Consider the following 116,564-nt stretch of genomic DNA (forward strand, 5'->3'; position numbering starts at 1 on the left):
TTTTATATAACTTTATCATAATGTCTTAGTTAGGGTTTCTTTTGCTGCGACAAAACACTATGACCAAAAAGCAAGTTGGGGAGAGAAGGATTTATTCAGCTTGCACTTTCATATTGCTGTTCCTTATCAAAGGAAGTCAGGATAGGAACTCAAGCAGGGCAGGAACCTGGGGGTAGGAGCCGATGCCGCTTACCAGCTTGTTCTGCCTCCTCTCTTAGAGAACCCAGGACAACCCAATCCAGGTATGGCTCCGCCCACAATGGGTTGGCCCTCCCCCAGTGATCACTAATTGAGAAAATGCCTTTACAGCTGGATCTCATGGAGGCATCTCCTTAACTGAGGAGCCTTCCTCTCTGATAACTCTAGCTTGTGCTCAGCTGACACAAAACCAGCCAGTACCAGCAACAGCAAAAAGGAAATCGATATAATGTTGCTTGAGATTTGAGACTTAAAGGGTAAATAAGAATTGCCAAGGCTAATGAAAAGGGAGGAGAACAAAAGCTCTAGTACTTGCTGGTTTAGTGTGGCACACTCCTCTACTCCCAGCATCCAGGGGGCAGAGCAGGCAGATCTTTGTGAGATCAAGGTCAGCCTGGTCTACATAGCAAAGCTCCAGGACAACCAGAGCTACACAGTGAGACCTTGTCTCAACAACAACAACAGCAACAAAACCCTCCAAAACTGACTAATGGAATTCAAGAGAGAGGTATTAAGGGAATAAAGTGACAGATATATAGCCAAGGCTAACTTTGAACTCCCGCCTCCACCTGCACTGTTGGGATTACAGGTATATGCTAATTTATTTATTTTTGCATTGGTGTTTTGCCTGTATGTATGTCTGTGAGAGGGTGTCAGACCCCCTGGAACTGGAGTTACAGTTGTAAGCTGCTATATAGGTGCCAGGAATTGAACTCAGGACCTCTGGAAGAGCAGCCAGTGCTCTTAACCACTGAACCATCTCCGCAGTCCCCAGAATTAAAACTTAAAGGGATATCTACATGATGGTAGGGAGAGCAAAGAATATTAAAAAGCAACTAGGGACATCTAAGAAATTAAAGCCAGGCTGGGCCTAGCATTTAGGATGCAGAGGCAGGAGGACCACTGCAAGTTTGAGGCCAGCCTTCTCTACTAACAATGTAGAGGCTAGCCAGGGCAACAAAGTGAAATTCTAGCTCAAAAAGCAACAAACAACAAAGGGAAGCCTGCTCTGAGCCTGGTTGTATAGGCCTCTGTTCAGTCTCAAATATCAGAGGGCTGATATCTAAAAGGACCACAAGCTCAAAGCCCACCTGGGCTAGACAGTAGATTCAAGGCATATATGTGAACCTGTACATACATGTCCACCAGCACACATGCACACACATACACAGTTATTAATCATTAGAGAATTTACTTAACTTAAAAAAAAAACCCAGGTGCATGCCTTTAATCCCAGCACTCAGGAGGCAGAGGCAGGAGGATTGCTGTGAGTTTGAGGCCATCCTGGTATAAAAAGCGAGTCTAGGACAGCCAAGGCTACACAGAGAAACCCTGTCTCAAAAAGAGAAAAAAACAAAAAGACAAAAAAAAATATGTATATATTTAAAAGCCTGATTTTCTGCTCCTAAAAAGCAACAACAAATTAAACCTGGTATTAATGTGATTCTGTGAGGAGCCACTGTGTGAAGCTCTGAAAGTGAAGCTTGGATTTCATTGGAGCCGTCAGGATGGTAGAGGTGCCAGAGCTGTGAGGCATCTGCAAGGGAGGGCTGGAAACAGGGGGGAACCAGCTCAAAAGGGAGCATGTGATGGAGTCAGCAATGCTGGAAGAGCAGAGCCGTCTAAGCCCTTTGACATCAGACATCAGACAAGGACTTGGAGTTTGCTCTGATGGGGCTCAGCTCCCCAATCCCCACCCCAAGGTCTACTTAATTGTTTTTTCTTTTGCTTTTCTTCCTTTCGTCCTTTTTTCCCCTTTCTTTTCTCTTTTTTTCTTCTCCCCTCCATATAGGGCCTCACTATATAGCCCTAGCTGTTCTGGAACTCACAAATATATACCAGGCTGCTCTAGATCAGGCTGGCTTCAAAGTTGCAGAGAGCCACCTGCCTTTTTGGTGCTGGGATTAAAGAGGTGAGCCACTGAGCCCCAACTTGTATTTCTTACTCCTAAAGGCTTATTTTTGACTGGATTTAGAAGTTCTCAACAAGGACAATCTACATCTCTTGGCAATCTGTTCCTGGTGTTTTTCTTTGGCTTCATCTTCTAAGCCAAAATATGCAGCCTCCTGTTTTTCTTAGTGCATTGTTTCTTCAGAGCAATACGGCCAGGTTTGTGTTGCAGGGCACTTAGAGTTACAAGACACTGAATCTTGGGTGCTTTGGTCCTAGGCCTCTTTGTTTATGGGCTTTATGACAGCATATTGCTGGACACATTATCTTCTTTAGAGAGATTAAAATGCTTTCAGGTTCTGCTACGTTTTTTGGGCCCCAACCAAGGGACAGTAGTATGGCAGTTCAGGAATCAATCAAACACACACACACACACACACACACACACACACACACACACACACACACACAACCAAGTTGGGAACACTTACATTGGTATCCGCAATTAATCCTGAATGTTATAGGGAGCCAACCCCAGAGATGATCACTAAGACACAGTTGATAGCCAATTCAGTCTTTGTTCTGCCGGGCATGGTGGCGCACGCCTTTAATCCCAGCACTTGAGAGGCAGAGGCAGATAGATCACTGTGAGTTCAAGGCCAGCCTGGTCTACAAAGTGAGTACAGCCCAGCCAAGGCTACACAGAGAAACCTTGTCTCAAAAAACCAAAACAAACCAAAACAAAATCAAAGTCTTTGTTCCAGTGGCTGGAGAGATGGCTCAGAGGTTAAGAGCACTGGCTGCTCTTCCAAAGGTCCAAAGTTCAATTCCCAGCAACCACATGGTGGCTCACAACCATCTATACTGAGATCTGGTGCCCTCTTACGGCGTGCAGGTGAAAAACAGTATACATAATAAATGTTAAAAAAGAAAAGGGTTGGGCTTGGTGGTGCAGGCAGCACTTGGGAGGCAAGCAGATCTCTGTTTGAGGGATGTGAAGAGGACAAGGTTTTTGTTGTTGTTGTTGTTTGTTTTTCGAGACAGGGTTTCTCTGTGTAGCCTTGGCTGTCCTGGACTCCCTTGAACTCACAACGATCTGCCTGCCTCTGCCTCCCAAATGCTGGGATTAAGGTGTGCGCCTCCATGCCTGGTTGAAGACAAGGTTTTTTATAGTTCAGAGGGAGGAGGTTTCCAAATGGGGAATTTGTCAGGCAAAATAGGCAGGAGCAGAACATCAGCAAGTCAGTCATAACTATCTCCTGAAACAAAGACATGGCTGCAAGGTGGGCATGACAGAACAGTCATAACAACGCGTAGTCATATCCAGGTGGTGGTGGGGCAAGCCTTTAATCCTAGCACTTGGGAAGCAGAGGCCAGGCTGGTCTACAAAGTGAGTCTAGGACAGCTAGGGCTATACAGAGAAACCCTGTCTCAAAAAACAAAAAAACAAAAACAAAAACAACCAAAAAAGGTAGTCATGACAACCTTTTTAAACAAAGGTAAGGTTGCAAGATTGTTACAAACCAGTATCTCTTTGAGCCTCTCTCTCTCAAGCAAGACTAGGAGACCTCCTCGCCTTGCAAGTGGCTCCCTCCTCAGGTCCACACCAGCCAGGCTTAGGACTTCCACCTGAACGAACCTCTCAAGCCCCTAGACAGCTTTGTAACCCCCCTGGAGCCCCTCTCAAGTCCCGGACCAAGTAAAAATAAAGCTTTTTGAAACAGAAAAAGAAAAAAAAAAGATTGTTATAAACACCTTTTTTTTTTTTTAATATGGGGTTTCTCTGTGTAGCCCTGGATGTCCTGGGCTTTGTAGCCCAGGCTTGCTTTGTAGACCAGGCTGGCCTTGAACTCACAGAGATCTGCCTGCCCCTGCCTCCCAAGTGCTGGGATTACAGGCGTATGGCCACCACCATGGGGCTTTATACGCATTTTGCATTGGGAGAGGAAAATAGGCTTGCTTGAACGCCAGTGACCGCTGTGTGCTCATATATTTGAATACTTGGTCTCCAGTATTCAAATTGGAATTGGGACTGATTAGGGGCTGTGGCCCTGTGTGAGGTGTGTGTATGTCACTGGGGGGTGGGCTTCACATTTCCCAAAGATTCAATACCATTCTCAGCTCTGTCTGCCGACTACCTCTTGCCTCCTGCCAGAGAGTCATGGACTCTGCAACCACTAGACGGAAACAAATGCTTTCTTTTGTAAGCTGCCTTGGTCATGGTGTCTTCTCTCCTCACCACAATTGAAAAGTAACCAAGCCATACATATGGAGCTGCAGAATAGTAACTTTGAAGCATTCTTCAACTTCTTCTGATACTTTAGGGGGGATGAAGGCTGGCTCAGCAGGAAAGACCACTTGCCTTGCAGGCATGAAGACCTGAGTTTGGATCCCAGCACCTACGTAAAAAGCCAAGTGTACAGTTGCACATGGCTGTGTGGAGAGCTGCGAGGTGCCACGCTTTAATATGGCGCAGGCTTCCGCCTTCCACCATCCCGACGGCGAGCGCTCTCTAAGATAAACAAGTCCTCATATGGCAAAAGGCTGTGCAAGGGTAACAGGTGATCTGATGACGCACAGTCCTGCTCTGACATGGACCTATGAGGAGGTGGCACCTGGCATGAGCTGATTGGCCCTTGAGTTGTACTTAAGCTTGGCCCTTCCCTTCTTCGGGGCCATTCCCACTGAGCTTAATCCTGAGTAAAGATCTCGAGAAGAAGTCTGGTTGTTGGTGTCTTATTTCCGCTGGACGGTGCGGCGCCGACATGGCTGTAACTGAAACTTGGACGGTGCGGTGCCGACATGGCTATAACTGAAACTTTGGTCCTGTAAGGTGAAGAGAGACAAAGGAAGGCATTCGATGGCCTGATGTTTTCTGCATGTGCACCACACATACACGGGAAAGCATAGTACACACAGGCAAATAATAAAAAATACTTAACAGGAAAACGGAAACATGGATGTCAGAGTTAAAACAAACAGTGCAATCGTTTCTATAAGGTAATTTCTTTAAAATATGTCTGTGTGTGCATGTGTGCACTTACATGCAGAAGAATCAGAAGAAAATGTCCTTATAGTGGGAGAAGGATCCAAGAAAAGGTTCTCTCTGGGCCCAACAATGTGAAGCTAACAGGTTCATTTTGACTGAAAAATATGACTACATGTGGTGGGTTTCAGCCACATAGCATTACAAGCAATAGCTCACTAAAAATCAGTAAGGCCAGGCCAGCACAATGGTTCAGTGCATTAAGGTGTTTCCCACCAAGCCCTGTGACCTGAGGTCAATCCCTGGGACCACATGGTGGACGGAGAGAACCAACTCCTACCAATTGTCCTCTGACCCTAACAGGTGCATTGTGGCATGTGTGGGCACATATGTATACACATACAAATAAATTAATGTACTTAAAAATTAAAATCAGATGGTGGCGCACGCCTTTAATCCCAGCACTTGGGAGGCGGAGGCAGGCAGATCACTGTGAGTTCGGGGCCAGCCTGGTCTACAAAGCGAGTCCAGGACAGCCAAGGCTACACAGAGAAACTCTGTCTCAAAAAACAAAAACAACAAAACAAAACAAACAAACAAACAAAAAAAAAACCCAAAAGGAACCTTGCCCACCCCCACCACCTGCTGCAAAAATACAAAAACAAGGGCTAGAGAGATGGCTCAGAGGTTAAGAGCACTGGCTGTTCTTCTAAAGGTCCTGAGTTCAATTCCCAGCAACCACATGGTGGCTCACAACCATCTGTGAGGAGATCTGATGCCCTCTTCTGGCATGCAGGTATATATGTAGGCAAAACACTATATACATAACAAATCTTTTTTTTTAAGCCTCAAGTTAATAAAATCTTTTTGTTTGTTTGTTTTGTTTTTGGGTTTTTTGTTTTGTTTTTCAACACAGGGTTTCCCTGTGTAGCCTTGCTGTCCTGGACTCCCTTTGTAGACCAGGCTGGCCTTGAACTCACAGGAATCCACCTGCCTCGCCTCCCAAGTGCTGGGATTAAAGGTGTATGCCACTACTGCTTGGCAAGTTAATAAAATCTTAGCAAAACAAAAAGGTACTTAAAAAATTAAAATCAGCCAGCAATCGGGGAAGCAGAGGTAGGTGGATCTCTGAGTTTGAGGCCAGCCTGGTCTACAAAGGGAGGCCAGGACAGTCAGGGCTGTTACACAGAAGAACCCCATCTCAAAAAACAAAACAAAACTTTAAATCAGTAAAGCAAACTGGATGTGGTGCACAACTCTGTAACTGCAGCACTTGGGGGACAGAGGGATTAAATGTAAGGCCAGTTGAGGCTGCTCAGCAAGTTTTAGGTCAGCCCTGGGCTATAGTGAGACCTTGTCTAAAACCACCCAGTTGAGCTGGTGCTAGCAAGACACATCCTGATCCTGCTGTTTGCAGGGCCCAGCGCTTTGTGATGACTCTGGAGGAGCTGGGGAATCAGAGCTTCTGGTGCAGGGTGACCCAGCCCACTCTGCTGAGTCCTGGAAGGCTGCACAGGAGCTGTGGCCATGGCTCTGCTGTCACCAGTGCTGCCCTCCCTGATGGAGGTTGCCTTGTGGCACTCAGCTGTGATGACCAGATTCAGGCAAATGACCCCAAGTACACGACAGGACTGAAGGAGATCCTGTGGGTATGGTTTAAAGACACCATTGTGAGCACCGTCAGACACCAAACTGTAACATGCACCCTTCAGCCCGGGCTGCTCTCCCTACCCGCGGAGGCCCTCTCTGGTAGACCAAGTACTGCCCATGGACCAAGGATAAAACAAGGTGCTCTTGGTGACAGCCTGGTGCATGGCTGTTCTAGAACATGCTTAATACGTGATCAAGAGCTCTGATGCAAACGCCACTGCAGATAACCTACCTGTTGGAGCAGGAGCCTGACATCCTGAATTCTGTCTGCTTTGTGCCCAAAGAACATATGTAGGAGGCCCTGAACATGTACTTGGTCAAGGTCAAGCCAAAGCAGGACATGTGCAGCCATGCTTTACGCAAAGCCAAAACTTAGTAAGAATCAACAAAGCAGCGAGGCTCACAGCAGGTAGTAGTGATTGTCATGATGGCTAAGCCTTGAGTTACTAGCAACAGAAGGCGGCAAGCATGGGGTATACCTTAGCAACCTAGGATCCTACTAGCACCAAGCTGTACACACTCTGCTCTGGACAATGGAGTAACCAGTTATTCGTGAGCATCAAACTTGGACAGTTTTGTTTCTTAGCCTAATTGTGCAGCCCTGGCACTATGTAGACCAGGCTGGCCTTGAACTCATGGAGATCTACCTGCTTCTGCCTCCCAAGTGCTGTGGTTAAAAGCATGCCCCACTATGGCCAGCTCCATGTCTAATCAAATGCATTTCCATTGTGTCTAGGTACAAGGGAAGGAGAGCAGCAGATCAAGCTTGCAGTTCTTTGGGGGGTGCATGAGCAGTAAGGCAAAACCAGGTCTCAAAGTTAACTTTTATTATTTATTTATTTATTCATTTTTTTGACGCAGAGTTTCTCCGTAGGCTGACTGTCCTGGAACTCACTCTGTAGAACAGGATGGCCTCGGATGAAGAGATCTGCTTGCCTCTGCATCCCAAGTGCTGGGATTAAAGGTGTGTGCCACCACTGCCTGGCTTCCAAGCTAACTTTTAAATAGGACAGTCCTCTATTTACCATCTTATGCCTATGTATAATTGGGTGTGCACACGATTACAATCAAATGTGCATGTGCAGTGGACACAGGCTCATGCACTCCAAGCCTGTCAGGCAAAATAGAACCATGCACCCCTAGTAACCAAATCCCTCTCATCTCCATGAACGGCAGTTCCAAATGCTGTCAGGGTCTGTCCACCTTCACTCATGTGGCCCACTGCTCCCCTCTGCCTTTTCTATTGCTTTGCTTTAAATAAAATTCCCTTGCTAGCCAGGTGTAGTGGCGCACGCCTTTAACCCCAGCATTCAGGGGAGGCAGAGGCAGGTGGATCTCTGTGAGTTCCAGGCCAACCTGCCCTACAAAGTGAATCCTGGACAGTCAAAGCTATACAGAGAATCCCTGTCTTGAAAAACAGACAGACGTCGGGTGTGGTGGCGCACTCCTTTAATCCCAGCACTTGGGAGGCAGAGGCAGGCGGATTGCTGTGAGTTCGAGGCCAAGGGAGTCCAGGACAGCCAAGGCTACACAGAGAAACCCTGTCTCGAAAAACCAAAAAAAAAACCAAAAAAAAAAAAAAAAGAAGGAAAAAAAAAAAAGAAAGAAAAACAGACAGACAAAAAAGAAAAAGCCAAAGCCAAAACCCAAAACAAAACAAAAAAGCAAAGAGAGCTGTTCAGCTAGTGTGGTGTTTACTTGGCATCCACAGTGCCTATGGTCAACCCGCAGCACTGCACAGACCAGGTCTGGGGTCTGCGCTCTACCCAGGTTACCTTCAGCTACATTTGACTTCCAGGTTATCTGGGCCCAGAGACTCTGTCTCTAAAAACCACACAACACACACACACACACACACACACACTGAAAAAAAATTGAAGACCAGGGTGGTGGCATATGTCTGTAATCCTCTTGGGGGTAAGGGCTAGGAGTGTTTGGTTATTCTTAGCAATACAGCAAATTTGAGGTTAGCTGGGCCAGAGGAGACTGTCTCAATAAAAAGACCACCAAATAATAATAAAATTAAATTAAAATTAAAAAAAGAGGGGTGGGGGGCGCTGGAGAGCTATCCCAAAGCCTGTACTATGACTCCTACATGGCAGCTCACAGTTGTTTGTATGTAACTCCAGTTCCAACGCTGTCTTTTGAGGACACACATGGTACACAGATGTACATGTAGACAAAACCATCTACACACATAAGATCCAAGAGCCTCTCTCAACATCAGCTCAGCTGGGAGTGGTGGCACACCAGGTGGATCTACAAGTTCAAGGTCAGCCTGATCTACAGATGGATTTGCTCAACCTGGGACTGTAGTTAGCTGAGTTGCAGACCACAAGCCGACTAACCCATAAGCGCCATCAGGCCAGTGTGCAGTAGGCAGCTTGCTGGCTTTTAGCGTCTCTCTGCAGGGCTATTTCCCAGCCCACCCCCTGCTCCCAGGAAACCCAACATAACAAATAGCAAGCTGATGTCTGGCTTTCAACAATCAAGGCAAAGCAAGAATTTCCCCTGCCTCCTGCATGCTGGATTTAAGGCTTGCCCCAACACACCCAGTTTTTTAAAAAGTATGATCCATGTGCCTGTGCATGTGACACATATGCAGGTCAGAGAACAACAGATGGGAATTTCTCCCCCCTCCTCCAGGTGTCTGAGGATTAAACTGAGCTCTTTTAAGTTTCATGGCTAGTGCCTTGCCCCACCGAACCACCTCCCCCACATCCACAATCTTTTTTTCTTGGAAACGGGGTCTTTTTGTAGCCCTGTGTGATGTAGACCAGGCTGGCCTCTGCCTCACAAGTGCTGGGATTAAAGTTCTGTGCCATTACACCCAGCTTATTAACTAGTCTTTTGTTGTCTTTTTGAGACAGGGTTTCTCTGTGCAGCCCTGGCTGTCCTGGAACTTGTTCTGTAGACCAGGCTGGCCCCGAACTCACAGATCCACCTGCCTCTGCTTCTTGAGTGTGTGCCACTACTGTAAGAACTACAGTTTGGGTTTTTTGTTTTGTTTTTTCATTTGCCAAGACAGGGTTTCTCTGTGTAGTCTTGGCTGTCCTGGACTTGCTTTGTAGACCAGGCTGGCCTCCAACTCATAGCGATCCACCTACCTCTGCCTCCTGAGTGCTAGGATTAAAGGTGAGCACCACATTCTGCTTTTTTTGTTTTTCGGGACAGTTTCCCTGTGTAGACCAGGTTAGCCTCAAACTCACAAAGAGCCACCTGCCTCTGTCTCTCGAATGCTGGGATTACAGGCTTGGTACACTACTCCCAGCAGAACAAGTCTTAAAAGAGGGGGAGAAAAGCAACAGGCTGAATTGGGGGAGACTCGAGAGCTCCCCACCACCGCAGGTTCAAGGCCTCCAGTGGGGGAAGGAAAGTTCTTTCGTGGCCTGGGTCCACTCGGCCAGCACCTCCCACAGGCACGCTCAAGCCCGGCGGAGAAGCTAGGCTCTGAGCTCAACTTGGCCTGGAAGCCAGTGGGAAGTCAGGTCAACAGGTCCAGGATTTCGGTGAAGATTGCTGCCTGAAGGCCTTCACTGCGCAGCCCTGAGCAACTCAAAGTCCTGACTTAGGCGGAAGAGCTCCAGGGTAAGGCGCTGTAGAGCGGATTCCCAGCTGGTTGGCTGGCGCAGCAGGCGGTTGGTGGGACAGGGCTCCCTTCTTGTGTATCTCTCCATGCCTCTGGATCGTAACTTACACTCCCTGCCGTCTCATCCCAGACTTCTGGCAGCGCAGGTAGGCTCGCCTCCCTGTACAGCGGGCTCTTCAGGTTCCTGGAGCTGCAGTCAGCACAAGTGCCATCTCCTTCCATAAGGCTCCAGCACATGTGACAGCGGCCGGGGAGGGGGAGGGGCTGCATCTTTTCTTTAAGCCCTGACTGGCCTGTGATTAGTTACTGAAATGTCTTCTTTCCCAGTCCCTCCAGTCTGCTAGGGCACAGTAAACCTATTCTGAATGGTTTTATGCTGTGTGGTGGCCAGTCCCTCACCAGTGCCACAAAACCTGGGAAACAGGTGGTTCCTTTACTTAGCTTCGATGGTGGCCCCTTCTACTGATGCCAGTAAGCACTAAGCCTTTCCCCACACCAATGCTTCCGGTGCTCACGGCTCTTCCAGGAACCTTAAGTATTTACAGGACTCCCATGGGGCTTACCAGCTATGCCCAAGAGGGATTCAGGGGCTGAGCTTGGAAGACTGACAGGCACAGGGCTTCAAGTTGGAAGACAATCACATCTGAAAAAGTTCCCATCACTGCTGAGGGACACACAGCCACGCACAGGATCACTGCTGAGGGGCACACAGCCACTCACAGGATCACTGCTGAGGGGCACACAGCCACGCACAGGATCACTGCTGAGGGGCACACAGCCACGCACAGGATCACTGCTGAGGGGCACACAGCCACGCACAGGATCACTGCTGAGGGGCACACAGTCACGCACAGGATCACTGCTGAGGGGCACACAGCCACGCACAGGATCACTGCTGAGGGGCACACAGCCACGCACAGGATCACTGCTGAGGGGCACACAGCCACGCACAGGATCACTGCTGAGGGGCACACAGCCACGCACAGGATCACTGCTGAGGGGCACACAGCCACGCACAGGATCACTGCTGAGGGGCACACAGCCACGCACAGGATCACTGCTGAGGGGCACACAGCCACGCACAGGATCACTGCTGAGGGGCACACAGCCACTCACAGGATCACTGCTGAGGGGCACACAGCCACGCACAGGATCACTGCTGAGGGGCACACAGCCACGCACAGGATCACTGCTGAGGGGCACACAGCCACGCACAGGATCACTGCTGAGGGGCACACAGTCACGCACAGGATCACTGCTGAGGGGCACACAGCCACGCACAGGATCACTGCTGAGGGGCACACAGCCACGCACAGGATCACTGCTGAGGGGCACACAGCCACGCACAGGATCACTGCTGAGGGGCACACAGCCACGCACAGGATCACTGCTGAGGGGCACATAGCCACGCACAGGATCACTGCTGAGGGGCACAGTCACGCACAGGATCACTGCTGAGGGACACACAGTTCATGTGCACTCTTAGGAGGAAGGAGGATCTAGCCGAAGGGAGTGGTCCTTGAGGCACACTACAGGAAATATTAGCTCTCCATCCTGAGTTGTGCGTTCCCTACCGCCATGTTCTGTCGCACTCTAAGCATGTGAGTAACATGGTCAAGTATCCACGAGCTGACGCCTACCAAACCCTGGGGCAAAGTAAACCTTTCCTTGCTTCAGGGTTCTGTAAGGAACCTTGTTGCAGTCCAAGGCCAGCTCACAAAGTCTCCTGTACCCCGTGGGCTTCTCTGCCCACACTACCTAGACCACAACCTCCAACATAGCCCAGAGATGCAAGGGGTGAGACTCACGACTGTCTTCACCGCCTGTAGGCTCAGCCAGGCTCCACTGACTCCGTTTTAATGTCTCCCACACACCAATTCGCTACAGCAGCTGAGTCCCTGAGGGCTAGGCTATGAAGGCTGACTCCTGTCAGGCATCTCTCTTCCCTCCTTTAACAGCGATGGGTCTCACAGGGGCAGCTCAGGCCGCTCTCTCAAATCCTCCTTCGGCTTGATTTGAAAAGAATGAAGTACCCCCTTTCTTTCAGTTAGACAACCCCCTACTTCCAAGGCTACATCTACACAGTCAGAGAAGAATCCAGAACATTAAGTCACCAGGGCAAACTGAGAACAATAGTTTCTCTTGAGCCCTGAAGGTCCAGATTAGAGCAAAGGGAGGTCGGGCCAGAGTCCCCAGAGAAAGCAGTTGGCTGTGTATGAGGCCAGATTCCAGAATCATTTCAAACTCCCAAGCGGCAGGGGCTGAGACAGCAGAGCCCAAGGTCCTCTTGGCTGAGGCTAATTCCAGGCTAGGGTACGAGCAGCAGCAATCCCAAAACACTGCTCTGCATCCTGCCAGCTCAGGCCCACCCAAGGGACAGACAGGCGACATCACCCAACAAGAGGAAGGCTGGCACTACTGTTTGGTCTATGTGACTGACATTCACATCATAGGAAACGCCAACCAGAGAGCCCAGAACCGCAGCAGAAAACCACAGCAAGCCCTGCCCATGAAGGAGCAGAGCTGAGGTGAGAGATACAGGAGGATATTTAATTTACATAGCAGCCACGTGGGGCCCTGTCAAGCTGGGCAGCGGGGTACTTATAACCCCAGATGGCACCCCTATCCTTTTCCCTCAGGACTGTATTTACAGGTCCTTTGATAGGTCTCCCCACATTGTGCAGAGGATGATCCAGTTGAAAGGAAAAGAGAAATTTAGGAAGTAAGGCCGTCCCCAGGCAGGGAAGTCCGCAGCCTGGCGTTGGTGCCTACATGGTAGCTCAGAGGTCTGCAGAAGCAGTCCATGTCCTGGCACAGTCCGCTCAGCCGGGGACGCTACAGGAAGCCCTCCCGGCGGAACTGTTCTTGGAGGAGGGCACGGTACTGGTCAAATCCTCCCTCAACCCGGGTGACGCTGCCCTTCTCACACACCCACAGCTCCTTGCACACCAGCCTGATGAAGCGCTCATCGTGGGATACCAGAATTACGCCACCCTGAAAGACAGAACAGAAGTGTTCAAGGGCAGAGACACAAGGGGTGTGGAGCCCAAGGAGGAGCAAGGGTAATGCTCACCCTGAAGCTGTTGAGAGCCTGGCCCAAGGCCTCAATCGTCTCCATGTCGAGGTGGTTTGTGGGCTCATCCAGAATATAAAAGTTGGGGCTGGAAGGCAAAGCAGGCGTTACCAGACGGGAAGAGAAAATGAATGCCTATGGCACAAAGAGGAGGCATCTTGTAAGAACCCAAGACAATGGGGCTCACCAAGGCATGGTCATCTGAGCAAAGGCTACCCGGCTCTTCTGGCCCCCAGATAAGCTTGCAACAGGCCGCATGGCTAGTTCTCCGGAGATGCCATACCGGCCCAGCTGGTGGCGATACTCCTCTTCAGGCCGCCCTGGAAAAGGCCCCTCGTCAGACGAGCTCTCGGCCTGATCCCTTTACTACCTCCTGGCTTCTCCTTCTCCGGGCCCACGGTCTTACACCTAGACTCAGGCAGGCTGCTCTATACTGACCCACGGCAGGGGTGGGCGCAGGCACCAGCTAACACGCTCTTGCTGCGGACTCTATCCCTAACGTACCAGGAAACTTGCGAGCCAGGAGTTCCACAGCACTGACGTTCAGGTCTAGCTGTTCCACGTGATGCTGGCTGAAATAGCCTATCTTCAGGTTCCTGGAGGCAAGGATGAAGGGAGGAGGCAGGCTGTGGAGCAGCAATGGCAGCTGAGTGTGTGTGAGTACGTGGGGGAGGGGGTCCCTTACCTGTGCGCATGCCTGATACCTCCAACAGGGGTCAGGTCCCCCATGAGCAGCTTCAGCATAGTGGATTTCCCAGCACCATTCTCCCCAACCTGTAAGGAGCAGGAAGGTGGTTAACGAGTGTGCGTGTGTGGGGCGCGAGGGGTCTGGGTAGTCCCGCCTTACAACCAAATCTGTAAGATCCAGAGGAACTTCAGGCCAGGTACTGAATCTGGCCCTCATATTTGGCCAGAAAGCATCTTTCCCTTGTCGAGCCATCCCCCAGCCTGGTGCAAGCTACCGAAGCCTGGCCTGGAAGCCGAGCTCCTGCTTTACTGTGTCCCGACTGTCATGGTTCAGAACCAAGAACAAATCACTGTCCTATAAACTCACAAACTGCCACATGCCAGGCTTCTCATCTCCGAGGTGGCCCAGGGAGGCTGCAGAGGACGAGACAGTATGAGGATAACTTCCTGTGTCCAGGCCCCGCCCAATTCTCTCTGTACTCTTCCCTCTACTGTGTCAGGGTTGGCCCAATCCGCCTTGCTAAGGAAGACAACGCCCAGGACACTGAGCGGGAGAGCAAGCATACCACGCATATTCGAGACTCAAGATCAGCAGAGACAGACAGGCGCCTGAAGATGACGTGCTCAGGGTCGTAGTAGAAATCCACCTCATCCAGCTGCAGAATCGGCGGTGAGAACTTCTCAAAGCCGTCGGGGAACCTGCAGGAGGTGCAAGGGTGCAGTGTGGAAGGAGCCAGAAACAGGAGGCCCCATCCGCTCCCTGGCTCAGCACTCACTTCAACACCACCTCGGACTCCTTGTCCACCGGCTTGAGTGCAGGTCTGAGGGGAGAGATATAGAAATGATTATTTTAACAAGATATGAAAGTAGAAAAAGCACCAGGGCTGGAGAGGGTTAAGAGGGGCGGGGAGACAGGAAGAGAACTGCTGCGGAGAGACAACAGCAACTAAGGATGTGTGGAGAAGCCACAAGGAAACCTGATCCTTTATAAACTGATTACAAATAGTCAGGCATGGTGGCGCACGCCTTTAATCCCAGCACTTGGGAGGCAGAGGCAGGCGGATCACTGTGAGTTCGAGGCCAGCCTGGTCTACAAAGGGAGTCCAGGCTAGCCAAGGCTAACACAGAGAGACCCTGTCTCAAAAAACAAACAAACAAACAAAAAAGCTGATTTTAAAAAATAATGATAATAATAATAAAGTTTGGCTGGAGAGATGGCTCAGTGGCTAAGAGCATTGGATGTTCTTCCAAATGACCCCAGTTCAATTCACAGCACCCACATGGTAGCTCACAACTGTCTGTTACTTCAGTTCCAGGAGACAGGACACCCTCACACAGACAGACATGCAGGCAAAACATCAATGTAAATAAAATAAAAATAAACAAGTTGTTTTTAAAAAATTAGTTTGAGCTAAGTGGTGGTAGTGTGACGCCTTTAATCCCAGCACCCAGGAAGCAGAGGCAAGTGGATCTCTGTGAATTTGAGGCAAGTCTGGTCTACAGAGTGAATTCCAGGATAACCAGGGCTACACATACACACACACACAAAAACCCTGCCTCAAAAAACAGAAAATAAGCAAACAACTACCCCCCAACTTTTTAGAGAAATACCCTGTATGTGGGCTACAGTTGCTCCAAGAAACCACAGGTTATTAAAGTCCCACTACCAGGGCTGGGCTACCTCCCTGCAAGCTGCTGGTCAGGAAGGCTTTTGAAGGCCCCAAACAATACAAGCAACAGCAGCTCACAGGAACAAGGTGGCCAGGCCCCTATCACTGCACACACACACACATGCTCTGGTTACAGCACCGAGAAAGTGAGACTTCTGAAATGAAGCTCCCGGCTGTGGCGAGCCCTCAGTGCTGGGAGGGGCTCAGCAGTTGCTGGGGAGAACCACCATCAACAGCCTTCCTCAGCTGTGGAACCGTGTGCTACACTGCTGACTAACCAGGAGGGTGTGCCTGCCCCCTGGCAAGTCTATTATAGGATAATCAACAGCTGTCTGATTGGAACGGAGGCCTGCAGGCCCCACAGGAGGAGCTGGCGTCTGTACTGTAAAGCAGGTCAAAGTCTGTGGCCGGGAGGTCACAGGCTCTAGTGTGCAAGGCACAGCAACTTGTTAAGTCAGCACAGTGAACCCATCAAACGGCCTCCTAAAATAACTGTTCACCCCACACTGGTCAGCTATGGCCCGAGAAGCGCTGAGTGCAGATGCTGAGAACTGCTCAGAGGGCTGAGGACAAGCGACTGTTGAGGGCTTAGCCATAAATAGGCTGAGGGAAAACGTATGCAAACTCATAACAAACCCCATTATATATAATTAACACACACTAATAATAGCAGGAAAATAATCAACTTTTATGTTGAATGTGGTAACATACCCACATACTACCCTCCTACCACTGAGGAGGCTGAGCCAGCATATGTAAACATTCCGCGTTATGCAGGGAGACTCTGACTCAACAAAATGACAAAAACTAACAAAACTTAAAATCCATTCGTCTTGCACAGATAAATGCTTGGAGAAGTCAGCCGGGGGGTGGGGGTGGGGGGGATGGCGCACGCTTTAATCCCAGCACTTGGGAGGCTGAGGCAGGCGGATCGCTGTGAGTTCGAGGCCAGCCTGGTCTACAAAGAGGGTCCGGGACAGTCAAAGCTACACAGAGAAATTCTGTCTCGAAAAACAAACAAACAAAAAAGGCACAAACTTGGACCTGGAGAGATAGCTCAGTGGTTAAGAGCACTGGCTGTTCTTCCAGAGGACCTGGGTTCAACTCTCAGCAATGATATGGCAGCTCAGAACTGTCTGTAACTCCAGTTCTCAGACTCTGGCACCCTCACATAGACACACATACAGGCAAAACACCAGGGCACATAAAATAAAAACAAAATAATTAAAATGTATATATATGAAGTCAGGTATAGTGGCACGAGCTTTTTTTTTTTTTTTCATTTTTCAAGACAGGATTTCTCTGTATAGCCTTGGCTGTCCTGGCCTCACTTTGTAGAATAGGCTTACCTCAAACTCACAGAGATCTGCCTGCCTCTGTCTCCTAAATGCTGGGATTAAAGGCGTGTGCCGCCGCCACCATCACCTGGCTTTTGATTCTAGCACTTGGGAGACAGAAGCAGGCAGATCTGAGTTTGAAACCAACATGCTCTATATAGGCACTTCCAGACTAGCTACGACTACACAGAAAGTGTATATAGTTTCAAACAAACAAACCAAATAATAAAAAATTTAAAGGGCTGGGCGATGGTGGTGCACACCTTTAACCCCAGCACTTGGGAGGCAAAGGCAGGCAGATTGCTGTGAGTTCAAGGCCAGCCTTGACTACAAAGTGGGTCCAGGACAGCCAGGCTACATAGAGAAACCCTGTCTTGAAAAGCAAAAATAAAAACAGAAAAAAAATTTAATACATATATACAATTTTAAAATATTTTTTCATTTGTCTTTTATGTGTACGGGTGTTTTGCATACATATATGTCTGTGTACCACACGTATATGGTGTCAATGAGGCCAGAATAGGATGTCAGTCAGTTCCTCTGGAACCGGAGTTATAGACAGTTGTGAGCTGCCACGTGGGTGCTGAGCACTAAAGCCGGGTCTCCTGCAAGAGCAATATTCCCTTACCACTGAGACATCTCGTCCGTTCTAAAGAAATTGTAAGGGCCAGGCACGGTGATACACACCTTTAATTGTAGCACTTAGAAGGCAGAGATCAGGGATCTCTGTGGGTTTGAGGCCAGTCTGATCTACATAGGAAATTCAGGCCAGCCAGGGCGGCGTGGTGAGGCCCTGTCTCAAAACAAAAAACAGAACAAGTTACAGTTCCTTTTGGTTTGAGTGTGTCTGCACGTGTGCACACATGTGGAGGTCAGAGGACCACGTGTCTGCATGTGTGCACGCATGTGGAGGTCAGAGGACCACGTGTCTGCACGTGTGCACGCATGTGGAGGTCAGAGGACCACGTGTCTGCATGTGTGCACGCATGTGGAGGTCAGAGGACCACGTGTCTGCATGTGTGCACGCATGTGGAGGTCAGAGGACCACGTGTCTGCACGTGTGCACGCATGTGGAGGTCAGAGGACCACGTGTCTGCATGTGTGCACGCATGTGGAGGTCAGAGGACCACATGCAGGAGCTGGTTCCCCTCTTCCACCAAGAATCTGGGGATGAAATTTGGACCATCAGGTTTGCTGACAAGTACCTTCTCCTGGCTGAATGGTTCCCCAATTTAAAAAAAAAAAAATCCTAGGTGCTGGAGAGATGGCTCAAAGGTTAAGAGCACTGGTTGATCTTCCAGAGGTCCTGAGTTCAATTCTCAGAAACCACATGGTGGCTCACAGCCATCTATAATGTGATCTGATACTCTGTTATGGCATGCAGGTGTTCATACAGACAGTGTACTGTATATATAATAATTTTTCTTTAAAAAGTCCCATCTTTCAACATATATTTTTTTAAATGTCAAGTTTGTGTTATTACTGTTTGTTGTACATGTGCGGCAAGGTCGCACGAGGTTGGCTTGAACTTCAAGTCCTTGGATCTCAACCTTCCCAAGTTGGAAGATTACAGGTCAGTACCCCTGGCCCCAGCTTCCAGTCTCTTCTGGGTAGCTTTTCCCTTTAATATACAGTGATAAATACTGGCATATCAGAGATGTAAGCCTTATGAATTTAATCTTTTCCAGAGTTTCGAGAAAGACTCCTTCAAGATTAAACCCTCAATAAGCAATTAGTCATGGAACTGCTTTTCATCCACCAGGACAGCGGAGACTGCTGGAGTTAAGAATCCTGCTGCCAAAGATACGGGGAAAGGACGGCTACCCTCGACGAGGCGCGTGAAATAATGGATCTGTTTTAAAGTCTAGCCAGCCAAAAGTGGTGGCAGTGACACCAGCACACAGGAAGCAGACACACCCAGAGTTCAGGTCTAGCCTGGGCCACCACAAGAGAGACAATCGCAAACTAAAAACAAAAAGACTGGTCTGGGCCTGCAAGCACACACAGGCCCTTTCTGCACCGCATCCAACTGTTCTATCCAGCCAGGTTCCCATGTTCTTCCCAGGGCCTCACCAAGGAAACCTCTTTTTGCAACAGAGACCATTACAGAAAACCACAACCAATCAAAGTGCAGAGTTGTGGAGCCCAGTCACGATGTCCACAAACCCCTCCAGCACCTACGGCTCAGGGAACCTTTAGGAAGAGGGTGTGGGAAGAGCCATCGGGTCAGGGACTGTGCTGTGTGACTGACTCCTGGCAGTGTGAGAAGCTACACCCTAGTCTCACCAACATGGCTGGCCAAACGCGAGATGAACAGGAGTGATGCCAACAGACACGCCGTGTGTGTGTGTGTGTGTGTGTGTGTGTGTGTGTGTGTGTGTGTGTGTGTGTGTTTGGGGGGGAGGGATGCGGGGATGACACAAGGCCTCAACCCTATACAAAGAACTACAGGCAACCGAAGAGGGCCGAGAGCAGGGAGTAGTCTTGCCCAGGGGAGCACACAACTAGTATCCAGTCCCAACAGCCAGCCCTGAAAACATTCATACGCGGAACATTATACAGATCAAACAAGTTATAATTAGGAACAGATCCACAAGCAGATGTAACAGCAATTAATGTAAAAGGGCATTAAAGTGGAAAAAGAACAAGGTGGTGTGTAAAGGAGGGCCTGAAGGGAGGAGAGGGAAAGGGAAATGATGGAACTACATCTCTAAAAAAAGGAAAGAAAAAAATTCATAAAAATGAAAAAACAAAAAAGAAGTGCGGTATGAGTTATTCTAATTTTCTAGTGAGATTTGTATTAAGTGTGTCCAGTATAAAATAAATGTATACACCAAAACCAGCCTGGCATGGTGTAATTTTCCCCCCTGAGACAGGGTTTCTCTGTGTAACAACTCTGGCTGTCTACCTGGAACTCACAGAGATCAACTTACCTCTGCCTCCCAAGTGCTGGGATTAAATGCGTGCCCCACCACCGCCCAGTTTGAGGCCAGCCTGGTCTAGAAATAGAGTTACAGGACAGCCAGGGCTACGCAGAGAAATGCTGTCTCAAAAAACAAAACAAAAACCCAACATCCCTGCCCCCCAAATAAAACCCAAAAAACAAAACCAAAAACAAAACGGGCCTGGAAGGGGTCTGAGGATACAGTTCGGTTGCTAGAATGCTCGCTAGTACACACAGGTCTCAGGTCCAAGCCCAGCACTGCCCAACCAGTATGGGAACACATGCCCAACATCTAATCTCAGTGCCTGGCGGGACCAGAAGCTCAAGGCCATCCCTGCCTAGGTAAGAATTGCTTTTGTTTGTGTTTGGACAAAGGATTTCTCCATGTAGATAGGGCTGTCCTAGACTTGCCTTACAGATCAGGCTGGCCTTGACTCACAGAGATCCTCCTGCCTGTCTTCCCAGTGCTGGGATTAAAGGCGGGTAAGAATATAAGAATTTAAGGCTGGGCAGGAGGCAGAAGCAGGTGGGTCAAGGCCAGCCTGGTCTACAAAGTGAGTTCTGGGACAGCCAGGGAAACATAGTAAAACATTGTTTCAAAAGCAAAACAAAACCAAAGTTTAAGACCAGCTTGAAATACAAACGCTGTCTCAAAAACAAAAAAATTAAACATTAGGGTCAACTGTGGTGGCACACGCTTTAATTCCACCACCTGGGAGGATCACACGAGGGATCTCCGTGAGTTCAGGGCCAGCCTGGTCCACAAAGCAGGTTCCAGGCCAGCCAGGGTCATAACAGTGAAACTGTTTTAACACCACCACCCAAATCCCTCAAAAGTTAAATTACCAGATAAAACAGCAACCCCACTCTTAGACTACCCGTGGAAAACAAAATGAAACATCTGCCCAGGAACTTTTATATAGGACGCTGAAAGGAAGGAAGGCTCAGTGGTTTAAGAGCAGCTCCTGCTCCTGAAGAGGATCCAGCACCCACACAGCTCTTTACAGCCACCAGTTAAAAGACAAAAACCAAGCCAGGCGGTGGTGGTGCACGCCTTTAATCCCAGCACTTGGGAGGCAGAGGCAGGCGGATCGCTGTGAGTTCGAGGCCAGCCTGGTCTACAAAGCGAGTCCAGGTCAGCCAGGACTATTACACAGAGAAACCCTGTCTCAAAAAACCACAAAAAAAAACCCAAAACAAAACACCAAACTTGCACATAAATATTATAGCAGGCCAGCTGTGGTGGCGCACATCTGTAATCTCAGTACTACTGAGGCTGAGGCAGGAGGATGTTGTGTGCTAGCAGTCAGTCCAGGTTACAGATGGAGACCTGGTCTCAATCCCCACATCCCCTAAAAAGTTCACAGTATCATCCATTAGTCCCCAAACCAAAATATAGCAGTGTCCTAATGTCTACACCTGACTCCATAAACAACATTAGGCTCATGGAACCGAGCACTATGCCACTGCAGAGGGAAGGGATGTGCTAACGCTACAGCAGGCGCGACCCTAGGATGCACACGCATGGAGAAGCTAGGCGCGGTGACTTAGTCTGCGTGAGGCCCTAGGTTTAAATCTTCAGTTCAGGGAGAAAAAAAGGCAAGACTGAGCAAATATATAGAGACAGACAATAAATCTGAACTTGTGGCTGCCTAGGCGAGATGAGGGTAAAATTCTCTGCTTCCATGTTGGAGTGAAAGCCGGCTGCTAGCGGAGGGGAGCCCTACAGTGGGAGCACAAAGGATGGCTCACAAGACGAGGGAAGGGATGAAGTGGGAGTCGGCTGGGCGCGGTACTCACAGCTTCTCCAGCATCTTGAGTTTACTCTGCACCTGGGAGGCTCTGTTCGCATTGTATCGGAACCGGTCAATGAACACCTGGGGGGGGAGAAACAGGCCCTGGTCACCCACTGGGGCCGTCCCTGATGCCTATGGGCTGGGCCCAGAGTCCTGTCTCCCCTACACACACACCCACACACCCCCACACACACACGCACCTGGATGTGCTGGCGATACTGCTGCTGCGCCTCGTACTCGCGCTGCTGGTTGAGCAGGCGCTCCTGCTTGCTCTTGATGAAGGTTTCAAAGTCCCCCCGGTAGCCGTCCAGCCGCTGGCTGTGCAGGTGGATGATGTCTGTGGCGATGGCGTTCAGGAAGTTGCGGTCGTGAGAGACAACCAGGATGGTGGAGGGCCACGTCTGAGGAATGACAGGATGGCAGGCTGTCTGGGAGGGTAAGTGGCCCCACAGTGTCTCGGAGGAGGCAGCCGTCCTCCAGACCCCACTGCAGAGACGTTCCCTAAACTCACCTGCAGGTAATTCTCCAGCCACACGATGGCCCTTACGTCCAGCATGTTTGTGGGTTCTGGGGAGGAGGCAGGGAGACGCATGTTGGGAAAGAAGAAGCCGAAGAACGAAGACTAAGGACGTTACCAGCCCTGTTAGCTTCACAGTCAGGCGCCCCGCTCACACTCACCATCTAACAGGAGAAGGTCTGGCCTGTGGGAAAGAGCACACCACATGAGGTTTCAGGGGTTTGTTATGGCCTCCCATCAGTGGGCTCCAGTCACACAGCCCCTCAGGCTCAGGGGACTCACCTGGCGAACAGAGCCCGGGCTAAGGCCAACCTCATCCGCCAGCCACCTGAGAACTCCCTGCCGACAACAGACTCGCATTAGGGGTGGTGAGCAAGGGGGGGCAGAGCCAGCAGGGTGCAGACCCAAGCACGGCGGTGACAGCGGCTCACCTGGTCGGCTGCTGCTGCATTTTAGGGGTGAAACCGAGCCCCGCGAGGATGACTGACGCTCTGGGAATGAAAAACGTGGAGAACCCGGTTGGAACAGTTCAAAGGAGAGAGCAACTAAACCGGAGAGGAAGTGGGAAATCTTACATACCTGGCAGGTGCCTTATCGGCCTCAGTTTCCTCCAGTTTAGCGTAGACTTCTGCCAACTGTGAAACTTCTGAATCCTCTGCCCTGGGGAGGGAAAAGCGCCCACCATTTTGTGTAAAGGCAGGCTTAAGTGGGAGGCCCGAACCCTCCAGCTGGAGAGCAAGGGGGGATGAAGGTTCCAGAGCTCCACAGGGCAAATCCCAAGCTCCGCTGCTCACTAGGAAGGCTACATGAGTTATGTAGACACTCTGTAAGGGACAGTGACTTACACTAATAAAACATCATGGCCAAAAGCAACTTGGGCAGCAAAGGGTTTATATTATAATACATCTCGCCGTTTATTTTCCCTTATAAACTTCAGGTCACACTCCATCACTGAGGAAAGTCAGGGGTGGGAAGTGAAGCGCAGCCATGGAGGAACAGCACTTACTTACTGGCCTGCTCAGCCTGCGTTCTTACTCAACTTGGGACCACTGGGACACGGATGGCACCATGCCCGTAAGCTGGGTCCTCCCACACCATCATCAATTACAAAAAAGCACGACGGGGATGGAGGGTTGGATAGGGAGGCGGCTATAATTGGGATGTAAAGTGAAATTTAAAAAAAAAATTTTTTTTAATTAAAAAAATATATGCACTTCAGGCTTGCCCACAGTCTATGAAGGTGTGTTTTCTCAATTAAGGTGCCTCTTTCCAAATCACTCTAGCTTGTGTCAAGTTAACAAAAGCCGACCAGGACAGAGAGCTTTGACTTGTGCCCTCTAATCTGAAGCCTTCACCTGCCAGCAGCAATCTTGACACTGAGCTCCCGTTCCTGCCGTAGCAGGTCCTCTCGGACGGTGTCACTTTCCAGCACACTCTGCAGGGCAGGGGTGTCATCTCCAGCAACTTCCTGCTCCACGTGGAGAAGGGAAATATGGGCTGGAACCCGCAGGCTCCGGGTGGCCAGCATCTTCAGCAACGTCGTCTTCCCCAGCCCATTGCGTCCCACCAGCCCATAGCGTCGGCCCCATGCCAAGTTCACATCTGCTCCAGCCAGCAGTACCCTGGGGGGGGGGGGGTTGTAGGAGAGGGATGAAGAACAGTCCAGAAACAGGTGCCAAGGAACTTTCACACTGTCCCAGTCCCACTTCCGAGCTCCAGATTCTCTCGTGGTTAGAAAGGCTGGGTTCACCAGCCACTCCCTCACCTGTCACCAAAGGACACATCGAAGTTTTCAATTCGCACATCGTAGGACTTGTTCTTGCCGGATGACTCCAGCCGGCTCTCCTTTCTGCTGCCCGCCTGGCTGGCCGATGCCTCCTCCAGGACTCTTTTAAAAGGAGAAAGGGACAGCTGTTGGGGCTCGCGACAGCCAGCTCCTCAGTAACGGAGCCTGAGCCGCTCCCTCCGCCCTCAGCTCACAGGGGGCTGCTGCTCTTCAGGGTCTCCTTTTCACAGCGCTTCTCCTGCTTTGCCTTCAGGCGAGCTTCAGCCTTCTGTAGTTTCTTGGCATTTACTGTCTGAGTGAGGTGCAAACACAGCTTAGTTCAAGCTAGGGCCCAGGTTCAAAGAGGACCCGCTAACTTATCCACGACGACACAGACAGAGTCAAAGGTTCAGGGAGAGACGCACCAGAAATCTCCCCCAAAGATGTGCCCGCTATTAACAGTCACCCCCCCACTCACACCCACCAGAGACACACGACCCCTTCCCCTTGCTCTCCTCACCGAGGACTGTTCCCTCTTTAGCAATCCTGGAAGTTTGGTGTCACAGTCTGTAAGTGATTAAAAAAAAAAAAAAAAAAAAGCAGTCACCTTCTCCATAAGGGAAATGAAGATTCTGACTAACAAGAACCTAGAAAGGTTTGCAAGACACGACTGCGACACTGGACTAGATTATTATAGCCCTGAAGTAAAGAACAAAGAGACCTCACATTTAAGAGGCTGATCTGACTTACTCTTTCAGACCAGGCTGTTGGCTGAGGTACAAAACAGGCAAAACCAAGTCTGTTTACTCCGAGGCCTATATGCCTCCCACAGTCAACGGCTTGGAGAACCCTCCAACCCTATTTTTCACCACAATCTTTTATGTTCACAGAAATACTACTAGCTCCTACAAGCCTTGTGGTAAAGGAGATGAAGAGAGTCCTGAGCTGCTCCGAGCAGGTGGCTGGGGGTGGGGGTGGGGGAAGAAGGCAGCTACTTCAATGTCCCCTCGCTCTCACCGTAGTTTTCCATTATCTTTGACAACTGGATGGGGGCGTCCAGTAGCACCTGGCTGTTTCCCTGGTTCTGTGGCTCAGCCCTACGGGGGTAGTGATAGAGCGGAGTCAGTTGGGAGAAGAGATTTGCAGTCTTCAGACCGTGCCCCCTCGTTCGTACTCCGTTCGCCTCCCTTTGCCCACCAACTCCATTCCCCTGGCACCTACAGGCGCAGAGTGTTGAACATGCGCTGACAGATAGCCCTGATGCCCTCGTCATCCTTGCTGTCCCCGGACACTTCTTGCAACAGTTCCCCCACAGCTTCTACCAGGTCATCCACAGACTCGAAGTCCGCGCTGCCGCTGTGCAAGACGCCTGGGCCGGGTACCGCACAACAAGAAAGACACCGGGTAGGGCGGATGTACGAGGAGTTTCGGTGTCTGTTCAGCCCACTCGGGGCTCCAGACCCCACCGGCCCTCCAGATAAGAGGTCACGCAGAGGAGAGACCAGGTAGCGGTCTGCGGCACTGTCCGCCCTCAGTCTCCCCTCACGGCCTCCACTTCGGCCTCCCCGGGCAGTTAATTCCGTTTCGCTCACCGGTCACGTAATCGAAGACCTGCCCGTCAATTTCTGGGAACTCGCTCCGCAGGATATCGGCGCAAGTCGCCATGTTCACCCGGGATCCCGTCTGCGCAGTCGTAGTGAGTCCTAGGCCGGGGACCGCCTCCCTTGCCTTTGCTCCCTCCCTCCCTCCCCACCCCAGGAACTCGAACACCCCAAAGAGCATGCGCAATAATGACGTATGAAACAGAGGCCAGCGTAGCGCCCAGGGGGCGAGGCTAGTAGGAGGACCACACGCCAGCGCCGCGGAGTCCCGCAGGGGCGACACTATCTGCGCCTGCGCAATCTCTCCTTCCTGACTGCATCTGCCACCTGCGCTGGTTTTCGCTGCTTTCTGGCAAGCAGAGCTGGCTTGGAGGGGTGTGGCGAATCCGCCCGAGGTTTAACGGGCGAGGAGCACCGGTGCTGCGAAGGGAGTCCGGCCTAGAGACGGGCTGTCGCTTTAGTGGGCTTCTTTGCTAGCTCCGACACCTCCCCGCAGACGCCTGCCGCTGCGCGCCCACCCACCCAGTGCTTTAGGCCGTGGCGTTCTGCTCAGCCCGGAGTGCCTAATCGGTTTCGTTTAGTCCAGCTAGTTAAATCAACTTGATGGTGACCAGCCTTCCACCTGCCCCTTTGCTCGGCTCAGCTCCTTCACACTGCTATTCTGTTCTTCCACCACACCAAGACACGACCTTACCCACCGCCAGAAAACCCGAACAAGAAGCCCTCAGAAATTCATTGTTTATCCTAGATCTGTAAAGCAGATTTTCTTGCACCCTGAATCTGTGTCTGTAAAAAGACACACCCACCCACCCCAACGATTTTCCTAAGTAGAAGATTTGGTCTTAAATAACGCTACCGCTTTATACTTAGGTCGAAGACTCCTAATGTGCTCAAATTACACCTGCATATCTTGTTTGAGACAGTCTCCCTAGATAGGCCAAGCTAACCTCGAACTCCTGATCCTCCTGCCACTCAAGTACCTGAACTAAAGGCATGTGCCACATTCACCCGTCTTGAGCATTACTGCAGTGGGTAGCCATGTTCACAGCTCTAGTTATCAGCCTGCCTGAGGTTGCAGTTTGGTTGGTAGAATGCTTGTCTTCCATGCCCGAAGCATTGCGTTTGATCCCCAGAACCTCATAAAACGTGTGGTGGCATGCTTGTAACCTCAATATTCAGGAAGTGTGATAGAGGGATCAAGAATTCAAGGTCAGCTGGGCAGTGGTGTTCCCACCTTTAATCCCTTCTCTCAGGAGGCACAGAAAGGCAGATGTCTGAGTTCAAGGCCAGTCTGATCTACAGAGATGCAGGACAGCGCTAGGGCTTCATAGAAAAACGTGTGCGTGGTAGGGGATTGGGGGGGGGGGGGTTCAAGGTTACCCTACAGCTCCAAAATGAATGGAGGCCAGTCTGGGGCCACATGAGACCGAGTTTCAATATTCCTCCCCATCTTAACAAAGCTACTGAGTACAACCACATGCCTGTAATCCAAGCATTTAGGAGACAGGGCAGGCAATTTGAGAGTTTGAGGCCATTTTGGGCTGTAGTAAGATCTGCATGAACAAAATCAGCAATTGAGCCTCTAAATCTAATAACTGTTTTACAGTAATACCGGTCAGGGAGGGGCTTGGGAAATGACTCAGTAAAGTGCTTGCTATGCAAGCCTAAGGGCCTCAGCTGATCCCAGGTACCCAAGTAAAAGTCGGATGCAGGGACGTGCCGCTGTAACACATCACTGTGGTCCATTTTCTGTATGAAGTGTACTTACTGCTTATGTGGAATCACACCTAAGCAGGAGGCACTAATGCCTGCTCCCCCTAGCTAGCTGTTAGAACCTGCTACCTGGGCACTTCTCAGTTTACGTTAGGGCTGAAAAGTTAGCGACACAACTGGGCCAGTGTATCAGGAAAGTGGGGAGACATCTCCAGCCACAGGAGGATGGGGGAACCTGGGGTTGAAACAGTGCCAGAGAGACAGACAATGGGAGACTGTGACTCTCTGGAATATCAGTCTAAGGGGGTTAACAGAGGGAAAGCCTTTTTTTAGATCAGGGACTCTACCAAATCAGAGGGCCAGCCAGCCACTTTTGCCTTTCCTCCAAGCTGATGACGAATTCTGCAAGGCTTAGCTTTAGCACTCTGAGCATCCAGTACCCTTATTATGACACGAGGAGCACTGTTGAAGCAAATAATGGAGTTCCAGGTTCAGTGAACTACTCTGACACTGACCTCTGGCCACTACACGTACACACACACACATACACACACACACACACACACACACAGAGTCAGTCTCTCTCTCTCTCTCTTTCTCTCTCTCTCTCTCTCTCTCTCTCTCTCTCTCTCTCTCTCTCTCTCTCTCTCTCTCTCTCTCTCAAGCCTAGAGAGATGGCTCAGCAGTTAAATGCATTTGCTGCTTTTGCAAAGGATTGGGGTTTGGTTCCTAGCACCCACACAACTGCTCACAACTCTCTGTAACTCCAGAGTCAGGGGATCCAATGCCCCCTTCTGGCATCAGAGAGAACTGCATGCACGTGGTGCCAGAAAACACTCAAAGACAGAAAATGAAACTAAATTTGTTTAAAATAACCAAACACAATTAGGGGCTGAAAAATGGCTCCATGGTTAAGAGTACATACTACTCTTACAAAGGACCCAGGCTTAATTCTTAGCACCAAGTCCAGCCACAGGGGATCTGACACTGAGGCTGGATCCTGATGCAACCGAAGACACTTTCGTAGAATACCTTGGGTAAAGTTAGCACACATCGGCCACGAGTTGTTGCTGTTGAAGCTAGGTGACAAGATGTGGGGATTTGTTATATTATTCTGCCTATGCTTGAAATTTACTGCTTGTTTGTTTGTTTTGGGTTTTTTGAGACAGGGTTTCCCTGTGTAGCCCTGGCTGTCCTAGACTCGCTTTTGTAGACCAGGCTGGCCTCAAACTCACAGCGATCCATCTGGCTTTGCCTCCCAAGTGCTGGGATTAACGGCGTGCACCACCATGGGCCGGCCTCTTGAAATTTACTCTTAATAGATTTGTTTTTTGTTTTTTTGTTTTTGTTTTAAGTTTTAAAAAGTTGAAACCTGGCAAGCTGTAACCGGTGAGGACAAACCTACTCTCTGTCTGTCCTAACACACAGGGTATTTGGGACGATCCCCTCAGGAACTCTAGAGGGATGAAGGCTTTCACCAGAGGAGTTTAACAAAATGCACGGGGAAAATAATTTTCTTTCCTTTGATGGTTCTTACAGCAAGACTGGAACAAACCTAGTGTAAACAGGAAATGGATGGAGCTAAGACGGCAGTTTTTCAGGGCAGCTTCAGGAAACAACTGCAAATATTCCCTGACTTGTGCTAGTTAGAAAAATGGCCATTCATGCCAGATGTGGTGGTGCACCCTTTATTACCAGCACTCGGGAGGCAGAGGCAGGCGGATCACTGTGAGTTTGAGGCCAGCCTGGTCTACAAAGTGAGTCCAGGCTACACAGAGAAACCCTATCTTGAAAAAACAAAACAAAAACCAAAAACATTGCACATCTGCAACAATGCACTTGGGAGGTGGAGGGAGGAGGACCCTGCAGCCAGCTGTCTGAGCTCACACAATGGAGACCCATCTCAAAGCAAACAAAGCCTGGAGTGGAGACTCGGTCTGTGACGCCAGCACTTGGGAAGCAGAGGCAAAGGGATCACCAGGAATTCAAGGCCACTATGGTCTACATAGTGGGCTCTATAGGGCTACATGCAGTAAGACAAACAAAAACAGCCTGCCATGGGGGTGTACACTTTAATCCCAGCACCCAGGAGACACAGGGCAGGTGGGTCTTGCCTGGTCTAACAGAGTTCTAGGACAGCCAGGGCTGCAGAGAGGAACAGTGCCAGACCCTCCTGACAGCCCGATTAACACTTAGACAGCAACTCCACTCTACAGTTTATTGGGTTTATAACTGGACGAAGTCACACGTGTACAAAACAAAGCTCATACTATCCCAAAGCAGAGTAAGGGACTAAGGGCTGGGGATCTGTTACTGGCCTTTGGGGGAGCTCTGAGGTGAGAGGTAGTCAACCTTCCCACTGCAGAGTGTTGGCCACAAGGGTAGGGAGAAGAGGGGGCCACCTGGCTTTGGTCACAAAACACAAGGCCTGGCACTAAGCCAGGACAGAGAGATGGAAGAGAAGCCTCAAAACCCACCCTGCCCAGGAAGCCAGGGACTGCCTCACAGGCCCCGCTGTCATGTGGCTGGTTCAGACCTATGCTCGGGGGCTGTTGTAAAGGAAAGGCAGCGAAGCAGGAGGGAGGGAAGACACTGATGAGTGGTGGGAGGTGGGAGGGCAGGTGGGGGGTTGGACTTGTAGGACAGGGTGGGCGGGCAGGTGGGCCAGCTGCCACTACACAGCTAGCAGCGGGTTTCATAAATGCCACTGCGGCCAATGTATCGCACCCATTTGATGACATCATGGTCGCTGTAGTTCAGCTTCGGCTCGAAGACCTTCAAGTAGCGCACCTTGAGGCCAGAAGGCGCGAATGGCACCTGGGCAGGGGACACCTCTGATTAGGAACATGGCCTTTCTATCACAGTGGCTACTCTGGCAAGGTTCATGGTTCATCCCCTCCATCTGCCACATGGAACAGCTAGGGCCCTGAGGAAACAATGCTGGGGCAGGGAGCTCACTAGAGAGTTATCACAGTTACTAGGAATCTCTCATGCTGAAGAAGGGTCCAGCCATGAAGACAACCATGCCCTCCACCAGGAGGAGGTAACCAGACACTGCCTTTGAAAAGTATGCATCCTTGTCAGTACTATGGAGGGAAAATGAAGTGCAGCAAAAGATGTGTCTAGTTCATACAAAGCCAAGCCAGCTCTTCCTGTCTCTTAGCGGCATTCTCTTAACTTCCGTTCGAACAATCGAAATGTTTCTCAACAGCTATGTTGTGACAAGCCAAGAGAAGTCAAAGCTTTTAATCAGTTTAAATGTCAATTTCTGCTAAGAAGCTTAAAGGGGAATGGGTCTACCAAGTCAAGGCATTTCCCAGTCTAGGCCCAGTGTCCTCATCTCTAAGAGGCAGAGACTGAACGGCCCCTGGCTTTCCCGTCACCCCAGCCATGGCGCTAGGCCCCTCCTCTGCCTTACCTCGAAATTCATGGAAATGGGGGGTCGGGCCCACTTCTTCTTATCGTTGGTGGGCAGGAGCTCAATCTCGGCGCTGATCTGCGACTCCTTCATGCCCGCCATGCGCTTGATCCTAGAACACAGGGGTCATGGGAAACAGAGCCTGTGCTAGTTTGGAGAATTTTCAAAGTAGGGCTTGCTTGCTTCCGACATGGAGAGAAGAGGGACTCGGAGCCTAGGAGCTCATGAGAGGCACCAGCACAGGGAGCGGTCAGGTCCCTGGTAACTACTGCAGCACTTGGGGCTGCAATTCTTCTTGGATGGGTGAGGTCTCCCTACCCAGACTGTGTGCTTCAGTCAATGGGGAATATTCTTGGAAAATAGACACACACACACACACACACACACACACACACACACACACACGCACAGGTCCATGGAGAAGCATGCACGCTTCTCTCACCCCGTAACCCACACAGGAAGACAGAAGAGGAAACTTAATGAGAAGGCACACCATGGCATCTGGAGCCAGCTGTGGCCTCCTCAAGACTCACTTCCATACAATGGCGTTCTCGCTGGCCTTGTACTTGGCCTTCCCCTTCATGCAGATCACCTGCACCCCGCTTGTGTTCAATGGGGTTGGGATCCTCACCTAGGGGTGACACACCTGTCAGTGAGCTCTCAGAAGGCCTAATAGCACCTGCCTTCATCCCCGAGACAAGTTTTCCCTTTCCGAGGCCCCAGTCCTCACTTCAATCTTCTGGGCCAGAAGTGAGGGCTTGAAGTTGGACTTGATGACCACCTTGACCTCCAGCTTGGTGCGTCCCACTTCCCGCACCAACGGGATCACCCGGAAAGGAAGAATGATGTCCTTGGTAGTACGGTATCTTTGGAGAAGAGAAGACGTTTGATGGCACAGGGCCACTCCCACTCTCTTCCTCCCACTTCCTCCTCACCCCCACCCTGCAACTCCCGACTCCTGGCACCTCATGAGTTCAAACTCTCCGTCGGGAGGGATGAAGCTGATGCTTCGCTCAGAGTCAAACTTGCTGAGCCGCACACACTGGTGGAAGGTGCAGTCGTCAATGGCAATGGACTGCTTCCCGCTGCAGACAGAAGCAGAGCTGAGAGCCACGCCACAGCAGGCCAGTCGCGCGGGTCATGGGAAGCTGCAGAGCACAGCCCTCCCCCCCTGGGAATCCCTGCTCAGCAGCTGGAGGTGAGGGAGAGCCCTGCTGCTCAGGACCAAACAAAGGAGCTTGCTCTCTGAGGACAGAGACAGTCTCTTCATCTGTCTTAGCACTGATGCCAAGACTAACCGGCCAAGGATGCTCTTGGAAAGATAGAATTAGCAATCCCAGCAGAAGTGAACTCTGGTTTGCTAGGCCTCACTCGGCTCTCAAAGGCTCGCCCATCTTTGCTTCCCCTGAGCTCCCAGACTCAGGTACCTCTTGCTTGTTTCGTCAGCTGTGCCTTTGCCCTGCTTCTCGATGACAATCTTGTCATTCATTCCGAACTTGCACTCAGGCATGCCACTCAGGTAACTCTTCATCACCACCCGGCCCGACACATGGGCGCTCAGCACCTGCCCTGGTGACAGAACAGACAACCAGGGAGCAGCTAAGCCCTGCCACAGGCCGGGATCCGCCCCGCCCCCTCGGGTCTCATCATGAGAAGGCTCTCACCCTGTGGGGACATGAGCAGGTTTACACTCTCCAGAACGTCTAGGAAGAGTTCATTTCGGCGATACTTGATGCCTTCCCGCCGCCAGCCAATCTGCCCGGTCACCTGGCTGGTGATCTGGGACTGCTCTTCTTTTGTCTGTATGGGGCAAAGGTGGCCAGTGCCCTCATTCCTCTCCCCACGCCAACCGTCTCGCCCCCTTCTGTCCTTTACTCTCTAACCCATCCTCCCTCACAACCTTTACGGGGCAGGGTCTGTACAACAGAAGGAGGCTCAGCGGCCAAAGCCAAAGCACAACATACCTGATGCTAGAAGGTGCAGAGCCAGCAAATTCCCAGCAGGAGGCAGCATGGTCAGCAAAAAAAAAAAAAAAAAAAAAAAAAAAAGCAGAAAGCTGTGAGGCTTGAGGCTGAGGAGAGCCCATGTGCTCTTCTGAGGAAGACAAGGCCTCCCCAACAGCCACACCCACTGCCCTCGGTCTCGAAGAAACCAACTGAGCTGTATTCCTGGCAACAGAGTGCTGAGTTGGCAGCTTCTGGGGTAGGAGAGCTACCCAAAGCAAAAGAGGTCTGCAGTCATGGCTGGAGGCTGAGGCCAGTGCTTCCTGCCAAGGGCAGTCTCATGAGTCAGCTGCGATAAAGCTGGGGATCAGCAGGAAGGAACGGAGTTTGGGGTCCACCCTACCTGTGTGCTGTACAATTCAAGTACCTGACTCTTGATGCCCTGTTGGGTGATGAAGGTTTTCAGCGCACCTGTCTCTGAGTTCTGTGGGTAGCCAAAGTCCAGAATCTCTGCAAAAAGAAGAGAATTGTAGGCAGGAAGTGGGATGCACAACTTTGATCCCAGCACTCGGGAGGCAGAGGCAGGCGGATCTCTGAGTTCGAGGCCAGCCTGGTCTACAAAGCCAGTTCCAGGACAGCTAGGACTACACAGAGAAACCCTGTCTCAGAAACAAAAAACAAAACAAAGAGAAGTGAACTATCAGCCTCCTTCCGGCCTGTCCTTCCTCTGGTCTGCATATCCCTGGCCAGCACAGGCCCTGGCTCTGTGCGGAATCATGTGCAGAAAGGTCTTCCAGCTCAAGAGCGTTCAGTTTAGGATTTGATCTTCATAAGAAAATGTAACTTTTTTTTTTCAAATATTAAAAAAAAAAAAATCACAGAAGAGTCACATGGTCAGTGGGTAAGAGGCTAAAAAAATTCATGAGCCCTCATTTTCTCCAGAAAACAGATGCTGTTAAAGAGGAAGCTTCTCAGACTCTGAGAGAGGAAAGAGGGCAGGCATAGGGGCAGGCAGAGGGGCAGAAGGCTTCCTCTTCTCTGGGCTCTGAGGCAGTGTTGAGATGAGAGCTGAAGGCAGTTTGTGAACTACGGCTCAACCTGCAAAGGCGTGAGACTAACACAGGCGGCTCAGCCACCAGCCCTCCCAGTCAGGTGCCTAGGCCCAGCAAAGAGCAAAACATCTTCACCCCACCTGCTGGCTTATTTTTGTATTCTACTTCAAAACAGCCTTTGGGTTTGGCTTTGGACTGCCTGTATCAAAGACGCCTAAGCGATCAGAGACTCAAGAAAGTTCAGAGTATCCCCGAAATTTCCGGAATCCAAAATCCCTCCCAGTTAGGCTAACCCCCACCACGGCTGCCAGCCCTCAGATGCTCACCGTCCAGCAACTCGTATATGAGCACAAAGTTGTTCTTGATGTTTTCCTCACTGATCTTGCCAAAGTAAGCAGCCATGACATCACACATCTTATAGAGGAACTCGAAGACCATGGCGGCATTCACATTCTGCTTGGTGACTGCTGCCAGCCAGATGTTGGACCTCTTAACATGGAAGAAGCTGGTGCGAGCGATGTTTGTGACAGGACTGCGCACCTGCTGCCGCGCATGAATAACATTGACCCGAAAGGCATCCACGGCGTTCCTCCTGAGGGAGAAGGATGCAAAGAGGCTGTTCGGCACCTAGGCAGACCTCACCCCATGGGAATCACCTACAGATGCTGGCAGCTCCACCCTCCAACCACTGAAATCTGACATATATTTAAAAATGAAGGCCTGAACCACTAGGGCTTCCTTCTTACAGCACCCAGTAGGGTCAGGGGGAGAGGGCCTACGTTGGGCTGCTATCTGATGGCCGTGAGAAATAGGGAGGTCAAAGGTTAATGATGAAGGGTAGGTGCAGTGTCAATAAACAGATCCCCAGATCTGACTCTAACTTCCTAGATATACCCCACATGTCATCTCTCTAGCTTTCCAGGAAGTTCCAGTTCCTGAAGAGAAAGACATCTCTATTGGGCCCACCAGTGGGGAAAGCCAACTCCTCCGGAAGTTGGACAAAGCTAGTATGACCTCAGAGAAGACTCAACTCCACAGGGTGAGATGGGGCTATGGACCATACTACACAATTCTATTCTAAGATCCAACCCCTTAAGTTAAGGGGATGGAAAATGGCGAAGGAAAACAATTTTTGAGGGCGGGACCCCCTACCCGCCTGTACCTGAGTGGCAGCTTGACAGGCTGCTTACCTATTGCTACATCAGCCAATGAGATGGGATGAGAGAAATGACGCCAGCAAGAGGAGGAGAGTGACAGCAAGGAGAGATAGGGTTAGACGACACACAACACACCAAGGGGTCGGGGGGGAGGCACAAACCATGAGGCGGGAGCAGACAAGACAGGCAACAGGTAGAGAGCACACAGCAACACATGCAGGGTGTCACATGGCCCAGCAGAGGAGGTGGGAGGGACAGGAAGAGGTGGAACCAGCTGGGTTCACTTAGGCTAGGCACTGCTACAAAGCCTAGCTCAGCTTTTTCACCGCAATGGATACAGCCACAAAGGCCAGACCAAGCCAGCCCATCAGCCAGGAAGACAAGACGATAGGTCTATTTACTCAAGCTCTGAGAAAGAAAACCAAGGTAGAAGAGCCAGGAGTCTGGCCTGGGGTAGAGCAGTGGAGGATTCCTAGTCAGCAAGGAGCCACAGTGTGAAGTAGGGCAAGAAGAGGCTGCAGTGAGCTCTTTGTGAGGCCTGAGGCCGTAAGACCCGGAGCTTTGTGGTTCTACCCAGACGAACCCACAAAGGCAACATGACCCACAGAGCGTATTAAGCCTGTTCACAACCAGGGAGGGCCCAGAAGAAGCGAGAACAGCGGACAGCGGAGGAGACAGCGCACTAAAGAGGGCTTTTTAAAGGAGATCTAGGGAAGGCTCTCGGCATGAAAAGGATTTGAAAGCAAGATTTAGATGGATTAGTTCAACCCTGGAGATAGCACATCCTCCTGAAAGGAAGACCCAACCTGACTAGGCAAAAGCGCTCATCTCCGGCCACCAGACCTATTCCCAAGAGGCACAGGAGTAGGAAGGGCAGGAATTCCTAAGCCTGGGTGGGGGGTGGGGGCAGGGGTCATTCCAAGGGCCTCAGCCTAACTGCTAGGCCTGTGCCCAGTGGGAACCAGGCTATATTGCATGCTCAGGCTGAGGCAAAAAAGGAGGTTGGGGCACAGCATGCTCAGCCAAGGAACTTACCCGATGTCATCTCTGTAGACCCGGGAGATGAGCACCTCCCCCTTGTGATTATAGATGAACAAGCCCCCGATCATGGTGGCAGCTCAGGCACTGTGACCCATCGCTCTGAGAACAGACCTAGGTGGGAAAGGTGGGGGGAGGGAAGGGGAGGGGGACAATCTTCAGAAGCCTTGCCCAAGTCCCCAGGGGGGGGGCTGTACACGCTTAGTTTTCTTCCTGACTCAGTCCTCTAGCAAGTGCCCCTGCGACTCGCCCAAGGAAGCCCCTCCCCCCTCAGCTAGGCTCCAGTTCCTGTTTATTCCACACTGGATAGGAGAAAGCAAGTTAAGTGGGGCCCAGGATTAAGGCCATGTCCACCCAATCTCTTCTGAGGGCTGGACAGGAGAGGAACCCCCCACCCCTTCCACACAGTGCTGAGCTCAGCAGAGGCTTCTTTCCAACCCCCTGCTGTGCAGACTCTCACTAAGGCTCCTTCCAGTGAGTCACTCAGAGAGAGTCATGCAGAGATGGCGGTAGGAATTAACTGTAGTTGGCTTGGGCCTGGGACCGCCACCAGGCACAACCTTTCGAGCGAGCACTACCCTTCCCAGAAGGCACCAGAACACGAACCGCGACAAGTCTACGCATTCCAGGAAAGGGTGTGCAGGCTGAGGTGGGGGGGGGGGGAGGGCCTTAGGAATGTGGCTGAAGCAGGCACATCTTTCTCAGGCAGTAAGCTAAACAGGCGAAGGAGCCCCAGGGGGCAACAAAACTCACTCCAACGAGTTGTTACAATTCTTTTTTAAAAAAAGATTTCATTTTTACCTTCACATATACACATAGGTGTGTATGCTGTATGGGGGGAAGCTAGAAGTTGTCAGATTACACACACTTACACAGCCGGAATTACAGGCAGTTGTGAGCCAAATGACATGGGTGCTGGGGTCTGAACTCAGCTATTCTGGAAGAGCAGTATGTACTCTTAAACGCTGAGCCCCCTTTACGATTATTTCTGGCCACTGTCCTTTCAAAATGTCAAAGTGCCATAACAATTAAGTAGCATTAATCCTGCCATCTAAATTGTGACTCCAGATCTGCCAAGCAAGTCACTTCTGGCCTGATGTCTATAACCAATGGGCAGGGATAACAGAATGCCTCAACTGCCCAAATTATTTGGGTCAAAACCAATTTAGACTATTTGAGAAAAGGGGTTAATCTGGTTCTAGATTTTTCTGGATTAGCCCAGGTATTAATTTCACAGATGTTAGTTTAAAGGACTTTCTGAAACTGGAAAATAAACGCAAGACCAGTGACAAGTCTCTTAAGGTAGTGGACATACTCTGCTCTCCCAGTCTCAAAAGAAGCAGACCGAGAGAAAATGCAAAATGGAGGTTGAGGCCCGAGCAAAGGACCAAGTCCACAGGTATCAAGTAGTAGGTAGTTCAGGGCACTAGAAACGCGGGTGGGGGATGGTATGTGTCCGTGTCCTGGACAGGAATGGAACATTTAGTTAAGGGAACGGTGAGCTGTAATTGCTAGCGGTATCCTAGGGTGACCCCACAGCAGCAAATACAGGCTGTGGGAGTCCCTAAAATTCTCCTATGGCAAAGGTCATAGGAGCTTTGGGAGGGGGTGGGGGTGGGGGTAAGGTGGAAATAGACTGACATTAGAAAAAGGGGCCTACTCTCCGGTTCGTGAGGCATGAGGGGCTGCTGGGTTTTTCTCAGCGGAGGAAGGAGGCATCCAAAACCGGGGAGATGGCACCACGGGATGCGGGGGCTGTGACAGGTCTCAGGGAGAAAAGCCGAGGAGGTAAACCAGGAGGAAGGGCTATTGCAAGGTTCGAGACTTGTCACTGTCCAAGGGAGTGGCACCAAGGGATGTCACTGTCCTGGGGGGGGGGGGGATGGGGGAAATGGGAAACCTCAGGGTTGAGCGGCTGTCAGGGTTCTAGGGATGAGGCGCCGCGCGGCGTCCCGGCTCTAGGATTCCGGCCCGTGTCTCTCTCCAGAGACGCCCGGCGGGTCACTGGAGGACGGAGGGCGTCGCTCCCCGCCCTTGCTGCAATCGCGCCTGAGGCACCCCAGCCGGGCCGTCTGCTCCCTCCCGGGTCTGAAAGCTGAGGCCACTCCCAGGTGTGGGCAGTTTTCCACCCAGCTCAGTGCAGGGCAGGGCAGGCGACCACGGCACCCTCGCTGCCCGGTAAAGACGAATAATTTCAGCTCCCCAGCTCACCTGGAGTCAGCAGCCCCCACAAGGCCGGCCGGCGGCTCTCGGATCCCAAGATGTCCGCCCGCCCCCTGCTCGCCTGTCCGCTGCCTCGGCTTTCACTGCAGTGCTCCCGCCCCGCCCCGATCTCAGCTGCGCCTGCGCGCTTGTCTCCAGCGGCGACTACAAGTCCCGTCAGTCCCCGCAGCTCTCAAGCAACTAACTCTGAGCGCCCTAGGTTCAGCAAAACTACAACTACCGACTGCCTTTGAGAGAGAGCTGACGCCGGCCTTAATACGTTGCGTGTTACTTGTAATACGTGTCGTGGTTCACTCTACCCATTCATACGCTTCACTGAGTATCACGGGAAGTGTAGTCTTGGCGATCCTCCCTGGTCCTAGTTAGATATTTTAAGAGACCAAAGCTGTTTGTCGAAACCAATCGCAAATTTTGAATTACTGAAGTCATGTATTGTCTTCAGATTCCGAAAGCTGTCTATACTCACTTTACAAATACAACTTGGCATAAACCTGCTAATGCTGAATTTACTGCTTTTTAACACCACGTTTGATTCTCCCAAGGTTCTATATATTCATATTCCAGACAGGACTGTGCCCTTTCCCGGGGATAATTAGCCAGAGGAAGGCTGGGGAGGGAGACACTAATTCTTGGCAAAACCAATTAGTGTTTTTCTCAGCTAAACCTGTGACTGTAGCACGCAGAGGAAGCAGGCCGTTAATTCCAGAGCTTGGGAGACAGAGGCAGGGCGCATTTCTATGAATTCGAAGCCAGCCTGGTCTAAGTAGGGAAGTTTCAAGACAGCCCGGGAACATAAGAGAACCTGTTTCTCCTCAAGCCCTGTTTAGTTGAGGAATTTAAAAAATCCCATTTCTCAGCTGGGCGGAGGTGGCTCAAGTCTTTAATCCCGACACTAAGGTGGCAAAGACAGGCAGATTTCGGAGTTCGAGTCCAGCCTGCCCTACAGAGTGAGCTCCAAGACAGCTAGGGCTATAGGGAGAAACCCTATCTGGAAAAATCAAAATGCGGGGGTGGGGGGGTGGGGGTGAGAGAATCCCATTTCTCATGATATCCTAGCTGAATGAGACAGAGCGAACCCTGGACACAAACAGCCTGCCTGATCCTTGCTAAATCAACGAAATTCAGTTCTGTAGGCAGACACCATGTTGCCTGAGAGGGTCAGAGACTGCTATGGCAGAAATGGGTTAGGGATGGGGTCGGGGGCAAATCTGGACACTAACGCTACACTGCCCAGCTACCTCCTTTTGGAAGCCAGGATATAGCAGAATGCAGGCCTGACATTTTCTCAAAAGATCGTCACTTTGTGACATTATTCAGTGATCAAAACCAGAAACTTCTGGCCCTTGACCCACCATCATTCAAGGCATCATGTCTCTTTGCAAAAGCTTTCTCTTCCCCACACACCCTAAAAGTTTGCCAGTTTAGAGTAAATTAGTAGTAGTAGTAATAACAATAGCTACCATTTATTGAGCACCTACTCTATTGTGTGCCAGGCACTGTGCTAGGCACTTTTCGTACAATATCTAATTTAAGTCCTCACAACAACCCTGTGAGGTAGGTATTATTATCATTTTACATATGGGAGGACTGAGGCTCCAGAGAGGTTAAATAACTCTATTACACAACCAAACATGAGAGAGCTGGAACTCAAGCCCAAAGCAGCCTGACTCCAAGTCCCGTGCTCTGTAAGTCAGAAGGGAAGAGGGCAGCGTGGAAGGGTGCAATGTGCCGACTGGTACCATGTAGGAAGAAGGCATGGAAAGCCACCCACGTTTCCGGCTGGTGGGCCTATGTAGATTGTAATGAAGGTCACCAGGACAGGAAGTCAGGAGGAATAATACTTGGCTAGGGACACATGGACATGCCTGTGGAGATGTCCAGTGGGAAGGAAAAACAGATCTGAGGAGAGGGGAGGAGCTGGGGCTGGACATGCAACTTAGAAGAAGTAGCCAGCATATCAACAGCAACTGAGAAGAGAGTGGATGGCACTTTTGTGGGAGTGGGGGAGAGAGAGAAGTGAAGCAAAGAGGGGACCGCGGAAACCCCGGCATCCCCTGCACCAGCACTGTGGGGGGTTCTCAAGAGCCTAGGACAAAGCAGAGTCACCTGAAGACAGGCAAGGCCAAGTCACGCTTCTAACATAGCCCTTTGGAAATATTTGTTAAATGAATGAATGCCAAAGTACCCCTACTTCAGTTTGCCCCCAAACCAAAGGACATCTGGGTTCAGGGAGGCATTTGCAGGGGATTGAACTCGGGGCTCCCCAGCTGACACCTTGCCTTGAAACTATGAGTGTGGGTAAGTCAGTAGAGTTTTAAAGAGAAAGTTGTGATTTAAGGTAGAAAACAATTTTAAATAACTGCAACTGTTTTGGAGGTCTCTCAACAGTCCTCTTGTGTAAGTCATGTGGTCTGCCCTGCCTGACTTATTCCCAAGCATCACGGTGACGACAGGACAGAGCAGTGGAGAAGGAGAAGTGGGGGCCAGGGCGGAAGTAGAGAATGACCTCAGTTACCCGGAGAGCCTTCTGCTGAGCCCCAGCTCTTGGGCTTTATCCAGGGACAAAGGTATTGGGAACACGCTAGCGTGAGGGCTAGCAGGATGGGTAGAGCGGCAGCCTGGGACCAGCCCCACTGCCTAGGAGATGATGTGGAGAAAGGGTCCAGCCCTCTGGGCAGGGACCAGCCCTGAGGCTTATATAAACTTGCATAGGCACACGTGTGTGTGTGTGTGTGTGTGTGTGTGTGTGTGTGTGTGTGTGATGCACACACATGCATATGTATTTATGTGTGTGTATGTGGGGTGTGGGGTGTGGGGTGTGGGAAGCAAACTTCTCTACTTTTCTCTGGAAAGAACAGAGTCTGTCATGCATGGGAGAGGCCGAGGTCCTTCCCAGAAGCCTAGTGACTTTGCAGTGTGGGTGTGGGGCCTGGACATCCAAGGGGCTGCTGAAGCAGAGTTCCTGGTCTCCTTGGAGGCTGGGCCTCCCTTTCCTGGGGGTTCACAGAAAGTCAAAGAGCCCGAAATTCTTGGCTGCTCCAGGCCCAGGAAAATTGGAAGGAAGAAAAAAAAAAAAAAAAAAAAAAAAAAAAGAAAAGAAGAAGAAAACTGTTTCAGGCCCAGAAGTCAGATGAGCCTGTTGGTTAGTAGCCAGGTTAGATCTGAGGGAACCAGCACACGGGTCAGGCACGGATAGGGGTCCAGGCCCAGCAGAGATGTCCCCTGGAAGCCACTGGCCCTGGCACCTGAGGCTGGGCTCTCTGGCCTTCTGATTGGGCCTGGGTCCAAGCAGGGACAGACAGCATGGATGCCCTACTAGAGGCGGCTGCAGCTGTGGGGGAAGGGCTGAAGCAGCAGGCAGGACAGTGAGGAAGGACAGTCCACTCTTGGTGTCAGGATAGTGGGGAACAACAGAGGGCTCTGCATACATGCTTGAGGAGGTGGGCAAAGGGTACTGAGGGGGAAAAGGTGGGCATAAGGTGTGGCATCGCTGGTCAGCTCCTAATGTGAGAGTGGAGCCTCAGGAAGACCAGCAGTACAGAGCCAGGGACATGAACTCTGCTGGGAAGCCCAGATCTGGGTGCAGTAGGGGCTGGTTAGTGGGCAGAGGCACCAGCTGGGCCAGAGGCAGGTTAGGGGCTGTAGGATGGATGAGTAAAGACCCCTCATCCTTGTTGCTACCAGCAAGCAGTAACAGTTAGTTCCATTTATTTCCCTTTCAGGTACCAAAGGTTAAAAAAAAAAAAAAGAAAAGAAAAGAAAAGAAAAAAGGCCAACTGATGGAGAAAGGGATGCAGCCGGCTGGGGGTGGGGGTGGGAGAGGGCCCTGATCACATCACATCCACAAAGAACTCACTGGGGTTTCCCATTGCCATGCGGAAGGACTGTCTGCTGGCCGTCAGTTCCGGGGGCACCGAGGCCAGATCCCGGCCTGGAGGGGCTCCTGGGGGCCCCATGGCTGCAGGCGGCGGGGTCATCATCAACATCGGGGGACCGTAGAGAGGGGGTACTCCGGGAGGGCCATAGCTCGGGTGCGTGTGGTGGCTGCGCAGGCTGCTGGTCAGTGAATGGTGGCTGCGGTGGCTGTGCTCACTGGCCGCTGGACCTGAGCGCTCGCTGGGCGCCCGCTCCCGTGGGCCCCGCAGACTGCTGCGTGTAGTGTGGTCTGACTCGCTGCCGCTACCACCTGACTTGGAGTCCCCAGCTTTCGGGTCCTTCTCCTTGCGCCGGTCGCTGCCACTTCGGTTAGAGCCACTGCTCCGACTGCCTGTAGGGAAAAAGCCGGCCCAGGATGGAGGTGCAGCGGTGGCCTGGGCTCCTTGCGGATCCTTGGCAGGGTCTCTGACTTACCTTCACTGTGCTGACTGCTGGCGCTGCCCCCACCGTAGCTGTAGCCCAGTTCAGGGAAGCCTGGGTGTGGATTGTAGGGATGTGGAGGAGGTGGGTACTGGTAAGGGAAAGCCATAGGCCAAGGGGCAGCCCCTGGGTGAGGCAAAGGAGCCAGTGTGTCCTGGTCAGAGGCGCCACTGGAGCCATCATGGTCGTGAAGCGACAGGTTGGCCATGTCTGTGGAAAAGAGGCCTCTGGTAAACTGCTCTGTTTTGTGCCCCACACCCACAACCAGGAGTTTCCAGCTAAAGGTGGACTGTAGGCAACAGCGCTAAAGTTTATGCCCTGTAGATGTCCTTGGCCAATGTCCACATCTGACTCCCAGTGCCTTCAAGGTCTCTCCTTAAAGACAGACCTTGTATTGGGAAGGCAGAAGCGAGACCCCTTCTCAAGTGCTGCGATAAAAGGCTTGTGTCCCCATGCCCGACCACCCCTCACCTCTTGCTTTGCCATTTCCTCTTTGGTTGAGAGGGTATTAAGTCGGGGAATGTGGAAGGCTGAAGTACCAGAAGTCTCCAGGCACCGTACTATGATTCATTAAGCAGACTACACAACAACCCCCACAAGAGGGAACCATCGCTTCTCTAGGCAAGGAAGCCAATGTCCAGAGACGTAAAGTGAGCAGCCGAGCTAAGCCGAGCTGGAGCCAGAGCAGAAGCTGAGAGCTGCTCGAACTCCTGCCTTTCAGATTAATTAGGAGGGGAAATGTTTAGGAAAACTGAGGTTAACATTACTCCCTCCCCTAAAACTACTATTACTACAACTACTACTAACAACAACAACAATAAAAAGATGATGATGATGATGATGACTTATCTAAAGCCCAGAATGAGGCTGGAGATAGCTCAGCAGTTAAAAGCCCTTGCTTCTCTGGCAGATCTGGGTTTGAGTCCCAGCCCCCATACAGTGCCTCACAACCATCTCTAACTCCAGGTCCAGGGATCCAGTGACAACTTCTGGCCTTTCCAGGCACTGCATGCACATGGTGCACAGACATATATACAGGCAAAAGACTCACATGCAAAAAATATAAATAAATAAACCTTGAAAATAAAAGTTCAGAGCGGGGCGTGGTGGTGCACGCCTTTAATCCTAGCACTCTGGAGGGTAGAGACAGGTGGATTGCTGTGAGTTCGAGGCCAGCCTGGTCTACAAAGTGATCCCAGGACAGCCAAGGCTACACAGAGAAACCTTGTCTCAAAAAACCAATAAATAAATAAATAAATAAGTTCAGAATTAGCTGGTTGTGGTGGCCCATGCCTTTAATCCCAACACTCAGGAGGCAGAGGTAGGCAGATCTCTGAGAATTCAAGACTAGCTTGGTCTATATGGTGAATTCCAGGAAGCCAGAGGCATATAGTGAGACCCTGTTTCAAAAGAGGAGAACAAAACAAAAAAAGGCCGGGCGTGGTGGCGCATGCCCTTAATCCCAGCACTCAGGAGGCAGAGGCAGGCGGATCGCTGTGAGTTTGAGGCCAGCCTGGTCTACAAAGTGAGTCCAGGACAGCCAAGGCTACACAGAGAAACCCTGTCTCAAAAAACAAAAACAAAACAAAAGCGGAGCAGGAGTAGGCCCAGAATGGAGTGGGCATGGAGGTGTGCACTTGTCATTCCAACAGGATTGGGGGGTTTGGGGGGTTGGGGGGTTGTCAATCAACCCAGACTACACAGCCTTAAGGGAGGGGTAATTCAGAGAGAAGGAGGAAGAGGCAAAATCCTAAGCGAACACAGTGTTTCTTTAGACCCTCCTTTATAGAAGGCTCTTGCTCTGACCACATATTCCTGTGCTGTTGTGGAAGAGTGCGGATGGGGTAGAAGGGCCAGAAAGAGCAACTCAGACGCATCCTCTGTGCCAGGGACCCTGCTTGCAGCCAGACCTGGCGCCAACTCACTATAACAGTAGAGTATTGCATGACTTCCATCTTTGAAGTTGTGCACTTGTTAGAGGTCTGCTGTCCTCACAAGAGCTTGGGTGTCCTTGACAGGAGACAGGGCTCCTGGGGCTGATGGTCTGCTTAGCACGGACACCCTCTGCTCATGTGCACCTGAATTCTAAGAGAGCGGCCATCTGCACCACTGGATCTTCCTCTAAGCCCCGAGGTGATCCAGCCAGCTCCCCAGGAAGAAGTAGGGGTGTGAGACTCTAAAATTGGTCCTGGAGCCTGCAGCCAAGCTGCTAGTGTGGCAGCGTGCAAGTGATAAAGGGAAGCAGTGCCCTGTGTTGGCTCCCACTCAAAAGGCTGCTGGTGGCTTTAGCCTGTCGGGTGCCATCCTGGGGACCAACAAGACACTCCAGAGTGAGCACGTATCTCCTCAGAGCCTGCCGCACTCCCAGCTCAGCAGACTGTGGCCTCTGGCAGCACACCCTGGCTGAGCCTTGGGTGGTCTGCATGGGGGACCTGTCGGGCCCAGGAAATAAACATCTTTTGAGCAGAAGTGTCATAGCTGTCTTGGAAGCTTTATATATCCTAAGAGGTCTGGGGTCCTGGGCTGATGTCTACTCACAATAATAACCAATTTCTATGAGTCTACTAAACTATTGATAGACGATATACCCAACTGCAGATAATGGAATGTGAAAATTAAAAACGCGTCTTATAATCAATTAAACATATGAAATAAGTGCTGGAGAGATGGCTCAGCAGTTAAGAACACCGACTGTTCTTCCAGAGGATCCATGCTCAACTCCCAGCACCCACATGGCAGCTCATAACTGTCTATAACTCCAAGATCTGATGCCCTCACACAAACATACATGCAGGCAAAAAACCGAGGCAAATAAAATAAAAATAAATTATACACACACACACACACACACACACACACACACACACACACACAATGTATGTATGTATATGAACCATAGGTATTGGAGAGATGACTCAGAGGTTAAGAGCATTGAATGATTTTGTTTTTGTATTTTGAGACAGGGTTACTCTATGTAGCCTTTGGCTGTCCTGGACTTGCTCTGTAGACCGGGCTGGCCTCAAACTCACAGCAGTCCTCCTGCCTCTGCCTCCTGAATGCTGGGATTACAAGCATTTGCCACCATGACCAACCTGACCGCTCTTCCAGAGGACCCAGGTTCAAATACCAGCACCCATGTGGCAACTCATAACCCTCTGTGTGACTCCAGTTCTCGGGGATGACATCCTCACAGACATACACTCAGGCCAAACACTAATGTACACAAAAAACTTTTAAAAACCAGTATGAAGCCAGGCATGGTGGCGCACGCCTTTAATCCCAGCACTTGGGAGGCAGAGGCAGGTGGATCGCTCTGAGTTCGAGGCCAGCCAGGTCTACAAATCGAGTTTAGGACAGCCGAGGCTATACAGAGAAACCTTGTCTCAAAAACCAAAACCAAAACCAAACAAAAAACCAATATGAACCGTAGGCAACATTTGTGGGGTCACATGCTGTTCTAAGTGGTTTAAATACATTATGCTATGCTCAAGACAGCGATACGGGATAGGTTCTAGACTTCCACCTTTGATCTAGAAGTTGAGGGCTGGGAATGGTGGCGCACGCCTTTAATCCCAGCACTCTGGAGGCACAGGCAGGTGGATCACTGTGAGTTCGAGGCCAGCCTGGTCTACAAAGTAAATCCAGGAGAGCTAGGGCTCCACAGAGAAACCTTGTCTTAAACAAACAAGCAAACAAACAAACAAACAAAAAAGAAAGAAAGAAAAAAAAAAGAAGTTGAAGAACTCCTAATGGGTAGAGCTGGAATTTGAACTCAGAACTGTCAGAATCCAAAATCCTGTCACAACTCTATGAGAGCTGCTGAGGGCCAGCAATCCCCATCCCGCCCTCTACCAAGGTATGGTGTTCTGTAGTACCGGCCACTCTGGTCCCAGAAGCATGCTGAGCTGGCCTCTGGATGTCAGGCAGCCGGCAGCACAGGTGGGGCTAGGGCTTAGCTGCTGGCACGAAGAGCAATGCCTGTGTGAGGCCCTCTGTGGGCTACAGAGAAGGAAGGCTCTCCACAGGATGTTCTGCTTAATTATGCTCAATGGCTTTGCACCGTCTCGGGATCAGGCCTAACCTCCTCTGCGCAGCTCACGAGGGCCTCTGCAACCTGACCACAGTCTCTCTAGCTCCATTCCATGGTACCGATCACCCCAGGGCTCTTAGAAAGACCAGGACTCCCTGGCCAAGCCATATCCTGACCCAGTAGTACCTGTTGGCTCACTGACTAAGGGCAGGCAGGTACTGTTTGGTCTTGCTGAGACGATGTTTTTAGAACATCATGTACCTTGAGCAGCTCAGAGCGGGGGGAAGTAGACTCAGAAAACCTGGAGCCAAAGCCTTTGTTTCTAACTGAGACCTAGGGTAGACTGTTTTACATCAATAAATCCGTTTCTTCATTTGATAGTGTGGACAGTGCCCAACCCCATCCCTGCCAAGGAAGAAGACGGAGTGGGGTGGCAGGTGGACACTGCAGAGACCACTGGCACCTAGTCAAGCACAGACAGACACTTAGAGAACACCAGGCCCCATGGGAAGATGGAAGACTAGTGAACAGACTATGCACTATAGGGCCTTTAAGCTCTGAGCCTGACCCCAGCTCTGTTGAGCCCACCTAAGGTTCTTGGAGTCAGCTGTCACCCATGGACCACCTCCATCCTCCCATCCAGGAGACAAGAAAGCAGGGAATTCTGGCTGTGGTGGTGGCATGCACTTAAAATCCCAACACCCAGGAGGCTGAGGCAGGAGGACTGCTGCAAGTTCAAAGTGAAGCTGGCTATACAGTGGGTATGAGGTCAGCATGATCTACATAGCAAGGACCCGTCTCAAAAAAAAAAAAAAGGGTGGTGGGGGAGGCACATACTGCCACAGAGGTCACCAAAGATGTAGTAGCATTGCTCAGAGAACGTGATCTTGTTGACGGTATGGCGGATGAAACCGGCTTTCAGCAGGTTGCTGGCGTACTTGCGGGCCTCTCGCCGGTCTGTGAATCCTTCCACATTGTGGTACAGCCAGTCCACCACATCCGAGCCTGGGGATAAGGCTGCCAGTTGATTTGGGTTCCTCTGGCCTCACAGAAACTATGAGGCTAGGGCAATTAAGAACTCAAGTGAGGGGCTAGAGAGATGGCTCAGAGGTTAAGAGCGCAGACTGCTCTTCCAGAGGACCAGGGTTCAATTTCCAGCACCTGCATGGCAGCTCACAATTGTCTGTAACTCCAGTTCCAGGGGATCTGACGCCCTCACACAGACACACATGCAGGGAAAACACCAACACATAAAGAACTCAAAGGAATAGCCCAAGTAAGATCCTGAGCCTCCCCCACCCTGCAGTAAGGGCCTCTCACCGATGAAAGCATTGGGAATGGTAATCTTGAGCCACATGCGGTCTCGGACCTCCAGCCCTGACTCAGGGGAGGCCATGGCTTTTACGATGGCTGCCATGTCGCTGTGGATGGAGAGGTGGAAGTCATCTAGGCCTGGGAGGAGGGGCAGAGGAGTGAGACAAGGAGGCACTGTGGAGTTGGAAAGACAAGAGCGGCACCCTAGTTCTCCCACGCACCAATGACGAGCCCAGTGCTGGCTCCTCAGACAGTTTCCCCTTCTGTAAAAATGGGGGGTTTGAATGTCTTCGCAAGGCTATGTGAAAGAGTGAGCCAGTGGCTTCCTGAAGGCAGGCAGCACAGTGAAGATGCACGCGTTATGGCAATAACAACAACTGCTTACTTCCCGCCCCACAGGGATAACGTTCTTACTAAAGCCCACAGGACCCTGATGACATATGTGCTAGTTGTCCAAGTGCGGGAAAGGAAACCAAAGCTCTGTGGGCACACACCGTCTGTCTGGTAAGAGGCAGACAGGGTCAGCGAGGCTCTGAGTGCCCGCTCGGGCAGGGCTGCAGTGTGAGGGCTGCAAAGGCCCTCCCTGATGTCCCGCAGGCCCCGTCTGCCGGCCCCAGACAGGCTGGATACTCACGTTCTGTGTCAGGGATGGAGCTGGTGATAGAGGAGCTGGTGGAGGTGATGGTGCTCAAGGAGGGGCTCATGCCGTAGGCGGGGAAGGTGCCCGTCATGGCTGCCGTGTGAGAGACCCAGGCTGCAGGGTCAATGGGCCGGATGGGCTCACCTGCAGGGAGGAGGAGTCACAGGCTGCCTGCCCTGCATGCTATGGCACTCAACAGGTAAGGAAGAGCGAGGAGGAGGAGGGGGGGGAGGGGGAAGGGGAGGAGGGGGAGGAGGAGAGCTGTGGCAATACCAACGTTAGGGATGACTCCCCCTTCCACTTACTCCGGGGCAATGTGAAGCAGCCACGTGGACTTGGGTCCCAGCACTTGGCTACAGTCAGAGTGATAGGCCTGAAAACAAGGTTGTCCTAGTAAAGGCAGGATGCATGAAGGCCAGACCAAGCCTTCCCCGTCTTCCCCAGCATCCCAGTCCATTCATACCCTGGTTTGTGTACAATCTCCCGAAGCACTCGGACTGCGTCATCGTTACTCATATTCTCAAAGTTGATCTCATTTACCTGAGAAAGAGGGCTAGGAGTGAGAGAACAGGCAGGGCTCAGGAGACGGCCGGGGGGAGCTGGGGTTGAAGGTTTTCCTCCAGTCTGCAGGGTGGGCAATAATGATACCTGTAAAAGCATGTCCCCTGGCTCGATGCGCCCGTCAGCCGCCACGGCGCCCCCCTTCATGATGGAGCCAATGTAGATGCCTCCATCACCTCGCTCATTGCTTTGGCCCACGATGGAGATGCCCAGGAAGTTATATTTTTCTGCAGGGGATAATTTAACACTGTGAGAAGGGCAGGGTGCCTTATTCCTGGGTTAGGAAGGGACAGTAACTGACATCAGTAACTATGTAAACATCACCTCACAGTGCATGCTTAGACGAGATTTCGAGATTTCGCTTTCCCCGCTGACTCTGAACTCATTTCTATAGACCAGGCAAGACCTAAGACGACCTTTCTAGGCCAGTAAGTGGCAGGAATTAAAATTGGATTTAGGTTCTCAAGTTAAGCTCTTTCTTTCTTTTTTTTCTGTTGTTGTTTCTTGAGACAGGGTTTCTTTGTGTAGCCTTGAGTGTTCTGGACTCGCTGTGTAGACCAAGCTGGCCTCGAACTCACAGTGATCCACTTGCCTCTGCCTCTCAAGTGCTGCCATTACATCCAGCAAGCTCTTTCTATTATATTTAGCTTCCTTTAATTTTTTTTGTATTACAGACAGGCAGTGGTGGTGCATGCCTATGATTTCAGCACTCAGGAGGCAGAGGCAGGCAGATCTGAGTTCGAGGCCAGCCTCGTCTACAAAGTGAGTTCAAGGGCAGCCAAGACTACACAGAGAAACCCTGTCTCAAAACAACAACAACAAAATTATTTTTTACATTACAGCCAGGCATGGTGGTGCACGCCTTTAATCCTAGCATTCCAGAAGTAGACAAGCAAATTTCTGTGAGTTCCAGGCCAGCCTGGTCTACATAGTAAGTTCTAGGATAGCCAGGACTGTTACAGAAAAAGCTTGTCTCAAAAAAAACCACAAAAAATTGTTATATTTTTATCTATGCGTTTTGTTGTGGAAGGCACATGCCTCTGTGTGTGTGTGTGTGTGTGTGTGTGTGTGTGTGTGTGTCAGAGGACAACTTGTGGGAGTCAGCTTTCTCCTTCTACCATGTAGGTTCTGCGGACTGACCTCCAGTCAAGAGGCTCAGTGGCAGGCCCACCTGCAGTTAGAATGGAGCTGTCTTGCCAGGCACCACCTGTTTTCTAAAGAGTCAGAGTCAGGGTGTGTGGATACAATGACAGGATGAGCAGGGACAGGGCTCTGAGAAATCAGTCCCCCAGGAAACTTCCTGGGGTGCCACGTTCTTCTCCCATGGCTCTCTGTTTATCTGTTATAGCTCTGACAATGGAATACTGGGATGATTATGTTGCGTACCAGTTAGTATTTATAAAAGAGAATGGGGAACATATCCTTTTCTTCCTATATTGGACAGGGAACATTGTAACACACCACTAAGACCCCACTCCACACTCCAGAAAACCTATGTTTCATTTCCTAGAACCCCTTGTGCTTGGCCAGCACTGGGTTTGAAAGTGTTCCCCAGACTCACCCATGTTCAGAGTAACCGTGATGATATTGAGAGACATAGTGGAGTCAGTGATGCTGCTGAAGGACGAGGACTGGAAGAGACAGAGGCTGTGAGCTGCGGCGGGGGTGGGTGGGGGGGACAGCGGGGGTGGGGGGACAGCGGAGGGGGGACAGCGGGGATGGAGGGGACAGCGGGGATGGGGGGGACAGCAGAGGTGGGGGGACAGCGGAGGGGGGACAGTGGGGGTGGGGGGACAGCGGAGGGGGGACAGTGGAGGTGGGGGGACAGCGGAGGGAGGGGGACAGCAGATGTGGGGGTGGGGGTAGGTGCAAGGGTGTTTTCCCACCCAGCTCTTCCTCAGCACACCACCCGTACCCAAACACGGGACCAACCAGAAGGGCTCTGAGGAAGAGAGAGCCTGGTCCTGCCTGGGACGGACTCACAGCTGGCCCCCCTGCACCTCTCAACTTCCAAGAGCCCATACCCGCTCAATCCGGGAGACCTTCTGCTTCCGTCGCCGCCGCTTGTGTCTTCTCATTAGGCGCGAGGCGCTGCTCTGTTCTGTGGAACTGCTGAACCTGTGGGGCCCAAAGTCGTTCCCCACCGGGCTGGCCCAGCCTTGCCCCAAAAGAGGCACAGCTGAGCCCTGGTCCCAACACAGAGCCCACATCCTTCCCGGGGTTCAGGCCCCCTAACGGGTCACCTGCCGCACCACCCCCACCCCCACCCCCCATCCCTGTACGTATGAAAGTCAAGCCCCACCTGCTGGTGGAGTCATCCTCATCTGAGTCAAAGAAGCTGGTAGTCTCCAGCTCACTGCTCATAAGCGTGGAGGAACTGTCATAGCCACCCGGCTCCCGCCGCCGCTCCCCCTTCGCAGTTCCATTGAGCCGGGCTGCTGCAAGGGACGTAGGCAGCTGGGTCCATGCAAGGCCCGACGCAGGGAAGAAGGATATAAGGCAGGCAGGCCAGGGGCTGAGCAGGGGCCGGGCATATGCACAGCTCAGGACGTGGGCAGCGAGTAGGGGGTACACACCATGCTCGGGTCCGTCCCTCCGTCGGGGCCGCTCGCGCTGGGCGGACACCAAGGAGTCCGTCTCTGTGTCATTGTCCAGATTCTCCTGACTGCCTCCACTAGCGTGAGGACTGAAGAGCAGAAAGGACTTGGTGGAGAAGAGAGAAGCCTGGGAGCTCCCTTATCCGGGCCCCCGGCTTGGACTGAGGCGCCCCTCCCCCAATAGGCTGTTCCCACCTTTAAGTCACTTACTGAAAGGATGGGGGTCGAGAGTCCCCAATGCCTCCTGTGCGCTCCATTGAAGGTGGTAGCTCTGACGGGTTGTCAGCACAGAAGGGGGCTGGCTCCGGGTGCGAGCCCTCAGCAGATACCAGCTGCCAAAAGAAAATGAGTGGTCAACAGGGGTGCCAGGAAAAAGCAAGGCGCTGCTTCCAGCAGGGCACAAAAAAAACTATCGTGAACCATAGAAGCCAGGCCATGCAAGAACAGCTGGCCAGGTGCGGGAAGGAGAGGGCTGGCAGGCCTGGGCTACTGAGGCAGAGTCAGGGCCGAGCACAAAGGTCAGAGGATGCCAGGTGGCAGCAGGTGACTGAATGGACAGAGATCTCTGAATCTCCACAATGTGTTTCTCTTTCTCCCCTTTCCTCCTTCCACTATTCTCTCACATTTCATTAGAGGCTCAAGGATCTAGGGTAAGAAATTATTAGAAATTTAAAGGCGGATTCCAGAGGTATAAAGTCCCTAGCCGAAATATCAGCTAAGTCTTTCCTCCCTCCAGCCAGCATAGGCACAGCTGGAAGCTGCGGGCTCCTTACCCAGGAGACCACCCGGCCATTGAAGCAGGGGAGCTTGGCGTTGTCGTCTGAGATCTCTTCTTTCACCACCCTGCAGGGAAAGGGGGTGGGGGTGTCAAGAGAGAATTTTCTGATGCAGGCCCTCATAATCCAAGTTGTCCTTTAGCCCAAGTGGGAGACCAAGCCATCAACACAAGACTGTTCACAATGTGAGGAGGCACTAGGGACAGCCCCTTAGCACCCCCAGGAAGTAGGACAAAGAGGAAGGAGGTGTGGGCAGAAGCTGGGAGTAGGGAACACATGATGCTCTGGGCCATCCCTCTGGCAGGGCCATATCTGGGCCAACTGCCTTGCTAGAGCACCGGCTCAGCCATCAGGTGACTGGAAATTATAACGGCCTCACGCCACATCGCAGCGCCTCCCGAGTGCTTGGCCTACTCCCAACACGACTTTCCTTTTCCCTCTGACCTTCAAATTGAGAAAAGGAACCACAAGTCTTACTGTTCTTCACTTCGCAACTAGGAATCTTGACTTTGTTCTGAGAGCTGTGGGCAAGGAGTTTAAGGGACCAGGAAAGAGGAGAGAAAGGCATTCAGTGAGCATCCACCGTGGTGCACAGCTGTAATCCCAGGCAGCACTTGGGAGGCTGAGGCGGGAGGATTAGGAGAGGAGCCTGGGCTATATATGAGATTTTTGATTTTTGATTTTTTTTTTTTTTTTGGTTTTTTGAGACAAGGTCTCTCTGTGTAGCCTTGGCTCTCATGGCCTCACTTTGTAGACCAGGCTGGCCTTGAACTCACAGCGATCGGCCTGCCTCTGCCTCCGTAGTGCTGGGATTCTGTCACAAACCAACAACAAGGAAGGAGGAGGCCATAGGTGCAGCTCAGACACACGGAGCTGTTTGACCTAGCACCACATAAACTGGGCACCTGAAATCTCAGCACTAGCAAGGTAGAGGCCAGAGGATCAGTTCAAGGTCATCCTTAGCTTCAGAGTGGGTTCGAGGCCAGCTTGGAAAACAGGAGGACACTCACCTAGCCCCACCCCCTCCCCAAAAAGGAAAGAAAGTTAACAGTAACCATTGCTTGTATTTATTGAACATGTCTGATGGGCCTCGCATCGTGCTAAGCACTTACAGCGTCACTCACAACAACGCTGTAAGGAATGGAAGGTGGGATATGAAGCTGAGGTTCAATGCCCAACCCAAACTCACACCACTCACGGGCATCTTTATCTATTATATCTTCTATTACTGTAGTTAGAACACATTTAAAAAAAAAAAAAGCCAGCGGTGGCACGCGCTTTTAATCCCAGCAGTCAGGAGGCAGGGGCAGGTGGATCTCTGAGTTGGAGGCCAGCCTGATCTACAGAGTGATAGCCAAGGTCCTGACTCAAAAACAAACACCATTATTTTTACTCCAGCCGCATTAGAGAGGCAGCATAATTCTCATTTCATGAATACAGAAATTGACATTTGCTGACTTGTTCACGGTTATAATACTAAGAGACGTTAAGAGCCGGACCCGGACCCCAGCTTGTTCTGACTTCAACTCTCTTCTTGCTCTGTGTCCTATTTGTCCCCTTTGATGACAGATGTAATGGGGGTTGGGCAATAATGTGGGGCATGAGGCACCACAGAGCGTGGTCAGGACACGCAGTTTGGCCTTGGACATATGACAGGGAAGATGAGAATGGAAACTGTCATGGAGCGGTTACACTACCACTCACCTGAGACACAGAGCTAGACAGTGTGGCCGTGGGCTAGAAGAGGACCCATGCCGAGAGCTGGGACCACAGCTGGCGAGGCTTCGTCCTCCCGTCCTCCCCCACCCTCATGGCAGCCTCCTTGGGCTTGACTCCTTGGGATAGTCACACTCTTGAACTTGCAGTGAAGCTGCCAAGCCAAGCCTGCCGTCCTTCCCGTCTGCCTCCAGCTCCCCACTGTTCCTAATGCCACTACAGCCCTAAGGAAGCAGCCCAGACCCACCAGCCAGTCTGGCTATTGTAGGCCTACATGGTAATCTGGGCTCAAGAGAAAAGAGGGTACACATGTGACACACGGCATGCACTCCGTATCCTCCTGGCAGGAAAGTAGGGGTCCCTGGCAGGGCTACAAGTGTCTGTCTGTCGACTCCCAAAGATCAGCTGGTCTTCAGCAGTTTGCGGGGAACCTTAGACTGTACCCTTCCGTGGTAGAGTTGGGTGGTCAGGGCCCCATAGCAGTCACACCGTTCTTTTCCTCTTCTTTTTACTCAGAGTTGAGTCTGATAAACACAAGCTTGGATCCCAATACTACCATTTAGTGGCTCTCCCACTGCAGAGATTAATTTATCTTAGCCTTTGTCTCCCCCTGGTAAATGGGATTCTTAAGTGGCTCGGATGGCCCCAGAATCTAACAAAAACTAGTTACTGACTCTCTAACTTTTAGTAAGATCTATACTCTCACATTAAATATAAGCCCCTCTTTCTTTTCAAACATTTTATTACGTGTGTGTGTGTGTGTGTGTGTGTGTGTGTGTGTAGGTCAGGAGACAACTTGCAGAAGCTGGTTCTTTTCCTTCCACCATGTAGGCCCTGAGGATAGAACTCACGTCATCAGGGTTGCTGGCGAGGGTCTTAATGGACTGAGCCATCACCCTGGGCCTCCCAAGAGCAATCTAAGAGAGCTAAGTCTACTCTAAGCTGGAGACCAGATGGGAGTTGGGGAATCCTTGGGCTTCAATCCTGAACCTCTGAGGCTGAGATGTTACAGGCTTCCACCGCTGACCAGAGGCTGACTGAAGTGTCCAGTTTGCCAAGGCTTACTATCTTCCTGGAGAGGAAAATCTATAAAATGGTCATTTACATAATATTCCTCACTGTTATAAGCTCTCTCTCTCTCTCTCTCTCTCTCTCTCTCTCTCTCTCACACACACACACACACACACACACACACACACACACACACACATCCCTAAATGGTGTGATCAAGACTTTATATTTTGGATTGAGATTTCCCCCATATCTAAACAAACTCTCCCTTTCTAGGTGTAAGACTTAGGGTAAGCCATTTAAGCCTTCTGCATTTTAGTTTCCTTGTTTGCAAAGTGAGGATATTAGTGTCTGTTTCATAGGCTGGTGTGAGAACTCAGGGATGAAAGATGTGCAAAGAATTCTATCACTGTCAGGCAGACTGTGAGCACCTATGATGAGCTTGTAAAATAGACTCTGAGCAGGGTCTCCCGCCCTCTGTCCTCTGAAACAGGATAGTGTCCTCGGTCTTCTGCTCATTTATCCTTGGGGACAAACCAGTTCATCACACCCACTTCATTCTCAGCATTGCTCTGAACCCTGCAAGAACAGCCAACTGATAACTTGCAAAGGGGCCTCCAGGACCACAGATGTGTACAAGACGGCTTCAAGATAAATGCTGCTTAGTTCAATAATCTAACCTTTATTTGTAACCTAGTATTAATAATCTAACCTTTATTTGTAGCCTAGTTTATAAATAAATAGAAACAGTTATTAGGCCTGTAGTTGCTATCCCCTTATTACTTTCATCAAGCTAAGGAGAAAAAAAAAAGGTGACTTAAAGAAAAATATTCCCAAGCAATGAGCGGATGCAATAGGAGCCCTCTTAAAATTGTAGTCAGGGGCTGGGGAGATGGCTCAGTGGTTAAGAGTGATGCCTGGCTCTTCCAGAGGTCCTGAGTTCAATTCCCAGCAACCACACGGTGGCTCACAACCATCTATAATTCGATGTGATACTCTCTTCTGTAGATAAAGCACTCATACGCAATAAATAAAACAAATAAATCTTTTAAAAAAATTGTAGTCAGGTCTGCTCCCACAACATCGTTGGGAAAGCAGGAAGCAGCCCACGGTGGTCTGCTTGGGAGGCAGAGGCAAGTGGGGGGTGGGGGGGTGGGGGGGTGGTAGAGATGGAAGACTATTCTAATCCCTCACAGGCATCTGGCCAGCATACCCTGACAGATTACCCCAGTTCTTCCTCCTCTCATGCCCGCTTGAGACACCCACCTCCTATGCCCAACTCTTCCAGATAGGTTCGTTTCAGGGTCTTTCAATCAGGTGCACCTATTCCTGACTAAAGCCGGACAATCGTTACCAAGGGAGAGCCCTCCCTCTTCACAAGGAGAAGCGCAGAATCAAGGACAGTCCGATCTAATCTCCACTCTACCACACGCGCACACAATTTCAAGAGTTCAAATGGAGAGCTGTAAGGGGGGGGGGGTGTCACACAGAAGATGACAAATAAGGCAGGCAGGAGGCAGAAGGTGCTTGCCTCCTGGGGCTTGGAGGGCGGGCCTCGGGAGAGAAGCCAGTCTAATGAACACTGGGGAGAGAAGAATGCCTTCTCCCCTCACCCAGCTCTGGGGCCTCAGCTGCAAGCACAGTGCAGGCCTCAGGCAAGAGCATCAGAGGCGCCTTCAGGCCTTTGGAGGACCCAGAAGAGGGGAAGGGAGGGGGAGGGGTGTGTGTGTGTGTGTGTGTGTGTGTGTGTGTGTGTGTGTGTGTGTGTGTGTGTGTGTGTCCTTCTCCCCCCCCCCCCCACACCCCTAGGCCAGCTGCTACAGAACCCTCAGGCTCCAAACATTCCAACCTCTCTTAAAGGGGCAGTCCCTGTTTCCAAACTGCCCCCTCGAAAGCCCTGCGGCTGGGGAGGGAGATGGAAAACAAGAGACACCAATAGGCCCCCTCCTGGCCTTCTCACCCGGGCTCTGAAGCCCTATGCAACATCACCCTTGGGACCACCATCTGGAGAGAAAAGGCCCTAGCACCTGGTTAGTGAGGACTCCTCCCTCCGGGTCAGGCAATACCCCATCAGCCCAGGGGAGAGGGGGGAGAGACAGCTCAGTAAACATCAGGTCCAGCATCCAGCCTGCCAGAACAGCCCCCAACTGCTCCTTACCCAGTCCAAAGTCCCACGGCCTTAGATACAGCCCACTCCAAATAAGGCTCGGAGTTGCAGAGGCGGGGAAGGCAGGCCCAGTGTCAATATACCCTAGTCTATGCTTAAAAGGCGGCACCTGGAAGGAGGACCCAGGACCCAGGCTTTGATTGGAGGGAAAGGATGTGTATCTATGGGGGCCGCTGATCCGTGGGGAGGTGAGGGGGACTTGATCGGTAGGAACCGATTGCTTAGGGGTGGTTACTGGACTAAGGGGGCAAGGCCTCCAAGAAGAGACTGGGGAGTCCCTCAAAGTCAAGGGGGGTCCCAAGTGGCCGAGACGATTCCCCTCCTGCAAGCGGAGCTAGAAAGCAGTGCAGCGAGGGAAGTCCGCACCGGCCGCGTTGGCCCTCAGCAGCGGAGCGGCCGGGGCTCCCCGGAGGCGGGGCGGGGGCCATCCTCACCCAAAATCGTCGTCCATAGACTTGAAGAAGAACTTATAGCTGGGCCGCTGCAGGACGCCCTTAAAGTCCGCCAAGGTGACGCGCTCGGCGGGCAGGGGCAGCTTCACCAGGTACGGCGTCTCCTGCCCATCCAGGTGGTAGATGATCTTGGTCTCCCCCATGGCTCCGGCCTCGGCCCCGCGGCGCGCGGCCTGCTTGGGCAGCGGGGCCGGGCCTCTGCGGCGGAGCTGGGCGCTCGGCGTTCGCTAGCTCGCTCGCTCGCTCGCACGGCGCGGCCCGCTGCTCAGCCCCGCTCGGCCGCCGGCCGGGACGCCAGCTCCCTTGTTCTCCGGCCGCTCCCGGGTCCCAGCGCCGCCCGCCACCGCTTCCGCTCCCCGCTCCCGGCGCTCGGCTGGCGACCGCGACTCTTCCGGTGGCCTCGGCCCTCCCGGCTCTGGGCTGAGCCCAGCTCCGCTCCGCCCCGCCCCGTCCCGCTCCGCCCCGCCGCCTAGCCGCGCAGGCTCCGCCCCTCCGACTGCCCGCCCACCCGCCGGGCGGCGCTCGGTTCGGGCAGCTGGAAATGGAAGTCTCGATCGGGTGGGCCCTAGGGAACGGATGGTTGGGTTGGCCGGGGAGGGATAGGACATAGGTGCCACCTACTGCGGGATTTGAAGACCTAACTAACCGGATCCCTGGAACTGAGGTGGCTTCGACACGGATCTTTGGGTTCTGCTGACAGCACAGTTGCTGTCACCGGACCGTACTAAACTGAGCTCCTTGAGGGCTGAGCAAGTTCAAGTTTTTATCCTTATAACCTCAGTGCCTATGCGCAAATAGTTTTGAGAAATGGATTGAGTGGGTGTGGTGGCGCACGCCTTTAATCCTAGCACTCAGGGGAGAGAGGCAGGTGGAGCTCTATGAATTCAAGCTAGGCCGGCTCCAGGTCTGCAGGACTACACAGGAAACACCCCCTCTCAAAATAGAAGGAAAAAAAAATCGCCTTAAGAAAGAGTGCAAGGGGGGCCATTCTCAGCTGGGAAGTCCCTGGGAATGGCCCTGACCAAAGTTCATCTCTTGGTCACTATTTAATATTTAATAAAGCTTGCTTTAAATTTGACCCTCTCCCCACCATAAATCAATAAATAAAGGAAAAAGGAAGGAAGGAAGGAAGGAAGGAAGGAAGGAAGGAAGGAAGGAAGAGGCAGAAGCAGGCAGATCGCTGTGAGTTCGAGGCCAGCCTGGTCTTTTCAAGCCTGGTTTTTCAAGACAGGGTTTCTCTGTGTAACCTTGGCTGTCCTGGACTCACTCTGTAGACCAGGCGCCACCACCGGCGGGCTCTCCTATTTTTCACTCCCTGTCAACTGGTTGCTTCTCCGCCACTTGACCCATGGTTGACTTTATTTAATTCTGTTTACAGAAAGCCCTTGGATTCAAGGTGTTTGCTAGGGCTGAGCCACACCACAACTAGAAACAAGTTTTCCAGTTCACAACCTCGGGATTCACAGTGTGATCAAGGATCCTGCAACAAAGATGCCTTTCACATACCCTGTTTGATACACAAGGCCCTTCTTTCTCCCTAGACTTTTTTCTTGTTACATCATAACCAAATTTTTGACTATATATCAGTAGCAGTTACATACATCTATGTTTTCAGCTCATAGCCTTCTTTAATCCTTTTCTCCAAGTAATATGTATGCATAGCTAAACAGTATTAAAACTTTCCAAGCCAAGCATAGAGGCGCATGCCTGTAGTCCCAGCACTCAGAGAGACAGAGGCAGGCAGATCACTGTAAGTTCAAGGCCAGCCTGGCCTAGAAAAGGAAATCAAGACAGCCAAGATAACACAGAGAAACCCTGTCTTAAAAAACTAAAAAACAAAACAAAAAAAAACAAACAAAAACAAACCCCAAAACAACAACAACAAAAAAAACACCACATACACACACAGAACAAAACCAGAAAACTTTTATATATGTGCATGTGCACACATTATGGGTATCGGAGGTGTTCAGAAGATGGTGTCTATCTCTTGGAATTAGAGTTACAGGCAGCTGTGAGCCACCTGCCAAAGATCTAGATCTTGGGAGCTGAGCTCAGGTCCTCTGTAAGAGCAAAAAGCCTTCTTAACTGTTGAGCCATTTCTCCAACCCCAATATTAAAAAACAAAACATTGCTGGGTGGTGGTGGCGTACGCCTTTAATCCCAGCACTCGGGAGGCAGAGGCAGGGGGATCCCTGTGAGTTAGAGGCCAGCCTGGTCTACAAAGTGAGTCCAGGACAGCCAAGGCTACACAGAGAAACCCTGTCTTTAAAGGCCAAATAAATAAATAAAAATAAAAACAAAAAGTCCAGGGGCTGGAGAGATGGCTCAGCGGTTAAGAGCACTGTTTTTCCAGAGGACCCAGATTAAATTCCCAGCATCCTCATGGCAGCGCACAACTGTCTGCAACTCCAAGATCTGACACCTTCATATAGATATACATTCAGGCAAAAACATGAATTCACATAAAAAACAAATAAAAAAAATTTTTAAGTCCAGGGGCTGGAGAGATGGCTTAACAGTTAAGAGCACTGTCTGCTCTTCCAGAGGTCCTGAGTTCAATTCCCAGCAACCACATGGTAGTTCACAACCATCTAAAATGTGATCTAGCTGGGCGTGGTGATGCATGCCTTTAATCCCGGCACTCAGAAGATAGAGGCAGGTGGATCTTTCTGAGTTCAAGGCCAGCCTGGTCTACAGAGTGAGTCCAGGATAGGCAGGGCTACATAAAGAAACCCTGTCTTGGAAAAAAAGGATTTAATTCCCTCTTCTGTTGTGCAGGCAAAGTACTGTATACATAATAAATTAATAACCTCTGAGCCATCTTTCCAGCCACAACAGTTCTCTTTGAAAGGAAGAGTAAGCAATTTTTTTTTCTGAGACAGGGTTTTTCTGTGTAGCCTTGGCTGTCCTGGACTTGATTTATAGACCAGATGGGCCTTGAACTCACAGCCTGCCTCGGCCTCCCAACTGCTGGGACTAAAGGCATGCACTGCCACACCTAGCCTTGGTTTTGTTTTCCTAAGACAGCCTCTGTGGCTCGGAATACAGGTAGCTCAGGCTGGCTTTAAACTGGAAGTTCTGGGGCTGGAGAGATGGCTCAATGGTTAAAAGCGTTGTCTGCTCTTCCAGAGGACCTGGGTTCAATTCCCAGCAACCACACACTGGCTTACAACTATGTATACTGGGATCTGATGCCCTCTTCTGGCATACAGGTGTACATACAGATAGAGCACTCATACATAAAATAAATACACAAATTCTTAAAAAACAAAACTGGAGGTCCTGCCTAGGATCACAGGCTTGTGCCACCACACCCAGAAAGGGTTTTTTTTTTTTTTAAGTGTCTTGTAAATGTAGGTAAGATTCTACCAGTAAAGCCCAGCTTGCTTTTGAGCTGTACCTGTAAACTTTGACTGAGGGTTGGTGCGATGGCTCAGCGTAAAGACACACCTGACACTCTGAGTGTGCTCCCTGGGACTCACATGGTGGAAAGAGAACTCCTGAAAGGCCCCCACGGGCACAGTGGCACCCCTGTGTTTCCTGACACCCCATACCAGCACACATGCAAAATAGCTGAAAACAACTGAATTGAAAATAATTTCCCTTCAGAATTTTGAAGTTATTTGTTTTTTTAGTTCCATTCATAAGTGGTTCTTTGGTATCGTTTAAAGACATGCCTTACTGTTTATTACTTCTAGAAGCCTTTGGAGTGTTTTTTATTCCTGGACTCTGTGCTGCCCAGGCTGGTTTTTAGTTTCTTGGCTCAAACCATCCTATGTGAGCATTTTAGTAGCTGGGACTAGACACGCTTAACTGCTTTGTTTAGTGAAGATCTTTTCTCATTTGCTGTTCCAGACACTCAGAAATGCAACAACTCTTGTTTATTTATTTATTCAGACAGGGTTTCTCTGTGTGCCTCCCTAGTGCTGGGAATAAAGGTATGTGCTACTATATGACACACAATTTCTTTTTTGTTTTTCGAGACATGGTTTCTCTGTGTAGCCCTGGCTGACCTGGACTCCCTTTGAGGATCTAGTTGGCCTCAAACTCAGAGATCCACCTGCCTCTACCTCCTGAATTCTGTGTGTGGCACTACGGACACAAATTCTTTTTCTCTTTTCTTTATTGGTTTTTTCAAGACAGGGTTTCTCTGTGGAGCAGCTCTGGCTGCCCTAGACTTGTTTTGTACACCAGGCTGGCCTTGAAATCACAGCAATCGCCTGCCTCTGCCTCCTGAGTGCTGGGATTAAATGTGTATGCCACTACACCCAGCCCCAGCACAATTCTTTTCTTTTTCGAAGACAGGGTTTCTCTGTGTAGTCTTGGCTGTCCTGAACTCACTTTGTAAACCAGGCTGGCTTTGAACCATAGCAATTGCCTGCCTCTGCCTCCCAAGTGCCGGGATTAAAGACATGTGCCACCACACTCGGCCCCAGCACAATTTCTTGAATGGATAACATCCTACCTTTTTTTTTTTTTCTTGCTCTCTGCTGTTCTTTTTAGATGTTGTACCGTCTAGGTTGGTTTCACCTCTATTAATTTCAGTTTTGACAATTTCATCTTATTATGAGATTTCCCGTTGTTACCTTCCTAGCCACTTATTTATCCAATATATCAGAATTACCCAAGATACTGTTATTTATGCATGTTCAGAGAGAAAACAAGTATACCAGGCTCGGGGGAAAATGAAATCAAACCCACCTCTCCTGATGAAGACCCAGGCATATGTAAGGCTGAGGATGCAACGCAGCACCCGTTCCATGTTATCCAGTCCTCTGTTTCTTAAGTCACTTAAGGCAGTTACTAGTATTGCTACAGAGCCAGGTGTAGGGTGCCCGCCTTAATCCCAAGACTCGGGAGGCAGAGGCAGGCAGATCGCTGTGAGTTCGAGGCCAGCCTGGTCTACAAAGTGAGTCCAGGACAGCCAAGGCTTCACAGAAAAACTGCCTCAAAACAAGCCCCAAACAACAAAACCAAACCCCAAACTATTACTGCTGGGGTTGCCAAGTACATGGAGGTCAGTCAACTTTCCTGCATCCGTCCTTCCATGTGGGTTCTGGGGATCAAATGTTTTTCCTTGAACTCAGGGCAGCAGGCTTGTGTGGCAAGTGCTTTTACCGGCTCAGCCATCTTCCATCCCTCAGATGGTCTAAGAACTCTCTATTCTCCGGTGTTCCCCATTTATATTTTCTTTTTTCTTTCTGTCTTTCTTTTTTTGTTTCTGGCTGTCCTGGACTCGCTTTGTAGACCAGGCTGGCCTCGAACTCACATCTGCCTGCCTCGAACTCACATCTGCCTGCCTCTGCCTCCCGAGTGCTGGGATTAAAGGCGTGCACCACCACACCCGGCTATGTTTTTTTACGGACACAGTATTTTCCCTCTTTTGCGTCTTCATAATCCTGTCCTACTTTACTAGAGCTTCTTTGATTTCCTTTGTGTGTTTTGTTGTTTCTGGTGTTGGAGGATTCTTTGAATGTTTGGACCTTGGCTTCTACTGCATGTAAGGCACTAAGATGCAGCTTGGAAGAAGGCTTTATGTATAAGGATTACTAATAAGTGTCACTGTAGGGTGATAAAGGGCTAAATTTTTCCTTGGGAGAGCCAAAGAAAGGAAACGTGTCAGTGTCCAAAGGCTATTTTTTTTTCTCCTGTAGTTATTATTTTGGACTAGGGGGTTTAAGTAACTGGATGGATTTACTGTTATAGCACTAAGGTCATTTCCCTTCTTTACATTCAACTTAACATCCCACCCTCACCATATTTCCAAACGGGTCCAGAGGCTCAGACATCTTATTATTTTTCCCAAGACAGATTACTCTGTGTAGCCTTGGCTGGCCGCAAACTCACAATGATCCGCTACCACAACTGGCAGCGGCTCTGACATCTTAAAATCTCTTGGGACTTTCATCAGGCTGGGAACTTGAGACGATTTCTGAGACAAGGTGTTGCATAGCCTGGACTGACCTCAAACTGGCTGGCTGAGAGTGACCGGAGTTCCGGAAGTCCCTGGCTTCACCTATGTGCTTCCTTCCCACAGTGAGATTAGTAGTAAACCCTACTTGGGCTTACAGATTTGCTGCATGCCTGGTTCTCACTGACCCTCCTGAACATTTTCTTTGGTGGCTTCCTCCCTGCTGTTGCTCATAGACTCCACTGTCTGTTCCTTGGAGAGGCTAGTCCCTCGGCTGGATCCCTCCGTGGCAATGGTATGTGTGCAGGGACTTCCTCATAGGTGGATCTCACTGCACGTCTCTATCCTTTCCTTTCTGAGGCCCTAGGCCTTACACTGGCTTCCTTCTTATTAACAACATTCTGTGCCAGCTAGAAGCACCATCTAAGTCACCTTTCACTAGTCCATGAAGAGACTTTTTAGATTTCATGTTAATGAGTATTTTGCTCACACGCCTGTCTACATATCATGTGCATCCCAGAACTGGAGTTATGCTCAGTGGGTGCTGGGAATCGAACTTGGGTCTTCGTAAGAATCAGTGCCCTAAACCACCGAGCCATCTCTCTAGCTCTTCCTCCATTTTTAATTTTTCAGAATGGTGACATGTCCCATTCTCTGCAGTCACACACCCTCCTAGCACTCCTGTTCCACATGCAACTGGCAATCTCTGCTCTGTGTGTGCTCTAACTTTTCCTCCCCTCTAAGCCAACTTAGCGGCACAATTGGTGCCGCCTTCTCTGGTACTCACTCTTAAGTATCCCTTCTTTAAAAGCTGCCACTTCACAGCCGGCCCTTGGTGGCGCACGCTTTTAATCCCAGCACTCGGGAGGCAGAGGAGCTAGCCTGGTCTACAAAGCAAGTCCAGGACAGTTGTCACTTCAAGGCAGAGGCAGGCTGAGTTCAAGTCAGCCTGGTCTACAAAATCAAGTCCAGGACAGCCAGGGCTACACAGGGAAACTCTGTCTCAGAAAACAACAACAACAAAGTTGTCACTTCTGATCTGCGTCACTATCTGGAACAGATCAGAGATCCGCTGTGTGCTCCTCAGGTATTGGGCCCTGTACCTGGCCAGGGTCTCCCATATCCCAGGCTAGCCTGAACTCTTGAACTTCTTACTTTCACTTTCTGAGTGCTAACAAGTGTGTGCCAAGGTTTTGTTTTTATTTTTTTCGAGACAGGGTTTCTCTGTGTACCCTTGGCTGTCCTGGAACTCACTCTGTAGACCAGGCTGGCCTTGAACTCAGGATGGATCCGCCTGCTGCTGCCAAGGTTTGTTGTTTTTCCTTTTCAAAAATGCCTCTGCACCTCAAGTAGAGTTCAGCATCCCTTCTTCAGCGATCCTTTGCACTCCTCTGAAGCAAAGGCACTTGTTTGTGTGCACAGTGTCCTTTGTTAGCGCTGTGGCCTTCACTATAGTTCAGTGTCAGAAGAGAAACATCCTCACTCACTCTGTATGAAGGCAACAAGAGCCTCACAAAAGGAGAGAGTTGAGGTTATGGGGGCTGCACAGCACAGTGGTGAACTCTAGCTGCAAGGTCAGTAGCAAATTCTGACTCTGAGTAACTAGTTACAAGGCCTCTCTGGGCTGTGGGCATGCATCAGAAAATGTACTTTACAGAGCTGGCGGCCAAGGTCAGATGAAATAATGCCTAAGTGTCTAGGAGGGCTCCTGCCATGTCAAACTCTCAGCGTGTAAGTGAGAGCACGCTTACACAAGGCCTTCTGTGTTCTCAGTGCACTCCTGGGGCAGTTCCCACTTCCCCAAGACACAGGCCTGAAGCACACTGAATTCTGGCCCAGAAGATTAAAGAACTTATTATACTCTTTCCAAGTATCTTAGGCGGTTTCCTTACCCCCACCTCGCCAGAGTTTCTCTATGTAGCCTTGGCTGTCCTGGAACTTTTGTAGACCAAGCTGGTCTTCAACTCACAGAGATCTGCTTGCCTCGCCCCCAGGGTACTGGGATTAACCATCCGTGGTGGATTTCCTTATCTTTTTTTGTTGTTGTTGTTTTGAGACAGGGTTTCTCTGTGTAGCCTTAGCTGTCCCGGACTCGCTTTCTAGACCAGACTAGCCTCGAACTCACAGAGATCCGCCTGCCTCTGCCTCCCGAGTGCTGGGATTAAAGGCGTGCGCCACCACGTCCTGGCTGGATTTCCTTATCTTTTAAAACGAATGTGGCCTCGCATCTCTTACAGAACCAGGAAAAGGCCAGAGGAGTGGCAGACGGCTTCATTTATGTTTGCACCATTATCCTTGGGTGGAAGAATGTTCAGACTGGAAAAGGCCACGAAAATAGGTTCTGGCACACCACCCAGGCCCACAGACTCTTCTGTGGAGTAGGCACTTTGGCCCTTCATGTCCCATGAGCCAGGGGAATCAGGTAGCAGAGCACCACCTTGTGGCATCTCCATGTCAGATCACAGACTTTCTTTACTGGCTGAGCAGGCGGAGTTGGAGAAGCCCCACACACCTGTCTTTAATATTAACAAGCACAAACAGCAGAGAGGGCCAGCTGCTCCTCACTGCTCCCCAAGGGAAAGCTGAGGCACAGGCACTTCCTCTTGCCTGCTCCTAACTGCACGGTCTGTCTGGATTTTCTCTAGCGTTTTGTCTCAGTGTAAGCTCCCTCATCCTGACTTCAGTCACGGTGAGAAGTGTCATGGTTGCCAGCAGTAGGAAGAATACTATAGCTTCAACTCGTGTTCCGTTCCGTCTCAGTCTGTAGTGGCCATCCATGCTTCTGTAGCTAGCCAGTAACACACCACAGAGCTGGCAGTCACCATCAGTCATCTTCAGATGACTCCTCTTCTGCCTCTTTTAGCCACTGGATGAACCTCTGCAGCTGGAAAGAAGCAGAGGGGAGAAACATGCATTGCCCCTGTTCTTGCTAGTGGACAGATGGTTCTGACCACCAAGTCCCTACAGTTTAGGATGGAGGGTTAGGGCTCCCAGGGAGCAGAGGACAGCCTAACGTACCTGTCGATTCTTGCGCAGCTGCTGGCCTTTGTCAGTTATGTCTCTTTGGCTGAACCAGCTCAAGATTGTTTCCTCAGCCAAAATCTCCAGCTGGTAGAAAGCCATCAGAACCTACAGAGCCAGCAAAGGGGAGTCTCAGGGCCCCGCCTTCTAGCAGGGACACAGCAGTATAAAGGTCAATGCAGAAGACCTTAGCATCTCTCCCATCATCTGCATCCTTCCACACACCAAATAGCCCCTCCAAAACAGATAAATGAGCAGCCACAGTGGTACCTGCTTGTAATTCCAGCACTTGGGAGATGGAGGCAGGAGGACTGGGAGTCCAAACTGAACTACCCAACAAGTTCAAGGCCAGTTTGGAAAAACACCAAACACCAAATCAGCAGCAGCACCCACCCAAAAGAAAGATGAGCGTGAGCCACTCTTTTCAGTACTGAGACCGGCAGGACTTATGGAGCGCCTGCTGAAAGGCTGGTCAGTGCAGCCTTAGAGAGGAGCAGCAGCCTGGCTCTCACATTGCACCACTCCAGCGGAGAGCATGATACATCCCAGGGACAGATGGTATGGGGGCGAACTCCATGCTAGGCTCAAGTTGACCCCAGCAGTGTGTCTGTGGGGTCATGAAGGCCGTTTCACGGCAAATGCAGGGCAGGAAGCTTGCGATGCCATTCACCTTGGCCATGGAAGTGACAAGCGTCTCATGCTCCAAGAAGAAGTCCTCAATGGCTGCCAGGGCTTCCAAATGGTCAGCTGCACGCTTTATGTATTTCCTAAAAACAGGGCCCCAGGCTTTGAGCAGCTATGGGGGGTGGGAAGGGAGATGTGTGAAAATGTATATATTCCTTGCCATGCCCCGACCTGAACAAGATCAATAATGATGACACGGAGGACACAGGGAGATGAAGAAGGCAGTATGGATCATTTGGGAACTGGTCCATACAAGGTGGGCAAAAGGTGAGATTTCTCAGGGAAGGGGAAAGAGTTGTTTTAGACTGTTTGGTCTTTGAGATGGGATTTTGCTATGTTATCTTGGCTGGTTTCAAAGTCCTGGGCTCCAGTGATTCTTTTCCCACAAGTTCCTGGCAGTTGAACTAAAGACATGTTCCATAATAGCCAATTGCAGTACTATTTCTGAATATCCTGTGGGGGCCTGGAAGCTCTCAATCCTGGAGTCTCAAAGAACATTCAGTATTAAATATCACTGGACTCTGGACTGTTCCTCTAAAAACCAACCACCTTCCAAAGACAAGGAGAAGGGACCCAGTCACAATCCCCCTCCTCCCCCTCCGGGGCAAGACTCCCACCGACTCCTAAACCCTCTTAAGACAAGCACTGCAAAGATGGTCAGCCACCTCTGCACAATCCCTTGCACCTGGCCTCAGTGTTTGCTTACAGGAAGCAGCAGGGCACAGTAGCGGTTTGGGTCAAGCAGGGAATCCATTTGTTGCAGGGGGAACTCCAGGACCACATGGCTCAGGACCTGCATCACTTCCTTTAGGCTGATGTTGTATGCATACCTGTGGGAGATTAGTGTATGCTGTGGTTAATACTGATGGTCCAACTGACAGGGTCTAGAACCACCCTAGTAGATGAATCTCTGTTCATGTGTGAAGTTTCCAAGTGGGCTGAGGTGGGAAGAGCCATCTTAGGTGTGGGTGACACTGTTCTCTGGCTGGGCTCCCAGGCTGAAGAGGAGGAGGAGCTGTGCACCAGCACTGTCTTCTGCCACGGCCCTGCAGATGCCACGTGACCAGCTGCTCCCGCTCCTGCCTCCACCAGCTACATCCTCAACCTGCGAGGCAGAGCCAACCACTCCCTCCTGAGACGCTGCTTCAGGGCTCCGCTGCAGCAGAAGCCACCATTGCAGCACAGGTCACGGCCTCTCCGCTCCAAGACTAGGAGGACGGAGACAGCACCCTGGAGGAGAGGAAAGCTCCAGTGGGTAGATGCTGGTGTTCTCCGTGCTCCAAATACTCCTGGCCTTCTAGCTGGTCTCCTACTGTGGGAAGAAATGCTTGGGAAAGACATCTTCATTCTTGGAACAGCCCAGAGGAGAAAACAGGAAGCCGTTACACTTACTTGAGAGAGTTGATCTCCAGGACTAGATTGTCACAAGAAATATTCTCCTCTCTGCCTCGCTGAAGTGTTCCCAGGACTTCGTTCTGGAATACTAAAGGAAAGAACAAATTCACCATTCCAGAATGCTTTGCTTTAAATCTCTCATTCTGACTTTATACCAAAGCCTTTCCGGGAGGAACTGAGAGGTTGGAAGGCTGAAACAAGCCAAAAATAGACTTTCTCACTTAGTTCACAGCCCTGCTCCCAACCACTAACCTTTGATGTCATCCAATTGAGGGGACCCTGCTCGGCTGTCCAGCTCCTCAGAATCCGCACTTCGCTCACTTTCAGTCTCACTTTCCTCTTCCATGTTGATTGTAAGACCTAAGAACAAACAGAGGAGGAGCCAGTGAGACAGCTTAGTTGGCGGAGGGCTTGACTGGCCGGCTTTGCTCTCTAGCGCACCAGATCAGGTGTTGTATGCATGCCTGAGATATCAGCCCTGAGGCAATGGAGGCAGGAGGATCCGGAAGCTCCAGGCTAGCCCAGGTTATTTCAGGGATGGGAAAGGAGGTCAATGAGATAGCTCAGTATGTAAAGGCATCCACTTGCCTCTACTTCATTTCTTAACACACACACACACACACACACACACACACACACACACACACACACAGAGTTTAAAAATGACCAGAGAAAACCCAGGCACTGACAGTTAACAGTATGTGTCCTGTCAATATAAAGTGAGGATCCAACACTAATAGAATTTCAAGGCATTCAAAGTTCTTAAAAATATCCAGGGCTGGAGAGATGGCTCAGAGGTTAAGAGCACTGTCTGTTCTTCCAAAGGTCCTGAGTTCAATTCCCAGCAACCACATGGTAGATTATAACCATCTGTCATGAGATCGGGTGTGCAGGCATACATGTGGGCAGGATACTTGTATATAATAAATAAATAGATCTTTTAAAAAAATATATATCCAGATGAGGTCAGAGGCAGGCAGGTGTCAGTCTAGCTCACCCCATAGACTCTGCCGTAGCTCCTCCTCCTCCTGCATGTCCCCATCCGCAGCTTTCCAGAGGTATCCCTGGCCTTCAGAGCCAACTTCGGCTGGATTGTAACCTGGAAAAGGCATTGACCTTTTGAAGGCCCAGCAGCAGTAGCAATAGCAGCCGCCGCCGCAGCGGCCTGTCTGGAAGGAAACAGGCTTTTCTACGGGGGAGAGATGCACAGCTGCCCCACACCTGTTGAGCCTCACACCTTTCAGCTTCACTTTCTCCTTTTCTTGGTCAGCCCCGGAGTCATCACTAAACTGGCCATCATCTTCATCTTCCTCTGCATCTGGAGGGTGCAAAGAGATCACCGAGCCCTCAGGCAGGGTGATATCTGGGCCCACAACTACCTAAGAGGAAAAAAGGACCAGCGGCACAGACTTAGTGCATGAAGAACTATATCTTTCCAATCAGAACAATGCTTTTCATTTTTTTCTGGTTTTATGCTAAGCTAAGCAGAAGGTAAAAAAAAACTTGGGCCTTCGTTGCAGGCTTATTTACAGGGGGAAATATGGTTCCTGTTGACTTGGCACAATCACTATTCAATTCAGGGACTGTACAAGGTCTAGATCAGGCCTTACCTGGGAAGTGAGGACACAGTGTGGGTTCAGTGTAACGCGTTCCTTGACCTCAGCTTTGTCACAGAGCAGAGACTGGTATATTTGTGCTCCAGCAGCCACTCGAACTCCCTGCCACAAGTAGGCCTGGTCCAGCACCACATTATCACCTGGCTCAGAATGAGGAGACTTCCAGTCACTCAGGGCTCCACATCCAAAACAGAGTCCTTCACAGAGGACAAGGCTGATTGACATGAGCCCCAGCTCCCGCCCAGCTCTGATACTCAATCTGCCAACATTAGAAACAGCCAGTCCCTTCCCAGGTTAGCCCGAGAGAAAACTGACCATCCTCTATGAAGTTTACAGTGACGTTAACTCACATACGGCTTAGCCTGAGACCCTTCAGGGTTCCTCAGAATGAGCTATAGACCTTATGACAGTCATGTCCACGTCTGCAAGGAGAATCAAATGGCTCCGCCCTCTGTGGAGCACAGCATGCCAACCCTGCTGTTGTCCTTTTAAAGAGCTGGCACTATCACAAGTCTTCAACCAACGTGAGTTGTCAGGAGGAAGACCATAGTTATGAGAGAAAGAACATGGAGAGGCTGAAGAGACGGCTCGGCAGTTAACAGCATTGGCTGCTCTTCCAAAGGACCTGGAATCAATTCCCAGCACCCACATGGCTGTTCGTAACTGTAATTCCAGTTCCAAGGGATATGACACCCTCACATAGACATATGTACTGACAGAACACCAATGTACATAAAATAAGAATAAGCAATTTAAGAAAATATGGAAAACCCACAACCATAACACCCACATTCAGGTCCCAGTACTACCACACACTAGAGGTGACTGGGGCAAGACACCCCAAGAACTAACACATCGCAGAAGCCCTTTGTAAACTGCAATGCTTGCACAGGAGTTATGAGTGCACCTAACTTCAAATATGAACACAGAGGAGGGTCTAGAATGTGAAGAGCCTCTTAAGAGTCATAGGCCAAGGCCGGGCATGGTGGCACACACCTTTAATCCCAGCACTTGGGAGGCAGAGGCAGGCAGATTGCTGTGAGTTTGAGGCCAGCCTGGTCTACAAAGAGAGTCCAGGACAGCCAAGGGTAACACAGAGAGACCTGTCTCAAAAAAAAAAAAAAAGTCATAGGCCAGTGAGGTGTGGTGGCACACTCAGGGAGGCAGAGACAGGAGGACTGCTGTGAGTTTGAGCCAGCCTGGTCTACAGAGCAATTTCCAGAATATCCAGGGTAACACAGAGAAACCCTGTCTCAAAAAAAAAAAAAAAAAAAAAATCAAAGCTGAGCCAGGAGTGGTGATGCATACCTATAATCTCAGCAGAGGCAAGTGGATCGCTCTGAGTTCAAAGGAGCCCAGGACAGCCAAGGTGACACAGAGAAACTGTCTCAAAAAACAAAAACAAAAACAAAGAAAACAAACAAAACATCCAACGCTGGCCTCAAAGCCTCTCTGGCCTTTTTTGTTGAAAACAAGTTTCAAAATATAGTTCCAGGCTGGCCCTAAACTTGTAATCCTCCAGCCTCCATTTGTAAGGATGGGCCAGCACTGGGTGTGGTGGCTCATGCCTTTACTCCCAGCACTTGGGTCTCTGTAAGTTCAAGGCCAGCTGTCTCAAAAAACAATCAAAAAGTCTGAGCCAATAAGCACAAGGACTCTTTCTCTCTCCCCCCCCCCCCCAAGATTTAGTCAATTTAATTTTATGTGTGTGTTTTGCCTCCATTATGTATGTGCATGTTTGGTGCCTGAGGAGGTCAGGAGAGGTCACTGGATTCTCCTGCACTTGAGCTGTGAACTACCATATGCATACTGGGACCCAAAACTGCGTCCTCTGTAAAAGCAACAAGTACTCTTAAAGCACTGAGCCACCTCTCCAGACTTTTGCTAAGGTGTCCTTATTCATAAGGACTGTCCCTGATGTCCTCCCTAGCTTCTGGAGGCTCACTCTAACTCTGTGTCTGTAGTACAGAGGCTGGACTCCCCACCTGTGCTTACCAATGTGGCAATTAGGCCCAATGACACTGTTGGTGATGGAGCAGTTGCTGCCAATGACAGTGCCAGCTCCTAGAAGCACATTTTCCTCCAGGACGCTGCCATGGCCCAGGCTGACTTCAGGCCCTCGGTAGATATTGTGTCGGGAATGAGTGTAATGCTGTGTTGTGCTGTCAGTAAAGTTGACTTCTGGAGTGAGAGGGTAGACCCATCGGCGGATGACGTCAGCACAGACAGCTGAGTACATGTGTAGGTTGGAGACCCGGGCACCATATTCCCTAGTTGTCACATACAAGTGGATCTGGTTTCCCAGGATCTAAATGAAGGGAGAGAGAGAGAGAAAGAGAGAGAGAGAGAGAGAGAGAGAGAGAGAGAGAGATCACCCAATCAAGCAAGACAGGAAGACAGTCCCCAAGCACAACACCTTTCTAAGCCTTTCAGTGCCTCTCACTGATATGTCAAATAGCCCAAGTTTTCTTTTTCTTTTTTTGGTTGTTTTGGTTTTGCGGGACAGGGCTTCTCTGTGTAGCCTTGGCTGTCCTGGACTCACTTTGTAGACCAGGCTGGCTTCGAACTCACAGCGATCCGCCTGCCTCTGCCTCCCCGAGCATTGGGATTACAGGTGTGAGGCACTGCACCCGTCGGCCGGAGTTTTCTTCCCAGCTTTCTAGCTATCTTCCTCCCTTTCAGGGCTCAGTGGAACAGAAAAAGGAACCAGTTACCAGAGCAAGATAAACCATTTCCTCTAGAGGTTTGGACGTCTTTTCTCACCTCCTCGTTCACTAACAGGCCTCGCACAAAATCATCTCGAGTTTGGTAGTCAAAATTATCTGTGAAGAGCTGGGCTACCTGTGGGGGAAAGCAGGGTGTAGTAAGGTTAAGTACTTTCTCAGGAAACAAAGGTAAGTCCCAGAGGGCTATCGATCGTGTAATAATTGGCTATGGAATAAAACCCCAGGTTTGGTTCCCAATATACTGGGAATGAGATGATAGTCCTTCTTTGCTACACAATAAAAAAAGAAAAAAAAAAAAGGGAGAAGCCGCTTATGCTGGCCGTGAAGGGGAGCAGCAACAGAGGCTGGAGGCGCTCACCTGAGGAGAGCAGATGCTGATGTGACAGTCCAGTAAATCGTATCGAATCTCCACTCCATCCCGACTGCCCTGGAACAGGTTCTGTGCGGAGAGGGTGCAAAGGCTTAGACTCATCTCTCTTCTAGTCCACGCCCCCACCTGGATACCCACACACCCACTCACCAGAGGAAAGGAGAAGCGCCGGAGGCCTTGGGTCTTCTGGAAATGCAGCAGCCGGTGTGTGGTTCCATCCACAGCTACCACCACGTTGTCTTCATGGCAGCGTGTGGGGTGGCTCGGGCATGACTCTTTGAAGATCATTGTCATCACAGACACATTTTTTTCTAGCTTCCGCCTCAGCCTATACAAAGAACAGGAGGCACAGGAGTCTTATGACTCTGCTGGTCCCCAAGTCTTGTCCCTGCCATCTTCCCCACCCTGACCTGTGCGCCTCCAGGGCTCGGGTGATATTGATATTTGAGATAACATCTCCATATAGCAGAAGGAAGTCAGAGCGCACCAAGGCCTTGGCATCCACGTCACGGAGGACATCTCCGAGTGATCGGTACAGCTCTGATGTGATTATTCGAACAGTGTTGGGGGATGTAGGATGGCACCACTTGGATTTCCTGTTGGAAAGGCAACGAGAGGAACAGTAAGTCAAGCCAATGACCACAGACCTGACTTTCAACCTCCCTTCAGCATTCATCTTCTCGGTGGCTTTTCTGGGTCCCTGCCAGCGTCCTTGACTTCAAAGAGGCTTATGAACCATAATGAATGGTTTAGGCTTCCAGGGTCATTAGTTTTATGTGTTTGAGAAATAAGACTATTTCCTTTCTATACCTGGACTCCTGTCTTTAAATGCGAGTTTGAATGAGCAAATCTTACTGAAATCTAGGGCATGAAAGTACTTCTGGGAACACATTTTTCATCTCATCTTTTTTTTGTTCTGAAGTCTCTACCAAATTTAAACACGGTGACATGGAAAATGTAATGTGTTAGTCTGTATTCCCCAAATTTCAGGGCTCATTCTTCCAAAATTTTAACAAATATCTGTTAAGAACTTACTGTGGGCTTGAAACTAAGGTGGGCAGTGGGGAGACAAGGGTGAAGCGCTTGTCCTTGTCCTTGGGGGTCAGAACAGACAATATCTGGAAATTCAGTGGGAAAATTAAGATGTCCTTCCAGGAACATAAACACTGGAGCCATCAAAAGAGTGAAATTCATAGGACCAAACTTTATAAGACTCAGAAAAACCACATGCCAGCTTTAATTTTTTTTTGTCACCAAAAAACCTCAAGGCAGAGAGAGAGCTCTGGCAGCTTACTTCAGGAAAAGTGAAGGAAACACCAGACCTCCCGTGAGATCGGAACACAGTTCTTCCCTCCCCACATGTCTTTTCATTGTCATATCCACCCCAAAACAACTGGGAAGAGATGGCGGAAAAGCGGAAATGTTTTGCAGCCTTACAGTAAGTGTTCCTTGATCTGAGCAGCCTTCCAGCAGCAGAAGACAAATGTTTCCTGCACTCCCGTGGCAGTCAGGAATTCCAGAGTATAGTCAATTAGGGCCACATTGGCCAGGGGCAAGAGGACCTATGGGGCAGGGTATGAAAAAGTCTTAGGTTTTCACAGCAGCATGATCCCTTCTATCAGCGTTTCCAGACACTACAGCTTGCTTTTATTCTTTTATTCTAAAGTAAATAGGTTCCTGCTTGTGATATTCATGGAATGCTCTAAGGTTCAGTCTAGATCCTGGGATTTGGGCTCACAAGGCACAGTATCAGACACAGATGTTACAGTAAATCAGTCCTGCAAAGGATAAATGTTGGCCCTACATCATAGATCCAGAACTCTCAGCACTAAGGTTTTCTTCCCATAAAAGTTCCCTTCTACTGCCACTAAGAGTCACCGACAATGAAATACTTGTTGAAAAGGAACAGCCATAAGCCTTAGAATTTTTGTTGTTGTTGTTTTGTTTTTCAAGACAGCGTCTCTCTGTGTAGCCTTGGCTGTCCTAGATTCGCTTTGTAAACCAGGCTGGCCCCGAACTCACAGCGATCCACCTGCCTCTGCCTCCCGAGTGCTGGGATTAAAGGCGTGCGTGCGCCACCATGCCCAGCTGCCTTAGAATTTTTTTTTTTAAGTCACAGACAAATCCCTGTTTGAATGGACTATGCGTTGCTGAATGACCCACCGTCTGCAATCCCAATGGCAATTTCCTATGTCTAGGTAATTCCGAGGCGGATGACAACCCATTCTGTGCCCCTTTCAGTAGGTGGAAGTTAACTAGCCTGTACCAGATCCAGCCTTTTCTCTTTTAGACATAATACCATCGCCTTTTCTGAAACAAGTTCTTTAATTGCCCATCTCTCTTCTGCAAGGTTATAGGCAGCGGAGGGTCCTCTTGCGCTACTAAATCTTCCCTGGGAAGGCTCCTCTCAAACGCTGCTCCTACACGCAGCCCGCTCCATTCCCCCCAAGGCTGGGCGGACAGCCCTGCGGGAACCCAGGTTTGCTAGCCACTCATCCGGTCGGACAGTCATCGGAGTTTCAGTCAGTCCCTCCACCTTCCCCCAGGCAGATAAACCCAGAGCACGCTCCACTAACCAGCCGCGGCGCCAACTTGCAGCCCCCGCCAACCCTCCAGGCCCGCTGGCTGCTCGCGCGCCGGGCGCTCACCCGAGGCTGATCCTTGGAGATGGGGAAGAAACGGCGGTTGAAGCTATCTGCCACCAGAACAGCCTGCAGGGGCGGTGGAGGTTCTTCCTCCGCACCCTGGGTTCCTCCGCCACCCGGGCCGCCGCCGCCGCGTTTATTCGCTCGGCCAGCCGCAGCCCCAGGCACCGCCGCAGTGGCTGCCATCTTCCCTCGCAGCCAGCACTTCCGCAGGGAGGCTGACACGGCACGCAATAGGGGACAAAAAAGAGACTTAGCAGTCAAAACGCGTAGGCGTGCTCGAAGGAAGGGATGCGCATGCGTGTACCAAACAGGGGCGTGGCTAACCGTAGTGGGTCAGTACGTACTGGCCGTACTAGCCGTACTGCGTGGTGCCTGCGCTGCGGAGGGGTGGGAGCAAGCCGAAGTCAGACACTGCCAGGGAGTGCTGTCGGGTTGGGCGAGCTAAGATGGCAGCGACCTGAGGGCGTTTGTGGTCGCCGGCAAGGAACCTGCAGCTTCCCTGCTCCGAGCATAATAAAATTTGTAGTTCTCGGGGGCTGAAGAGATCACTCGTTAAGAACACGTACAGGTCTTGCAGAGGATCCAAGTTAGGCGCCCAGCACGCACACAGTGGCAAGCAACTACCCACAACTGCAGTTGTAAGGTGTCTGGCACTCTTTCGACCTCTGAGGGCACTGAATTCCTTTGGTATACATACAAGCTGGCAAAAAACACTCAGACACATAAGTCTGAAAATACAGTGTAGATCTCCATTTGCATTATAGTGATCTAAGGGGATCTGACGCCTTTGGGAGGGAATCCATGAGCTGCACAAGTAATGGAGGTCGGGGCAAGCGGTAATTTTTTTCTTTTTCTTTTTTGAGACAGGGTTTCTCTGTTATCTTGGCTGTCCTGAACTCGCTTTATAGACCAGGCCGGCCTCGAACTCACAGTAATCCGCCTGCCTCTGCCTCCCGAGTGCTGGGATTTAAAAAAAATTTTTTTTGGGGGGGGTGTTTCAAGACAAGGTTTCTCTGTGTAGCCTTGGTTGGCCTGAATTGGCTTTGTAGACTAGCCCGGCCTTGAACTCACGGAGATCCGCGGGCCTCTGCCTCCTGAGTGCTGGGATTATAGGGGTGCACCACCATGCCCGGCACAAACGGTAAATTTTCACAAAGCGTGCACCATAAGAATGTGGGTTAAGGCCAGGCAGTGGTGGCACATGCATTTAATCCCAGCACTCAGGAGGTAGAGGCAAGTGGATCTGTGAGTCTGAGGCCAGCCTGGTCTAAAAAAAAAGAAAAGAAAAGAAAGAAAGAAAGAAAAAAAAGATTATGGGTTAAATTACACACACACACACCCCACTCTCAGCCCCGCACCCCCAGTACTGGAAATACAACCTAAAGCAAGAGGCATTTCTTGTCTTTCTTTGGTTTTTCGAGACAGGGTTTCTCCGTGTTAGCCTTGGCTGTCCTGAAACTCACTTTGTAGACCAGGCTGGCCTCGAACTCACAGAGATCCACCTGCCTCTACCTCCGGAGTGCTGGGATTAAAGGTGTGCGCCACCACCACCCCTCTCACTCCCGCCCCCCACCCTGGCTTCAACAGGCAGAGCTAGTGAGTGGAAAAGCTGGCGCTAGAGGTCATCTGACTCCATAGTTTCACAAGTGTTCTGCCATTTTCATGGGGATAAAAAACGATTGCTTCACAAGGTCCAGTTCAGCCTATGACAGATGAGGCTGGATCTAAGAAGAGCCGAGAACTGAGCAGGACTTGGGCGTAGTAGCAAGCTTTCCAGGCTTGGACGCTGAAGCGGAGCAGCAGGTTTTGGGAATGAAGCTGTGGTCGCAGTTTCTAAATCGAGCCTAACGCAGAGGAAGCAATGGCACTCAGCCTGGGCGTATTTCTGTCAAGCCAAGACTTCCAGAAAGTCGCGCCCATTCATCACCAGAACCCCTGCTAATCCCACAGCCACAGCAGCTTTCAGCAACTTCCACCATTGCTTCCTCCCGCCTCCCGCAGCCTGTGCTGCCAGTGTGCCTCTGTGCTTAGATTCCTCGTGGAACCCAGACGCCTGTCATTTCGTTCCTCGCCCAGTTAATGGGGATCCTATGAGAAGAACATTTGCTTTTGAAAACGTTAGTTAGCTTAGAGAGGGAAGCGCGTGGTAAAAAATTTTCAATGAAATCAGTCACATAAGGGCATATGCTTCTAACACCGTTTGGGACAGGAGGATCGCAAATGGGAAGCTAGTATGTACCTTCTGGAGGACTGTTTGGTAGCACTACAGATTTACACGCAGAGGAGAAAGAAAAACGTGCGCTGTGGGACTCTGTCTTATCCTGAACACAGACTCTCGCCCACTCAAGGCTCCATGAAATGAGTCTAGCAGCTAGCCGGTGGCTCGTGAAGCTGGGCAATACTGCCCCCTAGAGGACAGTGTGATGCACTGTGCCGTCAGCAGTTCCCACAGACTGTGTGACAAAAGAGGTCTTTTCTTTTCTTTTTCTTTTTGGTTTTTCCAGACAGGGTTTCTCTGTGTAACCCTGGCTGTCATTTGTAGACCAGCCTGGTCTCGAACTCACAGCTATCCGTCTGCCTCTGCCTCCCGAGTGCTGGGATTAAAGGTGTGCGTCACCACTCCGGGCTTTTAAAAAAAATTTTTTTTTTTCACTTTTTTGAGACGGAGTCTCACTACGTAGCCCTGATGGTCCTGTTACTCAGTCTAGAGATCAGGCTGGCCTCGAACTCACAGAGACCCAGACCCACCTGATTCTGCCTCTCAAGTGCTGGGATTAAAGATGTGTACCACCACGCCCGGCAAGTCATTTTTTATATGTAGGTCCCAGGACTGTGGAGTAGGAGCCAGACACATCCATGGTGTATGTGGAGGTCAGACAGTAATGGATTATTATTATTTTTTGTTTTGTTTTAGTTTTTGTGGTTTTTCGAGACAGGGTTTCTCTGTGTAGCCTTGACTGTCCTGGACTTGCTTTGTCGATCAGGCTGGCCTCGAACTCTCAGTGATCTACCTGCCTCTGCTTCCCGGGTGCTGGGATTAAAGGCGTGTGCCACCACAGCCCGGCAAAAGGATTATTATTATTTATTTTTGGGGGGTTTTCGAGACAAGATCTCTCTGTGTTAGCCTTGGCTGTCCTGGACTCACTTTGTAGACCAGGCTGGCCTCGAACTCACAACAATCCGTCTGCCTCTGCCTCCCGAGTGCTGGGATTACAGGCACGCGCCACCACGCCCGGCTCAAAAGGATTATTTTTATATTCTGAGATTCAGACTCAAAGACACAGAGACAAGGTCCCTGAGACAGCATTGTCCAGAGAAAGAAATGATGACCCATTAAGCCAGCCCAGGGTCTCCCGCCCAGAGAGGCAGGAATTACAGGTAGAGTGTGAAGTTGTGCCTCGCTTGCTAGTTACATCCAACTTCCCCCAAGGAGTGCGTGTCCTCCAGGAGGAGAAGGCTATGATGTGAAGAGACGGAGTCTAGTGCCCTGGTTTGCTCACTACTGTTGCTGTTTCATCTTTGAACATCCTGAGTCCTGGATTGAGGAAATCCCGAGTCCCTGGTACACTGGAGTGTTTGGGTCACCATGTAGGTGGCCGCCAGGCGTCAGTAATTTGGTGTGGGATCTTCCTCCTACAGACATAATTAGTGGAAATAGCCAGCAATTCCCGATGCCTGCATAAAGACAGTGTGGGTCACAGGGTAACAACACTGATGCTCACTGCAAAATGCCAGTGAAAGACGAAGAAGAAAAAAAAATCTTATCTAAAGGGAACAAAACTTAGGTTGTCCTCACTTAAACGAACGTGGAAACCCAAAAGTGATGGGACGGTCACAGTGGCAATAAAAGCCTAATAAGAAAAAGCTCCTTCTAGGCGAGAGGACAGATTCTCTGTCCTGGGTGGAGATCAAACGTTCCAGTTCAAAAACCTGGCCAAGGCTGGGCATGGTGGCGTACCCCTTTAATCCCAGCACTTGGGAGGCAGAGGCAGGCGGATCGCTGTGAGTTTGAGGCCAGCCTGGTCTACAAAGTGAGTCTAGGACAGCCAAGGCTACACAGAGAAACCCTGTCTCAACAAAACAAAACAAAACAAAACAAAAACCTGGCCAAGGGACCACTGCTAGGAACTTTGGGCTCACTTTACGTTGTGCTAAGGAGATAGGTAAAATGGGTAAAAATGTCCCCCTTAATGAGATACTGTGCTTTCCCTTCCCCCGATTTTTGGCCCCAGCTCAGTCCCTACAAACCAAGCAGTCATGAAGCTGGGACTCAGGATTCAGAAAGGCACACTTTCAGATATGGGCCAGCGCCTAAGGATGCTTTCTCTGGTGCTTTGGGCTTCCTTGCCTTCCCCGCCCTCTCTCTCTGGAGCCTTTAATTCACGTGGCTGCTTGTCCACCATGGATCCGCTGTCTCAGATGGCATGGCTTTCCCCCTTCCCTCCCATTCCTCCTGCGGGCAGCCGCTGAGTTTGGCAGCTTGCCTGCCTTTAGAGGGATTCTAATCCAGCAGCAAGGCCACTCTGGCTGGAATACAGACGCCTTTAGCACACAGCTTTATTCCCTCTGGCTGGAATAGACATGCCCCTTAGCACACAGTTTTTATCCCAAACAATGAGAGTCGGTAGAAGGAGGAAACAGGGCTGGAATTCGACCGTGAGTTCGGTGCAGGTCAACAGAGGCAGTTGAAGTTAGAGAGCAGCACAGAGAGAAAAAGAGATGTTGTAACCTGCTTTAAAAACTGCATCTCTGGTCTACAAAGTGAGTCCAGGACGGCCAAGGCTAACACAGAGAGACCCTGTCTCGAAAAACCAAAAAACCAAAAACCAAAAACCAAAAAACAAACCAAAAAACTCACAAAATAAACAAACAAAACAAAACAACAACAACAAAACTGCAGCTCTTCTGTTAACTCCTGCGTTCCTTTTTAACATAACAGAAGCTATTTTGGGTTTGGTTTTTGGTTTTTTTTCCAGACAGGATTTCTCTGTGTAGCATTGGTTGCCCTGGACCAGGCTGGCCATTTTTGTTTTATGTCTCCATTTTGATCATAAGGTGAAATTAAGTTCAAGTTCTTAGACTCTACCTGCCTGGGAGCTTGAGTAGCCTTTTACTTACAATTTAGTACTTGTGGAACATTCTGCTTAAATTAATGATATATGTTCTACTTAAACAAAACCAAAATATCCAGCTATGTTGCTTTCTCCCGGAACAGTGGGGAACTGGAAAATCCCCAAGCCTACACCCTAGCCAATCAGCTTAAAATGCTTTGTCTAGCCACCAGGATACATTGTGCTCGGAACAAAATCGATTCTTTTTGGGCTTAGCTAGTAAAAATGATGTAATGCTGCCCTCCCCTTGCATCCCACCTGGTTACCTGGCTGATACCTGGTTAAGTTTTTCACAGTCCTGCCTTAGAAACTGGCTGGCATCACAATTTGTCTCCTGATTCCACTGTGTCCCTCACCATGCCAGTCTTGGGCTTGGGGTTTTGAGTCTAATAAACCATCAATATCTCACTGAGATTGGTGCTTGAGTGGTTTGTGTGGCAATTCTTTTTTCTTTTCTTTCTTTTCTATTTATAGTTTTGGAATTGTATAATGCTTACGAGAAATTATATAATTTCAGAATTAAAGTACCAGACACTGATGCTGGATCAGACCCGACAGGATTCATCCTCCAGCATGCTGAGATGCTGACATCCTGCCTTCCTCATGGTCCATCCACAAGTGCTTCGGTTGCTGTTGTCATCAGAACAGAACATCTCCCAGGACAGCTTTGGAGAAAGCTCCTGACTCCAATTGGTCCAGCATATCAGACCGTCCCACACAGGACTTTTATTAAGCTTAAGTTTTTCAACATTTAGAGACTGGACCACAAATGCTATCTCTAGCTTGCTTAACCATTTTCCTAGTTTTATTTGGGCCCCTGTATAGGTATTATTTGTCCCAAATCAGCCTGAAGAAGCTTTAAAAAGAGAACACTGTCCCACTTCCCTTAAAGGGGGGTTAAGTAAGGTTTTGGGCTATGGAGGTTTATCTTCATTGAGAATTGATTGTGTTATTATTGGCTTTGTTCAGAGAAAGAACAAGGCTGAACTCAGGGATTTTCCTCTGAGAATATAAAAATATATAGGAATGATAGGACAAAAGGTAGATTATTGAATTTACTCTTCAACTTAAGGCCTTAACTGTTACTCGCAAGGCTAGTTTTAATTCATTGGTATAGAATATTAGATATTGATGTAAAATAGGTTTATTTTTAATTCATTGTACTATTCAATTTTATTATAAGACTATACATCTTAGGTTTAACAGATAGATAAGGTAAAATATTTAGATTAAGTCTTCAAAATCCTCAGAGACCTACAGAATATGGCATTTAAAGAAATTTTATTTGTTTTGAGGATTCTTTGAAAATGAGACAGGTTGACTCCTAGCAACACCCAGCCTGCCTCAAAGAAGGTAATGAGCATCCAGGAACTTCCTTATGGAGATGGCTTCAGATGTGGCAAACCAGCCACTGGACAAAAAATGACCTTATTGTCTGCCACAGACAGAATTCTGCCTGAATTGGGCAAACCTGGATGCAGGTGGAGTTAACGGCCAAACTCTGCCAAGACAGGGTAAGCAAGTCCTCAATAGTCCCTGCTTCACAAACATGTCTGTCAGATAAAGTGGGCCAGAAGGCTGAAGATGATGCTCCAACATGTTAAAGAGTTTTGAGTGACTATTCAGGTAGCAAAGTATCTCTGTTATTTATTTATTTTTTTTCCATTTTGGAAGCTGCTAACCTGCACTTCCTATTTACTCAGCTAATTAATTTTATTCCTTTTCCAGTCTGATGGTGCTGGAGACAGGGAAACATTATGAGTATAACATAAATATAACAATTGTTTTGTGGTTCTTATGTATATATGTTGTATATTGGTGTAATAATATAAATGTATAGGTAAAGGGGTTTTTAAAAATTAGACTAAAAGGGGGAATTGTGGAGGAATGCTGAGTGAATGTATCAACTGTCAATAAAGCACTGTTTAGCCAATCAGCTGGGCAGAAGGACAGGACGTGGGAGGTGGGACTTCCTGGAGGGAAGGAAAAAGTTTGATGGTTGGGGGAGAGAGAGGAGTTTGACGGTTGGAGGAGGATGGTGGGGACTTGACAAGGACTGGCCCAGGGGTCATAGTGGCAAGAGCCTGGAATATATGCATGTTTTAAGGTTTAGAATAGTTTGTTCAGTAACTATTTACAAGTAATTAGAATCAGTTCAGACTGCTCAGCGAAGTGCTGGCAGCTTTAAAGTACGTTTCAGTCTCCCTGGGTCAGTTATTTGCTCTGTAGGCCAAACAGATACAAAATACAGTAACACTAGACTGCAGGGAGTAATTTTTCATTGGTTCTGGTCACTGTGACCTGTAGCTCTGATTGGTTGGCCCCGGGTGCAAGGTCCTAGGAAAGGTTGCTTGCTGTACGTCTATGGCTCTCCCTGGAAATTCCAGAAGAGGGGGGAGGGGGGAGGGGGGGTCAGGTTCTCAGGCCCTGAACACAAAATGGCGTTGGTTTGGTCTCTGCAGTACGTTTACCCATTGCACAATCTTGCTGGCCCAGAAGAGTCAGCTCGGACAAGGCCCAGTTCGCATATTCACCTAGGAAGTAGAAACAGGGTTTCAGTGGCCACCAGTAAGACGCTCAGTCCCGGGAGGTCTACGCAAGAGAGGCAAGGCCTGCGCCTGATGGACGACTGCAGAGAGCAGAGGAGGACGTAGCACGTGGATTGATGCTAGAGTGTTCTCCTTGGATGCCCGGCTCTAATCACTGACAGTGTGTGGGGTCAGGCTCTGTAGTCACCCCACACGCATCAAATGTGCCCTTCCACATGCGTACCTCCAATTGTCATCTTATTTTTACTCATTTCCAAGGTGTAGGCCTTAAGAAGCAAATAGTGCTATTGTTTTTTTTAAATTACATGTATTATCTATAGGCGCGGCTAGCAATCAATCAAGACACAGACATTTGTTATATTTTAAAATAGCCTTAGTTAACCTGGGGCAGGTTAACAACCCTCTAAACTACCTCCCATAGTGGAACAGGCATGGGATCCCTATCTCAACCCCATGTCATCTGTTTCTAATAACTTCTATCAAATTACCTCCCATTTATAATCCCAAATACTTGGTAATATTCTTCATCTGGGCCGGATTCTCCATCCATGCTGGCCATGTGCTTCTCCTCCATCTAACCTATGGTGATCTTCCTCTCTTCCCTTCAGGCCTCTCTCCTTTTTCCTCACGGTGGTCTCTCTTCTTCTTCCCAGAATTCCTCTCTCTCCTATCATCTTTGCCCTTCCCAGGTGGGATGGCTTTTTATTAAACAAAAGGTGGGTCACACAGACAACAAACAGTAATTAGCCTCAAAATACATCAGATCGTCCCTTAACAGTGTTCTTAGATCTATGAAGCAGTTGGTTGCTCCATTCCAAGCAGCAGTTGTCAGGAGAGTCTCCCCACTGTGCAGCAGGCCGAGCATGGAGGAGCCCAGGGTATTGACTCAGTGAAGTAGGTTGAGGGTGAGAAGGCATTTCACCCTCCTCAGGCTTCTGTTTACTTCCTGAAGAATCTTAAATCAAAATCACCTGGGATTGGAGATCAACCTGGGCTCACTGCTATGGGTGACAGTGACTCTTAGAAGCTCCACTGTCCTTTGGTCTGAACGTTACTTTGAGACAGGTCTGTGATGCCGTTATTTTGAGGCGGGTCTGTACTGCCATTATTTTGAAGCAGGTCTGTGATGCCATTATTTGAGGTGAGTCTGTGATCCCCTACACTTCACCCTTGCTCCCATCCAGTTGCGTGCTACCCTCTCTGCAGGAGAGGCCTGTCAGTTCAGACTGAAAGTGCCCTGCAACTTCCTGTCCACAAAATGTGATTCCTCACCCACCGAGCTTCTTCCACAGGGTTCGATCTTCCTGCCTTTGACAGGGCATGTGCTCAGGCATGGGCCACATGACTAGCTGCTTATACGTGTGTGCACTGTAACATTGATTTTTGCTGTTGAAAGCAAAAGAGTGAGTCAAAGTCATTATGGAAACATTAAATATGACTCAAATACAAATCAAGAACTTTTGGCGTCATTTCTACTTTCCTACTCAAGCATATAGTTGTAGGGTATTGTTTTAATGGAATAAAACTTGAACGAGTCAACATTTTGATAATTACGTGGATTCCTGCTCTGATGATTCATTTATCCACATCTGCCATATGACATAACTTGCTGGTTTCAATGTGCTATCACTTCAAATTAAAAGATTTGGCCTGAAAACTAGAGCTGTGTAGCAGCAGGTCCGGACCAGATGGCTGTGTCTTATGCAAGGACCATGCACAGTAGCTAGCAGTCATTTTTGTTTATCTTCGCTTTTTCCCCCCTTTTTTGTGGAGACAGGGTCTCTCTACATCGCCCTGGCTGTCCCAGAACTCACTATGCATGCCAGACTGGCTTTTTGCTGTTGTTGCTTTGTTTTTGTTTTGTTGTTCTTGTTTTTTTTTTTTTTTTTCCAGATAGGGTCTCTCTGTGTAGCCTTGGCTGTCCCGGACTCACTTTGTAGACCAAGCTGGCCTTGAACTCATAGCGATCCACCTGCCTCTACCTCCCGAGTGTTTTTTTCTTTTTTCTTTTCAAGAGAGGGTTTTTCTGTGTAGCCTTGACTGTCCTGGACTTGCTTTGTAGACCAGGATAGCCTTGAACTCACAGAGATCCGTCTGCCTCTGCCCGCCAAGTGCTGGGATTAAAGGTGTGCGCCACTACACCTGTCCAGTTTTTTTTTTTTCCTTATAAAAAGCCTGCCTTTGAAGCAGACCATGGTTCTGATTGGTCAGTTCTTATTAACAATGTCACAGTCTGATTTACAAGCTGTGGCCCTGACTGGTCAGTTCTTTTTATTTTGTTTTTAATTTTGGTTTTTTGAGACAGAGTTTCTCTATGTAGCCTTGGGCTTTCCTAGACTCACTTTGTAGACCAGAACTCATAGCAATCCATCTGCCTCTGCCTCCAGAGTGCTGGGATTAAAGCCATGTGCCGCCATGACTGGTGACCGGTCAGTTCTTGTTCAGCTTTCAGATAAACTTGCATCAATCTGAGTCTGGTGTTTGAGTGGTCAGTGTGTGGCTATTCCTGAACCCTAGCAAAACCTCTGGGCATTTTCAGATTGGGTTTCGGTAGAAAGATCCACTCTAGATGTAGGTGGTGCCATGCCATCAGAAGGACAAAAATGGAGGCATTGCGTATGTTGTCACTGGCCTCAGGTGTTCTTGGGTCTTACCACAGGGGGAAAAAATTCATCAGAGCTGGTGTAAAACAGAGTTGGAGTTTATTAACAGCATTCATTTTAAGTATGAATATTAACAAAAACAAGGGGCCCAGCAAAGATGAGACATTACCAAGCACAGGGCATGGGTTTCACAAAGCTGAGTCACTCTTGGGCGCTTTATAGAAGTACTTGCTTATTTTAATTTTATGTGTGCAGGTTGTTGGCTCAGTTTATTAACAATTAAACTTTATTATACAACCCAACTAGCATATACAAGAAGGAAAAAAAGGTTAAAGGGACAGAAGATTAAAACCTCCTGGAATCCGTTCGGCAGGACGGGTCCTTAGGTGTCTCAGTCCCACGAGCTGGTCCGGTCCTTTCCTCTCTCTCCACGCCTTCCCCTTCTCTCCCTCTACCTCTTGTTTTTCTCTCCCCCACCTTCCCAGTCATATGCAAAGGGCGGTCCCTTCTCCCTTCGAGGGTCAATTAGGAAAACAATAGCCACGGTGGGGTTCTTAGGTAGGCTTCCTGAATTCCAAGCCCAGGAAGGCTCCAAACAGTCTCTCACAAGGTATTCATGGTGTGCCCCAAGGGTAAAGCCCGCCAAGACTGCTTCCACCTGCGACAAAGCTTAATCTATCCCACACCTCACCCTTCTCTCTAAAAAATTAAGAACTATATACACATATATACATATATACATATATACATACTCATCAGGAATCAAGAACATAACAAAGTCCTTTTATACTTGTTAACCTAAGGGAAAGTATACCACTATCCTACCAAAGAGAGTCCTTTTCTTTCATGAGAAATTGTAATTATTAATCTACTAAAGCTTCTAGTAACACTGTGGCTATCTAGTCTTCAATCCCATCAGAGACCCAAGAAGGAAAATCTATCTAATAAAGGAAGTGCTGGCAGGCAACTTCCAAGTTGCAGAGTACAGAGAGAGCAGACTGCCTGGATAGTCACCGAATTCTCTCCTTCATTGGGGCAATCAGTCTTCAGCCTTTCGGCCCAAAACATCCAACGAACTGCTTTTTGAAGCAGGAAATCCGACGGTCTGGTCCATCTATTCTCTTTAAAGCTGGACAGTCATCTTTCCAGCATCATTGTTGATCGTTGCAGACAGTCAGCCTGCAATCTTGGGGAACAAGTCTATTCTGATAGGCCCAGCTGTTTAACATTTGTTTAACGAAGTTAGAATGTATACCATATCTGACGACGGATTCCTTAAAATGTTTTAAATCCATCATGTCTACAGGACACCAGGCTATTTCGTCATGACCCTCAGCACCATTTGGCTCGATTACATGTCTTACAGTGACTGGAAAAGCTGAAGGTGCCTGGGTGACTGTGGAAGTATCCTCCACTGGTACATTTACTTCCAAAGACCTTTTGGTCGGTCTGGCTTCCTTTGCCTCTGGTTTCTGACCTTCTCCACCCTTTTTAACCAAAGGTGCCTTCTGCTTTTCCAGCCCTTCCACTTTTCTCTGTATTTTGCCTATTTGTTCAGTCAAGTCAGTAATTCTTTCCAAAAGGATAGAGCTTATTGACTCTTCCTGATTTTTCTGGCTTTCCGGTCTCTCTATTTTCTGTCCTTCATCACTACCAAATGCCAAAAATTCTATCCGTTTTCCCATCCCTTCATTTTCATACCTCAGCCTTTCTATCTGTCCAGTCAAATTTGCAATCTTTTCCAAAAGGATAGAACTTACTGACCCTTCCGGCTTTTTTATGTCATTAGCCTGTCTTTTAATCCTTCTAAGCATGAAATATTGTAATAAAAGGACAATGAGAAAACAAAGAATTCCCTCTAAGTATAATGCAGGAAAGAGTTTTGCAACAGCAGTTGCAATTTTGCCAATACCCTGAAACAACATTTCTATCCCGTGGAATACTGAATCTTCCCTCATATCATTAGGGATTGTGGAACCCATCGGGCCCCACGTTGGGCGCCAGATGTTGGCTCAGTTTATTAACAATTAAAATACAAGAAGGAAAAAAAGGTTAAAGGGACAGAAGATTAAAACCTCCTGGAATCCGTTCGGCAGGACGGGTCCTTAGGTGTCTCAGTCCCACGAGCTGGTCCGGTCCCTTCCTCCCTCTCCGCGCCTTCCCCTTCTCTCCCTCTACCTCTTGTTTTTCTCTCCCCCACCTTCCCAGTCATATGTAAAGGGCGGTCCCTTCTCCCTTCGAGGGTCAATTAGGAAAACAATAGCCACGGTGGGGTTCCTAGGTAGGCTTCCTGAATTCCAAGCCCAGGAAGGCTCCAAACAGTCTCTCACAAGGTATTCACGGTGTGCCCCAAGGGTAAAGCCCGCCAAGACTGCTTCCACCTGCGACAAAGCTTAATCTATCCCACAGCAGGTGTTTTGTCTGATTATATGTTTGCATACCACTTGAGTGCAATGTCTTCCCAGGCCAGAAGAGGGCATTAGATTCCCTGGAACTGGTGGTACAGACAGCTGAGTTGCCAGCACTCTGAACCCAGGTCCTCTTTGACAGCAGCACAGGCTCTTAACCACTGGGCCACAGCTCTTAGGCATATGTATGACATTGGTGGCTCTCAAGTTTTATCTCCAAAGAATTAAGAACCTGCCCCTGGACCTTGGCCTGTAGTCCCCACCCTAACTGAGGAGTTATTTGATGTTGATAATAGCTGGATTAGGACGGGTCAGGTTTCTTTCTTTCTTTCTTTCTTTCTTTTTTTTTTTAAGAACAAGCACTTTATTAGAAATATGTTCGGTAAAGAGGACAAATTTAGTTTGAACTGTAAAATGACACTTCATGGGATGTCAATATAGACGTCTTCTATTGCTGGTATTTGTCCTGCTAACCCTGAAGTATTTCATTTTACACATGCAAAAGTAAGGCCAGGGAGGTTAGCTTAACCTGCACTAGAAGTCATTCAGTGGCAGAAGTCTGACTCACAGTCTTAAGTCCAAGTGTTTGAGCTTTTCACTGAGGACCAAAAGTGACCTCAAAAACAAAGAACCCTGACAGCGTCACTTTATCTTTCCTCTTAATGAAAAGTCAACTGTTCTGCCAGCCACTTTCCAGTGTTTTCTATTTGTTTGTTTGTTTTTTGAGATAGGGTTTCTCTGTGTATCCCTAGCTCTCCTGGACTTACTTTGTAGACCAAGCTGGCCTCAAACTCACAGTTTGCCTCTGCCTCTGCCTCCCAAGTGCTAGGATTAAAGGTGTGCGCCACCATTCCCACTGGTTGTGTTTTTTGTTTTTGTTTTGTTTTTTTTGTTTTAATATTACAATCACAGTAGATAACAGGGGGAAATAATATGTTCTTGATAATTATAAGACAAAGTCAGACTCGGAAGAACCGGGTATGTCCCTAAGAAGTGTGTTTCATTTTGGAATTGATTCAACTGGTTTCAGGGAAAAATCTAGAATTCATTAACAGAATTAGAAATGAACAAGGACAACAAGGGGGCTGGAGTTACAGCTCAGTGGTAGAGCTCTTGTGTAGTGTATGTAAGGCCTTGGTTCAATCCCAAACTTAGGCAAAAAGAAAACAAAAACAAAAACAAAAAGCAGACATTAGATGACTGTTGCCCTGAATTCCCCCCCCCCCCCCCGCCTCTTTTTCTCTGAGACAAGGTTTCTCTGTGTAGCCTTGGCTATCCTGCACTCATTTTGTAGACCAGGCTGGCCTCGAACTCACAGCGATCTGCTTGCCTCCGCCTTGTGAGTGCTGGGATTAAAGGCGTGTGTGCGCCACCACGCCCACCCACCCTGAATCTCTTTGAGAATATCATAGGCAACATGACTACTTGTAATTCTTTCCATTTGATAGATAAGACAACTAAATAAATAGTTTCAACCACAAGCCCATTTGGTCAATATGTAGCAATGGAACTAGAAAACAACTTACTATCCAGTTACTGTTATACTGGGTTATACTGAATGTAGCTGTAGACCCTGACCAGCAGGGAGTTAGGCAGAAAGCCCTAGATTCCTTAGCAGTCATCTGTGGATATTCCCATGAAGGGAAAAGGATTGTTGTTTTTATAACCATTTCCCTGCTAAGTATACTAGACACCTGTATGGCCAACTACAGAAGAATCAAAGCACCAAAGCTGAAAGCAGGGCCCTCCTGTGTAGACAGCAAGTCTCCCTGCCAGACCTGTCTATCTAGCGCTACTCAGTCCTCCTCCTCCACCCCAGACCCTTGATCCTGCCGAATCCAACCTTCCAATTGCTGTACCCAGGTCATGACTGAGGCCAGCTTTCTGGGCTCTTTAATTGGCTGTATAGGTATTCTACCCTAAGTGATTAATTGAAAAAAAAAAAAATCTCTTCAAGAAGCCTTAACAAACTATCAGATTCCCTATTAACAGTGAAAAGGGATGGCTATTAACAATCCAAAGTAGGAAAAAAGGTATCTGTGGCAGGACAGCTGTACCCCAGACTCCTGTGCTGAAGGAGTCACTGGCAGACCCCAGTTGTAAGAGTGGCAGCCACCAGTCAGTGGAGGGCAGGACTGCTGCTGTCTTCCTGTTTACTTATTCTCTGAACTTTCAGAAGACCTTGCATCCACAGCCACCTCCCAGTTCCTGCACTTGCTCGCCCTCTCCTGCACTTCAGGGCTAGCCACGGGAACATGAACACTTTTCTTTTACTTTTTCCTTTTGGTTTTCATTTATTTTTTTATTTTTTTATTTTTTTTATTTTTGTTTTGTTTTTTGAGACAAGGTTTCTCTGTGTAGCCTTGGCTATCCTGAACTCACTTTGTAGACCAGGCTGACCTCGAACTCACAGCGATCCACCTGCCTCTGCCTCTCGAGTGCTGGGATTAAAGGCATGCGCCACCACGTCCGGCTTCTTTGAGAGTTTTATACAATTTATTTTGATAATTTTATACCCTACACTTTCTCTCAAACCCAGCCTTGCCTTCCTACCCACCCAACTTTGTTTTCTCTTATTTTTTTTAACCCATTGAGTTTAAGTTATTATTCAAATAGTTGGTTGTAGGGCAAGCCCTGGAAAGGGGCTGACCTACCACGGGTTACACCCTTAAAGAAAACTAACCCAGCCATTTCTCCCACCCAGCCACTTGAGCCTGCAGCACACGATTTAAGGAAGTCCTGGGTACCATTGGGGAAACCATTGGGGTACCATTCCTGTGGATGTTGTCCGGCATACAGATGCTCACGATAAGATTTGGGAGGAGTCCGACATATGAGAGATCAGAGAACTAGAGAAACAGGTGGAGGATGCTTACCAGGGGACCAGAAGGGACACAGTACCCAGCAGCTCAAGTTGGACGAGAAGAGATGGTTTTGATGGAGAAAGTCAGAGAGACTACTGGAGGCCAAAGAATGAACTTTCTGGGGCTCTAGAAGATGATTTTTTTTTCCCCAGACAGTATTTCTCTGTGTAGTCTTGGCTGTCCTGGACTCCCTTTGTAAACCAGGCTGGCCTTGAACTCACAGAAATCTGCCTGCCTCTGCCTCCTGAGTGCTGGGATTAAAGGCGTGTGCCACAATGCCTGCCGGAAAATGATATTTTAAAGGCTAAATCCTGGAACGAGAAGTTATATGATTATGAATCCAATATCCCAGACAGATGGGGTCACAGTAGTTATAAAGAACTGTATCTTTGAGCCAGGCGTGGTGGCGCACGCCTTTAATCCCAGCACTTGGAGGCAGAGACAGGCGGATCTCTGTGAGTTCCAGGCCAGCCTGGTCTACAAAGTGAGTCCAGGACAGCCAAGGCTACACAGAGAAACCCTGTCTCAAACAAACAAACAAACAAACAACCCCCAAAACAAAACAAAACAAAATATTGGAATGAGCAAATGGTTACACAAAGGCAGGTTTATTGGAAGCGGGAAGGGGAGGGGAAGAGGAAGAGAGAGCGCGGGCTGGGAGTTGCGGGGGAAAGGAAGGAGAAAGGGAAGTGGGAAAAGCAGCAAAGGGGGTGCAGCAGAACCAAACTGTCTGGATTGTACAGTGAAGGGTCTCTGGGAGAGGGGAAGCCCCGCCCCTAGGCAGAGGGCAGGGCCTGCCAGCCACGCCCTGCAGCGAGACCTAACAGTAACAACTTCATGCATTAGGTCAGTCTAGGAAACAAACAGTAGAGCTTCTGAGTGGGCGCTTAACTAATGCTCGCTTTTGTGTTCTTTTCAGGCTCAGAGACTCAGACCCTGAGACAGCCCTGAGTGAGTTCGTCACCTACGTTCAATCACAAGGGGCTATGCAAGAAAGCCCTCTGCTTAGTGCCCGAACAGGATCTTTGCCGCATTCCCATTTCTCCGTGGTCTCTTTCTCTCTGATCCTTCTTTGAGTACCCATCTCTTTCTATAACATTTAGGGTTAGTAGGTGTACAAGGAATGGATGGTCCCTCATGGAAGCGATGCACTGGCTCCCCGAACTTCAGACCCATTCTCTGCCCTCTGGGCTTTAGTACCAGGCGAAGGCGGTGACGGACTGTGTGAAACGCATGGTAGTCATCTTTCTTTCTGTCATTAAACAGAAGTGAGGAGCCAGACACAGCAAGAACGGTTGCCGTGCTAGCTCTGGATAATCTGCGGACGCTACTGGATGTCCTCAGATCACCATCTCAGTCCTCCTTTGTCACGACTCCTCCAGTGGAGTCTGTGTGACAAATGTTGCTGCACAACCCGAGGCGACGACCCCTGGCCAGGGAGAGCCTCCTGGGATGGGTCTGATGTTCCTGCCAGGAGGAACTGACTGCAGCCTTCTGTTTTCTCGTTGTGTTGGCATATTCTGTCTCTGTTCTTTCTCCTAACCTTACTCCCATACCAGGACCCTTCAAACGTGACGACGTTTCAATGAAACACCCTAACATGGGACTGCAGCCAGGGACCGTTCAGGCTGGGAGTTCACCACCAAGTTCTGCTCCACTTATTAAAAGTAACATGGCTAACAATTATTCATTAGTTAATAATTTATATTATGGCTTACAAAGAAACAAAGTGTTTCAGAAAGTTCCAAATAGTGGTATAGTGGTGCTCAGATATTAGAAAGGAGAACTTTAAAAAAAAAAAAAAAAGGTCTTGGCACACAGGTGCTGGGCAGAAGTTAATGAGAAAACTTTGACCCTTGACAAAGAGGGCACATGCGTACTGATACCAAGCCAATAACTTAAAAATGATGGTGTCTTTACTTTGCATTCTGTACCCTGTATTGTTTCATTTCAAGTCAATAATTAAAACATGACAGCACTATTACTTTGCATTCTGTACTTTGTACTGTGTGTGCCCGATTGCTTCACTGACTCCCTTGAATCTACTCCATGAGAAATGTAACCACAACACACTCCCTGTTTCAGAATGTGTGTAAAAATCTAGACTGCTTGCCTGAAAAATACATTCAGATTCAAACTACCTCTGGGTTTGTCTCTGTCACCGCCAAATCCTTGTGCACCGGCGCTTTGAGAACTCCCGTTCCCAAGGACCCATACCCGACTGAGACGGTGGTCGTGGTACTTTTTCTTCTTGTTTCTTTGTGGGGGTCCTTGCAAGCATCACAGTTGTCAGGGAAATGATCTAGGTGAGCTAAGAATGAAACATGGATTCAGCTTGACTTAATCAGCCAGTACTGGGCCCAAACTTCTTTTTTCTTTTCTTGTTTTGGGTTTCTAGAGACAGGGTGTAGCCTTGGCTGTCCTGGAACTCACTTTGTAGACCAGGCTGGCCTCGAACTCACAGCGATCCGCCTGCCTCTGCCTCTGTTTCTGCCTCTCACGTGCTGGGATTAAAGGCATACGCCACCACCGCCCAACTTCTCTCTTTTTAAATCGAAATAAATCATACAACATATTTTCTTCATGTTTTCCCTCGCCCAGTTCCTACCGGATCCTCCGTACCTCTTGATCTTGTTTCTTTTTCTCTCTGAGATAAACAAACAAAATAAAAAATGTAAGAACCTTCCCCCCAAATAAAACACAAAAAAGAAAGCAAAAACAAACAAGCAAGAGACCGGTAAGACAAACAAACAAACAAACAAAGCCCAAATGGCCAAATGAGCCAAAATGTCTACAAAAATACCTCTGAATTTGTTTTGTGTCTCACAACTGCTCCTACACGTGTGCCCTGCCCTTAGGCATGGCTAATATATATTCTCAGTGAGATTCCACGGGAGACAACGCATTTCCTTTACCAGCAGGCACCAAGTGCAGAGCTTTCTTGGTTAGGGGTGGGAGCTCACATCCACTCTCCCTCTCAGTGCTGGGACCCCATCTGCCTTAAACCTGTGCCGGGCTTGTGTATCCTGCCATAGTGTCTGGGGGTTCATATGTGCACCAGTTCTGCTGTGCCTGGAAGACACTGTTTCTTTACAGCCGACCATCACCTCTGTCTCTTACAGTCTTTCCACCTCCTCCTCCACACAGAACACGGAGACTGGAGGGGGAGGGGCTTCACAAAGACGCTCCAGGAAGGGCTGAGTGCACCATGGTTTCTCACTCTGCACGCTGTCCAGTTGTGGGTCTCTGCTAATTCTCTCTTTTTCAAGAAGAAGCTTCTCGAGCCGGGCGTGGTGGCGCACGCCTTTAATCCCAGCACTCGGGAGGCAGAGGCAGGCGGATTGCTGTGAGTTCAAGGCCAGCCTGGTCTACAAAGCGAGTCCAGGACAGTCAAAGCTACATAGAGAAACCCTGTCTCGAAAAACCAAAAGAAGAAGAAGAAGAAGAAGAAGAAGAAGAAGAAGAAGAAGAAGAAGAAGAAGAAGCTTCTCTGCTGTTGGTTGAGTGTGGTAGTAAACATAAAAAATATCTAATAATGTTAATTGTCAAAACCTATAATTGCCGCGTGTAGTGGTGTACGTCTTTAATCCCAGCACTCGGGAGGCAGAGGCAGGTGAATTGCTGTGAGTTCGAGGCCAGCCTGGTCTACAAAGTGAGTCTAGGACAACCAAGGTTACATAGAGAAACCCTGCCTCGAAAAAGCAAACAAAACAAACAAACAAACAAGTCCCGCCCCAAAACCCTAAAATTATTACAGTGGTGTTTTCTAACCCTCTATTATAATAAAAAAGAAAGACACAGACACCTGTTGTATTTTAGATAAGCCTTATTTTACCTGGGGCTGGGCAGATATTAACCCTCTAAACTGGTTTCCATTATCTGTAAGCCTCAATCTAATGCCATCGGCTTTAATCAGTTCTCTCTGGGCTATTTCCCACCCATAATCCCCAGGTAATTGCTAATGTTGCTCATCTGGGTGGCTTCTTTGCACGTGGAACTTCAGAGCTCCTCCTCCGGGCCCATGTGGCTCTTCCCTATCCCATGGCGATGCTGCTCCTTCTCGTGTCATGATGAGTCTCTTCCCTCCTTCCCAAGACCCTCCTCTCCTCAAAGACCATGCACGCTGGCCACACCTACCCCATTCTGCCCTGCCCGGGTTTGGCCTTTTATTTTGTTTTGTTTTTTTCCGAGACAGGGTTTCCCTGTGTAGCCTTGGCTGTCCTGGACTTGCTTTGTAGACCAGGCTGGCCTCGAACTCACAGAGATCCGCCTGCCTCTGCCTTCCAAATTCTGAGATTAAAGGCCTGTGTCACCACACCCAGCTAGGTTAGACCTTTTAATTAGCTAATTAGGAATACTTTCTTAGGCAAGGTTACAAATGCCATTTGGGGGTACATGAGTGCTTGTAAAAGACACTTGGTCATAGCCTGTGGAGGTTTCTCTGGGGCCCCTTCGGTGAACAACTCAACAAGATGTAACCCATTCCCGGCGGTTTTACTTGGGAGTGTTATGCCGAGATTACCCAGATCACGAGACCCCCCCCAAAAAAAGACCACCAGGACTCGATACTGATGCAATACACACAGGGTCCTGTATTACGGGCTCAGAGCTTCGGATCCCCATCCTTCCGGATGCAGCAGGATAGGAGAATGATCCCGGAGCCTCAAGGGCAATGGGTTTATTAGGAAAAACTGTAATTAGGAGTGGGGGTCACAGGGAAGTAAGGAAAAAACCATAAGCTGGGGGTGACGGGGTGGGGCGAGGGGGGGGCCCGTGAGTCTCAGGAATGCAGTCCTTCAGGCAGGTTGGGTGGAGGCTGGATCTCAAGGGAAAGTTGTGAGTTTCAGGAATGTGGACCTTCAGGCAGGTTGGGTCCAGGAGGCTGAATCTTCAGGGAAGTTGTTTTATCTCAGAGGAACATTGGGTGTTAATTGTATCTAATTGTTCTGGTGCAGTTTCTGGAGAGTGCTGGAGACTGCTGGCAGGCCCAGTTTATGACAGTGCGCGATCATCCCCGAAACGCAGGAAGGAGTGGGGTCACCTGGAGAGAAGTTCTCATACAGAAGATGGTATTACATGCAGACTACAAATCACATATAGGATATGGCATTAATTTTGCCCCTACAGGAGCAGATTGTCTCCCCTAATGTTTGGTGACTCTTTTGCTTTCTTCACATATGCTTTAGGGAGCCTCAGTGTTGGGCGTCTCTCCCCATATGCCCTCCTTAGCCTTCTCTTCCATCTCCATCCCTATTTAATCACCCTGTTCTAGTTTCTCTTTCATCTCTCCATAACAATATATTCTATTTTTCATTCCTCAAGAGATCTTCCTCCCTTTTAGTTCCTTTCCAGGTACCAAGCCTCTGTGGCTATTCAAATGGTAACACAAATATCAAAGATTTGTAAACTAATATACACATGTAAGGGAAAACATACAACATTTGTCTTTTTGTGTCTGGGTTACCTTACTCCGGATAATTTCCCCCCCTAGCTCCATTTATTTACCAGCAAACTTTATTATTTCATTTGTCTTAATAGTCGAATAACCACTGTGCAAATGTGCTATGTTTTCACTGTCCCTTCATTCACGGACAGACATCTAGGCCTTTTCCAGTTTCTAGCTTTTATGAATAGAGCAGCAATAAACTTAGTTGAGCAAGTGTCTCTGGAACAGGATGTAGAATCTTTGGGGATATGCCCAAGAGTGGTATACCTTTTTTTTTTTTTTTTTTTTTTGAGACAGGGTTTCTCTGCGTAGCTTTGGCTGTCCCAGACTTGCTGTGTAGACCAGGCTGGTCCTGAACTCACAGAGATCCAGCTGCCTCAATCTCCTTGAATACTGGGATTAAAAGCATGCCTACTGCCTAGCCCTGAACTCTTTATATAATTTAGGATGAGAAGGAATAGAGCAACACTGAAAGTTGGTGAGGGAAAACTGAAACGATGTGAGCAATGATTTTTTGTTTTGTTTGTTTTTTAATTGTATATGAGTGCTTTATCTGCAGAAGAGGGCACCAGATCTCATTATATATAGCTGTGAGCCATCATGTGATTGCTGGGTATTGACCTCAGGACCTCTGCAAGAGCAGCCAGTGCACTTCACCTCTGAGCCATCGCTCCAGCCCCGCAAGTAATGTTCTTATCCTGCAAGAGACAAGGAGATCTCTGCAGAAAGGCAAGAAAGCTGAGACTCAGAGCCCAGCTCGAAGGCCTGGCCAGGTCCCCGTACCCTTACCCCTGTGCCTGTCTCCTGAGTAAAGCTGCCCAGGAGAGAGCTGCAAAGGAAAGCATTTGCAATCTCCGTTCTTCCCTGTACCGAACTCAAAGACCACCACAGAGGCTGCGAAAGTCAAGGGCTCCCACCTGACCCTCCTCCTTGCAGCACCGCATGGAGCCTGCTAGAACAGCGGGAAGCTCCGAACTGTGCCATTCAACTCAGCACAGCTGTGAGCAATTCATGACGAGTGTTGTGTTTCCCTCTCATTTTCTACGACTTAATTTCCGCTCTGGCATGTTTGTCTCATGATGGTTTTGCTCTTGTTGGTACATCGCTTGATTAGGTTTTAGGGCTGTGTATGTTTCTCCACCAGGCTTTCCAGAAGACATTTTTTTAAAAATTGAAAATATGCTTTTTTTTTCATATAATATATTCTGAGTATGGTTTCTCTTCTCCCCAAGACTCCACCTGGACAGCTGAGGCCACACAGAGAAACCCTGTCTTGAAAAACAAAACAAAGCAAAACAATAAATAAATACATATTAAAGGAAAGAAAGAAAAAAAGCATGAGAAACATACATAGACACAAAGACACACATGTTCAACCAGACAGAGCCACCATAAAAATACAACACTGGAAACCTTAATATACGCACAAAAGACCTTTAAGGGGGGAGGGGGAAAGTCCAGAGAGAGCATTATGAGGCGAGAAACCTCCAAAACCACCACTGAGTTCGTTTTGTGTTGGCTTAGTCATGGGGACTTCCTCCCTAGGAGAAAACAAATGTTTCCTCTGTGAATGGTTACCAACTAGAGCTAGCTTCTCCGTTAGGGCTGGGGGCTGTGTCCACTTCCCCGGGCAGCACTGGGACCCCAGGTGGCTTAGACCCACAGAGGCCCTGTGCATGCTCCCACACTCTCTGTGCGTCGTCAGGCACGCTCCACTGCCCTCTTCCGCCTCGTTTCATGGTCTCCCTTTTTATCCCTCCGTCGTTTCCTCTTTCTCGAATTCGTATCCCTTCCTCCTTTTACCTCTTAATTACAATACTCCATAGCGTTGGCAGTCTCGCCCATCTGTGGGCCCTAACAGTCTCCCACCTCGATCTTTTCCTTTTAAAAGTTGATGTGGTACTTGATCCTTACCTGCCCCGTCGCCCTCCCACTCCTAATCTCATCCAGTAAAATCTGAGCACACTCTATCCAGTCTTTGTGGTTTCTCCCCCAGCAGCTGTTGAAGCTAAAGTTACTAACCGGCATGCTACTTGATTGGCGGGAACACGGAAGCACCTGGGGTTGTTCTCACGGGTAAAACCTTCAGACAATCGAAGTGTTTACACCAGGCACCTGTGCTTCTGGACTGGGGAACTGTGTTCTCCCTCCCTCCCTCCCTCCCTCCCTCGCCTACTCTCCCCACCTCCTCTGCGTGTGTGTGCGCTTGAATATGGGTTCAGATAGCCACAAAGGCCAGATCCTGTGGAGCTGAAGTGACAGGCTGTTGTGAGTCACCCAACATGGCTGCGGGGGAATCGAACTCAAGTGACCTGTAAGAGCAAACTCCTTTCCAGGCCCAGGAGGAACTGTTTTCTGAATTATACATTCAACTCTACCGTATCTAGGTCTCATGTGAACATTGAAAATACTAAAAGAATATAGCTGAAAAAAATAAACAAATCAAAGGAATAATGCCAGATGTATAAATCCTATAATAACATTAAAAAAATGAGAAAAACCAAGACAACATAACTCCTCCAAAAATTATTAATCCTATAGTAATAAATATCTGATGAGCATGAGACAGATGAAGATCCAGACAGAAAACTCAAAAGAATTATTGTAAGTCTGCTCAAAGGAAAAAAAAAAAAGAATATCAGATTGTGAACAAGAATGTAAACATCTGGCTAAAACAAGGAAGGTGATACAAGATATAAAAGAACATTAAACAAAGATAGAAATTGAGGGGGAAAAACCAATCTGAAATGCTGAAATGAAAAACTTAAGTCAAAAAGAAAACTCTGTGGGGGAGGACAGAATAAACGATTTGGAAGAAAGAGGGGCTGGAGAGATGGCTCAGAGGTTAAGAGCACTGACTGCTCTTCCAGAGGTCCTGAGTTCAATTCCCAGCAGCCACTTGGTGGCTCACAGCCATCTATAATGTGATCTGATGCCCTCTTCTGGCCTGTAGGGGTACATGAAGGCAGAGCGCTGTATACATAATAAATAAATAAATCTTTAAAAAAAATGATTTGGAAGAAAAGGTGAAAGAACTGGAACAATCAAACAAGGACAGAGATAAAGCGATAAGATCCTCTATCAGTGAGGGTTCTCTAGAGAAATGGAACAGGTGGTATGTCTGTCTGTCTGTCTGTTTGTCTGTCTGTCTGTATGTATGTATCATCTGCACACACACACAATGTAAAGTAGCTTATGTGCTGTGGTTTGGCTCTTCCTATAATGGCTGTCTCCCAACAGAAAGGCCAAGACCCTGGTAGTGGTTCAGTCCATAAGGTGGAATGTCTCGGCTGGATTTCTGTCTATGTTGGAATCCGGAAGATGTAGGCTCTGGTACCAGTGAAGGGAGTGCCTCCGTAGCAGCACAGATGAACGTGTCATCAAGAGTGAGCACATGCAGGCAAAAAGCTTCATTCTTTTTTTTTCCCCACAGAAGGAAGAGTTTATTTGAACTTATGATTCCAAAGGGATCGTCCACAATGGTGAGAAAGGCTTTTTAACAGCAGATGGTCAGAGCAGGACACTGAGAGATGATATTTTCAACTACAAACACAAAGCAGAACGTTAACTGGACGTCAGGTGAAGCTTTCAATTCTCAAAGCCTGTCGCTAGTGACATGCATCCTCCAGTAAGGCCACACCACATAAAGGTTTCATGACATCCCCTCAAACAACACCGTCAATTGGGGAACAATTATTCAAATACCTGTAGTGTTCTCTTTTTTTCCCCCTCAAGATAAGGTTTCTCTGTGTAGCCTTGGCTGTCCTAGACTCACTTTGTAGACCAGGCTGGCCTCAAACTCACAGCGATCCACCAGCCTCTGCCTCCTGAGTGCTGGGATTAAAGGCATGTGCCACGCCCGGCATCAATTGGATTCTTTAAGCACCTAGCAGTCTCCTCCAAGCTGCTGAGCCTCAGGGGTTTCTCTGTCTGTCTGCTTCAAATAGTAACACCCTCCATCTCTGGTCACAAGCCAGACACTACACTCCATGCTCTCTCTCTGCTCTTATTTATAGCCTTAGAGCCCTAGGCCACGCCCCTCTCCATGCTGCTCAATGAAGGCCATTATCAGCTGGTAAAAGACAATGAACAGATGTGGACTAGCTAAAGCTCAAACTAAAATCCCATACTTGGGATTAGAAACAAAAGCATATTTACACAACACAACTGAGTTTACAAAGAACCCAAAACTTCCCTTATAAACACCTGAGCCTGCACTTTGGCTCAGGTTGGGGATGGGGACAGAGCGGGTCAGGGGACATTTCTTATATAAGTCCCTGCATTACACTTCCCCATCCCTACAGCCTCCTGTGTAACAGGGAGACTCTGTCTTGAAAACAAAGAAAAAAAAAAAAGGCAGAGTATACAGTCCTGTTCTTTAAAAAAAAGATAATGGGTCAAAGCAAAACTGAAACCCAATAGGGCAAACGCCATGTCCTGTAGCTCCATGTCCAACGTCTGGAACTTTATTTATTTGATTTATTTACTTAAAGATTTATTTATTATTGATACAGTGTTCTGCCTGCATGTTAGCTTACCAGCCAGTAGAGGGCACCAAATCTTACTGTAGGTGGTTGTGAGCCACCATGTGGTTCCTGGGAATTGAATTCAGCACCTTTGGAAGAGCAGATTGGGCTCTTAACCACTGAGCCATCTCTCTAGCCCACGCTTTGGACTTTAGGTTCAAACGGTTAGATGGTTCATCTTTCAGAGCCGCTGCCTCCAATTTGCATTTCCCTTCTGGGCTGGTTCCACGTCTTTCTACACAGCTGTCCTTGGCAGATGGCTCCTGGCTCTGGCGTCCTCAGAACGTTGAGCTCTCCAGGGCAAGTCAGGCTTCACCTTCGCAGCTTCGCGCAGAGGTCTGGGCCTGCCTCCTGCCTTCACGCAGGAACTTCCTTGTTGCTTGGCTCTAGTGGTCTTGGCTCCCGCTGGTATTCTTGTGGGACTCCTTACAGTGGGAGCAGGGGCTGTCTCTGACTCTTTTTTTTTTTTTTTTGGTTTTTCGAGACAGGGTTTCTCTGTGTAGCCTTGGCTGTCCTGGATTCACTTTGTAGACCCAGGCTGGCTTCGAACTCACAGTGATCCACCTGCCTCTGCCTTCTGAGATCTTTTTAATCTCATGCAATTAGAGCTATAATTTTCCCTCCTAGTACTGCTCTCAGTGTCCCAGATGTTTTTTCTTTCTTTCTTTCTTTCTTTCTTTCTTTCTTTCTTTCTTTCTTTCTTTCTTTCATCTTGTTTTTCCAGACAGAGTTTCTCTATGTAGCCTTGGCTGTCCTGGACTCATTCTGTAGACCAGGCTGGCCTCGAACTCACAGAGATCCACCTGCCTCTGCTTCCTGAGTACTGGGATTAAAGGCTTGCGCCACCACACCCGGCCTGTGTCTGACTCTTTTAACTGTTTTTGGGACCTTTTTTTTTTTTCCCTCCTCCTGGGTTGCTTCTTCTGGCTTTAATATAAAAGGTGGTGTCTTGTCTTGATATGCCATGTTTGGTTGATATTCCTAGGGGGCCATTTCTAAGCAGCAACGGGGATTCCAATGAGTTCCAGGACAGCCAGGGCTACACAGTGAGACCTTGTTCTCCGTCCCACCTCCAAAAAAAAATCTGCATTAAATTACTTTGCAATTCCATCTCACCCCAGACAGTTGGCTTTACTGATGGATTAAAATGGAATGAGCTAATGGTGAGAGGAAAAAAAGCTTCCTTCTTCCAGGCTCTTCTATATGGACTGCCACCTGAAGGCTTGCCCCAGACTCAGGGTGGACCTTCTGACCATAAGTGATTCAAATTTAAGGTGGGTCTTTCTACCCCAAATAATCCAATCAGGAGAATCATTTGTTACAGTAATTTGTGTCCGTTCAGCCTACAAAGCAAATAACTTACACAGGGAGACTGAAATGTACTTTAAAGCTGCCAGCACTTTGCTGGGCGGAGTCTAAACTAATACAAATCTATTCCTAAACTATGGTAATCAAACTACTTTAAACTGATATATAATACTTATACTACTTACCACTATAATGATCAACAGGCCATTAACTCTCCTTCGGTCCACTTCCTCGTCAACCGTCCTCCCCTCTCCCAACTGTCAAACTCCCTCCTCCCCTCCAGGAAGTCCCACCTTCCACTTCCTGTCCTTCTGCCTAGCTGATTGGCTAAACAGCTCTTTATTGCCGGTTAATACATTCACTCAGTATTTCTCCACAGTCCTTCAAGGTGTGCTCAGATGCTTGGGTCTAGTTGATTCTGGATGCAGACAAGTTAACCAAGTACATCACAAGTACACTTCCTGTCAACTCCAGGCACAATCACAACTTCTTATGTCTTAAGTAATTTCCATGCATGGTAGCAGGGGTGGGGGTGCGGGCGAGGGGGGCTGGGGGTTGGGGTGGAAGGGGGGGAAGTGCCGTGTGCACACACGCGTGCACACACACATACCAACCATGACTTGTGCTTTAGGCATGAATCTCACTGCCTAGTCCACTATTCTTATAGTGTACTCAATAAACTGTTCTTCCCTGCCTGTCCCCCAAAGATCACATCAAGAAAAACAGCCCCATGAACATATCAGACACTCCAGACTGAGTATAATACACACAGACACACACACACACACACACACACACACACACACACACACACACACCACGGAATAACTTAGGGCTGGGCAATACGCACCTTCAAATGCTAATAGCATTTGCCAGTTTTGTGCAACAATTAGAAAGAACCATAGAAGGAGAGAGGTAGCACCTACACTCCTGGAAACTCACACATTTCCAGAGCGCTCGTGAGTATTCGTCCACATTAGCCTATTATCTCCCTCGTTTCTTCAACTGTATATCTATAGCCCCAAAGGGCTGATAGTGCTGCACCCATGTTTTGAGATTCCCAAAAAAGAACCAGAAGACTCAAGACCACCGTAAATAAAGAGGAATCTTTAATATTTCAGCTTAAACTGGATCACACCCGACACAGAATCAAAAGTATCAGGAAGTGACCCTGGGCCGTTGATCTGGGCACTTTTTATAAGTCTTTTTCCTCCTAACGTCCCCTAAGCGGGGTGTGTGTGTGTGTGTGTGTGTGTGTGTGTGTGTGTGTGTGTGTCCGTGTCCTAGTTTGGAAATCAACTATTGGTTGAGTAGGGGGTCTAGTATCTAAAAGATGACAAGCTACAGAAAAAGGCGCCAAGACCACACCCATGGCTTAGCTTTCTTTGCTCTCTTTGTTCACCACTTTGTTCGGAGAAGTGTCTGTGTCCTTACTAATCCCATCTCTGGGGGTGGGGGGAGGGCAGTTGCTGTCAGATAATGCTATCTCTGGTGTGGCTTCTTTCTTGCAGCTGTGTGCTTGAATTTCCCAAATTTTCAGGTAATATCAGGTCTCCTGCTGATTTTCACCACCTGTGTAGAAACTGAGACACGGGCAACCTTTGGGTCCATTTAATGTCTTCTGGAGAATAGTCTGGTTGCTTAGGGAGGACCGGATCTCTGGGGTCAAATAGGGCCAAGGACGGTTCAAGCCTCTAATGCGATGGTCTTTGCTACCTGGTCAACTCGGTTGTTTCCTACTGCTATGGGTGAGTTTCCTTTTTTGGTGTCCTGGACAATGGATGATAGCTAGTTTCTTGGGGAGCCAGAATCCCCTTGCCTTCACGTTATCCTTGGGGTAGCACTGTTGGTCAGGGATGCTGATAACACTTGGACAGGACTTGATTGTTAGCACCCCCATGCCACTGAGGGGGTTCTAAGGCAGCCTCCACGGACTTATTCCCAGGCACTACTTCTAAACCCACCCAGAGTCACCTTCCTGTGGGGCTCTTAGGAGGTGGGATCTTTTGGGGGGGGGTTTCGAGACAGGGTCTCTCTGTGTAGCCTTGGCTGTCTGGACTTACTTTGTAGACCAGGCTGGCCTCAAACTCAACAGCGATCCACCTGCCTCTGCCTCCCCACTGCTGGGATTAAAGGCATGTGCCACCGCCACCACCCCGGCTAGGGGGTGGGATCTTTTTTTATTTTTATTTATTTTTAATTTTTTATTAATTTATTCTTATTACATCTCAATGGTTATCCCATCCCTTGTATCCTCCCATTCTTCCCTCCCTCCCATTTTCTCCTTATTCCCCTCCCCTATGACTTCCTGAGGGGGATCTCCTCACCCTGTATATGCTCATAGGGTATCAAGTCTCTGCTTGGTAACCTGCTGTCCTTCCTCTGAGTGCCACCAGGTCTCCCACTCCAGGGGACATGGTCAAATGTGAGGCACCAGAGTACGTGAGAAGGGGGTGGGATCTTAAGGACTGTTTCTTTGTGGGTGTCTGACAGGCACCTCTTACCTCCTTTTAAGATGAAGCACAGATACTGTACCTCTGATTTGCATATCTGGGCTTTCTTTGTGGAAGCTCTAAATCTGAGTTTTCCCAGCAGCTGTAGTAAATCTCTCGTCCCTTGTAGGCAGACTTCTTTATCTGTAGCTGCAATCAGCAGCTCATCTATCTACGTACTGCAAGAGGGTAACTTGGGGGTGTTATCTGCTGTACTCACCCAAGTCTTCCTGCGGGACCTCATCGAAGATCGTCAGGGAGTTTTTGAAGCCTTGTGGCAGCCTCGTCTAGGTCAATTGTCCATTCACTCTGATTTCCAGATCTATGCCACTCAAACGGAAAGTATTCCTGACTTTTGGAGCAAGAGGCAGGCTAAAAAAAAAAGCATTCTTTAGGTCTAAGACAATATATCATTGATACTCTGGGGACAGGGCACTCAGGAGGGTGTATGGGTTTGCCATGGTTGCATAAATGTCTGTCACTTGCTTGTTGACCTCTCTGAGGTCCTGTACCGGTCAATAGTTGTTTGTGTGTGGATTCTTGACCAGCAGTAAAGGTTTCTTCCAGGCTGACTGGCATTGTTTGAGGACTCCCAATTTCAGCAGCTGCCGGATATGAGGAGTGATCCCCTTTTTAGCTTCTAAGGGGATCGGGTATTGTTGAACCCTGGCTGGATCTGCACCAGGTTTTTTTTTAAATTTTATTTTATGTATATGAGTACACTGTCTTCATGTACACTTGAAGAGAGCATCAGATCACATTATAGATGGTTGTGAGCCACCATGTGGTTGCTGGGAATTGAACTCAGGACCTCTGGAAAAGCAGCCAGTGCTCTTAACTGCTGAGCCATCTCTCCAGCCCCAGGCACCAGGTTTTAATTCAAGGAGGATCGGTGGCCTGTGATTGGCCAGTCCGATGGCTTCCCGTCTCTGCCCATGCCTGGGGGAAATCTTTCAGCCAGGCTTCTATGGGCCCGTCTGGCTTTACAGCTAGACAGAAAAGTCTGTTATTCATCTGCTAAGGTGGTAGTGAGGATGTGACCGGGGGTCCACTGTTGGTCAAGAACTTCGATGCCATTTGAGAAGAAATGTATCTGGGCTCCTAGTTGAGTTAGGAGGTCTCTCCCCAGCATGGGGTGGGGGCAATCTGCTATGAACATAAATGAGTGGGTTACGTGCCCCTTCCTAAGTCCACTGCTCTTCGAGGAGCCCGTGGATATTGTTTCGTCCCGGTGGCCCCTTGTACCCAGGATATTCTCTTGGACAGCGGGCCCTTCGGATGCAGTAAGACCGAATTTTGGGTTCCAGGGTCAACCAGGAAATCCACAGGTTTCCTCTCCACTTTAAGGGTTACCCTAGATCTGGGGAGAGGCTCTGAGCCCCAGCCCCTTCAGTCTTCTTTATCTGACCCCAGGGTGAGTATCTTTTGGCTTTCCTTTGTCTTGGGGCAATTCCTTGCAGTAAGCGCATTGGTTGCGGCCCAACTTTTGCCTTCCCCTGCCTCACCCTTTACCTTCAGGGTTGCGTACCATCCGCTCCACCTGTCTGCGGCGATCTTCCGGTTCTGAGGTGGCCGCCAGGGGCACCTTTGCCATCACGGTTGCCACATCCTTCTGACCTTTCTGATTGACGCTCACTTGTCTTTCCTCTGCACTCCCCCTGCTGTTGTGTACCGTGGCTGCCGGGGCTACTAAATCTCTGAGGCTCCTTTCCTGCAAGTCACCCAAACCCTGGAGTTTTCGCCTGTTGTCTGGTGCCGCCTTAGCCACAAAGGGCGTCGCAACTGTAGCAACTGCAGCCTTGTGCTCAGCAGCCTTGGATCGTATGGAGTGAATCTCCGGAAGGCATCTACGAGTCTCTCTAAAAAGACAGCTGGGCTCTCATCAGGTCCTTGCCTGACGTCATAGACCTTAGTTAAATTGGTGAGCTTTCTGCCGCGGCTTTGAGACCCACCAATAGAGCCCGGCAGTAGACTAGGAGCCTCTCCTTACCTGCAGCTGTGTTGTAATCCCAGGTGGGTCGCTGTAGGGGGAAACTGCTGTCTAGAACGGCCTGGTCATTCGTGGGTTCTCATTAGCTCCTGGAAGCTGCTTTCTGTCCTCTATCTGGATGCGTTCCCTTTCTTCTTTTATAAATAATATGTGTTACAGTTGGTGGCAATTGTCCCATGTTGGCTGATGGGTGAAAAGGACAGTATCAAGCAATTCTTTGAGGTCCTTCGGATCCTCAGGAAACCTAGCATACCTTTCCTTCCAGTTATAGAGGTCGCTAGTAGCGAAAGGCCAATAATGATAAAGGTTGGTTGCCTTGGTCATCCATCCGCCCAGCCCCTCGGAGCGAGAGGGCTATCATGGAGTCTAGCTTGGGCGTTCCCGCCCACTTGCTTCTAGATCCCTGTGCAGGTACGGCTTCTGCTGGAGCTAGTGCTAGAACTGCCTCCCCAGCCTGTATTGCATCCGGGGCTACGGGGGCCACTTCTTCAGGGCATGAAGCCCGCAGAAGACTAGGGTAAGGCAGAGGCGGGAAGATCACGTCTTCCGTCCTTCCCTGCAGCACTGCGTAGAGAGGGGGTGCTGTTGGGCCATTTGTACGGCTCTCTCTGTTGTCAACAGCATCTCGGTAAGATCTGTGAGGTTAGAGGGAGGGAAGGGTTTGACCTAGAGTGGAGGGTTGTGTACGAGGTCCTCCCAAACCACAAATGTAAGGGAAAACTGGTCTGGGAAACTCATCCATGTTGGCTCTGAAAACTACTCGCTTGACTTCTTTGATTATTGTCAAGCTAAAGGTTCCTGCCGGCAGCCAGCCCACGTTGGAGGCGGGCCATTCAGACCCGCAGAGGGTGGTAAAATTGCTTTCCTTGAGGGACAAAGAAAAGTTACGGCCCCTGGCCTTCGTTTCTTTGAAATATGCTAGTATTAAGTCCAAGGATGTAGATGGTGTTCTGTCCCGTACAGTATATCTTAGTCTCCTCCAAAAGAATAAGAACAATTACCACAGACAACCAGACAGACTAACACAGGTTAGACAACAGATTCTGCCAGGCGAGTGCTACCCCACCTTGGGAGTGACACGTCCCCCCCTTTTTTCCCCAGTCAACTAGACTATCTTGGGACCCAGTGTCTGGCTCTTAGGGCTTTCCATACCCCGCCCTTGGGGTCCAGGGTGTCCCCCAGGCCCCCGTGGTACCCTAGAACATCTTCTACATCTTCTAGGGTCTGTCAGCAGTCACGCACAGCCGTGCTACCACACCTGCTGTGAGCTCACACTTCTTCCAACACTCACCAGAGAACACAGAACAAAGACACAAAGACACGCCACTTGGCCAAGACAGCTGCGCGTACCAGGGTTTAGATCCTCCGGTCTCTGGGGTTTCTGGGACCCTTTTGGAGATCCTGGACAGCCCCCAAATGCTGCACCCAGATTTTGAGATCCCCCCAAAAGAATCAGAAGACTGGAAACTGCTGTAAATACAAGGTGAATCTTCAATATTTCAGCTTAAACTGGATCACACCCAACACCAAATCAAAAGTATCAGGAAGCAACGCTTGGGATGTTGATCTAGGTACTTTTTTTTTCTCCTTGATTTATTTATAATTATGTATACAGTATTTTTTGCCTGTATGTACGTATGCACACCGGAAGAGGGCGCCAGATCTTATTATAGATGATCGTGAGCCACCAAGTGTGGTTGCTGGGAATTGAACTCAGGACCTCTGGAAGAGCAGCCAGTGCTCTTAACCTTTGAGCCATCTCTCCAGCCATATCTATGCATTTTTTATAAGTCTTTTTCTTCCCAATGCCCCCTAAGTGGGGGTGAGGGGGTGGGGGGTGGGGGTGGAATCCTAGTTTGACAATCATCTATTGGCTGGGTAACATAAAGGGGTCTAGTATCTAAAAGGTGACAAGCTACAGAAAAAGGTGCCAAGACCACACTCATGGCTTAGCTTTCTTTGCTTTCTTTGTTCACCGTTTTGCTCAGGGAAGTGTCTGTGTCCTTACTAGTCCCATCTGGAATGGGGGTGGGCCAGTTGCTATCAGATAATGGTATCTCTGGTGGGGCTTCTTTCTTGTGGCTGTGTGCTCGAATCTCCTTACTTTGTCAAATCTCCTTGTCCTACCTTTTAAGTCTGTTTCTTCAAAGACCTTGGTGACACTTGGATAGGCCATTTGTGGCGCCAAGGCCATCGGGTGGTTGGCTAGGGAACAGTGTTAGCTCTGGAGGGAATGCACTCCCTGCTACTCTCTAAGTCTGTTTATATTGGGGTTTTAGCCAATTTTTAAAAATCTTTTAGGTCTCATCTCATTCTCTGAATAGGTTGGTTTGAGAACTTATCTCTGCTTCTTCTTTTTCTCCTTCTTTTCTTCTCTCTCTCCCTCCTCACTCTCTCTTTTTGAGCCAGGGTCTCATTATGTAGCTCTGGCTAGCCTTGACTTTTTTTTATATAGATCATATGTTGAGACCATGCTGTGCCCTGCTCTAAGTTACTTGCTACAGTATAAGAGTGTGTGTGTGTGTGTGTTCCATTCTAAAGCCAGGTGTGGTGGCACATGCCTATAATCCCAGCACTTGTGTGGGAGGCAGAGGCAGGTGGATCGCTGTGAGTTTGAGGCCAGCGTGGTCTACAAAGGGAGTCCAGGACAACAAAGACTACACAGAGAATCCCTGTCTCAAAAAGCCAAAATAATAATAATAATAATAATAATAATAATAATAATAATAATAATAATAAATTTAAAGAAAGAAAGGAAGGAAGGAAGAAAGAAAGAAAGAAAGAGGGTGCTGGAGAGATGGCTCAGCGGTTAAGAGCACTGATTACTCTTCCAGAGGTCATGAGTTTGATTCCCAACAACCACATGGTGGCTTACAACCATCTATAATGTGATCTGATGCCCTTTCAGCACTGTATGCATAATAATAAATAAATATTTTAAAAAAGTAAAAAATAAAAAAATCTTTAAAAAAAAAGAAAGAAACTCCATTCTCTTTTTTTTTTCATTTTTTGTTTGTTTTTTTCAAGACAGGGTTTCTCTGTGTAGCCTTGGGCTGTCCTAGATTCACTTTGTAGACCAGGCTGCCCTTGAGCTCATAGCAATCCGCCTGCCTCTGCCTCCCCAGTCCTAGGATTAAAGGTGTGAGCCACCATGCCCAGCAAGAAACTCCATTCTATAAGCAGATTTGTTTTGAGGATAGTGCCATCTGTCCACCCCACTTACACAGCACAGATTAATATCTATTTATTCCCAGGAGTAGAAAGGATAGCATCTTATAAATTCATCAGGGTTAATTGGGGCCTGTAAGGACACATGGCCATATTAAAATGATGTCAGGAAAACAAGACCTGAGAATTTATTGGGCACACCAGACCAAGGAAGAATTGTAACTCCCTCACCGAAGAACCCTATAAAGAAGAGAACACCTAGTACCACGGTGACAATGGCCCCTGAAACCTGTTCTCAAAGCATCCAGTGTGTGCATCAAGAGCTGAGAGGCAGAGAATACTCAAAACCAGGAGGTTTTGTAAGATTCTAGGTGTCCTGAACTCAGCCATCATAAAATTAACATTGTTAGCTAAGCAATGTAAGGTTCCAGGTGGCTTGGATTTAGCCACCATAACCATAGCGTTGTTAGCTAAGCAAAGCAAGAATTACAGGCCAGGGCTGGAGAGATGGCTTAGAGGTTAAGAGCACTACCTGCTCTTCCAGGGGTCCTGAGTTCAATTCCCAGCAACCACACGGTGGCTCACAACCATCTTTAATGAGATCTGGTGTCCTCTTCTGGTATAAAACACTATATACATAATAAATAAATATTAAAAAAAAAAAAGAACAGGCCAATAATGAGGACAAACAAAGCAACAGTAAACTGAGAAGGACAAGTTAAAAATTCTCCACTAGCCTCCATCTCAACCCTGCCCCTGGAATTTACTGCCCGGATCTCACCCTACTTAGAATTTACTATCTCAGACCCCCATTCACCTAAAAGATCACCTATTGTTAGCCTGTCACTTGTCAATTAACCATGGTCACTAAGTTCTGCTTCTATAAAGAACAGAGTCTTCTATCTCCTCGGAGCTTGGTGGACTCCAGCAGGTTGGTTTATCAAGCAGGTTGGCTTGATAAAATTCCTTTGCTTTTGCGTGGGCTGTGGACTCTGACTCTCAATGGGCTTCCGCGAATAGGCTCTGACGACCTGAGTCTAGCAGTTTCACTTCAAGATCTTTCCTGCTGTTGACTCAGCATTCTTTTTTTTTTTTTTTTTTTTTTTTTTTTTCGAGACAGGGTTTCTCTATGGTGCCTTGGCCGTCCTGGACTCACTTTGTAGACCAGGCTGGCCTCGAACTCACAGCGATCCGCCTGCCTCTGCCTCCCGAGTGCTGGGATTAAAGGCGTCCGCCACCACGCCCGGCGACTCAGCATTCTTGACTTGCCATCTGCATGTCCTCCTGTCAGCCTGTGTCCATCCATATGCCTGTCCATTGATCTGGACCCAGTCCTGCCTTCGGCTCACCCTCCACGCTGCAGCCATGCTCGTGCCGTGCAGTCCAACTCTGGGAGCAAAGCATGTCCAGCTCAGTCAGGTCTGTTCCCAATGGCTCTGATTCTGAAAGAACTTGAGTGGGCACAGGACACCCCAAGACCAAGACAAAGGAGATTCATTTGCCCCAGAGGGACAAAGGGCAGGGAATAAGAGACAAAGACAGGAGAAAGAGGACCAGAGGATGGAGGAGGGATATTGGCCCCAGGAGATACCTGCCTGTGGGTAGGAAGGAGACAAAAGTGGCGTATAGGCAAAAGGCAGTTTTTAAAGTGATGAGGGAAACCCTGTGTTAGGATGAGGTGTTTGATTAGGTGAACCAAATGGGCCTTCTTTTTAAAAAGATGTATTCTTTTTTTAAAGATTTATTTATGTATACAGTGCTCTGCCAGAAGAGGGCGTCCATCAGATCACATTGTAGATGGTTGTGATCCACCATGTGGTTGCTGGGAATTGAACTCAGGACCTCTGGAAGAACAGTCAGTGCTCTTAACCTCTGAGCCATCTCTCCAGCACCTCCCCCCCCCTTTTTTTTAAAGACAGGGTTTCTCTGTGTAGCTTTGGCTGTCCTGGACTCACTTTGTAGACAAGGCTGGTGTCAAACTCACAGAGAGTGGCCTACCTCTGCCTCCCTAGTGCTGGTGTTATGCCAAGATCGCTCAGTGTAATACTGAGATCACCCAGATTGTGAGACCCCCCAAAAAGACCACTAGGACCAATACCGATGCAACATACATAGGGCCCTGTATTGTGGGCTCAGAGCTTCGAGTCACAATCCTTCCTGATGCAGCAGGATAGGAGAGTGACCCCGAGCTTCAAGGGCAGTGGGTTTATAAAGGGAGGCCGGGGTTGTGGGGCACAGGAATGTCACCCTTAGGCAGGTTGGGTGGAGGCTGAGTCTAGAGGCTGAGTCTTTTTATCTCAGGGGAACGTTGGGAGCTAGTTGTATGTAATCTCTCTGGTGGAGTTCCTGGACATTGCTGGCAGGTGTCATTCCCAGAACGCAGGGACAAGGGTCATACAGAACATGACATTAATTGCAGAATATACATTACATATAGAAGATGTCATTAATTTTGCCGTTACACTGGGATTACAGACATGCCACCACTGCCCTGCTAGTTTTGTTTTGTTGTGTGTGTGTGTGTGTGTGTGTGTGTGTGTGTTGTTTTTTTCCCTTAAAGGGAGCTTTTGATTGCTGGACTTAAATACTTTGATAGCTGGACCTTGGTGATCAACCTCAAGAGGGGGGAGTGGCCAAACAAGGAAGTAGACCTTGGTGACTAGCTTGAAAGATGTAATCTTGCCAGGTGTGGTGGCGCACGCCTCTAATCCCAGCACTCGGGAGGCAGAGGCAGGTTGGTCGCTGTGAGTTCAAGGCCAGCCTGGCCTACAAAGTGAGTCCAGGACAGCCAAGGCTAATGCAGAGAGACTCTGTCTTGAAAAGCCTAAAAAAAAAAAAAAAAGAAAAGAAAAGAAAAGAAAAGAAAAAAAATCTGTGTTTTAGTTGGTTAGGGCTATCAAAGAAAGTGGAAATCTCTTGTAAATTGCTTTCACTGAAATCTCTTTACTCTACTCAGGAGGCAGAGGCGGGCAGATCTCTGTGAGTTTGTGGCTAGCGTGGTCTACAAAGTAAGTCCAGGAGAGCCAGGCATGATACACCCAAACACCCTGTCTCGAAAAACCAAAAGAAGAAAGAAGGAAAGAAAGAAAGAAAGGAAGGAAGGAAGGAAGGAAGAAAGAAAACACTTTATCTTGTGAATTTGTTATTCAATAAATTCTGACATGTGAAAAGACACAAACCTCCACGTTTCTGACGTAGCACATTCATGACCCTAGGATAGCTTTAAGCCATAGCCTAAGCCCTATAGCTCTGCCTCCCCAGTACTGGATTTTACAGGTAGGTGCCATCAAACCAATTGTTTGTTTGTTTTTGAGCCAGGATCTTGTAGTGAGAGGTTTGGTTTCTTTAAAAACCCAAAAGGAGGAGAAGAACGTGACTGCTGCTGCTGGCTCATCCTGCTGTTGTGTTTGCTATTGCTGGATTGCTGGGTCTTCTAATGAAGAAGACTGGACTTGCCTCAAAGAACTCTATGTTCCTACTCAGCAGGAAGTGGTCTATAGAGGTTGATGTCCTCTTTCCCTTCTAACCTTCTTTCTCTGTTGGGGGATTGGAAGGGATTGGGGTGGAAAAGGGAGGTATATATAAGATCCCAAATAAAATTGCTTAAAAATATGCCAACAAGGTCTTACTGTGTAGACCTGGCTGGCCTGGAACTCACTATGTAGATCAGACTGGTCTGAACTTACAGAGCTCCACCGGCTTCTGCCTCCCAAGTGACTAAAGGTGTGAGCCACTACACCCAACTATTTGGTTTTTTTGCTTTTTGAGACAGGATTTCTCTGTGTAGTCTTGCCTGTCCTGGACTCACTTTGTAGATCAGGCTGGCCTCGAACTCACAGAGATCTACCTGTCTCTGCCTCCTGAGTTTGGTTTTTGTTTTTGAAAGACAGAATCTCAGGGCTGGAGAGATGGATCAGTGGTTAAGAGCACTGGTTGCTCTTCCAGAGGACCTGGGTTCAATTCCCAGTACCTACATGGGAGCTCACAATTGTCTGCAACTCCAGTTCCAGGGAATCTGACACCCTCACACACATATACATGAAGGCAAAGCACCAATGCACATAAAAAAATAGAGAGAAATATTTTTTTAAAAAAAGAACTAAATCTCAGGCAGATTGCTGTGAGTTCAAGGCCAGCCTGGTCTACAAAGCAAGTCCAGGGCAGCCAGGCTACACAGAGAAACCCTGTCTTGAAAAACAAACAAAGGAAGAATAAAATATACTTCACTTTTTAACTGGTGTGCAACCTTATTAGTACCACAGTTCAGAGAAGGGATGATAGACCCAGATTGGGAGCCATAACTGGTGACATCACTCTGTCCTTTCTGGTGGCCCAGTTTGTAAAAAACTCTGAGTTTAGGAACTGACAAGATAATAACAGATGTAGTAATTTATTTACTTGAGCCCATGTTGTATGTACAGTAAATTTTCCACATGCTCTGGACATGTCAGAGAACTGGGGGGTGGCGAGAGCATACCTAATAAAGTTCTGGAGACTGAGGAACCAAAGAGAGGGGGGAGAGAAGAGTGAGTGAAGAGTAAAGATTCCAAAAGAAGACTGAAGGGGGCGCTGGAGAGATGGCTCAGAGGTTAGGAGCACTGGCTGATCTTCCAGAGAGTTTCAATTCCTAGCAACCACATGGGGGCTCACAACCATCTATAATGTGATCTAATGCCCACTTCTGTTGTGCAGGCATACAGGTAGGCAGAACACTGTGTACATAATAAATAAATCTAAAAGATAGATAGACAGACAGACAGACAGACAGACAGACAGACCTGGGGCCAGAGGGAGACTTAGAATACTGCAGGAATCTGAACTAGCGCTCCAGATCTCTACAGACTGCTGAGCAGGTCCTAGCATGTCTTGCTGACTCAGCACTCAGCCCTGCAGAGCCTTTGACTCTTTGGGCAGATGGCTGCCAACCTCACATCCTCTTGGGCATCTGTGACGACCTGGCTAAAAGAGTTTGAGGAAGGGCAGCGGAGGGGAGAAGTCAGAATATGCTGCTTAAGGAACAATTTTGTGACTTTCATTGCTCTCCTGGCTGTTATGACCTGGTTTCTCAGAGAGGAATGGACGCAGGGTACAGGGTCTGCTGCAGGTAGAAATGCCGAAGGAGGGTTATTTGAGCCATCATTTTTGAGACCAGTGGGAACAAAATAAAACAAGACAAAACAAAAGGTAGGATAAATGAAAGGAAAAGAAATCCTTGCTAAGGGCCGGAGAAATGGCTCAGTGGTTAAGGGCATCACCTGCTCTTCCAAAGGTCCTGAGTTCAATTTCCAGCAACCACATGGTGGCTCACAACCATCTATAATGAGATCTGATGCTCTCTTCTGGTGTGCAGGTGTACATGCAGGTAGAACACTGTATACATAATAGTAAACAAATCTTAAAAAAAGAAAAAAAAAAGAAATCCTTGCTAAATATACAAGATCATAATTGACTTATAGGTGAGTTGTTTTTCTAAATGTGGAGTACCAACAAATGAGTGGTCAGTGGAGCCTCCGCTTGCCTGAGGCAGCTCCTGAGAGGATGGGCCAGTAGAAAAAAAGGTTTTCAAAGTAGTAAGGCCAGTGCCAGGAGAGGAATTTCTCCTTCTTACGGTCCCAAGCAGGTGCCATCTCAAATGTGCTTTCTTCAGTCAGCTTCGTGCTCTTTTCTTAGCAAGAATATGAAGCACAGATCAACCCAAATTGCCACACAGACACTATTAGCAATAATATAGGATTAGGGCTTAGTGATGGGTGAGTCATATGCTAGGCCATGTGATGAAAGGTACAAAGGAGCCCTGTTCTGGCATGTTATTAATTTCTAAATCTTAAATTAGGGAAGCTGGATCTTGGACACTAATC

At 49.1% G+C, this 116,564-nt stretch overlaps 4 protein-coding genes across 6 annotated transcripts; all 4 read right to left on the minus strand.

The window, feature by feature from the left end:
• Nucleotides 1–12,842: 12,842 nt before the first annotated feature.
• ABCF3 (ATP binding cassette subfamily F member 3) lies at nt 12,843–25,790 on the minus strand. 2 transcript variants are annotated; one of them, XM_084801616.1, is made up of 21 exons: nt 25,695–25,790; nt 25,324–25,471; nt 25,120–25,199; nt 24,623–24,669; nt 24,318–24,415; nt 24,103–24,225; nt 23,693–23,959; nt 22,917–22,997; nt 22,769–22,828; nt 22,620–22,676; nt 22,499–22,521; nt 22,332–22,387; nt 22,021–22,221; nt 21,825–21,901; nt 14,850–14,894; nt 14,640–14,772; nt 14,072–14,160; nt 13,891–13,982; nt 13,574–13,706; nt 13,387–13,474; nt 12,843–13,307 (listed from the first exon to the last, which is right to left on the minus strand). In XM_084801616.1, exons 1-21 carry the CDS (start codon nt 25,765–25,767, stop codon nt 13,149–13,151), a joined length of 2,130 nt encoding a protein of 709 aa, XP_084657742.1. In that variant the 5' UTR covers nt 25,768–25,790; the 3' UTR covers nt 12,843–13,148. The 2 variants fall into 2 exon arrangements, with proteins under 2 accessions (XP_084657742.1, XP_084657743.1); XM_084801617.1 differs by lacking the exons at nt 24,103–24,225; nt 24,318–24,415; nt 24,623–24,669; ... (1 more) ...; nt 25,324–25,471; nt 25,695–25,790 and having other exon boundaries at nt 22,917–22,983; nt 23,666–23,929.
• A 3,830-nt stretch (nt 25,791–29,620) lies between these two features.
• Nucleotides 29,621–38,379, minus strand: AP2M1 (adaptor related protein complex 2 subunit mu 1). Its single transcript, XM_084802267.1, has 11 exons — nt 38,236–38,379; nt 36,022–36,138; nt 34,156–34,421; nt 33,205–33,287; nt 32,499–32,634; nt 32,262–32,403; nt 31,800–31,919; nt 31,565–31,700; nt 31,368–31,465; nt 30,835–30,946; nt 29,621–30,233 (listed from the first exon to the last, which is right to left on the minus strand). Exons 2-11 carry the CDS (start codon nt 36,093–36,095, stop codon nt 30,099–30,101), a joined length of 1,302 nt encoding a protein of 433 aa, XP_084658393.1. The 5' UTR covers nt 36,096–36,138; nt 38,236–38,379; the 3' UTR covers nt 29,621–30,098.
• Nucleotides 38,380–39,678: 1,299 nt separating this feature from the next.
• On the minus strand, nt 39,679–58,279 carry DVL3 (dishevelled segment polarity protein 3). 2 transcript variants are annotated; one of them, XM_084801613.1, is made up of 16 exons: nt 57,850–58,279; nt 52,519–52,588; nt 51,956–52,077; nt 51,725–51,834; nt 51,451–51,586; nt 51,173–51,266; nt 50,710–50,779; nt 49,236–49,375; nt 49,051–49,127; nt 48,893–48,960; nt 48,582–48,731; nt 47,954–48,085; nt 47,471–47,638; nt 42,598–42,813; nt 42,104–42,514; nt 39,679–41,280 (listed from the first exon to the last, which is right to left on the minus strand). In XM_084801613.1, the coding sequence occupies exons 1-16, from the start codon at nt 58,008–58,010 to the stop codon at nt 41,249–41,251; spliced, it is 2,157 nt and encodes a 718-aa protein (XP_084657739.1). In that variant the 5' UTR covers nt 58,011–58,279; the 3' UTR covers nt 39,679–41,248. The 2 variants fall into 2 exon arrangements, with proteins under 2 accessions (XP_084657739.1, XP_084657740.1); XM_084801614.1 differs by having other exon boundaries at nt 39,679–42,514; nt 51,451–51,583.
• Nucleotides 58,280–66,040: 7,761 nt separating this feature from the next.
• On the minus strand, nt 66,041–76,488 carry EIF2B5 (eukaryotic translation initiation factor 2B subunit epsilon). The gene is made up of 16 exons (XM_084801615.1): nt 76,242–76,488; nt 75,031–75,155; nt 74,004–74,189; nt 73,744–73,921; nt 73,582–73,662; nt 73,261–73,338; nt 72,493–72,805; nt 70,492–70,637; nt 70,119–70,260; nt 69,879–69,980; nt 69,134–69,241; nt 68,879–68,969; nt 68,193–68,316; nt 67,473–67,598; nt 66,800–66,910; nt 66,041–66,665 (listed from the first exon to the last, which is right to left on the minus strand). Exons 1-16 carry the CDS (start codon nt 76,422–76,424, stop codon nt 66,606–66,608), a joined length of 2,154 nt encoding a protein of 717 aa, XP_084657741.1. The 5' UTR covers nt 76,425–76,488; the 3' UTR covers nt 66,041–66,605.
• Nucleotides 76,489–116,564: the final 40,076 nt, after the last annotated feature.

Source organism: Acomys minous (assembly GCF_964271855.1).
Source record: "Acomys minous genome assembly, chromosome: 11".
In the NCBI taxonomy this organism is placed as follows: Eukaryota; Metazoa; Chordata; class Mammalia; order Rodentia; family Muridae; genus Acomys; species Acomys minous.

What these genes read in the sequence shown, in the direction of transcription:
- ABCF3 (XM_084801616.1), bottom strand. Translation starts at nt 25,767, where the DNA reads ATGGCGACTTGCGCCGATATCCTGCGGAGCGAGTTCCCAGAAATTGAC. An exon ending in ATGTTCAACACTCTGCGCCT is followed by an intron (nt 25,200 to 25,323) that starts GTAGGTGCCAGG and finishes CTACCCCCGTAG; the next exon opens with GGCTGAGCCACAGAACCAGG. An exon ending in AGACCTTCTCCTGTTAGATG is followed by an intron (nt 22,388 to 22,498) that starts GTGAGTGTGAGC and finishes CCTCCTCCCCAG; the next exon opens with AACCCACAAACATGCTGGAC.
- AP2M1 (XM_084802267.1), bottom strand. Translation starts at nt 36,095, where the DNA reads ATGATCGGGGGCTTGTTCATCTATAATCACAAGGGGGAGGTGCTCATC. An exon ending in GTCTACAGAGATGACATCGG is followed by an intron (nt 34,422 to 36,021) that starts GTAAGTTCCTTG and finishes CTTCTCCCTCAG; the next exon opens with GAGGAACGCCGTGGATGCCT. An exon ending in TTCTGGCCCAGAAGATTGAA is followed by an intron (nt 31,466 to 31,564) that starts GTGAGGACTGGG and finishes TGTCACCCCTAG; the next exon opens with GTGAGGATCCCAACCCCATT.
- DVL3 (XM_084801613.1), bottom strand. Translation starts at nt 58,010, where the DNA reads ATGGGGGAGACCAAGATCATCTACCACCTGGATGGGCAGGAGACGCCG. An exon ending in TCTCGACCCCCATCCTTTCA is followed by an intron (nt 51,835 to 51,955) that starts GTAAGTGACTTA and finishes TCTGCTCTTCAG; the next exon opens with TCCTCACGCTAGTGGAGGCA. An exon ending in CACGGTTACTCTGAACATGG is followed by an intron (nt 49,376 to 50,709) that starts GTGAGTCTGGGG and finishes TATCCCCTGCAG; the next exon opens with AAAAATATAACTTCCTGGGC.
- EIF2B5 (XM_084801615.1), bottom strand. Translation starts at nt 76,424, where the DNA reads ATGGCAGCCACTGCGGCGGTGCCTGGGGCTGCGGCTGGCCGAGCGAAT. An exon ending in TCAGCATCTGCTCTCCTCAG is followed by an intron (nt 73,339 to 73,581) that starts GTGAGCGCCTCC and finishes TTTCCCCCACAG; the next exon opens with GTAGCCCAGCTCTTCACAGA. An exon ending in AGCTGCGCAAGAATCGACAG is followed by an intron (nt 66,666 to 66,799) that starts GTACGTTAGGCT and finishes GCTTCTTTCCAG; the next exon opens with CTGCAGAGGTTCATCCAGTG.